General features: G+C 40.1%; 5 protein-coding genes and 2 non-coding genes across 11 annotated transcripts; 3 read left to right on the forward strand and 4 right to left on the reverse strand.

Moving 5' to 3' along the window:
• Positions 1 to 6,800: 6,800 nt before the first annotated feature.
• On the reverse strand, positions 6,801 to 16,638 carry LOC124882166 (cholesterol 24-hydroxylase-like). The gene is made up of 15 exons (XM_047388384.1): positions 14,802 to 16,638; positions 14,644 to 14,721; positions 14,381 to 14,462; positions 14,164 to 14,237; positions 13,950 to 14,036; positions 10,885 to 11,023; positions 10,648 to 10,758; positions 10,395 to 10,557; positions 10,161 to 10,226; positions 8,878 to 8,950; positions 8,711 to 8,795; positions 8,483 to 8,593; positions 7,991 to 8,079; positions 7,809 to 7,875; positions 6,801 to 7,721 (listed from the first exon to the last, which is right to left on the reverse strand). The coding sequence occupies exons 1-15, from the start codon at positions 14,948 to 14,950 to the stop codon at positions 7,572 to 7,574; spliced, it is 1,524 nt and encodes a 507-aa protein (XP_047244340.1). The 5' UTR covers positions 14,951 to 16,638; the 3' UTR covers positions 6,801 to 7,571.
• Positions 16,639 to 16,935: 297 nt separating this feature from the next.
• LOC124882165 (cholesterol 24-hydroxylase-like) lies at positions 16,936 to 22,493 on the reverse strand. Of its 3 annotated transcripts, none has more exons than XM_047388382.1 (15): positions 22,246 to 22,493; positions 22,079 to 22,156; positions 21,806 to 21,887; positions 21,598 to 21,671; positions 20,392 to 20,478; positions 20,085 to 20,223; positions 19,925 to 19,987; positions 19,646 to 19,808; positions 19,426 to 19,491; positions 19,087 to 19,159; positions 18,907 to 18,991; positions 18,631 to 18,741; positions 18,387 to 18,475; positions 18,207 to 18,273; positions 16,936 to 17,325 (listed from the first exon to the last, which is right to left on the reverse strand). In XM_047388382.1, the coding sequence occupies exons 1-15, from the start codon at positions 22,473 to 22,475 to the stop codon at positions 17,176 to 17,178; spliced, it is 1,557 nt and encodes a 518-aa protein (XP_047244338.1). In that variant the 5' UTR covers positions 22,476 to 22,493; the 3' UTR covers positions 16,936 to 17,175. The 3 variants fall into 3 exon arrangements, with proteins under 3 accessions (XP_047244338.1, XP_047244337.1, XP_047244339.1); XM_047388381.1 differs by having other exon boundaries at positions 19,877 to 19,987; positions 22,246 to 22,491; XM_047388383.1 differs by lacking the exons at positions 21,598 to 21,671; positions 21,806 to 21,887; positions 22,079 to 22,156 and having other exon boundaries at positions 19,877 to 19,987; positions 22,246 to 22,491.
• Positions 22,494 to 22,534: 41 nt separating this feature from the next.
• trnat-ugu lies at positions 22,535 to 22,607 on the forward strand. Its single transcript has one exon. It is a non-coding gene; the product is annotated as a tRNA-Thr (tRNA).
• A 365-nt stretch (positions 22,608 to 22,972) lies between these two features.
• trnal-cag lies at positions 22,973 to 23,055 on the forward strand. Its single transcript has one exon. It is a non-coding gene; the product is annotated as a tRNA-Leu (tRNA).
• Positions 23,056 to 35,853: 12,798 nt separating this feature from the next.
• ism2b (isthmin 2b) lies at positions 35,854 to 50,290 on the reverse strand. Of its 2 annotated transcripts, none has more exons than XM_047387071.1 (6): positions 49,596 to 50,290; positions 42,880 to 43,125; positions 41,038 to 41,329; positions 39,332 to 39,469; positions 39,165 to 39,233; positions 35,854 to 38,237 (listed from the first exon to the last, which is right to left on the reverse strand). In XM_047387071.1, exons 1-6 carry the CDS (start codon positions 49,704 to 49,706, stop codon positions 37,720 to 37,722), a joined length of 1,374 nt encoding a protein of 457 aa, XP_047243027.1. In that variant the 5' UTR covers positions 49,707 to 50,290; the 3' UTR covers positions 35,854 to 37,719. The 2 variants fall into 2 exon arrangements, with proteins under 2 accessions (XP_047243027.1, XP_047243026.1); XM_047387070.1 differs by having other exon boundaries at positions 41,011 to 41,329.
• Positions 50,291 to 53,425: 3,135 nt separating this feature from the next.
• Positions 53,426 to 71,114, reverse strand: LOC124882108 (serine palmitoyltransferase 2-like). Of its 2 annotated transcripts, XM_047388282.1 has the most exons (13): positions 70,819 to 70,889; positions 70,629 to 70,688; positions 67,433 to 67,627; positions 66,899 to 67,053; positions 65,100 to 65,248; positions 64,774 to 64,898; positions 63,698 to 63,791; positions 62,208 to 62,313; positions 61,380 to 61,599; positions 60,300 to 60,426; positions 57,049 to 57,184; positions 55,903 to 56,032; positions 53,426 to 54,904 (listed from the first exon to the last, which is right to left on the reverse strand). In XM_047388282.1, exons 3-13 carry the CDS (start codon positions 67,532 to 67,534, stop codon positions 54,791 to 54,793), a joined length of 1,458 nt encoding a protein of 485 aa, XP_047244238.1. In that variant the 5' UTR covers positions 67,535 to 67,627; positions 70,629 to 70,688; positions 70,819 to 70,889; the 3' UTR covers positions 53,426 to 54,790. The 2 variants fall into 2 exon arrangements, with proteins under 2 accessions (XP_047244238.1, XP_047244237.1); XM_047388281.1 differs by lacking the exon at positions 70,629 to 70,688 and having other exon boundaries at positions 70,819 to 71,114.
• A 15,833-nt stretch (positions 71,115 to 86,947) lies between these two features.
• snw1 (SNW domain containing 1) lies at positions 86,948 to 94,395 on the forward strand. The gene is made up of 14 exons (XM_047387196.1): positions 86,948 to 87,032; positions 87,484 to 87,637; positions 87,788 to 87,949; positions 88,081 to 88,176; positions 88,669 to 88,775; positions 89,373 to 89,477; positions 89,834 to 89,903; positions 90,017 to 90,082; positions 90,181 to 90,297; positions 91,256 to 91,397; positions 91,557 to 91,659; positions 92,837 to 92,954; positions 93,159 to 93,322; positions 93,683 to 94,395. Exons 1-14 carry the CDS (start codon positions 87,019 to 87,021, stop codon positions 93,873 to 93,875), a joined length of 1,611 nt encoding a protein of 536 aa, XP_047243152.1. The 5' UTR covers positions 86,948 to 87,018; the 3' UTR covers positions 93,876 to 94,395.
• Positions 94,396 to 144,179: the final 49,784 nt, after the last annotated feature.

A 144,179-nucleotide genomic window follows, 5' to 3' on the forward strand; every position in this document is an offset into this window, starting at 1 on the left:
GTAGTACTGGAGTGCTCCACCGGGTGGCAGTAGCGGGATCGAGTGTCTTGTTTGTCAGTCCGAAGCGGAGCGTGAAGAAGGACACAAACGGTGACTATCTCCGTCTCGTTATTATCTGTTACAGGTACGTAATGTTTATAAAACGCCACAATACAGTTAAGGGGTTTTATTGGATTCCATGTGTTTTGTAGAAACCATATTTCCCCGTAAGTTCTGTTGCAATATAAGAGACGACGAGTTATAAGGGTAACAGACAAAAGTTGGTTTGTTAGCACAGTCGCTAACTATCGTGTTCGGTCTTGTCTCTTATATTTCATGTTCGAGATTAATTACCTGTATGTTGAGAGTTGTTGTATTGAGACTCAAAGTTGAGTCAGAAGGTTCTAAACTGTGTTTTGAATGTCCTGGAGTAACATAATGCTGGAGAATTAAGACTGGAATGTACAACATTAGCTTTTTGCTAAAGGAATGTGCCATGTGAGTTTCTGTGAACGGGAGAGAAGCAATGTTTAAATATATGGAAATGATGAGATTAAAGTACATGTTACTGGAGAATGTGAAATGTGTAAATGCACCAAAATATCAGAAAACTGTAATATTGAGCTGAATTATCTGAATGATAAATAAAGTCAGTCCGAAGCGGAGCGTGAAGAAGGACACAAACGGTGACTATCTCCGTCTCGTTATTATCTGTGTTACAGAGACCCTGATCTTCCCTAAAAGAATAAAATATAAACTGTAACGGTGATTGCACCGGCCCAATACCCGCAACACCGACAATGCCAGGTTGTTATGGAAATCTATTATCAATAGAGTGAGATACTGCTTCAATTAATCGATTTCTCTCAAGACTAGTCTTTAGAGTGTTTATTTCAAAGGCTCACAGCGCAAACATGTGCTATCAAAACAATAGCCACTAAGTTATTTCAACACCTCAACAATCAAGTCTGCTGTCATTTTACCGTTATGTGCAGCTACCTCTTTGCTCTGTCTGTCGCTTCCATAGACAGGAGGAACTGACCCCTCAGGCTAATCCTCCTTCATACTAGCGGAGGTTGCTGAAACACTCCTCACTGATGTTGGCATGTTTCCATGAAAAATAAATTTTAACCAGGCACTCCAAAGAGGTTCTGATGCTGTGGGATGGTATAATGACTGGTGTGGGTTAATACACCCGACAACAAAACATTTAGATTATTCCGCTTGCTGCTTCGGCAGCAACTTAAACTACTAGAATACTGCGAGAGAAAAAAATGGCGTATTAGCTGGATTGGTTAGCCGGAAGTCCATGACCATTTTTAGAATTTCTACAGAAAATACTGTGACGTAACAGAGAACAAAACGTAATAGAAAATGGAAAAATCTGAACAGACTGACCTAATATGACCCAAAAAGCATCTAAATATATCATCGCAGGATCTGGAGTGACTAACTTCACATTTTCTAGACTTTCAGAGATTCCCAATACACAGAAAAGGTGTTTAAGAGCTAAAAAGGTGGATTTTGCATATGTCCCCTTTAAATGTGTTTGTATTTGGTTTATTGAGTTAGAAAGCTGACCATTGCTTCTTAAAACAATTTGAAGGAAAACAAGGAAATAAAAAACAAACAGATTTCTTTTTTTAAAGATTTGACAAAGTAGTCAAGTAACACTGAATGCAGTTATTTCATCTTTAGGAAGTATCTGTGCTCCCTCGAATGGACAGATTAGTTGTGGCAGAAGGTAACTGAGTTGGGACACTGCACAGATTATTCTTGATCAGTGTCTCCATAAATCAGGTGTTTTCTGTGTTTCATACCCTGTCTGTCCTTTCTCCAGTTTGCTGCGTTTAAACCCTGACACAGTTGGTTTTAGATAATACCCATGCAGTATGTACAAACCAACACCTTGACCTACCAGGTCATAGATGATACATAAAACGTTTCAAACTTTACACTCTGAGATCATCATCTCCAACAGTTTATCAGCAATGTTTCTCTCAGATGACCAGATATAGAACAAAAGCCAACATTTCTTTATCTCCATTCAGAGTGAAAACCTTTGAGAACATCTGGTCAGTCTGGCACAGTTACAGGTTTAAAGTTATTGGAAATAAATAAAAAAAATGAAATGTCTCAGTACAGAAAACCCGTTTGCTGGTGTCTGTAGCCTTCATACAATGCAATAAAAATTCTATATCTGTCTTTAATGTCTGACACTATTTGGTTCTTTAGTCAGAACCAAATTTGTCTCATGTTGTAGAGATCATCCAACAGGTCGACACTCCTGTGTCTCTTTTGTTTCAAACTTTTATGGTTCCATTTCCTTGTAAGCTTGTTGGTCCTCAGGAACTTTCAGAAAACTGACCCTAACAGACTGAGCTATTTGATCACAGCTAAAACACTTTCCAACTATGACCAGTCTTTGTTTTCACCAATGAAATATTTTGTTTCATTTAACAAGTGCAAAGTGTGAAGTAGCAGGGAATGCCACATGTAGTGCACATTATTTTACAGTTTATCAGGAAAAACATGAATGCATGATGCATGTTTATATAAGCAGACTGCAGCCTGGAAAATAAAATAAAGAGTTTATTTAAAGTTTGGGGAAAAACCAAATAGAAAGACAGTTAAAGTTTAATTAGTTCACCATGATTTAAAATGAAGTTTTCTTTTTGACAATCATACTCTAAGAATCACAACAAAATGAAACATAAAACTGGAAAATATTCAATTCAATTGAGTTTATTTATTTACCGCCAATTCACAACACATGTTGTCTCAAGGCACAAAAGTTAGGTATTTTTTTCAATTGCAAGCACAAACATTAGTTCTGTGTCAGGTTGCACCATCTGCTGCTCTTTTCTCTCCATCATCTGCTCACTCCTTTCACCTTCTGCTGCCAGAAAAACAAGGAAATTTGCACTTAATGACAACACAAAGTATTCAATAAAATAGTTTAAAAAATGATGTTTTTGGTTTTCATTCTTTCTTTCACTTAGGCAATTTTCACACACATCATCCAGTATGGTGCTGTACCTTTCACTTTTCCAGGCTGCTGCCGTTTCTCTCCACATCTTGCTTTCTGTCGTACATCTGCAAAAAGGCAAACATGGACTGTTTTCAGTCACCCGCAATTTTCAGAAAAAAGTATTGTGCTGTAGTATTTACCGTACTTCCCTATCATCTGATCTTCCCTCTTTCCCTACAGGCTTTATAACTTTAATCATGTTCCACAGTTCAAAAATAAATAATTCAGCTATAGACCTACTGATCTTAAGGTTGTTGATAATTACGCCAAGTTATTAAGCTTGTATAGAAGTTAAATGTATGAAACTGATAAATTATTTTAGTAATGTATTATCACAATAATATAAGTTAATATAGCAAAACAACATAATGAAATACATGCAGCATCTTATCGTCGTCAACCCCCTGCAACGGACAGGACCCCCCCGTCCCTCCCAAGGCTGTAAACCTGGGGAAACACTGGTGGGTAAACGGCGTATACCTGCGTATCACATAAACTACACCACTGGATTTATTACACAAGCATATAACAGAAAATGTCAAGGCTGGCGGTTTATCTAACAGTATGGCTAGATTAATATCATGAATGAGCTGCCTGATATTCACATAATTTTGAAGATATACAAGATTTAAATCACTTGTTTACCTGTTTCATGTGGCGGCTCAGAGTCTTGCTGTGCAATGCCGGCCACCACGACTGAAGAATTCTCACCCTTCTGTCTTCCAGAAAATCGCCCGATGTCCACTTTTATGGGGTGCCGGATGTAAAAATTCAGCCAAAAAAAAATTCACCCGCACATTTCTGTTATTTAGCACGCTTTCTTTGCATTTAGTGCATTTGATTAATATTGATCAAATTTACTGAGTGATTTACCGAAGCATCCGGAATTTAAAGAAATTGTTTAATAATCTATTATCAAAATATGTTTTTCCAGCAATAACTCTTAATACATTGATCTTATAGCGACTATCAACTTCCATCCATTTTTAGTCGCTTCTGGATGCAGGGAATCCAGGTCCTAAAGCACTCATAAGGTAATGTCCGGACTGGGAGATAAGTTTGGGAATGCTCCCATTTATTACATTCAAGCTGAGTATTGAATGAAATCTAAAATCCAGAGTGGCGGTTTATGGCAGCATGCAAAAAGGTGGCAATTATGGTCAATATGTGGACATGAAGCCAAACCAGTAGGCAGCAGAGAGCGGTAAAAAACCATATGACCTCCACACACCTCAACACTGATGCCCTACATAATTCCATAAGTGAATAAACACATATGGAATTATGTAGCAAATGAAAAATTGTAAAATAACTTTAATAGATTCTAGCTGAAAAATGGACCAAGGAACCAAGCCTTCCATTGCTTTTGATCTAACTGATCCAAACTGATCCAACCCAGCCACTCTTGTAAAAACAATTAATTTACACCATCCATTCATAAGCATAAGTTAAGGCTTGTGGACAAAACTGTACCCTACTGTAATTACTGTATATACAGAGACTGCACGGAGCAAGGGTTCCCAAACATTTCAGTCTGTGACCCCCCAACATAACAGTACCAGAGACTGGTGACCCCCTAAAAATATATAAAATTATTACACTATCTTTTTTCATTTACTAAATAAATATAGTTTCATAATTTAATGGTATATTTAAATATGTATTGATTTATTAAATAAATAAATGGTACAATTAAATATTATTTAATAGGACATGTAATGGTACATTTATTTATTTCTGTCAGGAATGTGGTGTGGTAGTGGAACCCAGATTGCAACAAGCAGCGGCGGTGAGTAACAGGGTTTATTACAAACAATGTGGTGGCAGAAGCAGGCCTGGATAGGCAGGCAAGACAGGCTTGGCTTGACAGAGAACTATGAACCGTGAACAAAGAACTAACAACTAAGAATGTTTCCGCAAGGAGTAAACAGAATAACGGTGTATATATAGAGCATGGTGCAGGTGGACCGAATGAAGCTGATTACGAGCTGACTGAGGCAGGGAGTGAAAACAAAACATGGCTGGAACAAAACAGAAGTTCAAGAACATAATCAAGCCTAAGAAACATAACTGTAACAGAACATAAACCTGAAAGCACTATGAACTGAAAACAAAGCTAAACAACTACAGCACCACCTCTAAAACAATAAACAGAAGCAGGTTTTAAAACTCAACTGTGAGTACAAAGTGAGAAAAAACAAAAACCAAGCACCCCCAAATCATAACAATTTCATGATATTTATTTATTTTTTGGCCCTCCATTCACCTCAGGGGTCAAATTACAATGATTCTGAAAATCATCTTGCGACCTCCCACTTGGTGTCTCGTGACCCCCTGGGAGTTCCCGACCTGAATATACTATGACGAGAGAGAAAACTTACTTCTCTAAGATAATTAATTGAAAAGTGTCAAATGAGCGTATGCTATCATTCTTTTGGAAGAGAATTTCTAACACAGTAATAATATTTAAACCCTTGTTGCATCTGTCAACATCTAGCAAGTGTTTCTTCATTGCAAAATGCAGAAAGGTCAGCCACAGTTAATAAGCCTTCTTCATTTGCAGAAAACAGAAAATATATATGCAAATGTGTGTGTCTAGGCGTTAACCCCCTCAGTTCCCTGACCACTCCAGAGTCAGACTGTTATGGCACACAGTACTCAGTAATCTGTCCAAAGACCCAGGCCCTCCCCAGGCCTATTTGTGGGACATTTGATCTTTCCTTGTCCACTTTAACTTCTTCAGGAGGGAGGGAAAACTTTTCTCCAGCCTATTTCTCTTCTGGCTTCATAAGATGAGTCTAGTGTAACACTCTTCTGGTTCTGGCAAACAGCATAGATTGTTGCCCATATAAGTGGGTTTGGGCTTATGGCCAGACTTCTTCTGATTTTTGTTCTGTTGGAAACTCTCAAACGGTTGTCTGCATCAGGCAGGCAGGGCCTCTCCCTTTTTAAGCCATGCTGAAGAAGCATCTCTGGTGGAATGAAGCCGTGGGGAGGGCGGTTGTCTAATGTACAGGGAGTGCTCAAATCCCCAAGTGTATAAATTTGTGTGTAAGAGGCAGGGAAAATGGTTTAGTAAATGGTTCAGATTTTGCACAAACAGAAATATTGTTAGTCAGATGTCCGCATAACTGTCATCTATTTGTTCCCTTTTTTTTTTTTCATTTTCTCACCTTCTCTTTTGTCGCTTCCTCAACCCTTTTTAATTTTGTAGGGCAGAAAACGTTTGATGCACACAGCTCCTGTCCATTGACAAAACTGTGCTTCGGTCTCCTGACAGAACTTTACTGACAGAGCTTTACTACTATCCCCTTAGGTGTCTGGATAATGGGGGGAATATTCATTTAAAATCTGCAGACATCTCCACAGGGGTTTGTAGCTCTCTGGCAAGCTTTTATAATTTTAAACCTTTAATCTTATTAGCAGGAGCTTTTGAACTGTATCATTTGAAATCTTTCATACTTTAGATTTTAGGCCATTGATTATATTTTGTGCTATTTTTAAAAAGCTACTAAGCGAATGATAATAATAAAATTATACTGATTTAGGATTTCACTGTCTCTGGAAAAAAAAAATTGGTTCTTTTTAGATTCCAGTGCTAAGTCTCCAAGAACACTGAGTAAGAAATCCTCCTTTCTTTTAACAATAATCAGGTTTAAGGCAGGGAAGCTATTTTACAGGTTGATCAGACCTTTCTTTTGTTGATGTCCTCGGAGGAAATCAGTCAATCCCATCCTCATCGCCAATTGTTGTGAAAAAGTTAGTTTATACCAAAGGAAGAGAATGACAGTTGTCACTGAAATCAGTTTTATTATAACTTTGCAAGGGAGAATACATTTTACAGCATTGGACATGTGCACAGTAGTGCTGCCAAATCATTCTGACTAGACAAAGCAAAAGTTCTCCTTATAACAGGTTAAACAGCTCTCAAGGTAATATCCTTGAGGCATTTAAACAAGATACTAAACATTTCATCAACAAAAATGAATATACACAAAATAGCATTAATTAATACCATGGAATTGAACCAAAGGTGGTATTGTCCCGGAAAACGGAGTGACAAATTGAGTCTTTGGTTTAATCCATTTGTGTAAATCAAACCACAAAGTCCATACTACATGCCATGAGAAAATAATAGGTTTTCTGATTTGCAGAACAAGTTATCATTGTTACTGAACGTTGGCCTGTGCAATTCCATTTAAACATTTTTCTAATGGAGTTTTGCCGTCCTGTGCAGTTAAAGCAATTCTACTCAGCTTTTATCACAGCACCCCCATGTGTAGATTGTCAGTAATGGTCAAATTTTTATGAACTAATAGCATGCTGAACCCAAAATAAACATTATCAGTCATGTAGATAAAATCTTTGGGTTGACAAAATAACCTAAAAATTATATGACAAACTGAACGATTATTATATGTATGATCAAATGAAAATACATAGAGAAATTAGCTGTTAAATATAAACATCTGTTGGCTTAGACAAGAGTATAAACCTAACCAAGCAATTCAGTTTCATCACAAGGACTACTGTGATTTCTGTTGTTAAGCATTAACGTCGCTTAGTTTTTGTATTTCCTGTGTTTGATGGTGCAGATCACTCCACTCTTTGGCCTCAGCGTCCCAGTGTCCTGGATGTCAAAGCTCTGTCCTGGGACAAGGCTGAAATCGAACCTCTGGAGCAGTTTTGCCATCACCACTTTAGCCTCCATCTAAAAACACATTGGCATTTTTTAAACTTTAAGTCTGTGCGTTTGTATTTGTGTTGGGACTGTATGTTGATTCTTTGTCCAACCCACCTGAGCAAAGTTCAGACCCAGGCACGACCGTGGACCGAGAGCAAAGGGAAAGTAGCAGTAATAGGGTCTTGTAAAACAAGATAAAAGAAACTTTTCAATTCTTTCTTGTGGCATGCTGAAGATGTGCAAATGTCACACTGTAATAAAAAGTGGACAATATGCGATGATTGTGCTTTACTTACTTTGGAGCATCTGGATGAAATCTGTCTGGATCAAATTTCAGAGGGTCCTTGAAGAACTTTTCCATTCTCCCAGCAATATAGCTGCTGAACTGAGAATCAGAGTAAAGTGTCCCACGTAATGAGGAACATACCTTGCTTCATGTATAGTTGAAACCAGATATTTACATATTTTTCTCCCTGTTAGAAATTAAACCAGACTAATAGTTTCCTCTTTTACGTCTGTTAGCATTAACAAAAAGATTTATATATTAGAGTGGTTGTTATGTGAGAAAATGTGAGGAACTTCAAGTAGTGTGAAGACTTTTGAAAGAGACTATAAATCAGACACTAGATGCTTTGTTGATGTGCAAAGTGATGAATTTAGTTGGAACCACAAAATAAAAAAACTTAAGTTCTTGTAAGATTGAGTCTGTTGTAATTGTATTGTGTTTAGTTTTTGCAGTGATCCAGATTTGCATTCTAGTTAATCATATTTAACAGCAAAAGACTCACCGCACAACTGACTCCCCCTGGTATGTGGACACCATCGATCATCATGTCCTCCTCTATGTCACGGGATGTTCCTGGAGCAGTAGGGTAAATCCTCAGTGTCTCTTTCAGCACCTGTCCAATAATTATAATAATAAACACGGTAATAAAGACTGCTAAAAAAGAAATTAGAAAGAAACTTGTATAAAGCTGTAGAAGACAGTTAATGAAGGGGCAGTTATTAAAAATTACCTGTGAGAGATAGATCAGCTTCCCGAGGTCATCATTGCTTATTTCTTGTTTCATCCCAATGACATCGTCCACTTCTTTCTTTGCTCTGTAAAGTATAAACAGTCCAAAACAAACATGGTTCACTAACTGTACTACCAGGAATGGTGCACTTCATTTTTAGTTCTTACTTCTCCAGGATTTCAGGATTTCTTCCAAGTTCCATGATGCAAAACGCTAGTTGATTGGCTGTCGTTTCTTGACCTAGAAAGGTGCAGTTTTAGCTAAGCTGAATCATAACACATTAAAATGACCCTAAACTCAATTTAAATTGGTTAATCAAAACATTGGGTATAAAAAAAAATTAAAACAGATCTTCAGTTAAAAACGTGACTAAATATGATGGGTAAGGATGACAATTTGTGGTCGACCAGTTATGAAAATTTGGGCTGAAATTGATGTTAGATAAATTGGAACTAAATTAGAAAATTATTAATAAGTCTAATAATTTCAGTAACTCCGTTCACTAAATGAAACAGTTATTACATTACACACATAATGGTGTTTACAAGCTGTTATTTCTGTCAGTTATGATGAATTTCCACTTACAGCTAATGAAAACATTTGTCGTCTATCATAAAAAATATTAGTTTACAATTCATGAATCATTCAATGATGTATAAGTACTTCTTTTTTTACATGGACCTGGTATGATGCATACTTTACTTGTATATTTCATAATATTATTTAAATGCCGCTTTGTCCAAACATACAAAATAACTGCTGGGTTGTTTCTTCAACCCAAATGTTGGGTTCATGCTGTTGGGAAAGAAGTTGGGTAGCTTTAACTAAACCTTGGGTCAAAACCTGGGAGTCTTTCTTCAGCGAGGTGATCAGACTTCACTGAACTTCTTCTGAGATGAAATAAGAATTTGTAAGCTGGTAAAGTAATACTGTAGAATAATGCTAAACTGAGTGGGTAGTTTTAATGACTTTAGTTCACACTACAGAACAAGTTTGTTCATGTAAGAAAGTATTGGCCTAAGTAGTAAGCATAGGCTAGTGCTGGCTATGTAAAACATTGACACCGTGTAATTAAAGGTCATCATACAAATGAGAGAAATGTGTGAGGCCAAGTCTTGGCTGTACATGTTAATGCAGAATCAAACTTAAAATAATAATAATAATTTACTTTAACATAAATATTACTTGTTTAGCAATCCAGGATAAGGGGTTTTCTTACAAACCAACTCTTCTGGAGCCTTTATGTGACATTATTCACTTTAACCAATTTTTTTTGGGTAAAAACTTTTCTCAGTATGCGTTGCCGCCCTCATACCCCAACCATGTAGTGTTAAATTAACCTAGGGCTGAATCGGCCTATATGTACCCCAAGTTTATATTTAACCCGTCAGTATTAAGAGTAAAGAAAGCACCATGGCAAAAGGACCAAAAAGGAAGCAAAAATACTCACCAGCAATGAAAAATGTTACAAAATTGTCCAACATAAACTCCTCGTCTTCTTTAGTCATAATTTCCTCTGCAATAAGTAGAACATGGACAAGTCATTGAATTGACACCCTTCTCTTGGATACAATCAGAAGTAGCCCACACGAGTAACTTAACGTGTAATTTATAGATCAGTGAGTGAATAATATTCATGACACTCAACAAAAATGTTTTACATCATTCATTTTTTCATTACAACCTGTGGCAGCAGTCTTGATGATCTGCGTGAGAATGTCTTTTGGAACATCCTCTCCATTTTCTATGGCGATCTTTCTCTTGTGGATCAACTGAGCTCCAGTTGTGCGCAGTAAGCGACAAGCTTCCCTCACTTCATTAACGAATGTTCTATTCCAGGGAATGTACTGGAATAGCAAACTAAGTTGTCACACCATCTATTAGTAAAGAGCTTGTTTTCTTTTGTGCACATTTAAAAAACTAAACTGAACTATTACCTCAAATGTGGCGTCTCTAACGTAATGCACCATCCCTTTTAGACAAGTCTCAATGGCCTTGGGGAAGGGTGAAGAATGATTCAGGAGGTCTAACTCCATACCAAAAGCAACCTAAGGTTTGTCAAGGAAACAAACAGGCACATATTTTTCATTAAGCCAGATGGTAATGTTTAAGACAGGATTTTATGCCATTTTTTCCACATATTTTTCAGAACAAGCCACAAACATACCGCATACCTTAGCAATAACATCAAGCGTGACACAGTTGACAAGTTGAAGCATGTTGGCCTCTGTGTTATTATCAGCTATCTCTGAGAGTTTTTCCATCAGTTTCTCTGCTCTCTCGTTGAAGGTTCCCATTAGGCCTCTCAAATACCTGAAAGAAAACTTAGTTTCAGAACAAGAAACGTCACACCGAAGATAAACCAGGCAAAATAATTTTGCTTTAATTTTTTTCACATCCCCTCCACCTAACCAAACAGGCCAGGCAAAGAGAGCTTTAATCAGAGAAGCAGCCAAGAGGCGCATGGTGACTCTGGATGAGCTGCAAAGATCCACAGCTTAGGTGGGTGAATTTGTTGACATGACAAATATTAGTTTTACCCTCTGCAAATCTGACCTTCATAGAAGAGAGATTTAAAGAAAGCCATTACTGACAGGGACCCGTAACATCTTTGTTAGAGCAAACATTGGAGGAATAGTTAGATGGACCATATTCATATTTGAACTTGTTATGCACATCACCCTGTACACTCCATGCACACCGTGAAACCTGGTGGTGGCAGCCTCGTGCTGTGAGGAAGGTTTTCTTCAGCAGAGACAGGGAAGATACATGGAGCTAAATACAGAGCAACCCTGGAAGAAAACGTGTTAGAGGCTGTGAAAGACTTTAGCCTGGGGCGGAGGTTTATCTTGTAGGAGGACCTAGTGGAAGGATTTAGATTTAACCGTTAGAATGGCCCAGTCAAAGTCATGACATATTACTACTTCAAGGGCTTATAGTGCTCTTGGGGGCTTCCTTGGTCATAACAAAGGCTTCGTTTTCTTATACCTTGGGCTGGCCCTGCCAACAATTATTCCAGGCAAATTAGGCAAATCAGATCACAATCTTGTTTTTCTCAGCTCGAAATATAAGCCCCTTGTTTAGAGGAAACCTGCAATAAAGAGGACTGTGAGAAAATGGTCACAGGAAGTTGAAGAAGCTCTGCAAGGTTGCTTTGAGGCTACAGACTGGGACGCACTGTGCCAGCCACATGGAGAGGACATCAATGCCATGACTGAGTGTGTAACCGACTATATAAACTTCTGTGTGGATAACATCATCCCCACCAGAACCGTGAGATGCTTCCCCAATAACAAACCTTGGATCACCAGTGACCTGAAGGACCTGCATAACAAGAAAAAAAGAGCATTCAGAGAGGGAGACAGATAATTATTGAGGAGTTTACAGAAGCAACTTAAAGTCAAGATAAGAGAGAGCAAGGAGGTGTACAAGAAGAAGCTGGAGAGCAAGCTCCAGCAAAACAATATCAGAGATGTGTGGTCAGGGATGAAGAAGATCACAGGCTTCAGGCAGAGGGATGATCGGACCGATAAAGTTCTGGACAGAGCTAATGAACTGAACACATTCTTCAATAGGTTCAGTTCAGAAACAAGCTCAGCATCCTCCTCTCCTGCTCACAGCCAAACAGACATTCCACCCTCCTTTGACCCACAGGACCCACAGCTGTCCAGTAACACATCAAATGTTTTATCTTCCACCTCAGCCCTATGCTGATGCTTCCTTTGCTTCCCCCTTCCACCTGTGTGTCTCAAGTCAGGTGAAGATGCAACTGGAAAGACTGAACCGGAATAAGGCTGCAAGTCCAGATCATGTCAGCCCTAGAGTTCTGAAGGCCTGTGCAGAGCCGCTCTGTGGGATTCTGCAGCACCTCTTCAACCTTAGCCTGGCCCAGAAGAAGGTTCCGGTGTTGTGGAAGACCTCCTGTCTTGTTCCGGTACCAAAGAAAACTCACCCATCAGTCCTCAATGACTATAGACCTGTTGCCCTGACATCTCACATCATGAAGGTCCTAGAGAGACTCCTGTTGGCCCACCTGAGTAAGCAAACAGTAAACTATCAAGACCCCCTTCAGTTTGCTCATCGCTGTGGAGTTGGAGTTGAAGATGCCATCATACACCTGCTTCAACAAACCCACTGTCATCTGGACAAAGCCAGTAGCACTGTGAGGATCATGTTCTTTGATTTCTCCAGTGCATTTAACACAATCCAACCTGATTTGCTTTGTCAGAAACTCCAGAAGACTCAGGTGGAGGCCTCAACAATCTCCTGGATCAAAGACTACCTGACAAACAGACCACAGTTTGTGAGACTGAAGGGTTGTGAGTCTAACCGGGCAGTCAGCAGCACAGGAGCACCACAGGGGACTTTACTCTCACCATTCCTCTTCACTCTGTACACCTCAGACTTCCAGTACAAGACAGACTCCTGTCATCTGCAGAAATACTCGGATGATTCTGCAGTCGTGGGGTGGATCAGAGATGTACAAGAAGCTGAGTACAGGAAGGTGGTGGACCGCTTTGTGGCATGGTGTGGAAACAATCATTTCATTTTGAACGTGACTAAAACAAAGGAGATGATTGTAGATTTTAAGAGAAACAGAAATAAGTCAAAAACTATTTCCATCATGGGAGAAGAAGTGGAGGTGGTGGAGGAGTATAAATACCTCGGTGTTCACCTGGACAACAGACTAGAGTGGAGATGCAACTGTGAAGCCGTCTACAAGAAGGGACAGAGCAGACTGTACTTCTTGAGGAAGCTTCGGTCCTTTGGTGTTTGCAGAAAGATGCTGCATATCTTCTATAAGTCTGTTGTGGAGAGTGAGATCTCTTCTGCCATCATCTGCTGGGGAAGCAGCATCAGAGCCAGGGACTTAAAAAAGCTCAACAAGCTGATAAAGAAGGCTGGTTCTGCTCTGGGGACTCCTCTGGAACCTCTGGAGATCATTGTGGAAAGAAGGATTCTTCATAAAATGAAGAACGTTATGGAGAACCCTGAGCATCCTCTTCATGAGACTGTCCTACAACAACAGAGTGTCTTCAGTCAGAGGCTTCTTCAGATCTGCTGTAAGACAGACCGCTACAGGAGATCCTTCCTACCCACAACCATCAGCATCTACAACGGCTCTTTGAGGAAACCCTCATAATGAGCTACAACAACATTTAATTTTCCTTTGGGATTAATAAAGTATTTTTGAATTGAATTTAATTTAATTTAATGAGAAGAGACATAAAAGACTCACAAGCTGCTGAAGGCAGGGTCCATGATCCGGCGCTGTTTGTACCACATCTCATGGTCCCGAGTTGTTATCAGGCCATTGCCTAAAAACCTGTAAATGCCAAAGGATTAGCATCACTATAATGCTATCAAATTTTGGTTCACCAACTCAATGAATAACAGCACCAAAAAGTGGTTTATAATGGTAAATATAGTTAAGAACAATTTGAAGACACTACCTTTGACCGAACAGATTAAAAAGTCTTTTGTAGACAAATCTATCTTTAGGGTACTTTGGGGACATCAGAATTTCCTGAAACAGGAATCAATAAAATACTAAATAAATAAAGATTTACAAACTTCAGGTTTTATTTTTGCAGGGCCTTCCCCTGCAGACACACATTCATTGTGGCTGCACTCTCACACCACTTCTCCAGCAGCACTCACACTTTTTACCTTTGTTGTCTCTGGACAGGTCACAAACACACTAACGTAATGCAGAACATTTATCCTGTAAACATGTCCGTATGTCTCAGACCTGCAAATGACATGTTAATATTTATTTTAAAATGTGAATTATAAATCTAGCACAAAGGCAAATAGGAAATTTAATACTAAACTATTAGTTAATTAAACAGATTAGACATTTTTAGTGAAGCACACATTCCCTGGCAAGCTGAGTGCACTAAGTAAGTACTGTGTAAACCTACTGTGGTTACCATTCCAGGAGTTTGTCATGCACTACTCCATTTCTTTTCATAATCCTCAAAAATGTTGGTGAATGGCCAAAGAAGAAGCTGTGGAAAAGAAAAAGGAAACAATGTCAGAACAAATGTTTGCAGAGAACAGTAACAAACACCAACCCAGCTTGGCTTACCTGTCCCTCGGTGGCCCTGGTATGTGGTCATATTTCATGTGAATGTACTTGAGGTACAAGCAGTAACCCAGGAAGGCAACGAAAAGTAGACAAGACAGCAGGAAGAGGGCTTTACCAAGCAAACCCAGCAGTAGGTGTAAAACAGCCATTTCAGTAAATTCCGCCTAGGAGGTGTGAGAACATGTTCACAGAGTGAGAAATAGATCCAATCCAGGTCCCTCCCCCTTAACTCTGACACAGAAATAGTGCAATCAAAGTTCATGTTGCATTTGAGGTGAGTTAGATGGTGCTGTGCAGTACTTACAGTAATCAGATATCTATTATGATATGATTCTCTCTTTACTCAGTTAGTTAATCATCTAGGGCAGTGGTTCTCAAACGTTTCATAACAAGTAAATGTTAAAAGTAAATGTTTCATAACAGCAAATGCTTTGTTATTCAAGTACAACCATACTGACAGAGATTTTAAAATAGTGCTGCAACAGGATCAGGACAATTTCAGATAGGACAAAACCTTTCCAATCCATTAACACTGAATCACTGGTCAAGAGATGCAATCTAATTATGTGCTCGAGTTTTATTCCGAGGTTAAAATTTCAAGTTGGGAAAGTAAACAGAAATGTCCACTTAAATAAAAAAAAACTAGTTCAAAGTTGGTTTCTCACCAACCCTGCCCTCAGAATCCAGTATGGCTGAACTGCATTGGTGATAGCTACTGTAAAATTAGTTCATTTTCACCAAGGGGTTTTTTCTCTCATTAAATCTTTTAAATACATTACTCAACCGTGTTCTTTATGGAATATGTTGCTAGGGTGTTTGAACGTGCAAAATGCAAAGACATTAAATGTTATTGGCCTGTGCTGTTAATGATAATTAGCCTGGGTCTAAATGATTTTCAAACTGAGCCGAAGCACAGTTACTGTCCAAGTCCACTTTGATTTCATCTCTAGATCTATGTTCTGACTTTAGAGGTAAATACAGCATAATTAGCACTTTTTTTCCTCGAAATGTTTTTGATGAAGCAAATATCAAGGTGCTCACACAACTTACCTATCTGGTTGTTTATGCTTAATAGCCCTCACATTTATATAACTTAATATGCAAATACGTGTGGCAAAATTTCTTCGGAGTATCATTAAGAGTAGCTCAGGTACCACAGAACCAAAGGTCTAAGTTTTAAATTCATCCTCTATGTTCGGCTTCTATTGTAGAAACACGGTTAAGGTCCCTCTCTGATGCAGATATCACATAAACAATTGTTAACGATCCCAATGCAAGATTAAGCAACAAATGTGAGTGAAATCCAGGCACTTTTGGAAGTAGCTATAGGCCTCAAAAAGGGGCAACAGTCTTTGTCTTCCTCTCATCGTTTCATCAGTTACACAAAGATGGGAAATATTCAAACGGTGCAAAAAGAAGACGTTTTCTTAAAGGCTACAACCATGTGTGCTGAAACAAATTCTGCAGCTTTTTCCTGAGGGTGAACTTAATTTAACAGTTTCAACTCTTCATTTCCAGACTAACTTAAAATAGTGGTTCTGCCCAGAAGCAAGACCTAAGAATTTTTTTATTATCTAGAAACTATGGCCGACTCTCTTTTAAACCGACCCATACTTATTCCACATTGTTTACTCCTTTTTGTTTCTACAAGGCGTAGCGGTTTTATACATATTTTTTTCAAAAAATGAAATTCCTTTTCAGTGTGAAATCACTTTTTTTTCCTCTTTACTCAGTTTTTTGCAGAATTAAAATGCAAAAAAAAAACAACAATCTATATTTACTCTGTTAATTGCATGCCCAAAACCTTTTAATTTCGTCAAGTTTATCATTTTGGGTACTATTTGATTATATATATTGTTTTATTTTGCTAAGAGTAATTATTCTGTTTTCATTTTACGCAACATTTAGCTGTTACACTCCTTTATGATTATGTATTGTGTGCTTCTTTGGGTTTCAGTGTCTTTACGACTTTGGACTGCTCCTAAAACAACATGCCTTTTCCAAGCAAATAAAAGCTTACATTCGGTTAACAAGATCACAGCGCCCAGATGTGTATAATTTCAGCAACAATTAAAATAGAAGACAACATGGAAAAAAAAGTTGAACATGCAAAGATTAGTCTGGATTCTTTCCGTCAGGTTTACAGAAACAGTTCAGTTTTATTGACAGACTGATAACATTTGGTATTAACATATTACTGTTAGAGGCACACAAAGGGTACACGGTTATTAAAAATTTATTTAAAAAAAAAAGGCTAAATGATTTGTTCATCAGTTCAACAAAACCACCAACTTCTTCTGTCTGAGGCAGTAAAACAAACCTAACTATCAGGACCATTTTCATTTCATTTTATGAGAGAAAGCATTAACGTCGCTTAGTTTTTGTATTTCCTGTGTTTGATGGTGCAGATCACTCCACTCTTTGGCCTCAGCGTGCCAGTGTCCTGGATGTCAAAAGTCTGTCCTGGGACGAGGCTGAAATCGAACCTCTGGAGCAGCTTTGCCATCACCACTTTAGCCTCCATCTGAAAACACAGCAACACCTAGTAGCTCAGTCTGTGTTTTTTTTATTTGCAACAGGATTGCACAGTACCTCACAATAGTATTTACAGTCTTAAACATTCTCACATTTCATAAAGTTACAGCCACAAATTGCAATGTCTTTAATTGGGATCTAATGTAAAAAAGATCAAGTAGTGCAACATCGTTTAAAAACCTTTTACTTGGACACCCCTAAATAAAATCCTGTGAAGGCCTCTGAGATTTGTTAGAGATCATTTGTGATCAAACAACATCATGAAGACCATGGAACATAGCAGACAGGTCAGAGAGAAAGTAGTGAAGACGTTTAAAGCAGAGTGAGGTTATAAAACAGTGTCCCAGCTGAACATCTAATACAGCACTTTGAAATCCATCATCTTAAAATGCAAAATGTATGGCACAGCTCCAAATCTACCAACCATAGCGAACTACCTAAACTGACAAGCAAAGCAGGGCAAGTGATATTCAAAAGAATAACTCTGGAGGAGCTGCTGAGAGCTATAGCTCAGGAGGGAAAATGTGTTAATGTTAGCCATGCACTCCACAAATCTGACCTTTATGGTAGAGTGGATAAAAAAAAGCATTGTCAAAGCGAAGAATGTTTGTGATTTACAACAGGCAAGGTAATACAGCAAGGGTGTGGACAGATGAGACCAAAAACAGGTTTTTAATTCTAAAGCATAAAAAAAAAAACATGCTATTTTCCATCCACTTCACAATTCAGCTCTTGAATGTGTTGATCTATACCCCAAATCCTAATACAAAAACACAAAAGTTTGTGGATGCAACATGACAAAAAAGAAAAGGTTCAAAGAGTCTGAATACGTTTGCAAGTCACTGTATGTGTTTTTTTTGTGCCACCCACCTGAGCAAAGTTCTGTCCCAGGCATGACCGTGGCCCGAGGGCAAAGGGGAAATAGCAGTAATAGGGCCTTGTAAAACAGAAAAGGGAAAACATTTCATTCTCTCTTGCGGTTCAGTGAACATGTGCACAGTCACGCAGAAATAAAATCCTGCCATTATGTCACGGTTGTGTTTTACTTACTTGGGAGAATCAGGGTGGAATCTGTCTGGATCAAATTTCAGAGGCTCCTTAAAGAACTTTTCCATTCTCCCAGTTGCATAAGAGTTAAACTGAATAAAAGTGTCAGATTTTGATAGAAGTAAAAAGTTGGCCAAAAACACAAATTGGGTCAAAGTATATGGTCTGAAATATTTTACATCCTAATAAATCAGACAGTTGCTTGCTAGTTTTAAAGCTACATGCATATTCTGAGGCAGAGACTCACCAGACAGATAAATCCTCCAGGCAGGTGGATACCATCGATTGTCATGTCTCCAGGAATGTCCCGGGATGTGCCTGGAGCAGTCGGGTAGATTCTCAGGGTCTCTTTCAGCACCTGTGGGATGGGATCAGTCAGGTCTTCATACTTAACTAACAGCTTAAACAAGACTCTATGTTAATTAATTAAAGCGCACTAAGCAGATGTTTAGACATAGACATGTTAAAAGAAGAGACTAAATAAACCAAAGTTGACCTGGACTGCTTAAAAAAGCTGAACTACCTGCGAGAGGTAAATTAGCTTCCCGAGGTCATCATAGCTTATTTCCTGTTTCATCCCAATGACATCATCCACTTCTTTCATCACTCTGGAAAATATGCAAAATATTACATAAAAAGCATCCCCCCCCCAAAAAAAAATATACTACAAACGGCTGTGGCCTGACTAATTCTTTGTCCTTACTTATCCAATATTTCAGGATGCCTTGCAAGCTCCATGATGCAAAACGCTAGCTGATTGGCTGTTGTTTCTTGACCTAAAGTGATGCAACACCAAGTTAAAAAGGCTCTAAATTTAAAAGCTGTGTTATCAGATATAGTCAAATATAGATGTGTAACCTACATGGAAGTGGTAAAAAATAATAAACAGGCAAAGGCCTGTAGGATGTTTGGGTGCAGATGATGCTACAGCACCCCCTAATGGATAGGAACGGAAGTGTTTACGAGAACTGCATTACAAGGGTTCATTTTCCATTGTAGCACCCTAGTTTTTTATAAAACACATTTTTTTAAAAAACCTTACCTGCAATGAAAAATGTTACAAAATTGTCCAACATAAACTCTTCATCCTCTTCAGTCATGTTTTTCTCTGTAATAACAAAAACAGACATATCAGGGAAAAATCTACTTTGGTATCTATTGTTAAGGAAAAATGACTTTTCATCCATTAGCTAAAACATGAAATAGGTGTTTCATGCCGAGACAGAAAAAACTCCAAGCAGTACTAAGTTAAGGATCAAAACCTGTGGCAGCAGTTTTAATGATCTGCGTGAGGATATCCTTCGGGACATCTTCTCCGTTTTGCATGCTGGTCTTTCTTTCATGGATCCACTGAGCTCCAGTTGTGCGCAGCAGGCGACAGGCTTCCCTCACCTCATTGATGAACGGCCAGTTCTTTGGATTAAACTGGAACAGCAGAGTTAGGCCAGCTTTTGTTCACATAAATGTTATTTAAAAGAAGTCTAAAGAGTTACCTGAAATAAAGAGTCTCTGATTTGATACACCATCCCTTTTAGACAAACCTCAATGGCTTTGGGGATAGGCGAGTTGTTGGACAGGAGATCTAAATCCGCTCCAAACGCAACCTGAAATGTATTAAAGTGTGAAACATTTGCAAAGAATGTAGCATAGTTATAATCAGAACTTTTTACGTTGAAGGGGGAGATAAAATACAGACGACACCTTAGCAATGACATCAAGCGTGACACAGTTGACAAGTTGAAGCATGTTGGCCTCTGTATTATTATCAGCTATCTCTGAGAGCTTTTCCATCAGTTTCTCTGCTCTCTCGTTGAAGGTTCCCATTAGGCCTCTCAAATATCTGACAGAAAAGATAGCTTCAGACCAAGAAAGGTCACTCCAAGAAGAAACCAACAAAGCCTCTCAGGCTTCTTGTAATTGGACAGTGCTACAAATCGGAAACTGGAGAGACATGACGTACAAGAACTGGATAAGTCGTTTCTGAAAAGAGAGGCAGAGACTAACTTACAAGCTGCTGAAAGCAGGGTCCATGATCCGCCGCTGTTTGTACCACAGCTCATGATCTCTTGCAGTGACCAGACCGTTGCCTAAAAACCTGAGGAGACAGGAGACGGAAAACGTTAAAATATTTTTTAACGCTGTAAATGATCCAGTTTAGTTTTTAAACAAAAACTTATATTACCTGATATATGTACCATGCAAAAGTATTCTTACCACTTGAACCTTTTCACATTTTGCTACAGAACAACCGCAAACCTCAATATATAGAGCAAGCTTTCATACGATATGGAAAAAAGAGGTCAGGTCAGGTGTGACCAAAATTGTACTTTTTGGCCTCCATGCAAAATATTGGGTGGTGGAAAACTGAGAATGCTCATCATCCAGAACACGCCTTCTCGACTGTGAAAAACAGTGGTGCCAATGTCATGCTACGCTTTTCCTCAGCTAAAGGAAACCTGAAAAATACTTGGGTTTGAGACATTCCAGCAGAACACCAACTCAAAAGATACAGCCAGAACTACAATGGAATGCTTAAGATCAAAACTTATTCATCAGTTAGAATGGCCTAGTCAAAGTTCACAGACGGTCTCTCCACCTAATCTGACTGGTCTAGAGCTGTTTTGCTAAGACTAATGAAAAACTATTTTAATCTGATGTGCAAAGTGGTAGAGACATACCCCAAAAAGACTTGCAGCTGCAGGTCATGTGTCTCTCTTGCTCTTCATGATGCTGTTTGTTCACTAATGGTCTCTAAACCAATCCTCTGAGGCCTTACGGAACAGCCGGATTTATACTAAGATTACATAACACAGGTGGACTCTGCTAATTAGGTGAGCTCTGAAGACAATTGGCTGCATTGGATTTCATTTCAGGGTATCACATGGAGGTGGGATAATTACACATACAAACCAAACTTAAAGAGATTGTTATTTGTGAAATTTTTGAAAAACTATACGTTTCACTTTACAATTTGACACTGCTTTGTGTTGGTATACACAGAAACATACATGGAAGTTTGGGGTTGGAACCTGATAAAATGTGGAAAATGTCAAGGGGTTTGCAAGACACCGTACATCAACATTTCCCAGAAAAATACACCAATTAACAAGAAAAGGGTTATTATTGACAAATTAAGTGAAACCAGTCTGACAACACGATCTTATCTTGTGGTGTACATGAGAAAGGAAACAAGTGATAAGGACACTGAAACTACCTTTGACCAAACAGGTTAAAGAGTCCCTTGTAGAGGAATCGATCCTTGGGATACTTAGGGGACATCAAGATTTCCTGAAGACAAAAAAAATGTATGCACCAAACACTAGAAAATGTAGTTTTTAATCCAAACACGATCAGAAACTACAGTGTCAAAGAATTAACTTTTCAAAAGATTTCAAAAGATCACTCCTCACAAACGTGTTTACCTTAGTTGCCTCTGGACAAGTCACCACCAGGATAATGTAATGCAGAATATTTATTCTGTAAACAGGCCCATAAATCTCGGCCCTGTAAATGGCAACAATAATGTAAGTTTGAACAGGAAGTGATGCAGCACTAGCCATGAAACTAATAACGAGCGGCCTAACTAGCAACACTGTTTGCCACGGAGACAAGTCAACAAGCTTGATACCTTTCAGTTGGCTTATTATTATCCACCCCAAATAATCATTTATCGCAGGTACGTTTTAGGAGCTTACCACTCCAGAAATTTGTTGTGCACAATTCCGTCTTTTTTCATAATCCTCACAAAGGTCGGGGAGTGTCCCAAGAAGAAACTTAAAGGAATGAAAACAATGAGGTATGGGTAGCGTTAATGCTGTTTATGCAAGCTGACCATGCTGAAGTTTCAGCGAATTTAGCTTACCTGTCCCTCGGCGGGCCTGGTATGTGGTCGTATTTCATATGAATGTACTTAATATAAAAACAGTAACCGAGAAATGCAATAACAAGAATAACACACAGCCACGTAAGAGCTTTAGCGCCTACACTGAAAAGCACAGCGAACACTTCCATGATGGTGCATGCAGCAGGTATTGTTAAGGAACGAAAGTCAACAAGTCGGCAGTAAGGCGATACAAAAACACAACCATACATGAAGTCCCCGACTATAGCGCCATTTGAAAAACGTGGATAGTCTGTGACATAGCAGTACAGGCTCCATAGCTCAGTGGTTAGAGCACTGGTCTTGTAAACCAGGGGTCGCGAGTTCGATCCTCGCTGGGGCCTCATGAGTGTAAATTTTTCTATTTCCACAATAGAGATTCTGGAAATCTATGTTGTGGAATAGAGAATATCTATTCCACAATATAGATTCTGGACGTTATGCGCACTGCATTTTTTATTTTGTGAAAATATTTTTAAAAGTGCTGCCGTATTGTCATACTACTAGGAGGTAATGGTACCTAGTACCACGCATTGAGGCCCTCAAGAGGCCTTTAGAGAAACATGAGGCCGCAAAGCAAAACTGTCAGATTCACAACGACAAATTCCCAACCATAGCAGTGACAGTACATACTAACAATGCATGAATTTCAGAATGTATAAATTTCTGAATGTATAAATTTCGGTGTGTACCGTATACAGAACACATTGTCAGGATGGCCGAGCGGTCTAAGGCGCTGCGTTCAGGTCGCAGTCTCCTCTGGAGGCGTGGGTTCGAATCCCACTTCTGACAATAATGTTTTTGTTTTTGTATTACCTACAGCAAAATGTTATACAAAACAGATTGTGTTGACTTAGTGAGTCTGGACTAGACCTGTGTAGTTTCCACACAAAATTTACACTTGAATTGATATTGCAAATGACACAGGACAATTTCAGCTTGTAGCAGGTTTCATCCCCCCTAATCAGTTCAGTGGGAATTCCACCAGAACTTAAAACAGGATTGGTATTGCCAACCAGAGCGTACAACTACATAGTGATGTGCTGTGTGCATAATCTCCCTCCTGCTTGTCACTTGGTCCAATTGAGGACGGGAAACACAGTTATAGCTCATACAATTGCACACATCTCCAAGAATGCTGAAAAAACAGAGTAATTGTCTGAGTCAGCCCTGAATATCACACAGATTTACATCAGAAATGTAAAAGGAGGCAGTGGACCAGGTGATGCAAATGAACATTGTACTTCCATGCAAATCATTTTGCTCATGTGAATGTATTGGTTGAACAACAGGTGCATTTTTAAAAGGTAAAATTAACTAAAAGGCCAAAACAGTGGAAGCAGGAAAGTTGTCACTTGACCTAACTGATTTCCTCCTTTGCGTCTCCCTGTTTCTCTCATCTGCACCATAATGTATAGCTAGCTTTTTGTGGAACTGGCACATAGCAGTCACTGTAGTGGACAAATATAAAAATGCATTTTCTTTTAAATGCTATAGTTTCTAACATCTACTAGAATGTTCTCTACTGTCCCTCTCCATTGGGCTTCATTCAGTGCTACAGTGGCTTGTAAAAGTATTTTATGCAAAATATCAACACACACTGGTAAACAATTGTGAGGTGGAAAGAAAATTATTACATGATTTCTTTCTTTTTTTTTGCAAATAAAAAACTGAAAAGGGCATTGTGCAAAAGTATTCAGCCCCCAGCGTCAATACTTTGTGGAACCACCTTGTGCTGAAAGTGCAGCTGCAAGTCTTTTAGGGTATGTCTCTACCAGTTTTGCATGTCTAGTGACTGAAATTTTTGCCCATTCTTCTTTGCAAAACAACTCAAGCTCAGTCAGATTAGATGGAGAGCGTTTGTGAACAGCAGTTTTCAGATCTTACCACAGATTCTCAATTGGGTTTAGGTCTGGACTTTGACTGGGCCATTCTAACACATGAATTTGTTTTGTTTTAAACCGTTCCATTGTAGCTTTATGTTTAGGGTCGTTGTCCTGCTGGAAGGTGAACCTCTGACCCAGTCTCAAGTCTTTTGCAGACTCCAACAGGTTTTCTTCCAAGATTGTCCTGTATTTGGCTCCATCCATCTTCCCATCAATTCTGACCACCTTCCCTGTCCCTGCTGAATACAAGCACCTCCAGAGCATGATGCTGCCACCACCATATTTAACAGTGGGGATGGTGTGTTCATAGTGATGTGCAAGTGTTAGTTCTCCACCGCCCAAAGCGTTTTGCATTTTGGCCAAAAAGTTAAATTTTTGGTCTCGTCTGACCAAAACACCTTCTTCCACGTTTGCTGTGTCCCCAACATAGCTTCTGGCAAGCTGCAAACGGGACTTCTTATTAACAATGACATTCTTCTTGCCACTCTTCCATAAAGACCACATTTGTGCAGTGATCGACTAATAGTTGTCCTATGGACAGATTCCCCCACCTGAGCTGTGGATCTCTGCAGTTCATCCAGAGTCACCATGGGCCTGTTGGCTACATCTCTGATCAGTGCTCTCCTTGTTTGACCTGTAAGTTTAGGAAGACAGCCTTGTCTTGGTAGATTTCCAGTTGTGGCCTACTCTTTCCATTTCCAGATGATGGATTAAACAGTGCTCCATGGGATGTTCAAAGCTTGGGAAATCTTTTTATAGCCTAAGCCTGTTTTAAACTTCTCCACAACTTTATCCCTGACCTGTCTGGTGTGTTCCTTGGACTTCATGATGCTGTTTGCTCCCCAATATTCTCTTAACCAACCTCTGAGGCCGTCACAGAGCAGCTGTATTTGTACTGAGATTAGGTTACACGCAGGTGGACTCTATTTAGCCATTAGCAATCATCAGGTAATGTCTGAAGGCAATTGGTTGCACTCAAAGTAAATGGGGCTGAATATTTTTGCACACCTCACTTTTCAGTTTTTTATTTGTAAAAAATGTTTTAAATCATGTATAATTTCTTTCCACTTAACAATCGTAAACCACTTTGTGTTGGTATTTCACATAAAATTACAACAGAATATATTAATGTTTGTGGTTGTTATGTGACAATATGTGGAAAAGTTCAAGGGGTATGAAAACTTTTACAAGCCAGTCTTAACGATCCCATTTTGTGCACATCATCTTAAAAACTGAAAAAAATCGACCAATAACTTCATAGGTATTGCTTACATTTCCACGAAGTGATGTTTTTTAATTGCTAAGTCACGGGAGAGGCCATAAAGTGAAATCAACGCCATGTCGCGCAATCACATAAATACTTATTTTTACACACTAACTTACAGCTCGGTTATGTTATTGGCTACAAAAACTTGTCTTAACCATTGAAATTATAAATTTTTAATATAGTCAATGGTAGCTTTAACAAAAACACCATGATCGCGAAGCCAGTGCTATGTCACGCAGCTTAGACAGTAACACTGGTGTAACCGTCCGTTAAAAAGTTATCTTGTTAGTCATGCTAATCTCACAAAGCATTGTCATGAAGGTGCAGATACTTACCATATCGCTAAAAAGACAAATTTGTTTTGTCAACGCCGACTCGACCTGGTATTAGCAACAAACTTTGCTCTCGCTCTACCGCGGATGGATTTCCCAAACGGGCTCCCGCGCTCTTACGTAAAATCCAAAACGACGTTGGGCTTTCAACATTTCTCAAACGCGATTGGCTGTTCATGTCAACCTTTTCAACAGCGTTCATCATTCCTGAAACGCTATTGGCTGTAATGTTCAACAGTGTTCGACACCTTCAACATTCCTGAAACGCTATTGGCTGTAATGTTCGTCATTTTTCAACCTTTCCGCAGACTATTCTTCTGCGTTCAGGTTGCAGTCTCTCCTGGAGGCCTGGGTTCGAATCTCACTTCTGAAAAATATCATTTTTTGTATTACCTACAGCAAAATGTTATACAAAACAGATTGTGTTGACTTAGTGAGTCTGGACTAGACCTGTGTAGTTTCCACACAAAATTTACACTTGAATTGATATTGCAAATGACACAGGACAATTTCAGCTTGTAGCAGGTTTCATCCCCCCTAATCAGTTCAGTGGGAATTCCACCAGAACTTAAAACAGGATTGGTATTGCCAACCAGAGCGTACAACTACATAGTGATGTGCTGTGTGCATAATCTCCCTCCTGCTTGTCACTTGGTCCAATTGAGGACGGGAAACACAGTTATAGCTCATACAATTGCACACATCTCCAAGAATGCTGAAAAAACAGAGTAATTGTCTGAGTCAGCCCTGAATATCACACAGATTTACATCAGAAATGTAAAAGGAGGCAGTGGACCAGGTGATGCAAATGAACATTGTACTTCCATGCAAATCATTTTGCTCATGTGAATGTATTGGTTGAACAACAGGTGCATTTTTAAAAGGTAAAATTAACTAAAAGGCCAAAACAGTGGAAGCAGGAAAGTTGTCACTTGACCTAACTGATTTCCTCCTTTGCGTCTCCCTGTTTCTCTCATCTGCACCATAATGTATAGCTAGCTTTTTGTGGAACTGGCACATAGCAGTCACTGTAGTGGACAAATATAAAAATGCATTTTCTTTTAAATGCTATAGTTTCTAACATCTACTAGAATGTTCTCTACTGTCCCTCTCCATTGGGCTTTATTCAGCGCTAAGTCATTGTAACTGCACACTTGTAGACCACTCCTGGAATATCCTGTCAAGTCTTTTCTATTCTAGAAGAACCCTAGAGGTAAAAAAAAAAAAAAATCTGAAGCTTTACAGAAACATCTAAGTAATATTTTAATTCTATTCATTAAAAAATATTCATTTAAATAAGTAGTTATTTGGAATTACCATGTGTCAAATCAAGTGGACACAATTAATCATGTTTATGTATGTTTATGATTCCAGTTATATAATTATTTGATCTCTTCTTGTGACTGTTTTGGTTGTAAAAACCAGTGTACGTTGGCTATATATTGAAGGAAATGTAGTCACTCAGGATGCAGATAGCCAAGATGGTGAAGGCCAGGATGCAGAGTCAGCTTGATGACGGAGCTATGGAAGAAAAAATAGACATTGACCTTTCTTGGAGACTGAAAACTAAATATTGAAGGAAGTGATCCAGTAGATTTCATTAGGCATCTCTTCACACATGTCCACTGCAGTGAACATAGAGTGTGTGTGAATCCCTGAAAACAATATATAAAAAAAGTATATCAGTTTTTTTCATACGCTTAAAATAATAAAAAACATAGAAGAAAAATAATTTTGACTCAGGTTTTCATAATTCATGCATCAGAAGGTTAACATGCTCTCTGACCAAACACATGCCCATTCAAGGGCTAAACATCCTTATATAATGAAAAAAAAAATACTGCTTTGTACATATCTACTCTGCAGCTATAGTGCACTTAGTTTTTGACATTATCCATAGCTGGATGTAGGAGGGCTAAGGCTTAATGACATCCATGTTTGTGTATATAATTTCTGAAGACATACATACATATTCCATGTTCCCAAATTCTACCGGTATATTTATTATATTATAAATTATATTATATTATAAATAAAACTACAAGACATCAGGGTGTTTTAAGTACATTAAAGACGCATTATAAGAACTCAGAATTTAATTTCAGGGCCGTGTCCTTACTAGTAGAAACCAGAAGGTGGCGGTGTTCCATTCTTCCTGTCCTTTTCTTGAACTGGCTGGAAGAACACTACACAGAGTAGACAGGATCATAATGTGTTCTCTTTTATAGGGCACCTGTGTGTTGCAGTGAGGCCTTTTCCCCTCCATTTCCTGCAAAACAAGAAGATTATTCATTTTGATCTAAGGCAAGATATCAAGATTCCTCTCTTGCCCTTAACCTCCAATTTCTTTCATCTCAATTCATCCTCTACTTTTATGGCCATCTCATACCTGCACATATTGTCCGCAATAACTTTTAAGCTCGTCTGCATTCTTATCTTAAAAAGGTGGACCAATCATATTTATGGTTCAGGGTCTTGGCTCCATTTAAGTACTGGAGGCTAGGGGAGCTTTTTGATGTTGTTATGACTGGCTGCCTGCCGCCTTGGAACTAACTGGATCTGCAGGCAACCCCCCTCATGTCCAAAGGTATTGTGCTGGCCTTTCTTTTGATTATATTATCAACAGAGAATGCAAGTTGAAGAAAATTAAGACTCCCTCTGGACATGAGTAAACAAACAAAGGTTTGTAGAGTCTGGTTCATCCAAAGAATGTAAGTTATTCAGACTTATCCAAGGATATTGATGTCCAGTGTCGATTGTTAGTATTATCTTCCTCAGTCTTGTTCTTGCTTGATAAAATGAAAAATGCCAGAGAATGAGATGGGGAGTTTGGAGAATATTTAAAAAGTCCATAAATGCAAGAAGAGTACAAAAAAGCCATGTTTTTTTTTTTTTGTGGTCGCTTCAGTTACATCTTTGACACTGAATTCACCGAGGATGAGTCAATAAGGATAAGGATGGGGTGGGTTGGGAGAGTAGATCCACAAACAAGGGTTTTGTGCCCAACATCTCTGTTGAAACAATGATTGTTCACCTCTTTCTTTTATTTCATGAGCTAATTCAAACACTTTGCTTTCGAACATGCTTACCTTCGGGTGAGAACCATTGGAAATGCAAATCTGTACCACATGAACTCATCTATACCACTCTGCCACATTGGGGCATTTATATCCCTGGTTAGGCTTGTACATGGTTAGGCTTGTGCATACCCCTTGTGAATCTTGTGATTCCCATAATAGCTCCCAAATTTACATTTATGCCTGGCAAAAATACTTCTGCCTCAACGTACAGTATATCATTAAGAGTTGTAGTGATATGAACACAAGCACAAATTAGTGCAGATTGGGGAAATAGTGGGAAAATTATATATGATTTGCAAGTTTTTGCAGATAAAATCAGTGTGGAAAGTGTGAAATGCCTTCAATACTTTGTAGAAATGCCTTTCACTGCAATGAAAGCTGCAAGTCATTTGTCGTATGTCGCAACCAGCTTTGCACATCTAGACACTAACCTTGTTGCCCATTCTTTAATAGAAACTAACTCATCTTCAGTCAGATTGGATGTACAGTGTCTATAATCAGCATTTCCTAGTCTTTCCACAAATGTTTGATGTAATTTAGCTCTGGACTTTTACTTGAGCATTCCAACACATGAATTTGTTGTGATTTGAACCATTCCATTGTAGCTCTGGCTGGGTGTTTAGGGCTGATTTCCTTCTGGAAGGTGAACCTCTGCCCAACCTCAAATATTGCCAGCCTCTAAACAGGTTTCCTTCCAGGATTACTCTGGAATTAGCTTCGTCCATCTACCCATTACCTACGAGCATCTTCCCTATCCCTGGTGAATAAAAGCATCCCCATACCCTGATCTTGTCACCAAAATGTTACAGAGTGGGGATGGTGTGTTGTTAGTTTTACACCACACACAGCGTTTTGCATATAGGCCAAAACGTTTTAATTTTGGTATAATCTGACCAGGACACCCCTTTTCACATGTTTGATTTTTTCCCCCTACATGGCTTGTGGCAAACTGAGGGAGGGAACATCTTAAATACTGGTTTCTTGTTGTAAATCTTCAATAAAGCCCAGAGAGTTGTCCAGTCAACAGATTCTTTTGAGTTACCATGGGCCTCTTGGCTGCTTCTCTAAATAATTCTTTCATTTCCAAGCTCTTGTGTATAGAAGAAGCTTTGTCTTTGTAGCTTTTCAGTTGTACCACACTGTTCCTTTTTGAAGGAATGGCAAAGATGTTCAAAGTGCTGCATATTGTTTTATAACCTAGCCCTGCTTCAAACATCTCCACAACTTTCTCCCTGACATGTCGGCTGTGTTCCTTGGTCATCGTGATGCTGTTTGTTCACTAATGTTCTCTTGAAAACTTTTGAAACCTTCAAAGAACAGCTGGATTCATACGGAGATGAAATTGAACCAAAGCAGACTGTTTACTAATTTAATGACTTCTCCAATTGGTTTCAGTGGATTGTATTTAGGTGTATCAGAATGCAGGGGTCTGAATACAAGCCTTTTTGATTTGTATTAAAAATAAAAAAAATCAAGACCACAGATAATGTGTTGATTTGGTCTATTAAACAAAATCCCATTGAAATATTGAAGTTTGTCGCTGTGATGTGACAAAACGTATAAAAGCTCAAGGGTACAAAGCCATTTGCAAGGCCCTTCACAGGTATTTACTTTCATGGTTTGGTTTGTAAAGGACCCAGTAGCAGAGACTGATACTGAATAAGACAGTTATTCAATACAATACAAGAACTTACAGCGGGGAAAACTGGTCTAAAAAAAACTGGCTGAGTAACAGGTAGTCATGGAGTTTAGACGAAAATTCAACTTGGAAGACTCACCTCTACTTCTGGCTCCGTGTAACTACTCCAATACGTTCTCAACTCCAACCAATCAGCTTCTGGTCTGCATTCCTCTTCAGCCAATCATCCCTCAAGGCTTCGCTTTAAAAGACCGTCATATGCAGAATCTCCTGCTCTTCAGCTGAGCTTCGACCCTCCTCCACCCCATCTCCACCATCAGGCTTCAAGCTCGTTCCAACTCCCTTTATCTCCTCAGGCCTCCACTTCACCACCAGTATCAGGATCCCGGGGGAAAGACTTCTCTAATTCTAACCCTAAGATGTTTATTCAAGCTCATGTCATTATCAGCATCCATGTCTTCCACTGGGGTCCGAGCGCCGAAAGAAAACAAACATCAGCTAATAAACTCCTCTAATTGCCATCTCTGTGTTTCTCTCATTTGTGAGTCTTTTCAGGTAGTCTTGGCAGAATCAAGCAATGAACAATGAGAACTGATCAGTATATATACTGAGGGAAGTGGGGAGAATGATATAGAATGAAGGTGTGAGTAATCAGGCGGTAATGAGTAGCAGCTAAGGCAGAAGGCAGGCAGAGAATCTGATGGACAGAGACTATTTAACACAGAGGTGCTGAACAGATAAACAAGAAAACCCAGGGAAAATATCTAACAGAAATGAACTCAAAGTACAAAGAACACAAAATTTAGAAACTAAGCATAAAGGAATGAACTTATAAGGCAACACCTTACTAACAATAAAAAGCACAGGGAAATTAACTAAATAAGTCAAGACCTAAAAAAAACAACAAGGAAAAGATCCAAATATGAGCACAAAAGAAAACCAAAATTCAACCACATGTGGATCTTGACATCTACATTTGTTTTTAGAATTTAGTTATCTAAAGAAAATCCTGGTTTAAAATCACATCAAGGTTTCCACAAAATGTTTGACAATAATTTAGTTACTTCAAGTGTTTCCTCCTAAAACCAGGTTAATAACAAGTTAATAAAAGACTACCCTTCCCCCCCTAAACATCCAGTCCAATAACTGTTTAACTCCATGTTTTACTCCAAAATTAATATACTGTACCTACCAGAAAAAGTTAGGAAATTTGTGTTTAATTTATCATTTGTTATTGTAACAAGGCTTTTGCAATTAATTATCCTTTACTCTTGGAAATCCTGTTTATTTCGTATTCTATGGTGCTGCATTTGTGGGTTGAGAAGCATAGTTGAGTATGTGGGTGGAGGCAGTGTGATGGTATGGGATGGCGTCACCTTAACTGGAAAAAGCAAGGCTTGTCATCATTGGAAACAAGTGTTCAATGGAGTTGAGTTCAGCAATTCCATGCTGTTATTTTTGAGGCCAGAGTTTGGTCTTATGTCATCTCAATATCTATCAATATCTATTAACTAGATTCATAATTCATTCTTGTGTTTAGACTACTTTCTTGGATACCTGAGTTATTTGAGTATGTATTTCCTGATAGAGTTGGTTAGTCCCTATTAATGTTCTCTAGTTCATTCTGTTTTAATCAACCTCACTTCATCAATTACCTTGCATTCACCAGCTGCCTCACATTCCTCCTGATTAGTTCTCCGTGTTCATTGGTCCATTTTCTACCTTCCTCAGTAATAATACCCTTTGGTTCTCATTGTTCCCTGTCGGATTCACCGCTGACATTCCTAGTTCCATGTCTCTGTGTTCTTGCAAGTTACCCTGCCTGTGTGCCCCACTATAAATTTAAGTTCAGTTATTATTAAATCTTTCAACTAACCACGTGGCTGCCGTCCTCCTGCTTGCGCTTTGGTCCTCCACCACCTCCTCACAATATGACACTGCTACAAGTGCAGTTTACCTACAAATGTGCTGCCATTTAAGGGGAAATAAACTTTTAGACTTTTAGAATCATTTCCATGAAGCACCTTACAACATAAATATGAATTTCCTTACATTTGTTTCCATGTGTCTGAATGTAAGGTGAATCAACAGCATTTTCATTCCTTCCACTATGATTTTACTGTGATTGCTGTAGATTTCATTTGTCAAGTATGTCAGAAAAGAAAACAAATCCTAAACAGCTATTGGGAATATTGGCAATCTTTTTTTTCTGATGATCTCTTGAACAGAAGCTGCATTTTTAAGATTAGTGTTGCTGATCATCCAGAACAAGGACTTCCTCTGTCTCAAGCAGGCTAAGGAATTGGATAATTCCATCTGCAAATAATCCATAAGAACTTAAGGCCCTTAGGCATTCCCAAATAGGTAGAGCTGCAAAAACACATGCAAGAATTTGCTCTTGTGTGGCGACATTTAAATGGGTGAATGTGTTCAATTCGCTGTGTGAGTGTGTCCATAATGGCTGCTTTCCACAACTTCAATAAACCTTTGCAGGTCGGTGTGAAATTGTATTTGTTTGTGCGCTGTTACCAGTCATGCGAGCGCTCACCGTTGGGGGTTGGGGTTGCAGCAGTTTGCAAGAGGAGCAGGGAGGCACTGTGAGGGCCATGATGTTTGCAGGTCAGCAAGCCACAGCGCACCCAGAGGAAATCTCGTGTTCCTGCCAGCCTACAAACGTAAACATATCTGTAACCACCAAAGGCTGGCTCCAGGCCCAAGTCACCAGCGCTAAACTAAAGAGGTGAATCAACTATCTAAAATGAGGGCGCACAGCAGAACCTGCATCAGAAATTTTGACTCATAGCTCAGTTTTATTTGATTTGTTATTTAGCCAAACTCATTCCAGCCAAACAGCTTTAAATTTCTGTGAAACCACAGCATTCTCGCTAAGTGGCAAGATGTCCATGCCCTCCACCAGCTGTGAAGAAAACTTGGTTGCTTTTTAAATGCGTCTGTCCGTAAATCTCCTGCTTCATTCAGTGTGTCAGATACCATCTCTTAGCCATGGTGTTTCCAAAGCACTCTTTCATGTCCCTCGTTTGCCTCCCATTTTCTCTCTCCTCTGTTTTCCCTGTTCTGGCTTTCTCCACTGTCTACACATCTGTGGTTATTTATCTGTTATTCTGTGGCAGCAATGTGGTCAGCATCTGTCTGGCTCTCTTTCACTCAGCACTCATTTGTAGTCAACTTCAGAACCACATGGGGATTGAATTTGCTTGTTGTTGTTCATTTACCAGGGAAAACTGCACAGGTACATGGGGTCAAATTCAGTCTTACTTGGTTGTGTCCCACTTTGGTTTTTTATTGTGAATGTACCTCTCTACTCATGGGTCGAAGTAAACAATTAAAGGAGGATGGATTTCATGACCAGTTAGAAGCAGAGCATCTGAGAGTACTGTTTGTATTTCCTGAGCCTATGGATTTGCATTACTCTGACCTTTTAATTTATAATCTCAAGGTTATTTAATCCTCTAGAAAGACTATAGCCTCAGACAACAATGTGGCAGACATAGATCAACCTAGAAACCACATGAATGGTGGCTTTAAGGAAAGGCATAAAAGGGCTTAAGAGCTATTGTGTAGAAGAGCAGAATTTTGGCCTACATGTTCAATTGACCGTTTAGCAACGGCCACATTTACCCTCATCACATTTGTGAATAACCCGTCACTTGTATGACTCACCAAAAAAAACAACCTGTTCTGGATAAATGCAAGGCTGTGATTTGTTTGTGTAGACAATGTGTATAATCGATGACTTGCACTCATCACGCCAACATGTAGAGGAAATATCCACACTTCTGATTAAATTAATCACTGCATTCTAAGCCCACAGGTTTGCAAGAGATGCAACATCTAACCAGCTCCTGTTATTTCCAGGAACCTTTGCATGTGGAAAATGTAGCTTCGGTGGGAAAGATTACAGGCTCATTCTGATTACTCCTCATCAGTGTGGGCACTAACTCACAAAACCACAAACAGTTTTTCTTTTCTTCACAGATTGCACAGCTTTGCAGTTTCCATCAGTTTTGCATAGTGGATAGACCTAGCAACATTACCCATTAACCTTTCTTTGGCTTCCTACTTTGTAGATTGTCATTAAAACAAATTCAAGGGAACAAACAATGTTAAAAGAAGTGGTTTGGAAGGTACACTTATTTTCTTTTCTTATCAGAATTTAACTGTGACTACGTTTTTTTTTTTCTAAAGATGCAGCAAGAAATCGGTTGGTCAGATCATTTTTAGCCTGATATTTGTGGTGATGGGATGGTCAAACACTCAAAAATCTAGTTTTATATGGCAGATAATGCTAGCTGCAACGCTCTTCAGTCTGGAAGTTGCTACTGTGGGAAGTATACTAATGTGAGCTCTTTTCAGTATTACTGAGGTGGCTGTGTCGACATAATCTGATTTTCACCGTGACTTGTGACTGATAAGTGGGAAACTTAAAAATCCAATCTTTTTCTGATCACCCATCGCACCATACCTAATAAGCCAAACTAACACTTTTCAGTGTGGAATTTGTTAATGTGAGAAGAAGAGCCAACGTTTGTGATTTTCAGAATTATTGACGGGGCTAACAGGGAATCAGCAGATATTCAGCTTGGTAAGGCCTGACCGGTAACCCCTACCTGTTTCTGATCAGTAAATTAACCATATGTACCAGGTTGCATTAACCACAATACTCTTTAGAGTGGATGTTTTTTACAGTGGGAAGAAGGCTCAAAGCTGGCAGTGTTCAGTGATATTTATGGCGTTGAAGTCAGAAAAGGCACAAACATTTTAAGAAGCTTGTTAATATTATGTTTTTTTATGAGGCATGTTGGGTGTTCTTTCAGGCTATTGTAATGGAAAATAGACTTTGTCAAGTTCTGGTCATTTTGCTCTTTCATCCTTTTTTTTACTTTTGTGGTTTTGGTCTTTTCGTACACAACTTTTTCAAGTTACAACTGTTTACAGCTGACATGGGATATCAATCCTGACTTTTCTTGGGGGCGTTTTGTTGAACTGGCAAAATAGGGGAATTGATCCAGAGCAGACTTCAACTGGAGCCTTTTGAGCCATAAATCATTGTTTGTAATAAAACATGCTGGATCTGGGATAAAGTCTAGCTCTGCATTCTCCAAGGAATACACCTGACAACTAATGTTTGCACTTTGTAATGCTAACCATGCTACTCGCTAACATAAGATGCTAAAGACAGTTTAAGCATAATCACTAGAATAATTTTGTCTTTGTTTAAAAATAGTAACACCCAGTTTTATGGTGTTTTCTGTTTCCTAAATGGGAAGTTGGCTTGGAAAACTGGAACCAGTAAACCAAAAAAGATTTCAAATCAGCCACGGTGCCTAAGACTTGTTAAATAAGACACACATTAATAAGTCACATGATGAATGCAAACGTTTTATATTTATACATATATATATATAGATATTTCTTCAATATAATTGCAACAACAAATTGATAGAGCAGTCCAACACAAAATGAAAGACAGACATGTTTTGCTTCCCTTTGTTACCAGGTGCCCTCATTTGTTCAGTTCAACTAGTGCACCATATTGAATGTAGAGACATTTCAATGCTTCAGAAAACTTAAAAAACAAAACAGAAAAGACAAATAAATACTGTACAACACCTTAATATGTAATACTAGACTCAGAAATTACAACAAAGATAATGCTTTCTATCAACACTTCTTACATGTTTTGCAACTTCATGAAATAACGCAGCATCTCTGGTGAGCTTAATTTCACAATAACAAACTTCGTAATAAATGGCAAAAAATAAAGTGCCTTACTTTAAAACTGGCTATTTCAAAGTACAAATGTCTGTATGCATGTGGAGGCAGAATTCCTGAAAAGAGGTTTGGAGCAAATATCCATGGAATGAGATTGGATAGAAAGGACAAGTCCTGGGGTCATGTTTAGGTGTGTCCATCACAAAGGTAGTTCTTCAAAGCTGAAACGTATTTGCCAGAGGTTAAAACTGTGCCTTTTTTAATATCATGCACCATACCTAATGGCTAAAGCCTGAAATATTTGGTAATACCAACTTGTTCCTGTTGCCAGTACCAATATCCTGTCAGCCGAAGACATTACTTTATTTAGGAAGGAATGTCTTTTCTATCCAATCAAGTTCAATCGAGCAGCTTGAAAGGAATATGTCCCAACCGAACTCTTCAAACGTAAAGAATCCAGCTGCTTTCTGAAAAGGCATAATCTGTTCATCACTTCCTATGTGGATTACACAGCTAATACTTCACCCCAACCCGCTTTGTACAAGATCCAGAAGTGTCCTGCTGATGAGGTATATGAGCAAATTTGTTTGATATGATCAGTTAGTCCCCCTGAGAACATTGTAGAGACACACCTACGTGCAAAATCTAACCACTGTCCAACTTGTTCTTAACCCACATCTGCACTGTAGAGATATGGAGGCTGGGTCTGAAAGCTGGGTTTGAAAGAAAACATGAGGAAACGGATGAAATCAGTCAGTGTGACAAAACATTTGAAATTAAATGTGATTTTTCTGGATCATTTTCACCTAAAGGCTACTTTCGTAACGCTCTCTGGAAAGTCTTACAAGGACAATCAACTGTCATCAAAAGTCATTTTGCCTTTCAGATAATTTCATATTCAGATCCATATACCTTAAGAATTTGCAGTTGTGTTGGAAAAAGCACTAACTGAATGCATGTATTGTGTTTTGGATCTGCACAGCCTGAGGGTTTTTGTGTTGTAGCAGCATTGTTAAGATGTTGATCAGCTAAACTCTGCCCATACCTATGTTTGTGTCTTAGAAAGAACCACTTTGTCAACATAACAGTTTTTTGTATAAAGCTTCAGGCCACATGTTGTTATTATCCATTAGTAGACAATAACTACTGGATAACATAAAACAAGCCACGGAGTGAATAAAATTTAGAAAGAAATAAATGGATGTAACACCAGATGTTTGAGAAGATGGCAACTGAACATACATTGTTCCATTTTGTTCCTCCTCCTCTCATGAAAATCAGTTCGTTGAGCCTGTATTCTGGACAATGATGCTATTCCTAATTTGAAATAGGCACAGACCTCATCAAAACTCCCAATCACAAATGAAAACATTCTTTGAGTTTTTTTATGCATGATTAATAGTTCATGTGTGGCCATGAAGTAATATTTCACATCTTTTAGCAGAGGCTGTTTCATCTCAAATCAGGACTGGGTCCTCTGACTCTCCAACTGAACTGTAGTTGTTTTAGCAGTATGAACTCAGTACTCTCTGGCCTCTTCAAGTTCATTCATAAACACATCTTCATGGGGGTTTTCTGGGCAACTCAGTTTGTTATTCGGTGGCCGTACCACATGGAAGCGACTCCAGTCCCCTTTGCACAGGATCCAAGGCAGAACATCCACCTTGAAGTGCAGCTCTTGCGAGAACTCGGTGCTGATGAGGTTTGGCGTGCCCGCGCCCTTCCCCCGTGTGATCAGGCGTCCACGATCATTGTAGCAACAATGCTGTGCCGCTAGAGTAGATGAGTCGCTGGAAAGTGCAGAGCGAATGCAGCTTCGGGCGGAGGGCTTGTAGATGTCCAGCCGCTCCTTTGGGCCACTGGCATCGCGCCAGCGGAAAGGCCGCCCGTGAGTCTCATCGTAGAGGCTCACCACAGTGTACGCCACTTCGGACGGGTAAGAGCAGGGACAGCTGGGCAGCTCAGACAAAACCTGCTGCAGATACCTCTGGAGAAAGTCACTCTTGCAGTTAAGCCATTTCTCGCAGCTGTCCACATCTGTTGGGAAAGGGGACAGAAGAAGTAAAACTGTGTCTCAAACAGTTCACGGTAGCTCCGCAGATAGAACAAACAGGTATCAGAATGGATTCCAGTCTAAATCTTATGGGTGGTTATTCTAAACATTTAAATTACAGTTCAGCCCAAGAATCTGCAGTCTGTGGGGAGAGTATATCAGTTACTAGTGTTGTGACTTATGAAATAACAATTCCAGTATATCCAGGGCTTTGTAAAAGATTTTATACTCTTTGGACTTTTTCACAAACCTCTGAGTATGTAATTGGCATTTTTAGCAATAGATCAAGACAAGGTAGACAAGGTAGTGTATAATTGGTAAGTTGGGCGACACATGATTTTAAAACCTTATTAAATCTGATAAATATGGTGTAGATTTGTATTTAGGCCCGAGTCAGTTCTTTGTAGAACTCCTTCTGACTGCAAATACAACTGCAAGTCTTTTAGGCAATGTCTCAGCAAACATTGCACAGCTAGAATCTAAGTTTTTTGCCCGTTTCTATTTGCAAAATAACTTAAAAGTCAGTCGAGTTATATGGAGAGCATCAGTGAACATCAATTCAAGTTGTTTCACATATTCCCATTTGGATTTAGACATTGGCTTAAGTATTCTAACACATCGATATGATTTGATCTAAACCCTCGTAGCTCTGGCTGCAGTATCTCCTGGTCTTCCTGATGCAGTTTTTGCTTTTATACAGATTTGTCTAAATGGGTTTCCTTTCATTTCCAACGAAGCACATGGCTTTGCCTTGTCAATGAATAGTGCTATACAAATAATCTTGCTTTGCTTTGCCTTGTGTTCTTTAAGAGATCTCAGAGGCCATACCGGAACTACCTCTCTATCTCACTTATTTGACTTAGAAGTCTGGTGCCAAATTGTTGATCAGCTACATGATATAAAACACCCACCTGTTCCAAATGGTTCAGTGCCGTTCTCCATCTCAAAAGGCAATGGTTCTATTACAGCGTTGACATCACCTACAAGGAGAAGAGGCAGAAATGAGTTTAGATTGGAAACCATTTGACAAATAAGACTAAAAATCTTCTTTATTATTAACAGAGAGGCAAGATGTTACCAGGACAAGGCTCCAGGTCACACTTTGAAGCTTCGGTCAGCGTGCAGGAGTAGCCACAGGATTTAGTCCTCTTCTTTTCACCGTGTCCACATGTCACCGAGCATGGAGACCAAGGAGTCCATTCATCTGTGTCTTTCTCTGTGGGAGAGAAAACAAATCCAGAATGACCACAGACTCAAATTCACCATAAGCTCTTGTGATTTACTTCATGTAGATCAAAGCCAGCTATACACTCTGTGATTAGATCAGTGCAAAAACAGAGCAGAAAAACAAAACAGAAGTTTTGTTTTGACAGGAATTTGTGTACTTCAACGCTCTAATCCAGAACAAGCTTTCAAAGTTTCCTAAACGTCCTAGTCTATAGACATGACAATTTTCTCCTGATTTAACCTTTCCCATGCACTCTTTTTAAGCAGGCTTCAGTGAAATTAGAGGGGGAGAGGTTGTGCTGTGGCTGTCCGCCTCCGCGCCATATTTCCTTGTGGTGTTAATAACACTGAAAAACAAGTCATTCTTGATTAAAGGCGAGGTGGGTGCAGAAATACCAGCCTGGGTGTAACAGCACTCAATTTGACTTTGTGGGCAACGCCAGCTCGCCATGTGGCCATAGGAGCATGAGGTCTCAAGAAGGTTGTAATTACAGATAGAACTAAGGTTGGCACCCTTAATTTATGTCGACAATGTCTTTAGATGTGACCATTTAAGCTGCATTGTGGCCCTTTACTGATTCTTCTCTATGCACAACAATGAAAGAGATTAAAATACAATGTATAATGGTTTAATGGATATGGGAACATATTAGATATATCCAGTTTTTAGACTCAACAACATAACAAGAGATGGCAGATCTTCCGACTGAATTCTGTCTCTGATTTATAAAATATTTTGATCAATGGGACGAGAGCTTCACAGTGTTTTGAAAAAAAAAAAAACGTCCTAACTACTGATCTGATCTGATTTGCTCTGCATATGGAGTTCTCTTCTTTTTTCAAACCCTGACAATGTCCACCTTGCTATCCTTTTTCACTCATTTTTTTTTTTTTTTTTTTACTATTTTTATCCCTGAGTAAGTTGTCTGTGAAAGCTGAGACACATTACAAGTTATGTGGCGCCCTTACAGCCTCACAAATTCTTGAACTCACTCAAAAGGCTGTGCCGCACAGGACAGTGAGGGTGTAAAGGGGAGGGGGCCCAAGGGGTCCCAGGGAGGGATGAAAGAGCCGGCCAAATGGTCTCTGCCATTCTGTGTTCCCAATCTGCCCTCCAATTGTCCACAGGCAGAAGGATGTTTTGTCCCAGAGAACAGTGACGGCCTCACGCTGCTATTAGTGAGCCCATCAGAGCCGTCTTCAAAAGGCGGGCCTCTGAGACCGGCATGACAGTGTCGACTTCAAAGTAGCCGTAACCCACAATGTCCTCATGGTCGAGTGCTCATGCTTCCTCGTATGTTTGCATCATTTGGCTCTCTCTGTCGGCGAAAAGACCTAAATAAGCCGCGGAGTGATTTTTCTGCATTAATTCTGATCCCTCTGTTATCTTTTTCTTTACTTCTTGATCATTTCAAATTCCAGGTACCTTTTTTATTACACTGTTAGGTATAAAAAAAAAAAAAGAAAAGTTGTACTCAGTAATGTTTTGGCATCGCTAACAGATAAATTGTGCCACTGGGTAAAGCTTACTATAATAGCTTTCCATGGGATCCCAACCTTCATTCCAACGAGTATCCCAGTCTCCCCCCACTCCACTGGGTAAGGGCTCTTCACTTCCATAATCCAGAGGGTAATCATCCTCTCCCTCTTCCTCCCCAGTTTCGTCTGTGCCTGACCGACTGTTGCTTTCCTCGCTGGAATCGGTGTAGCTCCAAAAGAGGGGCCAAAAGAGCTTCTTGCCTCCGATCCAATCCACTGTGGAGGAGGGGGAGGAAGGTAGCCAATCTTTTTCATTGGCCAGGTCCATCTCTACCTCCATCTGAGGGTCGTCAACAACTTCTATGGTTACCTGCGCAGAACAGGGGAGAAGCTCTGTTAACCACATGCTTCTAAACATGGAAACTAAAACATTCTGTGAAGCTGAACTTTCTGAAAAGCATAACTTGGAATGATGTATTGATCAGAATTTTTGGCTTTGTTTCTAAAGCTTTGACAGATAGCTCAGCAGCTGCTGTTCTAGAAGATGCAGATCCTTAAGTTAACTCTGGGATCTCCAGATGGCTGCCAATAATTCAAACTCTGGTGTGTTCCATGACAAACAGGTGTTAAAAGTTCAAAATGATAAAATATAGCAACTTTGCTGTACTCCATTCAGCTGTCCTTTTATCTCATATAAGTCTCTCTCTCACTTTCTCGCAGCCTAAATAAAAGAACAGACATATGTCAACATGTCATAAAATATATTTCTTTAGCACTTCCTCTAACCTAATTTTAAACACCACACTGATACTGAAAATCAGTAATAGCTTCAACACTAAAGATGGCTGTTTTCTGAGTCATATGTAGGGTGGGTTCACTGATCAAAAAAAGATCAGATTTTTTAGTTTCTGACTAGGTGTTCATTGGTATCAGCTAATGAGCATGAACAGTTTATTTCTTAGTGCATCTCTAAAAAGCAAAAGGGAATCTCATTTTTACTGCATTAGGTCTATTTTTGGTGTTCTGTATATTTACAAAAGTTAAGTTCAACAAAGTATTTATGCAAATTTAAAGCTTCACCTAAGAGACAAGCTGTAGTCAGAAACCCAGCCCTCTGAAATCATTAGATGACTAAGCTAATGACTGAATCTTTCCATAGAAATTAGTCAGTCAGTGAGCATTAACGTTCAGTAGATTGAACAACTCTCTCAGAGTCTTATTGAACCTTCTACATAAATACCTCTCATTGCTGCAAGATGACTCATCCTAGATGCAACAGCATTTCCCAAAGCCCAACTCATCTGATGTAAGGTTCAGACATTTATAAAGACAAAAATAAACAAAAACAAAAAAAAACAAACCAAAACAAAATCTATGTTTGTTGGAAAATAAATTGTACAAACTGCTGTTTCAAATGTTTTTATGGTAAATGACAACTCATAAAAGATTTAGTCATCACTGAAAAGGAGAAGTGAGGAATATTGTTAAACCTTTAACAAATTCATATGCTGCAGGGAAACAAATCCAACTTACCAGCACTATGTCCTGACAGTCTAAGCTGTTCTAGTGGCATGAAGAAGACAAGCGGTCATAATGCTGTGGGTGATCAGCGTAGGCTCATATCATAATGGCCCTTTAAACCATATCCTGATTACACTCACCAGAGTTGGACAGAACAGGTTTACTGAAAAATGTTTTTAGTTTTAGGCTAAATTACATTTTAATTTAAGAAAGTAGTAAAACGAAACATAGACGTGTCTCTAAGATTAGACTAGCAGATTATTAATTTTGGCAGAGTTTAAAGAAAATTACTTAAAGAAAATTTTTATGTTTTCAATATTTTATCCCACAAACAGAAACGTTGCTTCAACAAAGTAATTTTAAAATACAAAGAAGTGTGACTGCCCTCTCTGCACTTGCCTGTATGTTGGGGTTCTGAGAGTTAATGTCAGCATTGGCTAAGTCTGGAAAGTTGTTTATGTCGAAGATAAAAGGTTTGGTCTCCTCCTCAGGCTCCGGCTGTGGAAGAACCCCAACAGAGCGGTGTTGGGGGTGAGACCACCTCCTCTGGTGGCTGTGAGGCTCAGGCAGAATGCTCTGGACCTGGTTCTGCTGCTCCTCGGAGACATGCTGGCTCCCACCACTCTGAACTGGATGGCCATGAATCTGATGGAAAATACGGAAAATTGTATTTGAACTGTCTAGCACAGGTACAAAATATTTCACACATTAAACATTTACAGTGGCTTGCCAATACCATTACAACCATTTGAAATGTTGTCATGGCACATGTTCCTATACTTGTTATGTATTTTTCTAGTGCAACCAGTACCATTTTTCAACAGGTAGGAGTCACAAGAAGAAAGCCGTGTGAGTGACGTAAAACTTCCACTTGCATGTCACGCCGAAAAAAACCATCCCATGGTGAAACATGGTGGTGGTACCATCATTCTGTGGGGATGTTTTTCTTTAGCAGGGATGTGGAAGCTAGTCAGAATTAATGGGAAGCAGAGCAATCCTGAAAGAAAAATTGCCGAAAGCTACTAAAATACTTGAGATTGGATCAGAAGTCCATGTTCCAGCAGGGCAGTGACCGTATTTTGCAAAGAAGAAAAGCAAAAACATCAGGGTGTAAATGTCCAATGCAGGTAGACATACCTTAAAGATTTGCTAATGCTTCGACAAAGTATTGACTCAGGAGGCATAATGAAAATCAATTACAGATAATGTAGTACTTCTTTGCAAAAACAACTACTGTTCTTGATTTTGTGGCAAGGTCAGCAATTTGTGAAACACCTGAGGCATTCAGACTATGAGCCAAGTGATCAACAAGCATTCGTTCCTTTTTTTTCCCCCACAACAGTCATGGCATCCAGGCTGTGGACAAAGGGGGTCCTGTGCCAGCGACATCCTCTTTTAGCTTTAATTAGAGGGCCTGGGAGGCGTGGGACTCCTGGGCTGATGCGAGCGTGTCTAAACCTGGTGCGCTGCTGTTTTCATTCCCCCACAGAATGTCAGGTTTTACAGTTACCAACAAAGAAGTGTGAAGACAAAAAGAATAATGGCAAATGGTAAATACATGCGCTGTATCTTGTTTTTGTCGGTCTGCTTCTCCACTTAGCTGTGGCCTTTAACCATGTTTAGATGTCATGTGCTGCACTTGCCCTCGTGCACGATGGACAAGAGTTAAAGATTGGAGATAAGCCAGCTTGAGGTCTGTCCAGTAAAACAGGGGCAGTTGGAAGGCTGAAGAGGAGGAAAATCATCTGAGCAGTGAGTTGATGATTTCTGGTTATGGTCTCCAGAAAAAGATGCGCTTTAAAGAGCCTGTGACTGTCCCATAAAGATCTTGTTTTAGCGGTCAAGAGTACAGACACATGAAAGCAGATAACTCAGCCAAGGCAGGACAAATAATAAAGTCAGCCTCATTCCTCAAATAAATTTAAAGTAATGGTGACAAATAGGTTACATTTTATGACCATTTGGCCTCTCTACCCCAAACTGAATTCACTGCTGGGAAATATTTCAAGCAAACATAATGTAGTCCAATAGATGTAAAGTCAGCACCTCAACATCTCATAAAAATACACTCATAAATGAAAGATGCTTCAAAAAACATCATCCTCTAGCCACGTGTTCCCTCATTGTGTCATGTTTCAAAATGAAGTTTTAGATATTTTAATGAAATGTAGTTATTGCAATCAGTTGAATGGGTTTGTAGCTAAAACACATGAAAAAAGAAGCATTTGAAAGTGCTGTGAAACAAGTAATTTCTTAGCAGAAAGTTCAAGCTTCTGGCTATTTTATCTGCTTGATATTATTTCTTTTTACTTTATTTATGTTATTTAGACAGTTTTACCTGAACTAAATTTTTAAACATTGGGACAGAACTGCTACCAGTCTAAAATCAGATCATTTTTCCACCCAGTATCTAAGCTCTACCAGATCACACAACCACAACACTCTTCAGTTTGGAAGTTGTTGCTGAGGGAAGGAGACTCAAAGTTATCTGTTTGCAGTTCAATGTAAGAGGTAGGCTTTCAAAAATTAAGTCAAAGATGGCACAAAGGGTAAAAGAGGTTATTTTACAGGATTTTTGAATTTTCTACAGAGGCATATTGGGATGTTATTTTAGGTTGTTATATATCTGACTTTTTCAGGTGCAAAGAGGAGTTGTTCATACCCTCGTTATGGACGAAACAGCAAATTGATCCAAGAGCTAATTTCTAAATGTTTTAGAGCAAAGCTGCTCTGATTTATCCTTTTAAGCTCCCAACTTCTGTCTTTTATGGGAAATGCTAAATTCATAAATGTTGGCACTCTTTTGGAAAATCTCAGATTTAAGGGTCTATATTCTCTGGCGGAACACAACACTGAGTATTTTTACAATTAAAAATGCAAACCTAATGATGCTAATTGCTAAGATGCTAAAGACAGAATGTCAACTTTCTTATCATCTCAACTCTCAATCAATCAACATTATGCTGCTTATTCGAAGGTATGTCTTAAGCCTGATTCCTGATTTCATATTATGAAGAACACTTGACCCAGTACCTGACTGAAGGCCATTGGATCCAACCATGCTCACCTAAGACTCACATATATCTAACCAACCAACACAAAAAGTTGAAGTCCAGAGCCATGCAAGAGGCCACATACTTTCACACCCTCCTCATCTTGTGATGTTTCACATCTGGATCTTGTATTGCTTCGCCCTGCATATCACTCTCCTCCTCCTTTCTTCCTCCCCCTTGTTCTGTGTGATCCTGCTCTCCTCCTCTCCTCCTTACTTGGTAGTGGGGCTCCCCTGATCAAAGGCCCTGTGGCTGATGGCATGCAGTGTGTTTAACAGGGAGACTGCAGAGATGCATATGGATACATCAGTCCTGACCTGGAGACTGCAGTCTCTCCTCAGAGAGCCACATTGAAGATAAGCAGAGAGTGCTGCTTTAAAGCAATTTAAAACATTAGACCCAATTAGGGATACTGACATCGTACTGATGATGATGACACACACTGAGGTTAGGAAGAAGAGGTCGGAAAGCTGGGTGATGCCACCATGGGACTGAAGTAAGGGGTAGGGATGAGATCCGGTAGGACTGGTGGGGAGGCTGGGAAGGCACGCAGAGTGGCAGGCCTGATTTATGTGCGCACAGAAATCAAAGGCCCCTGCACATGGTTGTTTCCAAACCATTGCAGAAGAACAATAAACTATGGATGCTCTTTGATCGGCATCTTTTTCAAATAGAAACAGGACAGCAAATGCATGCTTAGAGGAACTGGGATGAGCTTGTGAAGCCTGAGAGTACAAGCAGACAGTAAACACAGCTAACAGGTCCTGATATTTAGGAAACAGCCCATTTCAACACAACCCTCCTCTTTCTCTACTTTGAAGAGGGATGGGGGTAAAACCCAAAAACAGGAAATTCCACATTAACACAAAAAAGAGCCAACATAAACAACCAGATGAATGACACTTGACCCGAGCCCCAGGATGGGAGATGTTAAAGGCCTGCCTTAGTCTGGTTACATAAGCATCTAGTTACTCTACTGAGCTTAGCCTCCTTCTTCTCCTTCCTATCTGTCTTAGCCCACACCCTGCAGGTCACAAGCACAGGTAGAGAGTCATCGTCTACAAACAGCTCGGGTTAGAAATGAACCATCACACACACTGCAGTTTTCTAACTAATGACTCCCTTCTTTTCCTTCCTTGTGTTTTTCTCTCTGCCTCTTTATGCTTTTACATCAATCAGACATATGATGAGAGAGAAAGTCCCAACAGGGCATCATTGGGTGGCCACACAAGATGGGAGAGTTCAAAGACAAAAACAGAGCCCTGACACACACACACACACACACACACACACACACACACACACACACACACACACACACACACACATGCACAGACATGCACTAGCAGACTTTGATTTCCAAATATGTCTGTGCGTAGCACAAACATTCCCCTGAGATAGAAACATCACACACACTGTGCAGTGTGCCGAGCTACGCACCGAGCTTCGATTTATGATACCAGGGTTTATGCTCAGGCATGACAAACGTTACTATACATGGAAAGAGAAGTGGAGTAAAACAGAGCAATGTGCGCTGAGTTATGATCTGCAAGCAGCTTACTTAATTATTTTGTGAAATTAAACTATGACAGATGTAATCAATTACCAGAATCTAAATTACAATGCTTAATCTGTGAATGCTGTGCTCATATAAAAAAGGAATTTATTTTAGTACCTGTTATTTTCATACTGCACACAAATCCCACTGAAGGTATTCAGGTAACATTAGCATTTTTGAAGGGGAGCAAATTAATTATAGTGCACGTTCAGCATTTTTATTGGAAACACAATTTAAGATTTGCTTTTTCATTACAATAATACAGAGCTGGCCCAAGTCATAACAAACCTAAGCATATCACTTTGGCCCCCACACCAGTAGAAGGCCCCCAAGGGCACTGGAATAATCACTGCAGTGATTATTTAATAAAAAGCATGTTCATTACATCAGTTTTACTTACTAAAGTATGCCTTTATGTAATATGAAATATATATAAACTACATTTCCCACCTACTGATATTTATTCAACAGTGGATTCCCACAGACAGACTCGTATGTTTTGATCATGGGGCACTGTTCAGAGTGCCCCAGTGGTGCAGTCGAATAGAAATATGTGTACAGTGGCTAGGGCAACTGAATAGACATATACAGCCAATCAGTGTCGCAGACTTTCATGGAATTGGGGCACTGAAAATATCGCCCCTCGCAGGTTAAGAAAACGCTTGTGTGGCACAGTCAATCAGAGGGATGATGGCGAAGTTAACGGGTGAGGTGCAGCTTCCACTGAATTTGGTGAGATCCTTATTTATCTATCAAGAAGGTCAGTGAAGGAGAAAATCTGGGTTAAGGAGCTGGGACCTGATAAGCCCAACATTATCACTAACCAGTAGACCAAGGAGAAAAATAAAGTCTACAACCGGAGTTTTTGCAAGAGTTGGTTGGTGCGGAAGTCGTGGCTGACCGACTGTGGAATAACACTTTTCTGTTTTCCCTGCATTCTTTTAAAAGTGCCAAATGTAATTTAACGTGGACGCAGTCAGGACACACCGACTTGAAGCATCTTTCCGAACGCATTAAGAAGCATGAACAATCGAGTGTTCATATGAGAAACTCTGTCAAGCTAGCTGTGCTCGGAAAGATTAGCATAGTGGCGCAGCTGGACACCGCGTTGCAGTAAAAAGGCACAATGAAGAGGTTAATAAGAATCGTCATATTTTATCTAAACTCATTGACTGTATTAGGTTTTGTGGTGCTTTTGATCTGGCATTTTGCTGGCATGATGAAAGGGATGCTGTTCAATTGTATTCATCGTATCGCTTCCATTTCATATTGGAGTAGATAGATGTATTACATGTTACACCAGCCACCACTGTGTGTGTATAGATAGATAAATAGATAGATAGATAAATAGATAGATAGATAGATAGATAGATAGATAGATAGATAGATAGATAGATAGATAGATAGATAGATAGATAGATAGATAGATAGATAGATAGATAGATATTGCATTCATTTCATTTAAAAAAAGGTAACACAATTTAAAGCAGTATAGATACATAAATCATCTTGTAATGTCCCGTATTACTTACATATATATTTCAACATCCACATACATATTTAGAAGTATTTTGTTATATCTTTTTTTTATATATATTCATGTTTGTACTGTGCATAATCTGTCTATCCAAGCTGTTCCACAGCTAACAGCTTGATATGCACATACTTTTCATTACTATTCTTGTTTTTATCCTCCCTTAGATTGTATCCTCCATCTCTTTCTGCAAACCTAATTTATGATCTTGGTATCATTTGAAAAGAACTTGATGCTCTTTCAAATGAAACCATTTGTTTTGATAAAAATCTTTTGTGAAAAATTTTCTGACATATGTAGCGGAAATACTGGTAGAGCAATGGTAGTTGTAAGCAGACAGGGGTGATTGTTGCATCCTTTACCAGGGAGAACAACAATTATGATAATAGGCGTTATTAATCATAATAATGATAAACTAATTGATGTTGTTTATAACAATGAAACCTGACACTATGGCTGGAATTGTTGACATTGCTGTTTGAATTACTCTCCCCACCTCCGCTGCCCCCAAAAGACATGGATTTTAAATGCTTCTTAGCATCCCATTTATCATTATCACGATAAATACCATGAGAAAAATTAAGTCCATATTCAATTCCATTCAATCCAGATTTATTTATATAGCGCCAATTCACAAGACATGTTGTCTCAAGGCACTTCACAAAGTCAATTCAATCGAATCATACAGATTTCAGGTCACCCATCTCTGTTTGGAAGGCCCCAAATCAACTTCTGTCTAAGGCCCTGTATAATCCTGGGCCGGCTCTGGAATAATAGAATTACTTTAATTCTCTACAACTAATGTTATCTCATTTTAAAATGTTATTATGTGCTAATGAAAATAGAGCGAACCACGGAGCTATACTGTACTGTATAAAAACCAAAAGCATTAATTAAGTGAACATTTGAAGAAATAATATTTATAGCTTTGTTAGCAACAAAATGGTAAGTTTAATAAAACATGTCTTACTTTATGGGTAAAACTCTCGCGTCTTGTTGGAAAGCCTGCTCCCAAACTGAAGAGAAGAATCGAGCAAAGCGCGAGCAGCATCTGAAATCTCCTCGCGACCTCTCCACGCATCTTCTCGGCGGCGCTGTTCCCTTTGAAGTTCCTGTAAACGTACTTTTCTCAGCTTTGTTCTCGGTGAGGCAGCTACAAAGTTCAGGACAAACTTTCAAACTCTCGTCAGCCGCTTGTTCTCGGGCTTTAGCTCGGAACGGATATAGTTTTGGAGTCTCGTCAGTCGAAACGTCGCTCTTTATGAAGATGCGCACCAGCAGCGTGCAGGGGCATCCCGCGCGCTGTGATTGTTTGAAACACTAGAGGCTCGCGCAGCAGCTGTGGGTTCGTTTTGTCGGCGCGAGCTCCACGCTTCTCTTCCCCATAAACCTGCTGCTGCAGTGGGCTTTAAGTACCCGTAAAAACGAGTGTAATACCCCACGCTGAATCTCCCCGTCCGCACCGGCGCACGCTTATTCAGCTGCTTTAAAATGTGACTCACTCCTCGTCAATGGGTGGATGGGTGTTCTCTTCCAATACATTGACATCTGGGCTTTATGGTTTGATCTCGCTGGTTATCTGTCTAATGCGTTAATCCATTATCAAGCCATGGTTCATCCAACGGTTTTATAGGACGTGTGTTTGTGTGCGCGTCCCGCCCAGCCAAATGGTTTCGGCAAACTTGCCTCTTTTACGCACGCATCTAGAGGTTTCACGCTGTGGGAGTTGGGGGTGGGATTGCTCACAGATGTGTGGAGAGGGTGCAGTGGGGCCACTGAGGAGCTTGACAAGGTGAAAGTAATTTTTGTTCAGTAACTGACTGAAAGCAACAGGCAAAGTCAGTTGTATTGTATTAATACACTTTAATTTTTTTTAACAGTTTTTATGTGAAAATCAAAAGGTATCCCATTGTGAGGTGGGAGAAGAAGGATACATGGTTTTCAAATTTTTCCCCCAAATAGTGTGGTGTACGTTTGTTTTCTGTCGCCTTTATGTTGGAAGCCTAAATCAAATCCAGTACATTTCAGTATACAAAACGTTGTTCTGTGAAGGACTCCAAAGTTGGTTAGAGGCTATTGGTGGATAAACAGCATCGTTATAACCAAACAACACAGAGGAAAGGCCAGGGATAACGTTGTTTAGACGTTTAAAGCAGGACTATGTTACAAACCCACATTCCAAGCTTTGAGCATCTGATATAGCTGCAGAGATGGTAACATCATGCTGTGGGGACGTTTTTTTTTCAGTAACGGGGGAACTGAGTGTAATTAATGGGACGGTGGATGGAGCTCAGTACAGGGCAAACCCGGAAGAAAACCTGTTAGAGGCTGAAAAGATGACAGTGGGACAGAGGTTCGCCTTCCAGCAGAAGAATGATCCTAAACATACATCAACAATGGAATAGTTTAGATCAAAGCATAATCATATGTTAGAGTGGCACTGTCAAAGTCCAGATCTCTCACATTCCCTGCGGCAATTCATTTCTTCCCACTTGTTTTCAGGAATTATATTGTCATGACCCATTTCCAGCCATGCTTCAGCTGTCAGACAGATTGCATCAAGTTAGACTTTAGAAAACGTTGGTATACCAAGCAGCTCATAGTTGACTCAATAGCTGCAGTGTACTCGGGTCATGTGGTTGCAAAAAGAATCATCACCCCTCCAGCACGATGCTTGGCAGATGATACGAGTTGTATGTGCTGATGTGGTGTGTTTGGTTTTCACCAAACATGGTGGGGCCTTTGGGGCCAAACATTTCTACTTTGGTCTCATCTGTCCCAGAAGCCTTGTGTTTCATTCAGATACATCTAAGACTTTCTCTTTTCCAAACAATTCTTGTCCAATCTTTCTAATGGTACTGTCATGAACACTAAGGTAAAGTGCTAAGTGAGGGCTTTGGAGTCCAAGATACTGGGTTCCAAGGCTTCATTCCCAGTTGGCAATATGTAAATACACCTGCTTTTCCACTTTGGCTCATTTTGTTTTCAACAATGACAGTGAAATCTGTTTTTTCACTCAAAGTTGGGGTTAAACATGTTTTTAACCAGTTAAGACCTGATTATTTTTATAACTTCCTGATACCTAAAACCCTTGACCTAAAAGGTGGTGCTTTTGCAGATTTAAGTGAAGAATGTAAATGACATATCCTTTGTAATTTGCCATTTTATCTCTTAAAGTTTTGGTGCTAAAGGTAAATAAAAACCACATTCAGAACTGGATTCAAATTCAAAATTGATTTAATTTTCGTGGCACAGTTTTCTAGCAGCATGGTTCATAAACATCATGGCTTTACAGATCCTCTAACCAGTTAATCTTCAGCCGAAATACAGTTCCGAGGACAGAAGTGGCTGATCAGTTTTCAATGGTCACAACAGGACAGCGCACATGTTGCATTTTAGGAGGTACACGTAACATTACATAACAGCTCCCAAAGCCCAGTCTTTGAACATACTCATTGAAGAGTAAATGCACAGGTTTGTAGAGAAAAACTTGATAGCAAAAATAAAACATGTTGCTATTGGTAGTTTCTGTTTTTTGCCTGTGTATGCAGAAATGCTGGGACTTCTATTTAACACTAAGATTATTCACCAAGTGGAAAATTAGTTTTATTGGTCAAATATACAAACTAGCAGCTGTTTGCAATAACCAAATGACACAATTAAAAGAGCTCACAACTAATATTAGAAGTGGTTTCTCCAAATAAACACTAAATGTTACTTTTAAGTACTACTGAAGTCTCAAAATTATTCAACCCCTTCAGGACAAGCATCTTTAGTACTAGAGCGCCTCTGGAATCACCTGCTGCAGATGTGATTACTAGTCAAGACACCACCTTCTGGCAGAGTTCCTCAGGAATAAAAGCCAAATCCTGCCAGGCCTCCAGTTCATTTCTAATCTCTGGTAGGCCTGCTGCAACCACCAATTTTAAACCCCACCAGAGGCTCTCAATAAAGTTCATGTCGGGCAACTATGATGGCTACTAACATTTTCCAGAACTTCATCTGAAACCAAAACTTGGTGCATCTTGAAATGTGCTTGTAATAATTTTCCTGTTTGAAGCTTCGCTGACCCCCTTTCTCCTCAGGAATCTGTCATTGATAGCTTCCTCTTTCTGCCTCATCCAGGTGGCGTAACCTGTTTCTTTAAACCTGCAAACAATGTGTCCACCTACATCTCTAGGGAAATTCAGGGCCTTTGGTAAAAGTATTCTAGCTTTTGCATCACCTCTTCTCTGAAGTTTATGTACAATTCTCTTGAATTGGTCATTTTTCAAACGTGCAATAAATGTTCCTACGAACTGTCCAGGTATTTGAGGTGTTGTATCTCAATCTGATGCAGGTAATGAAGCCCTTGTGCTGAACACCACAGCTGGTTTGCTAATATCTGCTCTTAAGAAGCGTTCTATCCAGGAGGTTGAGGGAGTAGAGTCAAATGTCGACAGAATCCTGGCAAAATTTGTTTTTCCCTAACAATTTAAGCTGCTCTTGTGTAATCTGTTTATTGCAAACACCTCATTTGAAGTGAGAGCTGAATAATTTTAAGAGTGCAAACTTAAACTACTGCAAGCTCCTGCAGGAAGCTTGACGGAAAAGCTTCTTGCGAGATGAAAATTACTTTTCAGAGCACTTTTCTGAGGACACTGGTGAGGTTACGATCATGTTTTCCATATTTTATAAACGTTTTCCAAGTTATTATTCATACCATTAAAAAATGAGGTTGGAATGAATCAGACAAATCTGTCACTACAGTGTATAACGGTGGAAAAGAGGACAAAACAAAATGCCAAAAGAAAACAGTCATTGCTGTTTGTTGAGTTTTATCACCATTAATGGATACATTGGCAGACAACAGACAACTTTGTGACCAACAACCACCACATCATTAGTGACAGGACATAAAACACTCACACAGAAGCGCCAGACAGCGTACTGTGTACCAAAACTACAGCTACACACTGAAAGCAACATGACAATGGAATGCCGTTTCAGAGGATGATCACAAAATGTAGATTATGATGACAAAAATAAATAAAAAACATACAGAGTACACATTTATATGGATTTATGTATACAGAAACTTTCCTACCAACGTCATGCGGGCATTTAAAACGCCTATCAGTGGTGCAGTGCAGAAGTAAGACATGTAATTGATTTAAATATATACTCTCAACTGTAGCACATTTTAGAGCTGCCTTTCAAAAACCAAATAGCAAAAGGATAATATGCATTTTTTTTAAATAAATAAATTGTTCTGTACATCGGATGAGTTCGGAAGCAGCATCGTCATGCATACAGATCAAAGTTATGCTCAGATCAGCCATTCACATAAAAGCACTTTAATGAGCAGAAATGGAAGAAACAAAAAAATACTAAATCACACATGTAGCTCATTACCTTATAGAAATGTTCAAGACACTAGGCTGTTTGAGTGCAGGTGTAAACATTAAATTAAACAACAGACTATGAATAGAAAATAAGCAGTAAAAAAATATTTGTCAGTCTCGCTTTCTGGAATTTTTTCCCCAGTTAGTTTTTTTTTTTTCTCTTTTGGAAACATCCGCTTCACATTTCCAGACAGAAATAGTGGCAAATATATCTATACAAATGCAACCTTTGGTCAGGGGGAAACAACAAAAGGACTATCCAATACTCTATGGTTAAATTCAGCTAGAAGCAATCAGGGAAAATAAGCAACACACATGAGGAACATGTGTGAAATAACACCTGACTTTCAGGTCTGGGATGATTCTACCCCAAAGGACAGAATTACAAACATTGTGATAAGTGACACTTACAAAAGGCTAGGAACCCCCCCCCCAAAAAAATAGAGCTCTCCCTACTTTGCTGCAGGTTTCTTAAAATATCTACTTTTTCGTTTATTATTGCACAAATAAAAAATAGATTCACTGTGCACGCAGGATTAAGACATGACGTGAGAGTATGCGAGAAAGGCTTGCAACGAGATGGGTGGATGATTTTGGTGAGGCTGACAAAGCTGGACGGGTCACAGACTACAGTGCTTCAGCGTCCATAGTAGAAGATACAGAGCAGCTGAGTGGCGAGACTGGCTCAAAGGAACATGAGGTACGAGGAAGTGTTATATTACACACGGATATAAGGGGATGTGGTGTACAGTGAGGTTAAAGGAGGAAAGATGGATCTGGTTTAGTCCTGAAGAAGGCTCTCTTCAGACATCCATCCCAAGGAGGGAAGAGGTTGTTCCCGTCTAGAGTACTTCAGCTGCAGCAGGTCGCCCACTTCACTAATGGCCTCCAGTGCCTTAAAGAGAAAGAAAAAAAACAGGAAATGGGAGACTGATATTAATCAGAACTCAAATAGACTATTTGCCCAGTCGAACGCAGGTGAGGATGTTTTGACATGTCAGGGTGGGAAAGTAGAGGTGAAAGGTGAACAGAAGGCCCACTGTAACAAACAAAAACAGCATTGAACAAAAACTCCCCCACAATTTTCCACCAGAGACCCTATCAGTATTGCAACACACTGCAGGGCACCTGGAAGCAATTTACCTTCCTCCTGACCTTTTTTTTCCTGCTTCCACGCTTTGAGAAACAGAGAGGGCTGACTTTTCCAAAGACGGAAAAAGCGGCTCCTCTGTCTGCTTCTCAAAAGCAGGCTGATACCCGTTAAATGGACAAATAGAAACGGTGCTGATGTGCTCCTCTGACAGATAGATAAATAAAGTCCCTGTGGGGAAGGGGAGCAGCTTCAATAAAAATCAAAGTCTACAATATGCAGTAATCTTGAAAGGCAGTTTGGTCTTGCAGGTGCTTTAAATAAAAATGCTTGAGATGGAAGAATTTTTGGATACTCCAGTGAGAAGGCAACTCAAGGACCACAAATCATTACAAGGAATTCAGAATGTACTCAGGTAAGAGAGATTGAAGAAACTAGATTAGGAAGTCCACAGTGAGGTGCTTTTTACTTTAGTTGTTACAAAATGAAAAGAGCCTAATCAGCAAAGTGCATGGGAAGCAGAATGTATATAAATAATGTCACCATGGTCAAGAACTTCAGATAACATCTGATAAAAGAGGCCCACAAAGACGCATTTTAGCTGTAGAAATATTCATCCTAACATTATTAGAAAAAAAAAACAAAGCCCAAAACTGAGCCTTGAATGGCTTCCTTTAATTTCTTTAGAAAACTGGTCTTACATGTTATTCCAATCTGAACGGAAACCTCTAAACCAGCCTACAGCTCCATCACTTAAAGTAACATCACTGAGTCTGCTTAACTGTAGCTTATGATCAACTTACGGTATCGAGCATTTCTCTGGTATGAGCAGCTGAGACACAGAAGCGAGCTCTCGACTCAATGATAGGCGTTGCTGGGAATCCGACAACCACAGTGCCAATGTTCCTCTTCAACATCTCTCGACCAAAAGCCCTGAAGGACAAAAATGATCCAAACTATTTATTTACAACACCTTATGTTAGAAGCCCTGTTATTACATAGTATGTGTGTATGTGTCTACAGGGGTTGGACAATGAAACTGAAACACCTGTCATTTTAGTGTGGGAGGTTTCATGACTAAATTGGACCAGCCTGGTAGCCAGTCTTCATTGATTGCACATTGCACCAGTAAGAGCAGAGTGTGAAGGTTCAATTAGCAGGGTAAGAGCACAGTTTTGCTCAAAATATTGAAATGCACACAAAATTATGGGAGACATACCAGAGTTCAAAAGAGGACAAATTGTTGGTGCACGACTTGCTGGCGCATCTGTGACCAAGACAGCAAGTCTTTGTGATGTATCAAGAGCCACGGTATCCAGGGTAATGTCAGCATACCACATGGGGGTGGATCAGTGATGGTTTGGGCTGCCATATCATGGCATTCCCTTGGCCCAATACTTGTGCTAGATGGGCGTGTCACTGCCAAGGACTACCGAACCATTCTTGAGGACCATGTGCATCTAATGGTTCAAACATTGTATCCTAAAGGCGGTGCCGTGTATCAGGATGACAATGCACCAATACACACAGCAAGACTGGTGAAAGATTGGTTTGATGAACATGAAAGTGAAGTTGAACATCTCCCATGGCCTGCACAGTCACCAGATCTAAATATTATTGAGCCACTTTGGGGTGTTTTGGAGGAGCGAGTCAGGAAACGTTTTCCTCCACCAGTATCATGTAGTGACCTGGCCACTATCCTGCAAGAAGAATGGCTTAAAATCCCTCTGACCACTGTGCAGGACTTGTATATGTCGTTCCTAAGACGAATGGATGCTGTATTGGCCGCAAAAGGAGGCCTTACACCATACTAATAAATTATTGTGGTCTAAAACCAGGTGTTTCCGTTTCATTGTCCAACCCCTGTATGTATGTATGTATGTGTGTGTGTTTGTGTGTGTATGTATGTATGTATATCTCATTTGACTACTCAAAACCAAATCGCTTACCCAATTTTGGCAGGCATGTACAGCATCAGGGGCACAACAGGCGAGTCATCGTTGCCATAGATGATGAAACCCATTTCCCGGAGTCTTCTGCGGAAGTAGTTGGTGTTCTCTGAAAGTTGTCTGAGGCGATCAGCACCTACAAAAGATAGACAGAGCCGTTACTTTCAAAGCAGCATGCACTGCCAGCTAGGATTTGATGACTTAAACCTTGGCCCGGCTGATTAAATCACAGGTCAACTAACTACACGAGATTTGCTTGTAAATAATTCCTTTAAATTGGATTTTTCCCAATTTATTTAGCAGTGGCCAGATGTTGTTTATGAAGGTCCAAATGGGAAACAACTGAATAATATCAAATACTTTAAATGTATGCCATAAATATTATTTTATTACCAACCTTGGATGTATAATATTACTTGTTCATGCATTTAATTACTAAATTGTGCAATTTTGAGGCCAAACATATTCCAATGAAACCTGTGAAGAGGTTAAGTGATGAAAGTACACATAGCGTACCTTGTATTAGTATTTAAAAACCCTCAAACCCTTTCACTTTTGGTGTGAATTGTAAAAAAAAAAAGAAAGGATAGATGGTTTTAGAAAGTTCTACAAGTCAAAATAAAATTTAAAAGAAAAGCAAGAAGCAAATTCTACTAATAAAAATCTTACTTAGTAGAACTTGTCTCTACCAGTTTGTTAACCTAGAGTAAGCGCGGGCCAGTTACCATTATCAAAGTATCCCAAAGGCTATGGTTTCAAAACCAATTAGTGTTTGCAACATGCTGTTTAGACAACTGAAGCAATACCCCTCCCCAACGTGTTGCTGTGTGCCAGCTAGCTGAAGAAAGAATATTGCACTTTTTATGCCCAACAGATGCATTCATTTATTTGGAAACATTTCAAGTCATGATAAAAGTGGACAGTCCTGGTGTGGAAACTAAAGTATTATCACAAAATCAAGTCAAAGTACAGGTTTTTGCTCAGTTTGTTTAAAATGGCATGATACGGTGAAATCGTGTTATTTTTATTTAAAAATATCATACCAGCCCATGAAATGAAAAATCAAATCCAAGTCTAACTCTTTCAAGTAAGGGGTCCATTCAACAAACAAAAACCTCTGAAATCTTCCGATTGACCCTCATTTATTAGAAAAAAAGTGTTTAACACAAACAAAATCCTTTTTGTTTAATGTCAACAAACTGAAAATAAACAGACATTAAAGATCAAATGTCAGCCTGGTGCACAGTGTGGATTCACAAGCTGAATTCTCAGACCAGGCCTGCAGAAATAGCATCCTAACCAAACAAATAACCATACGCCACAAAGTGCCAACAGCAACACACATCTGCCTGGCTGCACTCAGAAGCAGCAAAGCTTCAAAGCAACCTGAGACACAACAAACTGTGGCTTTATATTTACCCACACATACTTTCCATTGTGAAGAAATCCACAGGTATTCTTGGCACAGCGTGATCAGCTGGCCAAAAAGAGACTCACATTCACAGGTTTAGCCTTCTTTCCAGAGCACGGACAGCCTCATGTCTGCCCTCTTGTCCCATTCAGGTTTAATTAAAGCTTCCATTTTAATTCAGGCATGTTTGCAACATATGGAAACCAACGGGTCTTTAACAGGCAGCTCAACTGTCACTTTGACTCTGTGTCAGCATCTGAAACTTCAAAGGCTGGAATTGCAAACAGTGACTGAGCTGCAACTAATCATACTGTTACTCTTCCACAGGGAAAACTTGTCAAGCTAACATCCTTGCCGCAAGGTCAGGCCTTCTCTTCTTGGAAATAACACAAAAGAAGAGCTGGCGACACTAGAAAGAGACCACTACAAAGGTTACAGCAGGAGTTGTTATTCTTGTACCTATCAACTGCATGGCTTGAAAGCAGTGTAACCTGATCTTAGATCAACTTTTGGATGGGGGCAGAATCAATTAAGCTTCGTTAAAAAAAGTATAGAGGGTGCCGCTCAGAAAGAATAACAAGACTTTGTCATTTATTTGTGTGCGCAGAAGAGTCCAGCAGAATTTGGCCTCTGGTCCTAAGGTACCATGCTGCTTTGCACCCACGGTGTGAAAGTAAAACAGGAGCACACATGTGAAAGTGATAAAAGGAAATAGGCAGAGGTTTTTCCATCAGTCTGGCCCAAAGCTGAACAAAGAAACAAAGAAGGGTACTACAGGGCGTAAGATTAACAAAAAGTGCTTAAATTATGAAGAAAACGCTGTCATACTACAGAAAACATGCTAATAATGCAACTTAAAATCTATTTTTCTAAAGCCAACAAGTTTTAATAGGCAGGTGCTACTTTACTGATCTCTGCATTTAATTTGACTATACTGATATAGCGTTAAGAAGTATGAACATCCCAATTTTTCATAAAGCTGTCCACCTACTTTTTATTTGCTAGTGAGTCTGGCAAAGCTCATGGGAACTGAAAGAAACAAAACTCCTCAGCAGTGTTGAGTCTACACGCCTTAATGTAAAATAGGGGTGTACTGCCATCTTGTGGTCAAATCAACTACCTGCAACCAGTTTTGCACCTACAAACTGAAACCCATGCTGGAAGATTTTTATCAAACAGAAAGTAACGGGATGAACTTTTATTTTGTTGGATTGTGAACAAATCTTTTTATTACGTGGTCTGGATGAGTGCTCACAAAACTCACTCCACAACTTGGCAATATGTAATGAGAGGTATCTCTTCATCTTAATGATAGTCCGACAGCAACACGGATGACAAGAAGGCCCTGAAGGCAGCGGAAGAAGCTGAGAGGGCCATCAAGTGTCCAGGATCTGTTTCAAGATTGCTGAAGGAAAAGGAGACTGAACTCCATGAACTGTTTGAACTTCTACCATCAAGGAAACGGTTCTGCAACATTCAGTCATTTTCTACCGCTTATTCCGTAGTGGGTCACGGGGAAGCCGGTGCCTATCTCCAGCAGTCTGCAACATCAAAAGCAGAATCAGACTGCAGCACAGCGTTCTGCAACAAGCTGGTTAACTCCCGAACTGCTGCTCATTAAGTTTACACACTCCACTTTACTGCACTTATTTTATATATTGCCTGTTTTGGTTTGCATCATCTATTCAATAATTTTTTTACACCGTTATACATCCCTGAGAAATCCTCTTATTTTACTGGCATTTCTTACTATATTGTTTTCTATATAGTACATGATAAAATTACAATAAACTGGTCTAAATGGATCGATTTTTCCTACTAGTGCTTTTCTGGCACATACCCAGTGTGCTTCCATCCTCGCCCATAATGATCTTCATTGAGGTGATTATCTGCTGGACCACAGGAGGGGACATGGAGGTGGCGTACAGAGCACTGTGAGAGTGGCTGCGCAGGTAGTCGATCAGCTCCTGACAGAGAAAAGACCGAAATTAGTTTTGATTCATTTAGATCACAACAGTATATTGTGGCCAATATCACGGTTCCTTAGCATTTCCCATTTCAAAAGTTATAAAACTGTACCTTTGAAAGGCTTGTACACTATGTGGGTTTCATTTCTACGTTTCCTAAATCATAAAATAAAACAGAAGATGGCTTCTGATTGGGCAGCGTGGTTTAGCTGACATCTAACCAACTTAAGTTAAACAAATTAGATCCATTTCAAAATCATTGATGCTTAGATTTCTTAAATCAGAACCACTTCTTTAAAATAGTATATGAACTTTGGCACCTTTACTTTGTTTGTAAAAACAGTTCTTTCAGTGCTGAGTTTGGCATCTGAACCACCTTTGATCATGCTCAGCTTAAGACACCCAGATCCAGTTTAAATAGGGCTGGGGTTCATAGAAGAGGGCTGAAATGGTGAGCTGTGATGTGGTGAATCAAAGAAAAAAAGATGCAATTTATATAAAAACAAATACAACTTGATATTAAATTTTTTATCACGTTGAAAATGGAATAAAGTTTGGAAACTCAAACCTTTTTTCATTGCCATTTTCTTTTTTTCATACTACAAACATGAAAAGCTAATGCCATTATTTTACAGCTCTGTCATAATAATAAACGTTTTGGTTTAAAAGAAACATGCGTTAAAAATCCTGTCTAGCATGCTTTTCTTCTTAATGGGGTGAAAATGACAGGATGAAGAGAGTTAAGTCAGTTTTTTGAAAAACAAAAAGCTGGATTTCCAGTTTTTCCAGTATTGACCAACACCAAGTGACACATCAGGAGCTGGAAAATTGCTCAATCCGCCGAGGATGATAAAGTGCTTAAACTGTCCTAATCAGGTTTTTACAACTTCTACTTTTACAGGTAAAAGTTTTGGGTTTATGGTTTGAACTCCACCAGAAGTTTAAGCACCAACCTTCTTGCCTCCAATGTATCCACCAGCAGCTCCGAAACTCTTCGTGAATGTTCCCATCATGATGTCAACATCCTTGGGATCCAGGCCGAAGTAGTCTACTACTCCTCTGCCATTGGGTCCGAGAGCACCGATACTGTGAGCCTCATCCAGGTACAGGTATGCCTTGTAGCGCTTCTTTAAGGCGATTACCTCAGGCAGACGTATGATGGACCCCTCCATGCTTTGGGATTTAAAAGAAATGTATTCAACAGTTCATTTTACTTTGATTGCATCTTTCACCCCATTGAAATGGAATATTATTAGATACCAACAATTAGACGAACTCCCTCAGAAAGCTAAAGTCTGTCTGTGTCAGAGGAAGCAATCATACAGTAAAGCCGCTTTAAAAGGATGCCATGTTTGTCTCAGAAATCCCTCTGAAACTGACACTTGTTTATACTACATGACATCAGCTGGTTCTTTCTGAACAATATTTATCAATAAATGTATCATATTTATCGGCTAGTGATACCATAGCAACTGGCATCATACTTAAAAGCATTCCTTAAGCCACTAGAGTCAGTAAGTAGGCTGACACGAGCTCCGACTAGCTCCTTGACTTCTGTCAGCTTCAATCTAGGACTTAAAATAAGACAAATAACAAGTTTAGGATATTTACTGTTTTAGGAAGGCCAATGGCCATGTCACGGTTACTTCATCTACATCACAACCTGTCTGAAACTGGTGGCACTTCTAATAAAGGAAAAAAAAAAAAAAAAAACCTCTCCATCTTCTCTAGATCAAAAGCCAGGCTAGGTGTGTGTTAGTAACACACTGATTGTTACATACCTGTAAATGCCCTCCACCACGATAAGAATTTTCTTCCAGGGTCTGTGGGTTCTGGGCTGCCCATGTACAATAGCATCTCTCAGCAGCTTCTCAAGGCTTTGCATGTCTACAGAGAGAATGGGCAGGGAAAAGGTTACTATAACTCAGGTTGTTTTGCAAGAAAAAATGGCCTTTGCAAACTCAGATTTATCAAAAAACTAAAATGTCCACTTCAATTAGTTCTTTAGAAATGAGTCAGTTTTTAATGACCAGGATGGTTTAAACTACTGAGACAATATTCAAAGCGGTCGAGAGGCCTGACTGTTGACCACTGATGAAAGCAACTGCTACCAGAAAACCTTAAGAATACCCGTTAACAGCTTGCTACAAGCCACGTAGAGGACACGGCAAACATGTGGAAGAAGGTGATCTGATCAGATGAGACCAGAACTTTACTGGATTTTCACAAAATATTACGCTATATGTGGAACAGGGCTGCCACAGTTTGTCAGCCTCATTGGTTCTAAAATACATGACATTATTAAATAGTCATTTTAAAAAGATATAGTCACAGTTTTTTCACTGAACTCTGACCTTTTTTTTTTTCCTAGTTCAGGCTCATCACAGGGCCTTCTATCTTTGTAAAAACATAAAATAATAAGAGTAATAATTTGATTTAAAAAAATCTTTTTTGGGGGAAAAATAAGTATAGAAATAAATAGCTTTTTGGTGGTGGTGGTGGAGGTGGTGGGGGGTTGATTAGAATAATCAGTTATTCGAAAAAATTTGCCTACAGGTAAAAAGAAAATAATAATAGTTGGCGGCACCTTGAACGCAATATGCTTACTGTGAAACGTGGTGGTGGCAGCAGCAAGAAATTCTGTTAGAGGCTGCAAAAGACCTGAGACGGGTGGAGCAGCAGGACAATGGCAATAAACTTAAAACTAGAGCTACAGTCGAATGGTTTATATTAGAGATTTGCACAGTCAAAGTCTGTGACAAGACTTGAAAATTGCTGGACAGAAACATTATTCATCCAGTCTGACTTGAAGTATTTAGCAAAGAACAATGGCCAAAACCTTCAGTCTATCAATGTGCAAAAAGTTGCTGCTGTTACTGAAGGAACAGGCGGTTCTTCACAGTAATGATTTTGGGGAGATGAATGCAAATGTATATTGTATAAAATATTTTTGTTATATAAAATTAGGTAGGTTTTTTGTCTCCATTCCTCAATTATGCCATTCTTTTTGCTGATCGGTCACAGAACTTCAAAATAAAATAGACTGGTCTGTGGTTACAGAGTCAGAAGAACGTACAACAAGCAGCGACCTACACATAACCATGTCATTATGTGTTCACTAGCTACCTGGATAAAGCCTTTTACAGGTAACTGTTGAACGGCGTGGAAAGAGTGGATTTCATCCAAACAGATGAATATTTCTACACACTTTGGGTGCACTCTAATTCATTGTGATATTTTGTTTATGAAAGAAGAGAGAGAAGTCACTCACTGTTGTGTTTGAAGACTCGGATTGTAGAGCCCGACAGCCGAGCGCCCAGCACCAGCGAAGCGTGGTTCAGCTCGTCACTTAGGATGAGACAACCCTACAACAGGAAATAGGACTGATTCTTGATTTTACTAGATGATTTGTTTTGCATCTACATATGGAAACCATCTAAACCTCAACTAATCCAGGGATTCACATGATGGAGTTTTTGGTGTTGAGCAATTTCTTTTTACCCTATTATTCTTTGGCAGTCACTGCATTTTGAGTTAAATTCTAGGTGACTAATTTTACATGGGAGATATGAACCAAATAATGCTTTTACATACAGGGCACATTTTTGTGTGATTAATGGTTCTGTATGCTCTTGTAGTGTCCAAAAACAAAGTCTAATAGATACACAATTTCTTTTTTGTATGGTAAAAAGAAAGTTTTTAAATCCATTGGTAACCAATTCAGCTATGTTATAGGAATGCAATAAGTAGTTTACATAGCCTGTGAAGGACTATAAATCTGAAAAGCCCAATAAAATAAATACGAATGCAAACATTCCACAAAAGCAATGGCTTCGTTTATGTAACTTCCTGTGGCCAAAGAACAAACAAGCTAGTTGCATAATTAGGCTGTGAAGATAGGACCATAAAGACCATAAGAATGTAAGCTAGCAAGGAATCCATAGCTGGGAATTCATGAACACCTTGTGACTTAAACTTTTGCCTGTTTTGTTCCTCTCACTGACTCCTAATTGTTCTCTTGTTTTCTATCAGGAAATGATTATATTGGCTCACGCTGTTCACTGATACACTGCTGAGTGACAATGAGTCCTATCAAAGCAACAGTGGCTGAAGGAGAAAATAATGGTGACCACTGATTAGTGAGATATGGCTAAATGGCCAAACATCAGTCATCAACCCTCTCTTCTCAGATTACTCCGAAAGCTCGAACTGGAAGCTGAACTCTTCCTGTACTGGAAGTAGGTTACAAAAGCTAAATGGGAAACCCCGCATGAAGCCATCTAAAGGAAGAGTTGTGCAATATTCAGCAGAGAACAAAAAACAAAGGAAATGACCAAACGTTTTTACCTTCCCAGTGAGAGCCGGAATGTTCATGGAGTTGGTTGCAAAGCCCATCCCAAACACCATGGACGCCTCGACACCCAGAAACCTGGCAACCAACTCTTCCAACTCCTCGTGGATATCCAGGTTGCCTTAAAAGAGAGTACTCAACTTTATTCAGAGTTAGACAGAGATACTGATGAAGTGATGCATTCCGAGGACTCCGTTTGCTTTACTTTTGCTTTATTTGAGCAGCTGACAAAAATGATCAACATTTCAAATCCAATTCATTCTTTTTTTTTTTTTTTTTTTAAATGAACCTCACTGTTCCACTCACAGGACGTTGCCCTTACCCATCTCACAGCGAGTGCTGCCCACGCCAACTCCATAAATCTGCGTGGCTTCAATAGCAGCATCAGCACAAGTACCCGTGCTCTCCGCAAAGCCGAGGTAGTTGTATGACCCCATATTGATGACGTCCTTCACCACCTTGCCAGTGTGGCTTAAAAAAAAAAAAAAAGTTGAGTCAGAAAACAGGGACTTGGATCATTGGTTGGAGTGCTAGCCTGTCTGCTTTAATTTCCAGAGACGTACCAAGAAATCCTTTGGTGATTGTAATTGGATTTACAACAGTAAACAGCTGGCTGGAAACTACAAAACATCATCTTTTTTCTGATTTGTGAAAATTCCTAAATGTTTACAGTTCACACTAACATTAACATCCTTCAGTCAGGAAGCCATTAGTGCAGAAAGACGACTCAGAAGCCAGAGGAAGCACAAAGAATGTAGGAAGCTTCTAGAAAGAAACAACATTTTTCACAGACGCAAGTAGTTTTTTTATTGAAGCAGCTAATACAGAAAGTTATTTTTTTATTTTATTGTAATACCCGAAAGCCAAGTTTTGCTTTGACCTTAGATTGCAGCATAGTAATGTGGTGATGAAAGGACAATGGACAGAGTCCTTTTAAACAGCAGAGCTGTGTAACACTGACTGCTCTCACACGTAGTATGATGTACTCTCTGGTCCTAATATAAATAAAGATCATGACAGACATGCTTTTATAAGTAATGCATATCTTACATCTGACCTAAAACCTGGTGGATTTGACTATATTTGTACTTCTTTTAATGGTTGCAGAGAAGAGAGAGAGCTCTGTAACTTTGGGTTGTTTCTGAGAAATAAGTTGTACCTTTTACTATAAATATTCTATGGTTAGGCATATTCAACATTTACTTATTCTGAAATTTTATATATATATATATATATATATATATATATATATATATATATATATATATATAAAAAAAGTTAGTTTTTATTTAGAGTTACTAAGCAAATCAGTGAAAACTGGCAGGCGAGGCTTTTACTAAATGTGACTGGTGCGTCATGTTGTACTTACTGATTTATGCTTTATGTTTTACCTGCCTTCATCTACACTGACAGTGTAGTTTATTCTACGAAAGAACCTCCAATGCTCTTGCTCTTCTCATACCAAATTTGATAAACAGGAAAGCATGTGACTCAACTAGAATTTTATCAGAGCAGCTTGCTAACATGGATAGTGATAAATGCTCTATAATTTTAGTTATTGCGAAAGCACTGCTCCATTATTAATAAGTGAGGTATTCACCAATGTTTGTGTTTTAAATATCACAGAGTTTCTGTAGCTGTTGTAAATACGTTAAAGTGATAAGCCACATTAAATTTCCTTCAGATAGCACATGTTTACAGATGGTGGGATGAAATTAAATCAGCGTCACGCCTTTTCACTTATTTACTGCTGCTTTGACTGCCTGATCAAAGGCCACTGCAACCATTTAGGGATGAGATGTGCTAAAGGTTGTTTGAAAAATGCCTGTCTCCACCAAGGCAATGTGACTGATGCTTTCCAAATAACCATCTGAATCACAACTTACGTCACTTTTATGACAAACGAACTCAAAGAGTTCAGGGTGCACCTTAGGCAACCCTGAGTGTGGTGGGAAAAGTGCTGGGAAAACCACAGCTATGCCTACCTTGTAATGATAGGTGTGTAATGTAGCTTAGTTGGTAGAAGGGAACATGAACTTTTCTTCACTCTGACAGTATTCTACCCTAAAAGAACAACGTTTTTAGTGCATATCAAGAGAAATACAGGATTCAGGAACCTACTCAAACGTCCAGTTGTAGTTGTGGGTAACTCTCTCTACAAGGTCCATCCTGGCTCCAGGGACACTGCAGATGGGGCGGTTCCAGTTGTCTCGGATCCGCATGTACAGGTTCCTGGTGTAGAAGTTTTCAAAGTCCTGATAGAGAGGGACAAAATCCTGGGGGGGGGGGGAATATAAATATTTTCAAGGTTATCCTGACATATCAGTAAGCACGTTATCTTTGTTCCATGTAAAAGGAAATATTTACAGTTTGAAAAATGATAAATTGGGTGTGAAAGATAAGAGAGACATAAAATACTAACAGAACATTGGCTTGGAAACCTGCAGCTTTGGTTAGGATTTGAATAGAAAGATTCTTTTAGCACCACTATCTAGAAAAACACAGCTCCATCTTCCAAATCATTGGTAAAACACAAATCTGACAGAGGGAAAACCTGGGATTTTTGTAAGTGTTATTTAATTCACATCAAATGTAAAAGCGCCCACTATGAAGTCTGAGATGTTCTATTAAACAAACATGCAAAAGATGCTTTACCTTCTGCTCGTCTCTCTCGCGAGCCACGTGGCACTTCTCAATGTTCCAGTGGCGGAGGAAGTCTCTGAGGTAGCCGAAGACGGTGAGGATGCCGTAGCCCATATAGGTGAGCACAGCCACCAGCAGAGGCGTCTCCTCGAACGACTCCACAAAAGGCTTCTTGTACAAACTGGGATTGTGAGTCGCATTTTGCTTCTGAGGAACAAGGAAGAAAAGCAGCTGGTGAACCCAAAGTGGCGATTACAACTATTGAAAACATCTTGTTAGAGGTTCAATGGAAAGCCAATGACACACTGTATATAAGCCCACATATTTAGAAACAAGGTTCCTAAATATTTTTCATGACTAAATGTCATACTTTCCCATTGCGCTCAGTTAATTTTTTTTTTGTAATTGAGTGGATGGATGGATGATGTGAAAAAGGTCTGAAAATACAAAAACAAATCATGCTAGGTTAACTTCTTTCATATTTATCCAGACCTGGAAAATGTACGACCGCATAAAGACCCTGTATAAATATTATGATTCAAGATAAACTAATCAGGCTGATAATTATAATGATCACACAAACACTTATTTGTTTATCATTTGTATCAATTCAGCTGATAAATGTAACAAATAAGGGCCACAAATAACAATCAGCAAACAAGACATTTCATAAAGGTATGCGTTTGAAATCCAAGAGAAAATGAAGGAATTTAGAACCCTTACAGACAAAAACATGGGAGTTTTAAGTTTAGCTTCACTGATTTAGAAGGGGGAAATAATATTTTCCAATTCTTGACTTGCTGATCACCCTTCAGAGTCAATAAAAAAAAAAAAAAACTGGCCAACTGTACCTTCTGGCTTAAACACTAATGCGACGGTAAACATGAGTGGTGTTTAAAAAAAAAGGTTGTAAAACTATATACTAAGAATTTAGTATATGCTCCGCATGTGCCATAGAACAGCAGGGCTGACTTAGTAAAACTGCTTATCTTAGAAAGACCTAAACACTGAATCAAGAGTACATTGCCTTTTCTACAAAGACCCAGTCTGTTGAAGGCAACGGTCAGGAAGGAGAAAAGGTTATTAATCCAAAGCTGTAAATGACTGCGTTTTATCAACACGAGTATTGACCTTGGATTGCAGGACATCATACATCTTGTCACACTCTGGAGGAGCCACATAAGAAAATGTAAGCAGAATTTCAAGCTGAACAGGGAACTTTTTACAAGCTCTGCCCAGCAGCTAATCAGCCACTTCTCATGTGACCAGTCATGCTTCTCAACGAAATACCTCTGAGCAGCTGGTAGAGTAATGTGTGTGTTGTGTGTGTGCTACAAAGTCTGTCATAGTTGCAGCCTATGGAAATTAAATGTCACCACTGGTTTGCTAACAGACACTAAAAAGGAGGTGGTCACGTATTGGATGGCCACTAGAAGAAATGTCCCCAGCAGAAACAATGAGAATGTGTGCTTGCTTGCTCTGCATTTCAGCGACAGACGATCAGATTACAATGTGTACACAATAGGGAAAGCTCATGGTGAAAGCACACAGTTTTTGCTTCAAGTTAGACAAGAAAGAGGCAAGCAAGAATTCTGTTCACAAAATGCTGATCCACTGTTAAGATAATCTGAACTTAAGAGCTGATCGTTTCCATGCCATTCAGATTGATATCGAAACATTTTTCCACAGACGAGTTTCGTCAGATTTGTTAAGAAAATATCCAGTGTTAGAAATACATAACCGCTCCAACTAGATATGGATTAGAGATATGCGTGAGACCTAACTTTATGTTAAAGCGATTCAAAAACTACTGCTTGTACTTGTGGAATTACACAGCACCACTGTTTGGGCCTGCAGCCACAATCTCCTGAAGAAACCATAAAAGTATATTTAAAGCTGCATCGAGAAGTCAGCTGGTGACCAGAATCTGTCAGTTTCCTGCTTGACCGACCCTGACCAGCTAGTCCTAAACTCAATCTCTTTCTGATCATTGAACACACTGAACCTAGCCAACAGCAACCATAGCGCTCCTTCTCGCTGTGGGAAGAAGTATCAAACTTAGCTGATTTTTAGTATCTCTGGCAGGTTTAAAAACAAAGACAGAGGAAGTAAATAACGCTGCAAGAAGTGTTGTTTTGTCTTTTTAGGAAACAGTAGTTTCTTCAAAGGCATGTTGCCTATTTACCAAGGCTGCTACACCAAAGCTTAAACTTTGGTGGCTTTGTTTTGAATTACTCTTGTTTTTCACAGCAACTGCTCTCCTAAACCCACAGCGTGGCAGCAAAGCTCGAAATATATATTTCCAGTGCTACTGATTTTAGCTCTTGAAGAGGAATCAAAATGAGCGGTTTCAAGGATTACAAAGAATGTCTAGAAATCAGTTTTTACATTAGATTGCTATTTACAACTCCAGACTAGAAGTTCTTCCTTTTTACGTCACAAATTCCGTCACTTTCCGACAGTAATCTGAGCTGAGATAAGAACTGCTGCTCTGCCTTAACTTCCAGTAGGTTCATCTGATATTTTGTTCAGCAGCGACACAATATGAACCCAACTGAGGATTACAACCGGTACAAATCAGTTCCCCTACAGCTGTGGAGCATGACAATTACTCAAATGTATTTAACCTTCTTTTGGGGCAGAAGGGGGACCCGTTTCCACCAACATTTACCCCCACACACCCAAATAAAGAATGTCTACTGTTTAAATCAAACAATTGAGGGACCACACCCTTTAAAGCCTGGAGACATCCAGCTGGAGGGACAAGTCACAGCACCCCCGATCCTCCCTCTCCCTGGGAACAGACACCACCGATCCTCTTCAAACCCAAGTCTGTAAACACAGAGCTGCCTAACCTCACCAAGCACACGCAGTGTGAAACAACAGGGTGTAAAGTTACAGGAGATGGAGTGAAGTCACCACTACAATCATCCCCGATCAGGTTTCTCAATCCACAACAATGTTAAAATGACATGAGTTAAAAGTGACCGTTAAATGGATACTCTATGAAGTTGGAAACTACAAATATGACACCGACATTTAGTCATTCACATTTCAAACGACAGGAAATGTGAAATGTAGGTTCCGAAAATTCGACACAGCTAATATCTGACATAAATATTTCTGCTAAGCCCCAATAAAAAACGTTAGAAGCTAGGCTGTACAAGGTAACAACCGTGATATAGTCGCAAAATATTGTTATACTGACATGTAGCCGCGCCTTGCAGGTTCCTGCTCAGGAAGACCACTCCCACACAACATTTAGCCGCTATAGAAACACGAGAAATATAAATGAATACATCGAAAGAAAACTTGGATTGAAAATAATGAACAACTGAAAGAAACGCTGATTGTTTCTAGCTCCCTCCTGTCTTCTCTCCTTGACGCTTGGGCCTTACCTTCTCTCCGGAGCGACGGTACTTCTGTGGCTGTTGGAACGGACAGTGGTTCTTCACGTAGCCATTTTTACTGGCGTTTTTCCCGTTTAACGTCCGGCGGCAGGCGTCTCCGTTCAACAGCTTCGTCGCGGAGCTTTCCGTCATTTTTTCCCCGGGGAAATTTCACTAACTGTGTGGACTCAACTTGTGTAACGATTAAAAACGTGAAGTCGGATTTAAGATGAGGGGGAAGACTGATTCAACGCCCACTCTGATACTGCCCTGTGACCACAACGCGGTTGCCGGAAGTCCCCACCCCTGTGTGGTTTTATCAACCAATGACGTGAATCCAATACGAAGATCGTCTATGTAAACAGTGCTCGTTAGTATCCGAATTTAACAAGAATTTATTTCTCCGAAGCTCACCCGTCGTGTATTGGAGCAAAGTCAGAGGTCTTGCGTTTCTCCACTCTTTCTATTGCATGGGACGCTGTACAACTCAGCGCACATAGCTATAACCTATAGTAACCTTTTAAGACATCTAAATAACCTTTTCCAGTGACGCTGCTGAGTTGGAAAAATACATAAGGGTAAAGGTAAAGGTGGCTTATACAGAGAAAATAAAGCGCTTGAGTATCCACCCACCAGCCACTATTCACTGAGTGAAAACATTTATGAGATTGTATTTATTTACCAGTTTCTATGTCAAAGGCTTCTCAAAAATTATAAAACAAATAAACATGCATGCAAACGACAATTCAAAATTACACTTGAAGATGCAAAATCACATAGACTAAACAACTGAATTTGAATTTATAAATACTAGAATACAGTCAAACATAAAATGTTGCACAAAAAAAGACAGTTGTATTTGTAATGAGGAAACACCAGCAAAGGATTCAATGTAAAAACATTACAATTCTAAAACACTAAAGCAATGCACTTTAGTACTTTAACTATAGGACAAATAAAAAGATATAAAACATTAAATTGCATCTAATCTATGATTACCTAAAATAGTAGTAATGCAATAGAACCAAATAAACATAAAACGTACTTAAAATTAGATAGGCAGAAAAAGTAAGAAGAAACAATATGTATATAACAAAAAATGGCTTTACTGAGGTTCAAGTAAAAGCACCCACCACTAACATTTAAAATCCTTAACAATCTTAGCTACCCTTAGGTCTTCAGAAAGGCTGTTCCAAATATGAGGACCTTCAAATATGAGACCTTCAAAATTCATGTGGCCTTCAGATTAGCTCAAGAGTGCACAACCCTAACCCTAGAGCTTCAGGTAACGGGTTCCATGGGTGAGCAGCAGCATCCACCCCTACATAAGCAAGTGCAATGCAAAGTGCCAGATGCAGTGGTGTAAAGCACGCTGCCACTGGACTGCAGAGTGCTGGAGATGGGTTCTCTGGATTGACAAATCATGCGTCTTTATCTGGGGAGTCTGGGTGACAAATTAACCTCTAGAAGACTGGTCAAGAATTGCCATAGACACACTCCTAAACATTGTGAAAAGCCTTCCCAAAAGAGTTAAAGCTGTTATAACTGACTAGGGTGGGCCGACATCAGATTAAACCCAGTGCATCAAGAATGGAATATCACTCAAATTCATGTGTAATAGTGGATGAGTGCATACTTGTGGCAATATCGAATTGTAACAGAAGAGCTGCGTAGTCTGGAGGGAGGGTTTGCAGAGTAAAAAAAAATCTAATAAATACAGTAGGTTGTACAAAAAGTATTAATTAAAAACAATTAAATAAAAAGATACACAGGAAGCAAATGTAGACTTCAAAGATAGTGTGGTAATAACTTTCTATGTGGTTCCTTCTGCTGAATATTGTTGCAACTGTACTGGAGCTGTAGTTTTATTAGGAAAACCAAAAAGCAGAATATTGCACAAGTCAATTCTACAATGTATATAGGCATCACTAGACATTCTGCACCTACAAGTAAAAATAAACATCACAAGAAACCACAAAAAATAATCCTTTTGTTTAGATTTATTTGCAATTACAATGCCCACAAAAAATCACACTAGCACAGATGCAAGCTGTGTCATGGATTAAACTGGCAGTATTAAATCATAATCAGCTATGGAGTCAGAATAAGAATGAGCTTCATTTGCCAAGTTTTTACACACAAACAAGGAACTTGGCTTCGGTTCCCCTTTGTTCTCGATTAAGACATTTTAAATACGCTCAAAACCACTAAAGGAAACACTTTGAAAACACACCAGATCTCAATAGGAAAAAACCATCATGCGGCAAATACTTAATGATATTCAATGGGTAACAAAAGGATGTCACATTGTTTGATAAAATGAAAATGATCAACCCGCAGACAGCTTACTATGAAGTCAATGAATCATTTAAACTGAAAAACTGACGGAGCAGGCTAGTCCAACTTCTGAAATCTCATTGCAGCAAAACAAAAGGGTTATCAGTAGTTTGTATGGCCCCTACATGCTTGTATGCATGCTTGCCAATGTCAGATGAGATGATGGATGGTGTCCTGGGGTATCTCCTCCCAAATCCTGCCCAGGACATCACTGAGCTCTGGGACAGTCTGAGGTGTAACCAGGTGGCGTCAGATGGATCTAAACATAATGTGTGGAGGCCAGTCAGTGGTATCAATTCCTTCATCCTCCAGGAACTGCCTGCATACACTTGCCATATGAGGCCAGGCATTATCACGCACCAGGAGGAACACAGGACACTCCAGAGAAGGATCTAATTATCAGTCTAATGATTTTATCTTAATACCTAATGGCAGTCAGAGTGCCATCGTTTATCCTGTGCAGGTCTGTGCCTCCCCAGACCAACACTGACCCACCACCAAACCGATCATCCTGAACAATGCTACAGGCAGTATTGTTTACCTGCATCCCGTGTTTATTTCCACTAGTTTGTTAAATGACCTTTTCCTCCCACAACTACCTTGCGAGTTCCCTTTCATTATTAAAACTTCCCTTTTTGCCTCAACCACGCTCCGCATTTCAGTCCTTCAAAAAACCTGACAACTGATGTTTTAAGTCAAAATGAATGACACATTTGCTTAATTTGGTGTTTTTCATTTGAATTGGCATTGTTTATCTCTGTCATAATTGTATTGCATAAATCTTTTCATTTAATGTGTTTGAGTCTTTATTCTGATCATTTTTGTTTAGATTTTCTCATTTCTATCTTTACTCTGATAGTTTTTTTATTTTTAGTGATCTCATCTTTTGATTTGACTGTTTTCGTCTTTCATCTTTTTGTACTGCCTATGTCATTGGTCTTAATTTCTACTGTACGGAGCTTTGATTAAAATGACTTTAATTTGTATTCTAGTGCGAACTGTAACATTATCACCCCTGCTGGTAACTTGTGACATTTTATCTGATCTCCTGCTGAATTATTAAATTAAGCAAAATTCATCTTACAACAAATTGTTTATGTGACACCAAAAAGGTGTAATAAAAGCTGTTTATTTCAAAGCAGACTCAGTGATTACATTAATGGGGTAATGCTCAGCATTTACTAATAGGTACATTCCATAGCAGAATCCCCAGAATTCCTTGCTTCCTTTCCCTTTCCTGTTTGTCAGGTGCTGTCTTGTGACACGTGCCTGCCAGCACGTGCTTTGGATATCAGTGTTTGTTCATACGCTGTGGCAGCTGTGCATATCCTGTCTTTCTCATTTGGAATTATTTGTATTTCTGTGTGCAAAAGGAGCCTGTGCAGACTCTTTACATGCAAAATCTGTTCCACATTTGCCAAAGCCCCTTCCCTGTCTCAACCTCCTAGATGGCACTGTTGGGCAACTAGAGGGTTGAGTCCTGTCTCTCAACAGAGTTAGGATAAGAGAAATGATGCTACTGGGTAATAGTCCAGTATTAGGTAAGATTAGTTAGTAAATCAGTGTGTTTATTGGATGTCACACCCAAAGAAAGTGATGATATCTCATGATCGGAGTTCTAACTCTTTCTAACTCTCCTCTCAAGGTTGTAACCTCTAGTTTGGGATAATGGACGTTCAGTCTGGTCAGCATATACCCTTGTGCATGAAGGGCACTGAGTGTCTGTTCATTCCCAGCCTGATGAAGCGGATAAGGATTCAGCTTTGATAGGGTCAAAGCAGGGGTTATAAGGAAAATAAAGTCTCATCAAGCTTTACAATGGCTGCAAAAATCCTTCTGATAAGATGTAAAAGTATACAGAATTAAACTGATAAGCAATTTATTTAAGAGTTCTGATCTCTTCATCATGCTTATAACTATATGCTAAGTCTTAATCAGAGATGCTGTTTATTAAATTCATTAAACAGGACTCTGCCTCATTGTTCATGTCAACACTCTAATTTTCCTGACTCAAATTTTCAGAGTTCTTGGTCTTTTTTTTATCCAGTTTTAAAGTGCAACTGCAAAATGTTTACTAAGGATATAATGCAGGTACAGTTAAGTCCCTCATTATTCATACTCCTGGCAGATCTAGGTTTACTTGTTTTTATACAATCAAGTGGTTTGTTGCTGATAAGAAATGAGAAAAATGTTTTTTAAAGATTTTTGTATCTTTCTATGATTAATCTTTACTTATGAGATGCACAGCTTTGAGGTTTCAGTCAAAAGAAAACCAAAATTTGTCAGGGGTATGAATAATTTGGGGTTTAAGAGTAATTCTAGAGTAGCATGGATGGATAGTTGAATGGATGGATGGATTTAGACAAAAGCAGCTCGAGAAGTGTATGACCATGAATAGTTGTCTAGTAATCAGATTCTTCTGAGCTGTGGATCTCTGCAGCTCCTGCAGAATAACCATGAGCCTCTTGGCTGCTTCGGTGATTAATACCCATCTTGCCCGGCCTGTCAGTTGAGGTGGACAGTCATGTAGGTTTGTAGTTGTGCCATACTCTTTCCATTTTCGGATGATAGATTGAACACTGCTCCATGGAAGTTCAAATCTTGGAATATTATTTAGTAATCTAACTCTGCTTTAACCTTATCAACCAAATGATTCCTGACCTGTCTGTGCTGTTTCTAGGTCTTGATAATGCTGTCTATTCTCTAAGGTTCTCTAACAAACCTCTAAGCCTTCATAAAAAGGCTAGATTTTTACTAAGATCAAACAGTAAAGGGAACTAAATGCAAATACATTCCACAGTTCTTAGATTTTTATTTGCTAAATGTTTTGAAAACTAGGTGCCATTTTTTTCTTAACTCCACAGTTATGTTTTACTTTGTTTTGGTCTATGCCATTACATCTCAATAAAGTCTGACAACATAATTTAAAAAAGTTGCAGAGGAGATCAATATTTTTGCAAGGCGCCGTGTATCTCCAGTTGGAGAGAAGATGGCATCAGTTCAATTCTCAATACCCATTAGGTATTAACTTGATTCTGACTCGCATTCGGGAGGCTCACATCAGGTGGTGACAGCCATGAGGCCCTTTGATTTGGCAATGATTCTTAAATGCCGGTATTCACACAAACATGTTTTTAAAAGATAAGATGATCTATTTGCTCTCTGTTGCATCATGATCTGAAAACCAGTGAACATTGCCATCTTGCCCCTACCCCCAATATATATTCCCTGTAGAGAAACGCATCATCATTAAATTATCACAACTACAGTGTCTCCATGTCGTATCTGATTTGTCTTGCAGTAAAATTCAAATGGCATAATATTTCCTCATCACAGAAGATGCATCCCTGCTCTCTTTTGCAGTTTTCCTGCTTTGATGTCATCTAATGAAATTACCAGGAGAACTGGTTTCTCCTCCCATTCCCCCTGACAGCATATTCAGACTCATCATGATGGGGAGTCTTGGCAAGCAACCATTTTCCACACTTCAGTGGAGGAAATAAGAAATGATGAAATAACAATAGTACACCAGTAACCATAGTGATTAGTACGAATACATTCATTGCCATGAATTATGCTCTTCTGCATTCAATTCAGAAGCAACATCCTTATCAGTTATTTATTTGAAGGTTTGAAGTTCAGTGCCACCAGAAAGTATTCATACCCCTTTTTCTAAAACCAATTTAAGTATAGTTTTCTTTTCAAAAACCTACTCATGACAATGTAAAAACAGGGTTTCTGTCATTTTTGGGCAGTACACAGAGGGTAAACACAGTCAGTATTGGCAGCATTTGTTCTGGAAAAATTGAGCTCAGGTTGATTTGATTTTCACTGATCATCCTTGAGATTCTTCAGTCACATGATTGGAGTCCACCTTTGGAAAGTTCTGCTTTTTGAACTTGATTTGGAATGGGACACACCCGTCTATATAGGCTATCAGAGCAGAACTCAAACAATGAAGTCAAATGAATTGTCTGCTGACCTACAAGATCTGACTTTGTTGTCATTATGGTTGTTGACATTACAACTTTATTGTGATCAGCATCAGACCTCAGCGTAAACAGCCCGAAAGTGCCCTACATGCACAGAAGAAGACAGCACACTGTGTTTACAGAAGTAAATATGGATGCTATACATGTCAGCATTTGTTTATCAATTCTCAAGTTATGCAAGCGCGAGCTGACACAATAATGACTAGTTCCAATAAACGGTGTGAGCTGTGATGTTCATAAATACTGTTGGGCCAAAAGTTTTAGAATGAAGGAGGCTGGCTCTAGTAACTGGAAGTAGCATCTTGATCTGACTAAGGTGACTCTGTTCTGTGAAAATAAAGAGATGCAACTGATAACTACAATTCAGCACAGCATGCTGGAACAAGTGATTATTAAACAGAGCAGCAGTCACAACATCTGCTATACTTGCTTCATCCAATTGTTACATTTGATCTTGCAGTTTCCTGCCTACTCTGGCGTTAAATTGTGAATGTATTATACAAAACAATGTAAAAGTTGGATGAAATGCGACATGACCCTTCAGAATGAAGTCACAATCAGATATGTATCAGATTTATGACCATGTATGAAAGAGGCCTGCGTCTGATTCGGAAAAAAATCTGATTTGTGCTGTTCAGACTGTCATAAAAAATCAGGCGGGAGTCACATATGGGCAAAGAAAGTCAGATTTGGGCCACTTTGCCTGCATTCTGAATGTAGTAATCTAGGATAAAGGGCCACAGACGGCTGACCAAGAATCCACTGATCATAAAGGCAAGCTCCAGTGGTTCCTTGTAGACATGGAAGAGGCATCCAAACAGTCAACCACTGCAAACACCCTCCACCAATGAGAACTTTATGGCAAAGCATCAAGACAGAGGCAAACCCTAAAAGACTGATTGGATTTTGCAAAAACACATCTTAGAGACTTTCAGAAACAGAGAAACAAAATTCTTTTGTCTGATGAATTCAAGGTAGAACTTCAACTCTCCTATCTGGAGAAAAACAGGCACTGCTCATCACTTCATGTGTCTCCTGTACCACATGGGGGTGGCAGCATTATGGTGTTGGGATGCTTTTCTGCAACATGAACTAGGAAACTATATTGTCCAGCAAGGGTAGAATGGCAGCAGCCAAATAAGATTCTGGACCTCAGATAATAGCAACTATTAATCTTCCAACAGAACAATGAGCTGACCTAAAGAGTCAAGACATCAGAAGCAGTCTGTTAAATGTCTTTGAGTGGCTTAGCCAGAGCCTGGATTTAAATCGAATTTACTATCTTACTGAGCATGAGAGAATATGCAGAGAAGATAGGAAGAAAATGTCAAAAAAAAGATGTTTGTAGTGACACACTCAAGAAAACTTGAGCCTGTAATTTCTGACAAGTAAACTTTAAGAAAATGTTAACAGAAGAATGTAAAGATTTCGGCAAGAAAAGAAATTGAATTTTTTTTTTTTTACGCAGTTTTTAACTTGTCAGTATGGGGCAGGGTGTTGTGTGTAGACCACTGACAAAAAAAATCCCTCAACTTTGTTTTAGAAGAAGTCTGTAATGTAACGAAAAGTGGAAAATAGTGAAAGGGTGTGACTAGGTAATCTATTCATCTGAAGGGAAGAAAGGAGAAATAATGGACAAAAGTGGATGGATTATGTAACAAAGCAAATACTTTTATTCGTCCACATATACTGATACAAAAAATTTAGAAAATCGCCAAATATTCCTTCTCTGTGGTCAGTGAAACTGTATTGCCAATAAGAAGCAGGTGTAGTTACCTGACAGAGCCATTGGAGATTGTTGCACCTGTCTAATTCTTCCCTCTATGGATGATTATCCAGACCGGAAGGTTCCTCTTTCTGGGACTCGGGTCAAGCAGGCATGATAGACAGACTTGACAGGCAGACTATTTCACAGAGAGCAGTAGCCTCTGTCCACCCCTGGACTGCTGGTATATTGATGAGGAAGTCCCAGCTTGCATTTACACAAGAGAGGAACTACTGATGAGAACATATTTGAGTGACAAGCTGCCCAGGTGTGTGCTGCTGGCAAAGGATGCAAGTTTGACAGATTCAATTTAAATTCTGGATGCACACAGCAAAGTCCCACAATGAATTAGAATGAAAAAGTAAAATAGATCCTAAAAAGAATTTGCAGACTGTCAAATAGAGAAAATGATTTGGGTAAATCTTGAACAGCCAGTGAACACTATGACCCTATTATAAATCCCTAATGTAACTAAATACAACCTGATAGCACAAAAACAACTAGACTTTCACAAACACACCGAATAAACAACCACACACCCATTTTGAATGGGCAGTTAACGTCCATGCATGTTGTTGGACTGTGAGAGGAAGACAGAATGCCTGGTGAGAATCCAATCATGCATGACAACTAAGACCTTTTTGCTGTGAGGCAGCAACTAGTGTTGTAGTCAAGACCAGCTAGCCTGATGCCGACCAGACCAAGACCAGACTCTGAGATCAAGGGATGCGAGACCAAGTCTAAAACCAAGACCAAATGGGAGGAAGGGAGTGGAGGCGACAGGTAGAGGGGAGGACTTAGCTCACTTAGCGTTCTTTCTTTCTGCAGATTGCACAAACAAAAACATGTCCATGTATTTCCCACAGAAAAGGCTATTCCATTTTGTTTTCTCATCCCTCTCATCTTCTCATACTCGTCACACAGGCACAAGTTTCCATATAAACATTTTATTGGTTGTATTTCATTGCAACCAGGAGTAAAAACAAGACATTCCAGCTCTGATTTTCCAAAAAATCTCAGGACTCGCATTTCTGAGCCTGAGTCCTATAGAAAATCTATTCTATTTGCTAAATGTCAGAACAATGACAGAGAGAGAGAGATGAAGCAGACTAGTGGAGGCTCACATTTCTCTTTCTGATATCTGGGGTAATTTATTTTGATCTTCACGAAGAAGCAGTGTGTTTGAGCTGTGCTGTAACAATCAGAAACTTATAAGGCCACGAAATCATAGTCAAGGCATTGACATTTTTTCAGTGGCATAGTAATTTCAGTTTGAAGGAAAGTGATAAAAATTATTATGATAATATGTCAGAAAGTGAGAAAACAAATGTTATGTGTCTTTGTATACAGTGTATGTAAACGTCTTGTTTTAGTTGTTTATGAATGATAAAACCACCATCAAGCCTATAATGTATCTGAAGTGTTGATTGTGAAAAAGGCTAATTACTTCCAGAAAAGCTGACATGTTCGTTTCAACCAGAAAGAACTCATCTGCTTTTAAGATCCCGTTACTAAATGATAAATTGGCTTTCCACAAATACCTACTTTCCCCATCCTTTAAAATCCTTCATTCTATAACAGCTAAAGAATGTTTTAAAATTAATGGGAAACCACCAACTGCTGCGTCGCCTGCTGTTTGTAGGAATTAAACTTTTTTTTCCTTTTTATTACCGTTGTCATTTAATGTAACTTGATGAGTTGATTTTTTAAAAGAAACTTAAAAGACTGACTAGTAGAGGAAAGAGGAAAAAGGTTATCTTTCTCTCGGGTGACCGTCCAACAGCAGTGTTGGGAAAACGAACCTTCAGACTTATTGCCTTGCTGCCTCTGAACAGAGATATGAGGGTGAAGTATCACAAAAGGCATCACAAAATAAACTAAGCTATCCTCCTTCAATTCCAATGAGCAGAAAGATGTGCTGGAACAGCTCAATATGGCTTAATACTTCTGGGTTTGTTCCCTTGTGGAGCAGAGATAAGGAGCCATCCATCATGGGCCTTCGTCCTCGACCTGAGGATTCCATTAGGGGCCAAACAATATGTTCACTGTTTACATCGAGCCGCACACAAAGGCAGTACCAAAGAACCAATTTCCTTTTACCTCATTGAATAAGGAATCTCATTCATCTTCCACCTTGCACATTTATAAAAGCAGACGAGCTGAGTGGAAGCCCATTATCAAGCTGTCTTCGGCTGCTCAGCCACGGGATGAGCCCAAATGTAGGCTGATGGAAGCATGTCGGTTGTGCTGTTTGAAGATAAGAAAACAGCTAAATGGGAAAGCTTGAACGGATTCCGCTTAGTTAGGCTCTTTTTTTTTTTTTTTTTACCACTTTTACGATTTTCTTCACATGTGCATCTACCACTGTTTGCAACAACTATTATACCCTCTATTACTCAGTCATCCAATAGTTACCTGAATTTTCTTATGTTGGCTCTCTTGTCAGATCTCCACAGTAAACCCCGCTGTCTTTAAATCACCTCCCACTTGTAGCCAAGCCAAGTTCCATCCATCTATTCAAGTAAAGAGGCATGCTGAAAACATTTAATACAAGTGCATCTCAGATGCTGACACCAACACCCTCCACAAAGAGGATGAGCCACAAAAGAGCAACACTGGTTACTCACAGTGTGCTCTAAGCTTATTAATTGAAGGTTGTGTGGAAGGAAACAACAGGGATAATCGGAGCTTTGAGGTGGTTGTGAAGCGAGGCACATTTAAGAGCTCACGGGACATTTACAATGCATGGAGTGTGGCTGAAAAAGTACTTCAGGAGCCTCCTTAATAAATTCCAATATTTATTTAATCAATTTGGAATAATTGTCTTGTTGGAACACCCAGTTATGCACCGAATTCAACCAATTAACTATAGCTGTTGATCTGAGGTGAAGTTGAAGGATTTGAAGGTATTCTTCCTTAATCATTATCCCACTTTGTGAACTGCACCATACAAGCAGCAAAACAGACTCTCAGCATGATGAAATCTCCACTGTGCTTGATTGAAAGTCTCACCTTGACTCCAAAAATACTTCTCGTCAATGTAGTCAAATATCTTAGTCTTTGTCTTATCTGACCAAAAATCTTTGGTCCAGAAGACATTTGGCCTGTGGGCAGCCACAGTCAGACATAAAGGTGTTGATTTTTGAGCAGACCTTCTACCTTGAAAAGCACTGGTGTTCCTAGATCTTCTAGTTTGTGCCCAGCTTGAACCTTCTGGGTTATTAGGCTGTTCTTAAATACTGTAGGCTTGCTTTTATAATTTGAACATGACAGTTGTGTTTAGATGACTGAAACTTTGACCCAGCTGGGGGTTCCAATATAAAAATGATACCACACATAAAACACATATAAAAGCTAGTTTTAGGAGGCCACACCAGCCACCCCAAAGGCAAAGCCTTAACCTTAATCCTACTGAAAATGTTTGGGCTGCTATTTGTGATAAGATAAATAGTGATGTATCCAACCAGAGTTATCCCAGGAACGTACTCAGGGCTACATGTATGATGTATGGCATCGTCATGCTCCAGTGTGTATTTTTTTAAATTTTATTATTATCATTTTTTGCAGCACAAATGGCCTTTATTTTTTTTTTTACAATTTTTACAACAGCAGCAAAGGAGCGGATAGAGGGGGAAGACATAAAGCAAAGGTCGCCTGGGCCAGGAGACAAACATGCAACGGCTGCATCGAGGACTGAAGCCTCTGAATATGGATCCCACATCTTACCCCTGAACCAACGCAGCGCCCTCCAATGTGTATTTTAAGGTCACTAAACCAGAACCTTCCAAGCAACAGCACCTAAACTGTGTAACACTCTATGTTTGTCACTTTGATGTCTAAATTCTGTAAATTCTGTTAATCAACAGAATTTAGTCACTTTAATGACAAAATTCTTTTGATTAATTGATTGATTTGAATCTGTTTATTCACAGCTCAGCTGATGACTTTGCTTTTTAAAAAGAATTTTAACAGAATACTATTCTTAGGTTACCTAGTTTAATGCAGAAATATTTAATTTTATTTATTTCCTGTTTTTTTTATTTTGCTTTAATAAGTGTCATCCTATGTTTGACTCATATGTTGACAATACATTTTCATTTGTGATAAACAAATCACTTACAACATAGTGTGAGGTTTTGCTGAGGGACATTTAACCAAATATTTGAAGAGGTGTATGTGCATCTGTATGGATATTTTTAAACATTTGTACATCCAAGTCTTGTTGCAACAATGCTTTCAAATTTGTTGTTTTAACCCTCTACCCTGGAAAATCAATGGTTGAAAGGCATAATCAAAAGTTCAAAATTAATATGACATTCATGTACACATAGCTCTAGCCATCTTGGTACCCTAGGTGAGATTATGTATAATAATAGAAGGTTGTAGTTCTTAATGATAGGTACTGTTGGTTTTCTATAATGGAGTCCTTTAGATGGGGTCTTATATGCAACAAAACTGTATTAAATAACAAATTACAATCCATTTGGAAGTTGCAGTTCACATACTTTTCTGCTTCTATAGAGGTTGAGAAAAGTTGGATGGTTTAGCCGTTGTATTGGAAAGTAGATGAACCTGTTGCTGAACAGTACAAGCAATACATCCAGCTGCAGCAGAGAGACTACTTGATATGTTCAGCATAAAACATTATTTAGTAGAGTGTATGGACTTAAAAAATAAAGGAAGTTGCACAGGACTTATTTAGTTAAACAGAAGGTACAGTTTCTACAGTAGCATTGTTACTGTACCTTGCTTCATTTTAATTAAATAAGGCTGCACATTGTTGCTACTATATATTTGATTCTATGTATCTTATTTCTTTATTTATTTTTTTAAAGAGTTTTCACAGCAGTGCCCCCTTCAACTGTTGCAGCCATAGTCAACCATTTATGGCCTATGCCAAGAATTGGTCCTGCATGCACTTCATGCGTGGATGTGAATTTCTGAGTGGCACTGTATATTGGTGTTGTTCAGGTTTTTTCTCAGAGGGCAAGAGGGTAACTGGAGAAAAATGCTGCCCCTGAATAATAGTAGTAAAGAAACTAATGACTTCGGAGCATAGGCTTACACTGCAGCCCAACTAAGGCGTGACTGAGAGACGGCTTGGCACACAGCCTCCCGTCTGCTGGGCTGTGTAATGCCGCCTGTGTAATGATCGCCTTCCAAAGCATGGGAAAAAGAAAAGTGTCAATTAATCATAATTAATTGAAATTAATTGTTTCAAGTACTGAAAGAAAATGTAATAGTATTGTGTAGATGCTACATTATATGCAGAGTTTAGATATTAACAAGTTCTATTCATCTTGGGATAAAGTGAATAAGTCAAATCAATTTATGTTTTCTTGCTAATGTATCAATGATGGACAGATGTGACTTCATGTTGAGAAGATGTTCAAGAACCAATCAAAATTAAACAGGATCTCACCCCAACTCTCTACCTTTGTCCTACCCCCAAATAAGCACACAGAACAACAGAAAATGTGGCCACAAAATCCATACAAACAAATACAAAACAGTCCCAGACTTATCAGGAGTATGGGATTAGCTCAAAGACTTAAAACCAGACATTGTGGGATCAAATCCTATTAAATATCCCCTCACTGAAAAAAGTTTTTTTTTGTGTGGCTTTTTTCAGTCAATATTGCAAAAGTACAGAGAAGCACATACATACATACATACTCATCCAGTTGTTGCAAAAGGTGGTCAGAAGTGCCACAATCCAACAAATATAATAAAATATAATTTGCCAGATAAAATATATTTATGTACAGGTCCTTCTCAAAATATTAGCATATTGTGATAAAGTTCATTATTTTCCATAATGTCATGATGAAAATTTAACATTCATATATTTTAGATTCATTGCACACTAACTGAAATATTTCAGGTCTGTTATTGTCTTAATATGGATGATTTTGGCATACAGCTCATGAAAACCCAAAATTCCTATCTCACAAAATTAGCATATTTCATCCGACCAATAAAAGAAAAGTGTTTTTAATACAAAAAACGTCAACCTTCAAATAATCATGTACAGTTATGCACTCAATACTTGGTCGGGAATCATTTTGCAGAAATGACTGCTTCAATGCGGCGTGGCATGGAGGCAATCAGCCTGTGGCACTGCTGAGGTCTTATGGAGGCCCAGGATGCTTCGATAGCGGCCTTTAGCTCATCCAGAGTGTTGGGTCTTGAGTCTCTCAACGTTCTCTTCACAATATCCCACAGATTCTCTATGGGGTTCAGGTCAGGAGAGTTGGCAGGCCAATTGAGCACAGTGATACCATGGTCAGTAAACCATTTACCAGTGGTTTTGGCACTGTGAGCAGGTGCCAGGTCGTGCTGAAAAATGAAATCTTCATCTCCATAAAGCTTTTCAGCAGATGGAAACATGAAGTGCTCCAAAATCTCCTGATAGCTAGCTGCATTGACCCTGCCCTTGATAAAACACAGTGGACCAACACCAGCAGCTGACACGGCACCCCAGACCATCACTGACTGTGGGTACTTGACACTGGACTTCTGGCATTTTGGCATTTCCTTCTCCTCAGTCTTCCTCCAGACTCTGGCACCTTGATTTCCGAATGACATGCAGAATTTGCTTTAATCCGAAAAAAGTACTTTGTACCACAACAGTACAGTGCTGCTTCTCTATAGCCCAGGTCAGGCGCTTCTGCCGCTGTTTCTGGTTCAAAAGTGGCTTGACCTGGGGAATGCGGCACCTGTAGCCCATTTCCTGCACACGCCTGTGCACGGTGGCTCTGGATGTTTCTACTCCAGACTCAGTCCACTGCTTCCGCAGGTCCCCCAAGGTCTGGAATCGGCCCTTCTCCACAATCTTCCTCAGGGTCCGGTCACCTCTTCTCGTTGTGCAGCGTTTTCTGCCACACTTTTTCCTTCCCACAGAATTCCCACTGAGGTGCCTTGATACAGCACTCTGGGAACAGCCTATTCGTTCAGAAATTTCTTTCCGTGTCTTACCCTCTTGCTTGAGGGTGTCAATAGTGGCCTTCTGGACAGCAGTCAGGTCGGCAGTCTTACCCATGATTGGGGTTTTGAGTGATGAACCAGGCTGGGAGTTTTAAAGGCCTCAGGAATCTTTTGCAGGTGTTTAGAGTTAACTCGTTGATTCAGATGATTAGGTTCATAGCTCGTTTAGAGAAACTTTTAATGATATGCTAATTTTGTGAGATAGGAATTTTAGGTTTTCATGAGCTGTATGCCAAAATCATCCGTATTAAGACAATAAAAGACCTAAAATATTTCAGTTAGTGTGCAATGAATCTAAAATATATGAATGTTAAATTTTCATCATGACATTATGGAAAATAATGAACTTTATCACAATATGCTAATATTTTGAGAAGGACCTGTATTAGTTTAAATAAACTGTACCGATACCTCTATGAATACATGACATCAATTAAAACATATGACTGTGTAAATAATTGGTTAAATACACAAATAAATAGTTAAAACAGTAAATCAAAACATGAATTGATTATATTTTAAATCCTTACTTAATTGTTTTAGTGGTTGTTTAATTATATCCTTTATTCCCATTAGGGTCAGTGTAGCTCATCAAATACACACATAACATGTAGAGCAGTTTAACTGCAGACCAATCACTATTATGATTATATTTCTCCCCACCCATTATATTTATAAACAGATAGAATAGATTTTAATTTTTGTACATTGTACAGGACTTTAAAATAATTCAATAAATACTGAAATAATTATACAACAAACATATCATGAATACTGCGATGGACTGGGGACCTGTTCAGGGTGTACCCCGCCTCCCGTCCATAGACTGCTGGAGATAGTCACCACCTGCCCAGCGACCCACTATGGAAGAAACAGTATAGAAAATGACTGACTGACATATCATGAGTATAAATTTCACTTAATGTTTTCCACATGTAATTATTTATTTATGAGAATTTGTGGATTTTACATTTCATTTATGTAATCATATAAGTAACGATTTAACGAGTTATTTGAGTGTTAAATTATGGCCCTTTTGGCACTCCATTCCGGTATTCTGTTCTTTTATTCCATTTCCTGCTGTCTGTCACTGCGCATGCCCAGTTCATTGGTAAGGAAGAAAGGAAAATGTCTCTTACTAGGTGAGTCCTTAAACTGAGGTTATCGTCCTTACTGGTTAAAAATGGCCATTATTTAATTTGTGTAACTTGTTATGTGTATAGTCTTAGATCTTTGTTCAGCTATCATTGTTTAGTTGAATGAATGCTATAGATGTTCGCTGAGGCAAGCGAGAAAAATGTCGTCGGCTAAATATTAGCATTAGATAGCATAGCAACACGCATCCGTGGTAGCTAAACTAGCTAATCTCTTGAGTGTTTTTATTACACGCTGTACTTTAGTATGATGTAGCTAGGTAGGTATGCTACGTTGTTATGGTGATTTATTTGATTGTGTAACATGTTGAAATGTGACACTTTTTAATTTTTGCCTTGAACTATAAAAATCAGCAGCAGCTAACGAGAGTGTTCGCTTGCAGCATTTGGCCTTCTTAAAAAAACAGTAAAACTGTAGCGGTGTGTGTGGTTTGTGAAGCTTTTTACCAGCCCCGACGCAGCTGTCGCAGGACCAGCTGGAGACAGAGGAGAGGCTCCGGGCTCAAAAGTCTCACTCCACCGCACTGGTGTCATCCCGCAGAGAGCCCCCTCCTTACGGACACAGAAAATCCTGGGTGCCCCGCGCATTTGAGGTAAACACTTTTGTGGAAGAGTCCGATTTAAAACTAGATTTCTCTCAGTGCTTAACTGTAGTTGGGGGGCCTTAATCTGATCCAGTGGTCTGACCTACACATTATACATATGGATCTCGTTGTAAACTGGGAGTAATCTGTGTTGTGTAGGATTTTGGAGATGGAGGAGCTTTCCCAGAAATCCATGTGGCCCAGTTTCCTCTGGAGATGGGCAGGAAGAAGAAAACATCCAATGCCCTGGCAGTACAAGTGGATGCTGAAGGAAAAATCAAATATGATGCTATCGCAAGACAAGGACAGGGGAAGGATAAGGTCTGTTAGCTGGCCATTGTTTTCCAGGTTTACCAGATTTACAGTGAAATGGCTTATGTCATTTCAGTGGATGTGAAAGTAGATTATTCCTTAACTTGCCTGACAAAGTCAAATGTCATTCATCATTCCAGGTGATCTTTAGCAAATACACTGACCTGCTCCCAAAGGAAGTTCTTAATGATGGTGCTCAAGAGCTACAGAGGCCTGATGAAGAGGCTGTGAAAGAGGTACGGAGTTATATGCATACTTTACCTATCTTTAAGAGTTATAAGCAGGTTTATATCAAATAATTTTGTCATAGTCTTGACATTTCTGCCACTCAAACATCATATAAAAATGTATTTTTGCTTAAGCAAGAGCCTTTAGTCTTCAATTTTTAAAATTATTTATGCATTAATACTGTCAGTTATATAATTTCAAATATAAAGACTCTTTTCTGCTTTTACTGTCACACTTACTATTGTTATAAAACACAATAGATTGGTTGTGTTCTGAGTTAAAGTCATCCAGGCCAGGATATACCCTCCTTCATCTGCCACTGGCTACTGGAGGCTTTGCAAATGCTCAAAAATGCTAATCTGTCTGTCGGAGTCCTCAATAATAAACATAAGAAGTTTGATTTTCCATTAGTGATGCACTAAGAGGGTCATAATTAAAGGACAAGTGGTAATTCAACAGGACAGTCTTTTTATAGATGTGGTTTTATGCTTTTTTTCTAGTTGACAGAGAAAACCCGTTTTGCCCTGGAGAAGCAGGTGTCTCAAAAGATCGCTGCTGCCATGCCTGTAAGAGCTGCAGACAAGCAAGCTCCTGCACAGTACATCAGGTATGTGTTTTAGTTGGCCCAGTAACAACACTTTAGATTTGTGACAGAAAGTAACGGACATTTAATGTTGTCAACTAGGATTGCCGCAGATTCCAGGAACATTTTAACAACTTTTAACAACTTAGAATAGCGGACACTCGGACGTCCTGTTTATACGACTTTAATGCAGAACCTACTCTGTCGCTGGTTATTACAGTCAAAAATAATCTTGTACGGAGTTTCAAAGCTTACTAACTACCTGTTTTCAAAGCAAACTGTGACTAGAGATGTGCCAGAATTGTTTCAGTAATACTGCTTGGGTTCATAAAAGGTGTTGCTATTATTGTAGAAGCTTTTACATTGTTTTTGTGTTGTTGAACATGTTTGTATTTGCAGAGACAGCACCATAAATGCATAAAATAACAGTTTTGGCATTTACGTTTAAGATGTAAAGCTAAATTGGATTGAACTCGGATGCTCTCATACTGTCAGTGCAGCAGCTGGAGTTTCAGCTTCAGCATTGTGCAAAAAAAGTTCCCCCTTTGTCCTTTATGTGTCTCATTTGAGATACGGTTGTGTGTCTGATAAAACATACATTTTTTTCTTTCTGTCCTTTAGATATACTCCATCCCAACAGGGAGTAGCTTTTAATTCGGGAGCCAAACAGAGAGTGATCCGTATGGTGGAAATGCAGAAAGATCCAATGGAGCCTCCTCGTTTTAAGTAAGCACATCATGGTTGGAAAATGCTTGAATGTTCTTGTATGTAATCGTGTTTCTGATATTTATATTTGTTATAGGAATTAAGTTGGTCTAAGTGAGAAATCTTATTGGATTTAAAAGAAGCAATTCTAAAGAAAATGATTTTGTGATATTTCTTTTTAATTGAGTTTCTTTATATTTCACCTTAAGGCTCAGTAAATAATCAATATTAAGTTTAAGCAGGAAAGCCAGAGGCTCTGATCAGTTTAGTCTTTGAATAACAAACATTAATGGTGTGGAACAAAGCTCTGTTTTTACAAAGCACAACTTTTCTGAAGGACATGTCAAAGGTCTGTAATGTGGATAAATCTGTTTCAGAATCAACAAGAAGATTCCCAGAGGACCTCCTTCGCCCCCAGCCCCTGTCATGCACTCTCCTAGCAGAAAGGTAGAGCTGGCTGAACGTTTCGATGCCTTCTGCTTCTCCACCATTCACTTCTACGTATGAATGGAAATAGAGTTGTTTGTGCTGTCTGTGATAGTTTTTCCTCTTTGCTCTAGATGACAGTCAAAGAGCAGCAGGAGTGGAAGATTCCTCCATGCATCTCCAACTGGAAGAACGCAAAGGTAATGATTTCTGTTTTGTCAGGTATACTGACACCGAGGGTTGTTTTTTTGACCTTTTCCTGATTTGATTTTCTCTTGTTGTGTCTGATTTCCTTCAGGGCTACACCATCCCTCTGGACAAACGACTTGCTGCTGATGGAAGGGGTCTGCAAACAGTTCACATTAATGAGAACTTTGCCAAGCTGGCAGAGGCTCTCTATATTGCAGATAGAAAGGTGACGTGTTGCCAAACTATTCATACCTCTTAAACGTTTCCACATTTTGCCATATTACAACCACAAACCTAAGTGTGTTTTATTGGGAGTTTTTATGGCAGACCAACACAAAGTACTGCAGAATTGTGAAGTCAAAAATACGAGTACATGTTTAAAAACGTTTTTCTGAAAGTTGTGGCGTGAATCCTACATTTCCCCACTGATGGATAATAAAGATTATTTCTATTCTATTTGTATCCAGACCCTCTGATCCAATACTTTGTATAACTGATATTGGCTCTGACCAGCTTCCCTGTCCCTTCTGGAAAAAGCCATCCTCACAGGATGATGCTGCCATCACCATGTTTCTTCTCCTGAGGATGGTGTGTTCAGTGTGATGTGCAGTGTTAGTTTTTCTCTGCACCTTGTGTTTTTGCATGTAGACAAAATTCAGATGAGACAGTGTTGGATCTTTGGGTAGAGCACCTTCTTCCACATGTTTGCTGTTTGGACCAACTACCAACAATGCTTTTTAAGGCTCTCTTTCAACAAAGACCTTCTTGCCACTAACAATTAAACTTGTGGAGTGAACAACTAACAATTGAGCTTTGAATCTCCGTAGCTCCTCCTGAGAAACCGTTGGGTGCTTCTCTGATTGATGCTCCCCTTGCCTGGCATTAAGATAGACAGCCATGTCTTAGTGTTAATATTTAGAAGATGGATTGAACAGGGCCCCATGAGATGCCTCCTCTGATGCATTCACAGAACAGCTGGCTTTATATTGAGATTAAATTAGATCAACAACTATGTATCCCTTTCCTTCCACTTCAGTTATGCTGGGCTTTATGTTGGTCTATCACATAAAATACATTAAAGTTTGTAGTTGTAACTTCACCAAATGTAAAAACATTCAATGGGTAAGAAAAGGCACTCTGTATATACTGTAGTGAGTAAATGTTAAAACTGATGTCATGTTCAGGCCAGAGAAGCGGTGGAGATGCGAGCGCAGGTAGAGAAGAAGATGGCTCAAAAAGAGAAGGAAAAGAAAGAGGAGAAACTGAGGGAGCTGGCTCAGATGGCTCGAGACCAGAGGGCAGGGATCAAAAGCCACGGTGACAAAGGTGAGTCCTGAAAATAACACGTTATAGACGGAAGGGTTGTTTTTATGTTTTGTTGATGATTCATCTGCTACAATTACTGTCTTTTTGGGACTAATGCTTAGGGATGTTTTCCTTCTACCCCATTCCTCATCTTCACATCCATTCTTCATCTTTTCTCAGGCGGCGAGGACAGCGAGGCCAGGGAGCGTGACGTGATCCGCCACGACAGAAGGAAAGACCGACAGCACGACAGGAACATTTCCAGGGCGGCTCCTGATAAGAGGTGCTGGAAACACTCTCTAAACACACAGCATGTGAACTCATTTTTCTCCTGCGTTCCTTATAGACACTCTTTCATATAAACACTGTGTAGCTGCTGAATCATTTAGGAGACGGCAGTGATGGTGAAGGATCAAACGGAGCACTTTAGCACTTCCATATCCGCAGGCTTTGAATGTGAGGCGCACAATCAATGTCAGTCTGTGTGTTAGGAATCCATTAGCTCTGTCAGCTTGGTTGGTGATGGGGTTGTGAGTCCTTGGACAGGTAGAGAAAGCGACATTCACAGGAGAGCTCAGTACCGTCAGAGAGCACAGGCCCTGTGGTCTAAAAATTACTCATCAGTTCAATCTGAAAAGTCTGAAGTCTTTTCTGAAGTACAGTCAAGATTTTATAGCACATAAAACTTTTACACTTTAAAAATTAACCTTTTGGAAGATGTTTAGTTTGCAACAAAATAGTACAAATTCAGATACAAGAGAAAATCCTGGGAGACTAAGTAAGCCTCCTGGCTTTGTGATGCATACATCTCAACACAAACTGTGCACTGCAGCAATCAGAAAGGCAGAATCTCTTTATTATCCGCCATCCTTAAAAACCTGCACACCTCCAAATATTAAACATATGTGTGTAGAGAAGTGTTAGGAGACCTTAAACGATTCCGGTGGACTGTTTGACAAGAAACGTGAGCCCAGCTGGAGAGTAGCCTTTTTATAACCTGCTTATAAAACACGACAATGCGTGCTGCTGGGTTCATGACAACAAAACTAGATGGGATTTTAGGAATACCTCTGGAAGAAACAGAGTAAAAGCTAGCAGATGGCTTGTTAACTACCATAACTATAAAGTTAATAAATCTCAAAGGAGCATAATGAGCAGCACATGTATTGTGATTTTCCTGCTAATCTCATACTATGGTCCCAATGCCAAAAACGCAAAGAAAATTCCCCACTTTGTGTTTTCATCAATAGATTAAAGGACTCATAAATCCCAAACTGTGTTTAAAAGAATCTCTGGTCAGTGTAAAGTCATCCAACATAGGTTTGATCAATGTTTAAGATTTTGAACTGGAGATGTTAAATTCCCTTAGTTTATTGCTGGCTAAATAGTTTTGTCTCTTTTCTGTGGTTTATGCCAACACTCAATTGATGTCCTGTTCTGTTTTTTGTTTTTTTTCCTAGATCGAAGCTACAGAGGGATCAGGACAGAGACATCAGTGAGCTCATTGCTCTTGGCAAACCTAACCCTCGTACCTCCAGTGAAGCTCAGTACGATCAGCGGCTCTTCAATCAGAGCAAGGTTGGAACTTATAAAAACTAAATTGCATGTATTTAGCCATACATTGAAGATTTCTGCCCTTTTTGTGTCCTGTTGATGTGGGAAAGCAAGTAGATGGCATAAATGAATTCATTTAAATGTCTACCTTGTGCAGCATAAAAGTGTGCATCTAAATATGTATGAGTTTGCAGAAAAGCAACTCGAGAGTTATCGCTTTGTTTTCAGGGTATGGACAGTGGTTTTGCTGGTGGTGAAGATGAGACCTACAACGTGTACGACCAGCCGTTCCGCAGCGGCAGAGACATGGCCTCCAACATCTACAGACCCAGCAAGAACATAGACAAAGACGCCTACTCAGATGACTTTGACTCTCTTATGCAGAACAACAGGTACGTTACCTTTTCACCAGAGCTCCTACGTGGGATAAATGAATGACTTTGTGTTTTTGTTATTAAGAATTAGAATACCAGATTAAATTGTATCAAGCTGAGAGAAAAATATATGTAAAATTTCTGATTGATGATCAGGCTGGAAAAATGAATGCTGAAATTTGACAACTGTTCTTGATATTATTGGACTTTTTCATTATTTCTTTAATGACAGACATTAAAATACATGCAGTAATACTAAGTGTGTTTTGCATGTCCCGTCATAAGCTTGTCAGTGAATGCAGCAAAATGACATGCAAACTACTAAGACTTTGACCTGTGGATGCTGGTTTTTATTGTTTTTTTCTTATGCGTCGTCAGATTTGCCCCAGATAAAGAGTTCTCAGGCGCTGACCACGGGCAGAGGAGAGACGGTCCGGTACAGTTTGAAGAAGACCCCTTCGGTCTGGACAAGTTCTTGGAGCAAGCCAAACAGCACGGGGGCTCTAAGAGGCCGTCCACCAGCAACCGCTCGAAAGATGACTACCATGACAAAAAACGCAGGAAGGAGTGAGAAGGCCTCCAAGCAAATTCTGGATCCAACAGCTGATGGCATCTTAGATGAGAAGGCATTAACTTCTGTGCCTCAGCAAAGTTGTACTATATAAGCCTGAGATAGGAAAAGATTTATTTTTTTTCTTCTCTCACTGTTGTCATTTACACAGCTTTTTTAATCTACGTTGAACCTTGACGAATGGACGAGGTAAATATAAAACTAATGGAGGGAAATGAGAACTTTAGGAACTTAATAAGTCTGTACATTAAAGCCAGTGTTACTTCAGATAATTTCTGTAAATTTTGTGCTCTGGAATTATTGTCCAGATTTCTTTTTAACCTTACATTAAACTAAACAAGAACTGTTACTGTTAAGTATTTAGTTTCCTTCTTTTGTTTAATTGTTTCCTTCCTAGCTGTGTTTTATTTAAAATTGTTTGGTTGAGCACAGCCCAGCATATTTGTGTCACTGTCTAGAGGAGCGAGCTTTATAAATTCTGTACATTAGTACCAATGGAATAAATTTCATATTGTGTGAACATTTGGTGCCTGGGCTTTGTAAGTAAAGTTGTCTTCCCAAAATTTGAGGTTTCACACTGGTTTCTCCCAATTTTATAACGAATTAGCAATAATGGCAGCTATTGCAGTATTTGAGTAATAATCTCACGTTCATATTGGCTTCCCATTATACCAATCATTTCCTGTGTAATGCAGCTCATTAACAGATAATTAAGTGCCTGAAATGCTTCACAGAAGCCATCGATTACATCTTGTAAGGAGCTGAAACATTTTGCTTTAGCCAAAAATGGCCTCTGTGTTTTAAGTGATTAGAGGGAGACTGGCTCAATTAATTACAATTATGATTTGCACAGCCTGACACTTTTATTTTCCCCATGCTTTGGAAAGCAATCACCGTGGCATTACACAGCCCAGCGGGCTGTAGACTGCGCGCCAAGCCGTCTCTCAGTCATGCCTTAGTTGAGCTGCAGATGGTTGTTAGACGTGTAAGATTTATGTTTTCTTCAGTGCCAGGGTTAGACATTGACTGCAGTGTTTTATTGCCTGTCTTTAACCAGCATCTGAGAAATAACAGCCTCGAACTGTGTGCTGAGTGGCATGTTCCCACAGTCATGCCTGTACATGAGTTAGGTGTCAAATACTCAGTCCAATATACAGGTCCTTCTCAAAATATTAGCATATTGTGATAAAGTTCATTATTTTCCATAATGTAATAATGAAAATTTAACATTCATATATTTTAGATTCATTGCACACTAACTGAAATATTTCAGGTCTTTTATTGTCTTAATACGGATGATTTTGGCATACAGCTCATAAAAACCCAAAATTCCTATCTCACAAAATTAGCATATCATTAAAAGGGTCTCTAAACGAGCTATGAACCTAATCATCTGAATCAACGAGTTAACTCTAAACACCTGCAAAAGATTCCTGAGGCCTTTAAAACTCCCAGCCTGGTTCATCACTCAAAACCCCAATCATGGGTAAGACTGCCGACCTGACTGCTGTCCAGAAGGCCACTATTGACACCCTCAAGCAAGAGGGTAAGACACAGAAAGAAATTTCTGAACGAATAGGCTGTTCCCAGAGTGCTGTATCAAGGCACCTCAGTGGGAAGTCTTTGGGAAGGAAAAAGTGTGGCAGAAAACGCTGCACAACGAGAAGAGGTGACCGGACCCTGAGGAAGATTGTGGAGAAGAGCCGATTCTAGACCTTGGGAGACCTGCGGAAGCAGTGGACTGAGTCTGGAGTAGAAACATCCAGAGCCACCGTGCACAGGCGTGTGCAGGAAATGGGCTACAGGTGCCGCATTCCCCAGGTCAAGCCACTTTTGAACCAGAAACAGCGGCAGAAGCGCCTGACCTGGGCTACAGAGAAGCAGCACTGGACTGTTGCTCAGTGGTCCAAAGTACTTTTTTCCGATGAAAGCAAATTCTGCATGTCATTCGGAAATCAAGGTGCCAGAGTCTGGAGGAAGACTGGAGAGAAGGAAATGCCAAAATGCCAGAAGTCCAGTGTCAAGTACCCACAGTCAGTGATGGTCTGGGGTGCCGTGTCAGCTGCTGGTGTTGGTCCACTGTGTTTTATCAAGGGCAGGGTCAATGCAGCTAGCTATCAGGAGATTTTGGAGCACTTCATGCTTCCATCTGCTGAAAAGCTTTATGGCGATGAAGATTTCATTTTTCAGCACGGCCTGGCACCGGCACACAGTGCCAAAACCACTGGTAAATGGTTTACTGACCATGGTATCACTGTGCTCAATTGGCCTGCCAACTCTCCTGACCTGAACCCCATAGAGAATCTGTGGGATATTGTGAAGAGAACGTTGAGAGACTCAAGACCCAACACTCTGGATGAGCTAAAGGCCGCAATCGAAGCATCCTGGGCCTCCATAAGACCTCAGCAGTGCCACAGGCTGATTGCCTCCATGCCACGCCACATTGAAGCAGTCATTTCTGCAAAAGGATTCCCGACCAAGTATTGAGTGCATAACTGTACATGATTATTTGAAGGTTGATGTTTTTTGTATTAAAAACACTTTTCTTTTATTGGTCGAATGAAATATGCTAATTTTGTGAGATAGGAATTTTGGGTTTTCATGAGCTGTATGCCACAATCATCCGTATTAAGACAATAAAAGACCTGAAATATTTCAGTTAGTGTGCAATGAATCTAAAATATATGAATGTTAAATTTTCAACATTACATTATGGAAAATAATGAACTTTATCACAATATGCTAATATTTTGAGAAGGACCTGTACTGTAGTGGAACAAGGTTCAACCACTATTACAATAATTAATGTTGATCATATGCGTGTATTTTAATTCTGTGGTAGAAACCTATAAACATATACTGCCTTGCTAAAGTATTCCCACCGTTTGAACTAAATAATAGAACCAAAAGCTTGGTATTTTATAGGGCACTCTGTGAAGTGAAAGAAAATGATGCATGATATTTATTTAATTTTTTTCTGTTTTATAAAAACTTTATAGTGTGATCGCAAGAATGTTTACAGGACAACTTTTAGTTATGCACTCCTGGCTTTTTTAGAGCACTGACAAGAATAAAAGGTCCCATGTAGGGGACCCTATGGTGCTCAATAGGGGCCATAAAGTTTGTCTGTAAAAAATATTTTACATATGCTTTTAAATGATTCCTTTTCACTCTTAAATCATTCAACTGTGGCTTATATAAAGTGGAAATGCAATGCTTTGGTCTGAATTGCTTTTTATTGTAGCTCCACAGACTCCCGTTCGGCCATTTTTGTAGTAGCTAAAACAATGCAAAATTGTTTATTAAATAATAATATTCAAAATGTGCAGTACAGTTATGTCCTCAAGGAACTATTTGCAGTTTCTGTCATTTCCATAGACAGAAGGAACTCACCCGTTACTCAGATTAATCTTTCAGCAAATCTTTCTTGATATTAGCAGAGGTTGCTGAAGAAGGGGGAATAGGAATTTCCCCACTATGTAAGAACATTTACCTGAAAAATAAAACTTAACCAGGCACTTTGAAGAGGTTCTGATGCTGGAGGACTGAGTAATGAAATGTGTGGGTTAATACACCCAACAACTCAACCGAACCTATCCGCTTTCAGCGTAGGGAAACTGGAGCATGGACTACTGATCCTTCTCAAAATATTAGCATATTGTGATAAAGTTCATTATTTTCCATAATGTCATGATGAAAATTTAACATTCATATATTTTAGATTCATTGCACACTAACTGAAATATTTCAGGTCTTTTATTGTCTTAATACGGATGATTTTGGCATACAGCTCATGAAAACCCAAAATTCCTATCTCACAAAATTAGCATATTTAATCCGACCAATAAAAGAAAAGTGTTTTTAATACAAAAAACGTCAACCTTCAAATAATCATGTACAGTTATACACTCAATACTTGGTCGGGAATCCTTTGGCAGAAATGACTGGTTCAATGCGGCGTGGCATGGAGGCAATCAGCCTGTGGCACTGCTGAGGTCTTATGGAGGCCCAGGATGCTTCGATAGCGGCCTTTAGCTCATCCAGAGTGTTGGGTCTTGAGTCTCTCAACGTTCTCTTCACAATATCCCACAGATTCTCTATAGGGTTCAGGTCAGGAGAGTTGGCAGGCCAATTGAGCACAGTGATACCATGGTCAGTAAACCATTTACCAGTGGTTTTGGCACTGTGAGCAGGTGCCAGGTCGTGCTGAAAAATGAAATCTTCATCTCCATAAAGCTTTTCAGCAGATGGAAGCATGAAGTGCTCCAAAATCTCCTGATAGCTAGCTGCATTGACCCTGTCCTTGATAAAACACAGTGGACCAACACCAGCAGCTGACACGGCACCCCAGACCATCACTGACTGTGGGTACTTGACACTGGACTTCTGGCATTTTGGCATTTCCTTCTCCCCAGTCTTCCTCCAGACTCTGGCACCTTGATTTCCGAATGACATGCAGAATTTGCTTTCATCGGAAAAAAGTACTTTGGACCACTGAGCAACAGTCCAGTGCTGCTTCTCTGTAGCCCAGGTCAGGCGCTTCTGCCGCTGTTTCTGGTTCAAAAGTGGCTTGACCTGGGGAATGCGGCACCTGTAGCACATTTCCTGCACACGCCTGTGCACGGTGGCTCTGGATGTTTCTACTCCAGACTCAGTCCACTGCTTCCGCAGGTCTCCCAAGGTCTGGAATCGGCCCTTCTCCACAATCTTCCTCAGGGTCCGGTCACCTCTTCTCGTTGTGCAGCGTTTTCTGCCACACTTTTTCCTTCCCACAGACTTCCCACTGAGGTGCCTTGATACAGCACTCTGGGAACAGCCTATTCGTTCAGAAATTTATTTCTGTCTTACCCTCTTGCTTGAGGGTGTCAATAGTGGCCTTCTGGACAGCAGTCAGGTCGGCAGTCTTACCCATGATTGGGGTTTTGAGTGATGAACCAGGCTGGGAGTTTTAAAGGCCTCAGGAATCTTTTGCAGGTGTTTAGAGTTAACTCGTTGATTCAGATGATTAGGTTCATAGCTTGTTTAGAGACCCTTTTAATGATATGCTAATTTTGTGAGATAGGAATTTTGGGTTTTCATGAGCTGTATGCCAAAATCATCCATATTAAGACAATAAAAGACCTGAAATATTTCAGTTAGTGTGCAATGAATCTAAAATATATGAATGTTAAATTTTCATCATGACATTATGGAAAATAATGAACTTTATCACAATATGCTAATATTTTGAGAAGGACCTGTATGAAATCGCAGCGAGAAATAAATATGGTTGATATGCAAAATTGATCTGGCAGAAATCCATGAACTTGTAAAGCTGTTCTGCAGCAAATAGTTCAATTCAATTCAATTCAGTTTTATTTATATAGCGCCAATTCACAACACATGTTGTCTCAAGGCACTTCACAACAGTCAGGTACATACATTCCAATTAATCCTAACAATTGAACAGTGCAGTCGCAGTTAGCTTTTTATTCAAATTGGATAAAAAGTTTTTCTATCTAAGGAAACCCAGCAGATTGCATCCAGTCAGTGACTTGCAGCATTCCCTCCTCCAGGATGAGCATGTAGAGACAGTGGACAGTCACTGGCGTTGACTTTGCAGCAATCCCTCATACTGAGCATGCATGTAGCAACAGTGGAGAGGAAAAACTCCCTTTTAACAGGAAGAAACCTCCAGCAGAACCAGGCTCAGTGTGAGTGTGTCAGACTGATTATAACCATTGGAAAAGAGAAGGGGTCATACTGGTAGCAGAAATGGAAGGTGTTTTTGCACCTCAACCATAACTGAGCCGGTTTAGGCTAAACCTGACTCCCCCTTACTCCATCCAACAGGGAGGGAAGAAGACAGAGGTAAAAAATAAGGAAGATAGCTCAGGATAACCTAAGCCACTCTAACTATAAGCTTTATCAAAAAGGAAAGTTTTAAGCCTAGCCTTAAAAGTAGACAGGGTGTCTGCCTCACGGACTAAAGCTAGGAGCTGGTTCCACAGGAGAGGAGCCTGATAACTAAAGGATCTGCCTCCCATTCTACTTCTAGAGACTCTAGGAACCACCAGTAAACCTGCAGTCTGAGAACGAAATCCCCTGTTAGGAACATATGGAACAATCAGATCTCTGATGTATGATGGAGCTAAATCATTAAGGGCTTTATATGTGAGGAGGAGAATTTTAAATTCTATTCTGGATTTAACAGGGAGCCAATGAAGGGAAGCTAAAATAGGAGAAATATGATCTCACTTTTTAATTGTCATCAGAACTCTTGCTGCAGCATTTTGAATCAGCTGAAGGCTTTTAACTGCATTTTGTGGACATCCTGATAGTAACGAATTACAATAGTCCAGCCTTGAAGTAACAAATGCATGGACTAGTTTTTCAGTGTCACTCCTGGATAGGATATTTCTAATATTGGCAATGTACCGGTGATGAAAGAAGGAAATCCTAGAAACCTGTTTAATATGGGATTTAAATGACATGTCCTGGTCAAAAGTAACACCAAGGTTTTTTACTGTATTATCATAAATAGTGTGACTTAACAGTTGGAAAAACTTAACAGATGATAGAGAAAACTGAACGGACTGAAAAATATGACCCAGACAGTATGGAAAGATATCTCCACAGCACCTGGAATGACTGAATTCAACTTTTCTGCACTCCTACAGACTCAAGTAAATAAAAAATGTAAAAAAAAAATGTTTTACAGATATTTTTTTCTCAGATTCAAACTTCATTAGCTCAACACATTAAAACATTCCCACCTGTTGCATTCAGGAACCTTGGGAACTGGAAGTGTCTTTAAAACATCATTAATATTCTATGGTAAGTGGCGTGCACAGACATTTTGGGGGGCAGGTGCTCAAGTGGAAAAAAAGGCCACCTTGTGCGGCACATGGAGCTGTCGGTTGCCTTTGTAGTGCGAGATTTATTACAGACACAACATGAACATAATTTATATGTATTACTAAGCACCCCCAAAACAAACTGTCCTGTGGGTTGAAGGGAAATGACCATCCAGGAAAAAAAACAACTTCAAAACAAGAATGCATTTGACAAAATTCTTAAGATTAATAAGGCAACACAATTATCATAGACTGATTTAAAGTTAGATCACTGATTCACAACCTGAACTTCCTGAGTCAAATTTGAAACTTACGTTATCCTTCTTTTTTTTTCTTTTTACACACTGAGCACAACGTGTTTGTCTTGACTATATCATTCAGTACTTTTATCACAAAATGTCTTCTGCACCAAATAACCTTATGTTGTAGCAAAGCAGGTTACACTGCCAAATTTACCAGGTAGGTCACGCTAAATGAGTTATCTTCAGAAATATGAGTAACCAGTGACCATTCTACAACGTAAATCAACTATACCCAGAAAAAGAGTTATAAAATCTTTATAGTCAAAATGAAACCAACATCAGAGAATATGATCATAAGAAGAATCATCTATACTTCTGCATGTAGCCAGTGTGTTATATGACATAAATTATTCTTAGAGAATAAAAATTAATGAGATTACAAGTCCTGAGAACTGATAAGATGTCTGCTATTTAGAAAATAAAATACTGTGCACGTCCCTGTCTATGGTTATATGATTGGTTTTAAAAATTAACATGCTTCACCTATCTACGCTGTTTAGGTCAATACACGACACAAATCAAAAAATTATGATATTGACACATTTTCGCAGCATTTTCAGTCCGTGTTGGTAATTTCCCTCTCTCTCAAAGCGAGCGTATCCTACAACACGGCTCTATTTAACATGGCCTCTTCTTCTGGTTCTCCTGCCGGCACCAGTGACCAGGTAATAAAATAAAATAAAAAGCTTGTCATTTTATCGCACAGAGAAACACAGAGAGAGAAAACAAACATATTTATACTTCAGTTTACATTTTTCTTAAAACATTTTATTGGCCCAATTTAGCTCCATAGGACACAGCAAACATATATAAGAAGGTGCTCTGACCAGATAAAACCAAAATTTAACTTTTTTGGCCTACAAGCAAAACTCTGTGTATGGCAAATAACTAAAATATCAAAGTCCCTCTTTTAATCTCTGAGGTTTTTTACCTGGTTAAATAAATCATGAAACATGGTGGTGGCAGCATCATGCTGTGTTGATAATTGTCATCAGTAGGGACTGAGAAACTGGATAGATCTAAATAAATGGCAATCCTGGAAGATAACCTGTTGGAGACTGAACAAGACATGAGATTAAGCCAGAGGTTCACCTTCTTGTAGAACCAGAGCTACAAATAGGTGACTTGGACTCAAAGTTCATACCTAAATTCAAAAGGGAATCAGTTCCAGGACTTGGAAATGTACATTCATTCAATATGACTAAGCTTCAGCTATTTAGCAAAGATGAATGGGCAAAAATGTCAGTCTCCAGATGTGCAAAGCTGATTAATACCTAAAACTCGCAGCTGTAAATGCAGTTAAAGGTGATTCTACTAAGTATTGACTTATGGGGGCAGAATACAAATGCATGCTGCAGTTTTCAGATTTCTATTTGACAAGTAGTTTTGAAAAGAATATGCACATTTTTCCTTTAATGTTTCCACTTTACTTTGTGTTAGTCTATCACAAATAAAATTCCATTAGTATCTATATCTTTAAGTTAAACTCATATACCATAAAAACATTTTCAAAACACTGTATGCTTGTAAGGTATGACTAAATGTCTGTATGTAATGACTCAAATACTAAAGTAATATCATAGTGGGGAATTTTATTTTATTTAAGAATGTTAACAAAAAATATTAAAATCTTTGAAATAAAGAATTCTAACAATAAATATGTTTACAATCAAATTTTTTTATATTCAGACATAATAATTAAGATGTCCTGTTCAGTCAGTCATTTTATACCACTTCTTCCATAGTGGGTCGCGGGGAAGCTGGTGCCTATCTCCAGCAGTCTATGGGCAAGAGATGTCCTGTTCATTTTAATAAATTATATTTGTAGTTTTCATACAGTACAGGCAAGATGTACATTAATTGTTTAATGTTTACAGTGTGTTCTTAATGTTGTAGTTCTACATGAAAATGTAGTGAGATGTTATGGACTCAACATGGTGGACTTGAAGCACTGATGGTCATTAAATCAAACGTTATGCACCAAAATGCATATTGGGCAAGACCCGCAATTAGCAAAAAATCCCCCAAAACAAATGTATGCATTGTTTTTAGATGAGAAGTAGTGTTTTCATAATGACCACAGACACAACTGAACGGAGGAGAAATTTGGTCATTTATTTGGGACATAATGTGAAATACACCATGTATATTAGAAACATTCATACAGGTAATGTGTTAAGATGTGCAGCCAGGGGATGCCATTCAAAAAAGAAATTGATCTTACAAGAGTACTAATGGCTTCTCATTATGATAACGAGCCAATCATCTACAGTAGTTCACAATATTCATGTCCTTAAATGGCCAGTCGGGAATACATAAATAAGTAGTTTTAGACAGAAATATATCTGTGCCTGTCAATGCCTTAATAAAATGTCCATACCCCTTGAACTGTGTTGAATTTGTGTCCCTTCACAATCAGAGTTTTTTGTAAAAAAAAGTAGAGCATAATTGCAAAGTGCAAAGAAAATATATACATAGGTTTTAAAAATGCTTTGTCCTGTTCAGCCTTTAGCAGATGGTATTTCTGGATTGCCTTGTAATTAATTCCTGTCTTCTTACCATCAACTCTAACTAGTTTTTGTCGAAGCCGTCTCTGCTTCCCCAGGTCCGTTAATTTGGGCACAGGTTTCAAAAGAGTGAAATAAACACAAAGTAGAATCAACTTAAGTTAGCCTCTGCGCAGAGGGAGAGAAAGATGCCCCAGCCAACGCCTGCGAGCAAAAACTCTGCTCTCTCTCCGCTTCCAGCTCGTTTTATTAAGTCTCCAGGGCGTGTTCAACATTTCCTTTTTTACATATATCATATCACTTAGTTGTACAGCATAACAGTTCCTTATGTCCAAATAAGGAGTGCTTCCTGTTATTACTTCCAGCAGGCTCATCTTATCCTGTCTCCTTCACTCCCTATCCGCTGCTCCCCTGTCCTTCACCAATTCATGATCTCTATCTGCAAATTCCAGTTACACACATAGATAGTTTATATTCTACAACCCCCCCTTTTGAACTCTCATAAGAGTTCACAACCTAAAATGTTCTTCAACCAAGTACTTCTAAGAATAAGTAGAAATAAGTAAAAATATTACTGTACCACCTGTAAAACGAGAAAATCAGTAAGAAAACATGCCTCCATCTTGTTATGCGTCCATGAATTCACACTCTGAGTCCTCATCCTGGTTATGGTCAATGTGCAACAGTGGCATCGTTGTCTTTGGGTCCCTCCCCTCAATTGTGGAGGTGATGAGGCGCACCATCAGAGAATGAATGCATGGTACACAACAACATCCACAGGTCACCATTATAGCTACAAATACTGCAATAGAAATCATCAAAGACATTATCAAACCATTGCTTTGGGCACTAATTTTTTTTTAAACTTATGAAACTTAAAACATAAACATATAAAGTTAAATCATAACCTGAAAAAGATACAGAAAAATCAAAATGTAGTATAAAATATAAAATGTTCGTCGAACAGTGTCTTTTGGGGTGGGAGGGAAGCTCTACCACTTCTAGTGAGAGGGAAACTCAATCACTTCTGCCTCTTCTTCTGTCTTCAGCTCTCAGGGCAGACTAACCCTGGGCTAATTTCTCTCACCCGGGGATTATTCTGCCCTTCTTGGGTGGGAGAAGTGAGATTGTCTTTTCCTGTATTTTCGCTCAGATCTTCCTGGACCTGAGAAAGGGATCGTTGAGGTGGTTCTGCTCCTGCACACTGGCTCCAGTGATACCAAGTGTCACCTTTGCCCTTCAGCCTGACTGCATGGGTTGTCCTCTCTGTGACCTGAAATGGACCGGTCCACCTTGGCTCTGACCACTTTCTTTTGATGACTTTCAGGAGGACCCACTCGGCTTCCGAGGTGCTGGTTCCGACCCTGGTCTCTGGTTCTGCTGGGATCTGTTTGGAGAAAGCTGTAACAAGACTGTGGAGAGATCTGTAATAATCACGATGAGACATAGATTGTTCACACAGTGAGAAACGGTAACCTTGTTTGGGGTCCTGGAAATGGCCTCCCTGTTTGCAGCTCATGTGGGGTCAAACCATGTTTCTGATTTATACAGGTCCTTCTCAAAATATTAGCATATTGTGATAAAGTTCATTATTTTCCATAATGTCATGATGAAAATTTAACATTCATATATTTTAGATTCATTGTACACTAACTGAAATATTTCAGGTCTTTTATTGTCTTAATACAGATGATTTTGGCAAACAGCTCATGAAAACCCAAAATTCCTATCTCACAAAATTAGCATATCATTAAAAAGGTCTCTAAACGAAAAGTGTTTTTTATACAAAAAACGTCAACCTTCAAATAATCATGTACAGTTATGCACTCAATACTTGGTCGGGAATCCTTTTGCAGAAATGACTGCTTCAATGCGGCATGGAGGCAATCAGCCTGTGGCACTGCTGAGGTCTTATGGAGGCCCAGGATGCTTCGATAGTGGCCTTTAGCTCATCCAGAGTGTTGGGTCTTGAGTCTCTCAACGTTCTCTTCACAATATCCCACAGATTCTCTATGGGGTTCAGGTCAGGAGAGTTGGCAGGCCAATTGAGCACAGTGATACCATGGTCAGTAAACCATTTACCAGTGGTTTTGGCACTGTGAGCAGGTGCCAGGTCGTGCTGAAAAATGAAATCTTCATCTCCAAAAAGCTTTTCAGCAGATGGAAGCATGAAGTGCTCCAAAATCTCCTGATAGCTAGCTGCCCTTGATAAAACACAGTGGACCAACACCAGCAGCTGACATGGCACCCCAGACCATCACTGACTGTGGGTTCTTGACACTGGACTTCTGGCATTTTGGCATTTCCTTCTCCCCAGTCTTCCTCCAGACTCTGGCACCTTGATTTCCGAATGACATGCAGAATTTGCTTTCATCCGAAAAAAGTACTTTGGACCACTGAGCAACAGTCCAGTGCTGCTTCTCTGTAGCCTCTGTTTCTGGTTCAAAAGTGGCTTGACCTGGGGAATGCGGCACCTGTAGCCCATTTCCTGCACACGCCTGTGCACGGTGGCTATGGATGTTTCTACTCCAGACTCAATCCACTGCTTCCGCAGGTCCCCCAAGGTCTGGAATCGGCCCTTCTCCACAATCTCCCTCAGGGTCCGGTCACCTCTTCTCGTTGTGCAGCGTTTTCCGCCACACTTTTTCCTTCCCACAGACTTCCCACTGAGGTGCCTTGATACAGCACTCTGGGAACAGCCTATTCGTTCAGAAATTTCTTTCTGTGTCTTACCCTCTTGCTTGAGGGTGTCAATAGTGGCCTTCTGGACAGCAGTCAGGTCGGCAGTCTTACCCATGATTGGGGTTTTGAGTGATGAACCAGGCTGGGAGTTTTAAAGGCCTCAGGAATCTTTTGCAGGTGTTTAGAGTTAACTCGTTGATTCAGATGATTAGGTTCATAGCTCGTTTAGAGACCCTTTTAATGATATGCTAATTTTGTGAGATAGGAATTTTGGGTTTTCATGAGCTATATGCCAAAATCATCCATATTAAGACAATAAAAGACCTGAAATATTTCAGTTAGTGTGCAATGAATCTAAAATATATGAATGTTAAATTTTCATCATGACATTATGGAAAATAATGAACTTTATCACAATATGCTAATATTTTGAGAAGGACCTGTAGAACTCCGTACAGACATCAGAGCTAATGGTAAGGCAGTAACCCAATTCATTTTGGTCTGTGCACAGATTTTAGCCAATTTGGTTTTAAGGGTTCGATTCATTCTTTCAACCTTCCCCTGTGACTGTGGATGGTACACAGTGCCAATTGAGTGTTTCAGTCCCAGGAATTTTTCCACTTCCTTGAGTTCCTCATTTTTGAAATGTGTTCCGTTGTCAGACCTTATTTTAGCTGGAAAACCGTGTCTAGGGATATAATGATTTAACACTTCACCACAGATTTGCTGTCTTCCTTTTTTGTAGGCCACGCCTCCGGCCATCCAGTAAATGCATCCACACACACCAACAGATATCTGAACCCATTTACTCTCTCAGTCATGTCTGTATAATCTATGATAACCTCTTTTCCTGCTATTGGGTCTACTGGGAACTTTCCAGGTGCTGGCTTCAAGGTTGGTCTAACATTGAACTGCCTGCACATCTCACATGAATTAATCCAATGCACTGCCATTGGTTTCAAAAAAGGGTGCCACCAGTGTTCGAGATTTTTAAACATTTGCGTTGTTCCCACATGTCCTACTCTGTGTGCTTCTTCTAGGGCTACTTTAGTAACACCTGGTGGCAAGATGGGACATCCGTCTGGGCTTCTCCAGAGACCACTCTGATCCTCTGAGCCCCCTCGGCTCGGCCCCCTTTTGTAATTTCATTACTTCTTCCAGGGTGGGTTCTGGTGTCCACCCTGCTTCTGAACACAGCATTATGTGCCTGGGCTGATATCCTGCACATTGTTTAGCTGCCTGATCAGCTGTCTGGTACCCTTGTGCTACTCTGGTGTTACTGCTGTCATGTCCTTTGCATTTAATGACGGCTACTTTTTGAGGGAGCAACAAAGCTTCAGCCAACTTTCTCATTTCCTGTTCATGTTTAATGGGTTTCTGTCCTGCAGTTCTGAATCCTGTCGTCAGCCACTGTTTGAGTTCTACATGTACCGCTCCTGTAGCATATGCGGAATCTGTGTAGATGTTAACCTTCTGTCCTGCTCCTAGTTCCAGAGCAGCTATTACTGCCAAAACTTCTGTGCACTGCGCTGATTGTGCGTCTGTCAGTTCTTCTGCCTGTACTGTGACAAAATCTGTCCCTGTGTCTTCCACCACCTTCCTTAAGTCCTTCTGTGTCATGTCTGAAGCAGCACCCGTCTGTGTACAGGTTTCGGGCGTCTGTTAGGGATGTACTTTGTAGATCTGGTCTGATTTTTTCATTAAACTCCACTTTTTCTGCGCAGACATGTGGTGTACCGGTAGTTATTCTATCTGCCATGTTTATTCCTTCATGTGTGTATGTGATGTTTGGGGCCTCCAGCACCTTACTCAGCCTCTGTTGTCTCAATGGTCAGAGTGTGAAAGCCTGAGAGTTCACAAAGGCCACCACACCATGTGATGTCAATATATTAAGAGGATGTCCAATCACTACATGAGCTGTTTTTTGGATTATTTTAGCCATCCCTGCTGTGTGTCGGGTGCACTCATGATGTCTTTGTTCCATATTGTCCAACATTACACTTATGTACATTAGCACTGTTCTTATTCCCCCTTTTTTCTGGAACAGCACACCATTTGCCGTGTGTGCTGTGACAGAAACATCCAACTGGAAGGGCAACGTGTATTCTGGGTGTGCCAAATGTGCAGCTGGCGAGAGGCTGGTTTTTAAGTTAATGAACGCTTCTTCGGCTTCTCTGGTCCATTACTGGATACATTTGTCTAAGAGCTATGCCTATGAGAGTGGAATAGAAGATAAATGGGTCCCCATCTGGTGCTTTTGTTATACCCGCAACAAGCTCTATGTCCCTACAGCTGTGTGGCTTCATGCATCGTCCAGCAATGGCCCTGTAATCACCTAGAGCTAAAGTGGTGCCTGCTGTCAGGGAGTCCAGTGTCTGTAGCCCTATAGAGGCACCTTCTGTGATAGGGGGAAGTTTCTCACACAAAGTGGTGAGATCTCCCAGTGTGAATGGCTTGTATCTGTTTCCTCCAAATTGTTGTTGGAACAGTGGACCCATATAAGAAGGTTTGGGCTGGGTTCGGGGTCTCATGTTATAGCCATGTCCAGCAGGGGGAGGAGTAGCCTCAGGTACTGGTGGCGATGGGGTTGAGGGAAATTACATAGCTTCCTCATTTTCAATTGGTAACTGATTCTGTACTGTAATAGGTGGTGCCTGCTTAGCACTGTCATAATAAGTTACCGCAGTCAGTGGTTCTTCTTTTACCCATTTCCCTGACACTGACATAATAACTGAGCCCTCAGTTACATCTGGTTTCAGAGGTGTGACCAACTCCATATCACTAGGTGAATGGGAAGTATACGGGGTGGAACATCTTATTGAGCCAGAGGCTGCCTGCAATTTGTCCCGTAATACCCGGTCAGCAAATGGGTCAATTAGTGGAACCTGTGAAATGAATGAACCTCCAGAGGATACTACAGACCCAGCACTGGAATGTGAGCTGAGAGAGGCGGGGGCTGAGGGGGAGGGAGCAGGCGGTGATGGGCCAGGAGGAGACTGGCCATTTACTGGCGGTAGATCACACACGCTCACGTGTCCCCCCGTAACTTGCAATGTGGGGTATAAGCCTGCGAGGGGAGGAGTGGGGGGAGTGGTGTGTGCGGGAAGTGTATAGGGTGGCGGCATTTCAACTGTACTGCTATCTTTAATCTGTCTGCTTTTCCTGTCTCTTTTCTCAGTCATAGCATGGTTACTACTTTGCCACAGTAAACCCATCTGTGACCAACATTTTTCATCTTTTTCTGCTTTGTCTGTAAGTTCCTTCCACTTTCCTCTTCCCAACCACCTGCTGTCTCTACACTGTTTGTCAGCCAACTCTTTCTCCTGTTTTGACTTTTTCATCTTCAACCAAAACCACTTGCCAACATTCTCTCTATCTGTCTTGCTTTTTCCATCTTTTGACAATTCATTTATTTTAGAATCCATCCGTTTAACCAACTTCTGCTCCTCTTTATGTTCATGTGATTTTTTTAATAGCAGCTTTCATTATTAGCAGCTGGTTCTCTATGCTCTTCCGTGGATCATTCTATCCCCATCCACTATTATCTATTTCTCTATCAAATTCACCCTCCATCTTATGACAACTACTATCCTTTTTTCTAAAAGATATATTTAATGTGTTATCTCAGTCACTCGCTCATTCAGTATGGCACACTATGTCCCGAGTTCCCAGTCCAATTGAAGGTTCTCTAATCGACCCTCAAGACACCAGAACACATCCACCCCCGCAGGAGCCTGTTTTCAGTGGCCGGTCCTTGTTATCACCGTCAGGTCACCAGACCGAACACTTATCCAGTCCCCGGGCCTTTCACACCGTTTTTTTAAACCCGCAATGGGAGCCGCTCGCTGCTTGGCGTTCTTCCCCACTCACACAACCGCTTTCATTCGCTCGTGTTTTCCTAATTAGTCTGTTCTTGCCGGGGTGTGTGTCCAGCTCACAGCTCATTCATTTAAACTGTAAATCTTGTCTGGTCTTGCTGGGGATGTGTCCAGCTCACAGCTCATTTATTTAACTTCTCAAACTCACAGGACTTCCTATTCTTACGGTGTTATTTTCACCGCTTATATTGTTCCTTCTGTGCTTATGCAGGCGTCTGTAATCTGAGTTTTCGCAGAGAAATATCTCTGTTACTCATCAGCATTCATACACAGTGTATTTGCCTGGTCTTGTTCTCAGTTATATGTAGAATTCGAGGTTTCTCATGTCCTCGGGCCTCTAACCCAGCTAACAGTACCCCACCATCGAGGACGTACTCTGAAGTGCCACGTTCGAGAAACTACTATATTTTTCCACACAACACCACCACTAAGTCTTGTAATTTTTCTAAAACAACATCCTATTCACCAGTTTAAATCCTAGTAAACATTTATGACACTCTTTTTCTTAAGTTTTAGCAGACTCAGACTTACTAAGACATCGGACACAATATTAATTTAGCCTATCGAAAATCCAAAAGCAGAGTTTGATAAAACAGGTTCTGCTTACCTTTTCTGTAGTTTTGGCTAGCCTGTGTCCAGTGTCTGTTGGTCCTTGTCAGTGATCCCAATTTTCACCTGTTTTCCCAAATCCCGGACAACGCCCCCAAGTTGTCGAAGCTGTCTCTGCTTCCCCAGGTCCATTAATTTGGGCACAGGTTTCAAAAGAGTGAAATAAACACAAAGTACAATCAGCTTAAGTTAGCCTCTGCACAGAGGGAGAGAGATGCCCCAGCCAACGCCTGCGAGCAAAAACTCTGCTCTCTCTCCGCTTCCAGCTCGTTTTATTAAGTCTCCAGGGTGTGTTCAACATTTCCTTTTTTACATATATCATATCACTTAGTTGTACAGCATAGCAGTTCCTTATGTCCAAATAAGGAGTGCTTCCTGTTATTACTTCCAGCAGGCTCATCTTATCCTGTTTCCTTCACTTCCTATCCGCTGCTCCCCTGTCCTTCACCAATTTATGACCTCTATCAGCACATTCCAGTTACACACATATATAGTTTATATTCTACATTTTCCAGTCCTTGCTGAAGAAAAGCATTTACACAGCATGATGCTTCCACCACCATGCTTGATGATGGGGATGGTGTTTTCAAGGTGATGTGCAGTGTGTTTTCCACATTGAGTTTTGCATGTAGGCAAAAAATTCTAATTTTGGTATCATCTGTTTAGAGCACCTTCTTCCACATGTTTGCTGTGTTTCCTACATGGTTTCAGATAAGGAGCTGCAAATGAAGCTTATGTCCTTTTTTTCAACACTTGCTTGCTTCTTGCCACTTCTCTGTCTAATTTGAAGAGTGCACAACAAATAGCTGTCATGCCAACAGACTCTCCCACCTGAGCTGTGTCTCTCTGCAGCTCCTCCAGTTACCATGGTCATTTTGGCTGCTCCTCTGATTTATTGGAAGGTTTGAACTGGTGCCATATTTTGCTCCTTGTTCAAAGCGTGTGATACTGTTTCATAACCTAAGACCTAAACTTCTCTACAACTTTCTGCCTGACCTGTCAATTGTTTTTCTTTGGTGTTCATGATGCTCTGTGTTCACTGATGTTCTCTAACAAACCTCTGAGGCCTTCACAGCACATCCGATTCATACTCAGATTAAATTACAGCCAGCTATTTACTAATTAGGTAACATCTAAACCCAATTGAATGCACCGGGGTTCATTTAGGGGTACAGGGGTAAAGGGGGCTGCTTAGCACAACACACTTTAGCTATATTGAATTGGTTCTGATGATCTGGACTCCATAAAGAAAGCCTTACTATGGCATAATTCACAGTGAAGTCGATTTTCTGGCTTTGTGGACATAACACAGAAGCAGCACAAGCACAAAGGAGAGCCTGCAATGTTCTGGGTAATATAGCCTAAAGAACACTCCAAGCTGTTTAAGATCACTGGAGTATTGGAGAAGATAAAAGCTTGCAAAGTGTGTTTTGTCATGGAAGAGAAGAGCTGTATAATTTCACCCTAATAGACTTTGCTGATATGATGAATGTGATGAATATCTTGACTTGAAGTCTCCATCAATGATAATAAGCGATAAAAAATGGCATTCAGGCAGTGGAAGGCTTGTGTTTGGAGGTCCTTTATTTTCTTTTCTTTTCTTTCTTTCTTTCTTTCTTTCTTTCTTTCTTTCTTTCTTTCTTTCTTTCTTTCTTTCTTTCTTTCTTTCTTTCTTTCTTTCTTTCTTTCTTTCTTTCTTTCTTTCTTTCTTTCTTTCCTTCCTTCCTTGCCTGCTCCTGCTCTCCTCTTCCTCTGTGGCTGTCTGAAGAGCAAGCAGTCTGTCAGTCAGACAGATAGTTTATTAATGTGACACAGGGTAAAAGGACACGTCAAGGGAGATCAATCACAGGACTGTGGCACAAGACAAGGAAGCTTTTATTAAACCCAATCATCGTGATGTTTTTTTTTTTTATCCGTGCATGGCATTTGGTATTGAGGAGGCCCACACCATCATGTTTCCCTCCCCAGGCATGCTGCATCACCATTAATGATAGGAGGCATGTTTTTCCAGTCATCTTTGCTGTTTCATTCAAAATGACAGGTAATGTTGGAATTTAAATTGAGAGAAGGATACAGCAGTTTTTGTTTCATCTTTCTCAAGCAAAAGCATTGCAGATTAATTATTTTATCCCTCAAAGGTATATATAACATTCAGTATATCCTGTGAAGTAGGATTTATACATTAAGGATAGAGGCTACTGTGAAGGCTAATTGTCTTTTATTTGAAAATTAGCATTTAATATGATACATTCATCAGCTAAAGGTCAGACCATCACAAGGCGGAAAACTATTTTCATGGTCATCAGTATGAGGCTCTAGATAAGGAAAGATTTGCTGCCAGCTGCTTAACAGCAAGTCGTAGCAACGTAAGGAGATGCAAGCGGACATGGAGGTTACATGGCTGCAGATAACAGTGGATTCAAACTACTTGAAGGTTTTATTACATCACAACTGCAGACTTTGATGTATTGTATATGGATTTTATGTGACAGATCAACAAAAAGTGGTACATTTTTATGGATTGGAACCAATATAAGTTGTTGTTTTTTCATTTAGGAAAAAAATTAAAACAATGGCAGGCATTTGCAATTAGCCCCCTTTTATCTAACAGCCCTGTATTTAATCCACAAAATAATTTTAAGCATCTCAGAAAGCACTTTTCTATCCATCATCTGTAAATGAAAAAAATACCAATTACCGAGACATTGTCGTCCACCTAAAGTGGCAGATCCGGCAAGGGAGGGTAGATCAGGGAATCAGGCAAGTGGCCCAAGGTAACTCTGGAGGAGCTGCAGTGATCCATGGTTCGGGTGGGAGAATCTGTTGACAGGTTCACACCACAGATCTGCCTTTATGAATGTGTTGCAAAAAGAAAGTCATTTTCGAAAGAAAACCATAAGACGTCCTGTTTGCCACAAACCATGGCTTGTAAAAGTATTCATACCCCTTGAACTATCCCTCATATTGTCACATTACAACCACAAACATAAACATATTTTATTGGAATTTTATGTAAAAAACTGAAAAGGACATTGTGCAAAAGTATTCAGCCCCCCTGAGCCATACTTTGTGGAACCACCTTTTGCTGCAATTACAGCTGTGAGTCTTTTAGGGTATGTCTCTACCAGTTTTGCATGTCTAGTGACTGAAATCTTTGCCCATTCTTCTTTGCAAAACAGCTCCAGCTCGGTCCGATTAGATGGAGAGTGTTAGTGAACAGCAGTTTTCAAATCTTACCACAGATTCTCAATTGAGTATAGGTCTGGACTTTGACTGGGCCATTCTAACACATAATGTTTTTTTGTTTTAAACCATTCCATTGTAGCACTGGCTTTATGTTTAGGGTCGTTGTCCTGCTGGAAGGTGAACCTCTGACCCAGTCTCTAGTCTTTTGCAGACTCCAACAGGTTTTCTTCCAAGATTGCCCTGTATTTGGCTTCATCCATCTTCCCATCAACTCTGACCCCCTTCCCTGTCCCTGCTGAATACAAGCACCTCCAGAGCATGATGGTGGTGATGTTTGCTGTGTCCCCAACATGGCTTCTGGCAAACTGCAAATGGGACTTCTTATTGCTTTCTTTGAACAACGCCTTTCTTCTTGCCACTCTTCCATAAAGACCACATTAGTGCAGTGTACAACTAATAGTTGTCCTATGGACAGATTCCCCCACCTGAGCTGTGGATCTCTGCAGTTCATCCAGAGTCACCAAGGCTGTTGGCTGCATCTCTGATCAGTGCTCTCCTTGTTCGACCTGTAAGTTTAGGTGGACAGCCTTGTCTAGGTAGGTTTACAGTTGTACCATACTGCTTCCGTTTCCAGATGATGGATTAAACAGTGCTCCGTGGGATGTTCAAAGCTTAGGAAATCTTTTTATAGCCTAAGCCTGCTTCAAACCTCTCCACAACTTTATCCCTATCCTGTCTGGTGCATTCCTTGGACTTCATGATGCTGTTTGCTCCCCAATATTCTCTTAACCAACCTCTGAGGCTGTCACAGAGCAGCTGTATTTGTACTGAGATTAGATTACACACAGGTGGACTCTATTTAGTCATTAACAATCATCAGGCAACGTCTGAAGGCAATTGGTTGACCTCAGAGTAAAGGGGCTGAATACGTTGCACACCGCACTTTTCCAGATTTTATTTGTAAAAAGCTTTTTAAATCATGTTTAATTTCCTTTCCCCTTCACAATTGTAAACCACTTTGTGTGGGTCTTTCACATACAATTACAACAGAATATATTTATGTTTGTGGTTGTTATGTGACAATATGTGGAAAGGTTTGAGGGGAATTAATACTTTTACAAGCCACTGTAGAAGTAGATGCTCTGTTCAGATGAGAACATGGTGATAGCAACATGCTGTGTGGATTCCTTTCTTCAGCGAGGACAGGGAAGCTCGTCAGAGTAAGATGGATGGAGCTAAATCCAGGAGAATCCTGGATGAAAAGCTCTTTGAGTCGGCAAGAGGCTAGGGTTAAAGTTGACACCAAAGAAAAAATAGAAAACCAGGTATTTTATTCCTTGTACTTCACTGTTATGTATCACTGCTCCAAGACACATTCAAGTCTGTGATTGTAATGTAAAAAAATTTGAAAGGTTTAAGAGTTGTGAATTCTTTTGCAGAGATTGCACAATACAGTGATTGGGAATCTTAATAACGCAATCAATAGAAATAACGCTGATACCTGACCCCCGCTTGTGGATCTAACTAAGGGCAAGTTTGCATCGTTATGCGAAAGCTTATGTTTGATCACATCAAAGCTTTTTAGCTTTCTACTGTTCAGCCTATTCCCAAGCAAAATACCCCAAATGAGTGATGAACCTTTTAAAAATAGTTTTCTCTGTAGACTGTGGTCTCAGCCCTGAGTTTCTTATTGTTGGCAGAGTGCTGAAGAGCTACTGGGGCTCCCTACATCTTGGTGCAGATGAAGCAAACAGTGTCTCATTTCCCTCCAGTGACAAAGGTTTTAACTGAATTCAGTGAAAGTTGCTTACTGTGCAGTTTCTTACTTTCAAACACAGACTGAAGAGATGAAACCCTTGCATAGTGAAACTTTTAAAACTAAATGTAAACCATCATGGAAAGTTCTCTTTATGATTTAAAGTCGCAAAATTAAATTGCATTTACTTTCCTTGATGTTCCTAACAAAGTGCTTTAACATTTCACAGACTTTTTTCATTGTTCATTTTTCAGTTTCAATTGTGTTAGCTATAAAAAATGCCAACCAATTTTTATGTGCATGTCTGCTGTCCTTTGTATCCTTCGGGGTTATAAATGCATTTAATCCTGTAAAGGTTGAACGAGACTGTTTTAAATCATCCGTAAATCTTTTAGGACAAAATGTTTATCATTTAAGATTTTATAATGAGGTTAACGCATATGCCAAAATGGCATGAGTTGCAACCTGAGAGTGTTTCTTAGTTAAAAAAGATCCGAGGAACAAGACTGCTGTGATTTTTTCCAAAAAGCTTTGCTAAGACTTTTACTTTAACTGCTGATATTTGATAGACTGAAAGATAAATGGTCAATGGTCAATCTTTTTACAAGGTCATGTACTTAAAAGATGTTTTTCTTAGTTAACATTGACTTCCTAGATGGTTCTGTGAAATTAATTACATTTTAACGGAGAGAGTCAGTAACAGAACATTTTAGAATTTACTCAAACTTAAGTATTTCCTACTGTCTCAGATACCAGAACAATCATTTAGGATTGTTGACACAGAGTCTCTAAGCATTAATTTCTTACAGCATAGATAGGCCTGCACAAAAAAGGTTTGGGTACAAAAAGTTATTAGAAATCTGTGCCATGCACAGTGCCATGAAACAGCATTTGCCCTCTTACAGAATTCTTCGGTTTTTGCTTTTTTGTCACACTTAAATGTTTCAGATTGTCAGACATATTTTAATATCAGACAAAGATAAGCTGAGCAAATACAAAGTGGATTTTTCGAATGATGATTTAATTTATTAGGGGAAAAGAATACTACCAAACCAACCTTTGAAAACAAGGTTGAAACTCAAACAGGCTGTACCTCAGCTAAACAAATGTTTAGGACATGCCCCAAAGAAATATAAAAAATGAGTAAAGAGGTAAAAAAGGACTCCGTAATGAATAGCCCCACCATTCTTGTTGATCACAAAATGTATGTGTAGGTATGCATGATGCAAGTGTCTAGTATTCAATTGGGAACGTAGTTTCATGTGGTGAAGGTGGTTTCATGGAGGGAATGTACGGTCTGAAACTGACATCCGTTTATGTAAACTTCGTTTTTCAGACTTACATCCAAGATGCGGTGCAAAACAATGTTATACTGTGTTGGGTCAAGCTAAAAACAGGTAGATAAAATTCCTGTAAGAAAAATATTCCAGATTAAAACGAATCATCAGCAAGATATAAAAATGCCGCTAAAAAAAAGAATGCCATACAATATTTTTATATTTTTCACTTATTTAAGAAAGTGAAACTCATATACTGTATTATATATATTAATTACACATAGAGTGAAATACTTCAAGCCTTTATTTCTTGCAATTTTGATGATTACAGTTAACGAAAACCCCAAATTCCGTGTCCCAGAAAATTTGAATATTACATAAGATCAATAAAATAAGTATTATGAACAGAAATGTCAGGCTTCTGAAAAGTATGTTAATTTCTATGCATTCAGTACTTTGTTGGGGCTTCTTTTGCATGAATTACTGCACCAATGCAGCATGGCATGGAGGTGATTAGCTTGTGATACTGCTGGTGTAATGGAAACCCAGGCTGCTAGGATATCAGCCTTCAGGTCATCTGCATTATTGGGTCTGGTGTCTTTCACCTCGACAATACTCCATAGAATCTCTTTCATTTCATTTCAGGCCAGTTTGCTGCCCAGTCAAGCACAGTAACACCTTAGTCATTGATCCAGCTTTTCTACACACAAAATTGAGCAACAGTTCAGTTATTTTCCCATTAGCTCAATTAAGATGCGTCTGACGTCTCTGGTTCAAGGCGTGGCTTTAAAAGGGCTAACGTTTGTGGCCCATTTTTAGGATTCGTTTCTGCATAGTGGCTCTAAATACACTGACTCCAGCCTCAGTCCACTCCTTGTGAAATTCACAATCCTTGTTGCTGGTGCACCTTTTCCTATCACACTTTTTCCTTCTACTCAACTTTCTATGACTATGCTATAACATTTTTACAATAGTCTACTTTTCTGAGACACTCAATTCAGGGTTTTCATTATCTGTAAACTTTAATCATCAGAAAATCATAACAAACAACAAATAAAGGCTTGAACTTTTTCACAGCATTTAAATTTTTTGAGCTGTACTCGTGTAAATATTCATGCCGCAGAGAGTATGGGTGTCGCCATCTCTAGACTTTCTACTAAAGTGTGCTGCTTCACCTTTCTCCCTTTCTGAGTAAGCAAAGTTCACATTCAGATGTGTATCTCTTTCACTGCCGACCCAAAAGAACCCGGAACCGAACTCCCTTCCTTTTCTGCTTTAAAATAGACCAGCATATTGTGGTGCATTGTTGTAAAGTAAAAAGGAAAGGATTTACGACCATTAAAATAATTTTTAAAGAACATTTGAAAAGTGTGGCATGCATTTATATTGGACCTCAATAGAACCACCTTTTGGTCCAATTACAGCTGCGAGTCTCTTTAGGGTGTGCCTAAACTTACTTTGCATTTCCAGAGAGAATTTCTTACTGATTACTTTTTGCAAAATAGCAAAATAAGGCAGTGCATTGCCAAAAGGGGTACAGTCACCATATTTACACCTAAATGTTTTCTTTTTAAACTACGTGTTAAAAGTAAAACCAAAGCAGATGTAGACCTTTAGAATAACTGAAAACTTTTGATACATGAAACAGCTACTTCTAAACTCATCTACTGATCTATGGGAAATAAGAACATTTTTCTTGGCTTTTATAGGGTAGCTGTTTCTGAAAGGCTGACTTCTTATCTGCTGAAAATGATTCATGTCACAATTACTCCCGGTAAATGCTGGGAGGAGAAAATAATAACTTAAAAATTAATCTCCGTAGAGTAAGCAGGAGCTTTATTTCTTCTCACGGAGAGAGAATGAAAAAGAAAATAAGCTCCAAGTGGGCTAGCAGACTATGAACTTCCTGTTTAATGAAGGTACTTGCACATATTACTACAATATGCATAATTTTAACAGACACACACACACACACACACACACACACACACACACACACACACACACACACACACACACACACACACACACACACACACACACACACACACACACACACACACACACAGAGGTGGATGTTTACTGCATGAGGCAAAGCATGTTTGACAGAGTGAGGCAATGCCTTTGTGGTACTTTATTTATTTAGTCCTGCACTGCAGTCCTCCACCTCATCTAACAGTCATACATAGCTTCGTTACCATTGGTGTCACATTGGTTTTTAGTGGACAGACAGAGGACCCTTAATGACTGAAAATCTTTTTCCATTTAGCTGTCAAATAAGGTTACACAGAGAATGACAGTGATGCCTGCTTCTGCAACTGTTTGATCAGGGGATTCAATCTGAATTACAAAGACAGGATATTCTGTTTATTAGGAAAAATAAACATAAATCCATTGGGCAGGTGTGGAGAGCCACTGTAAGCTAGCCTGTCTGCTTATTTCTAACTGGCTACTGTGTGTGTGCTGATTTCTTGCATAGATATTAGGCTTTTCAAAGATCCATCTATTTTACCTGCTTGTTCCGACTCAGGGTTAAAGGGGGAAAAAGCTGGCTACTTAGCCTGTAAGGTGTTCTTTGTGTTAATCGGAGAGACAGCTTGGGGTAAGAAACTGTCTATGTGGTGGCTGTTTTTTGCAAATATAGGCGCTGGTCATAAAATTAGAATATCATGAAAAATTTATTTATTTCAATAATTCCATTCAAAAAGTGAAACTTGTATATTATATTCATTCATTACCTACTGATATATTTGAAATGTTTATTTCTTTTGATTTTGATGATTATAACTGACAACTAATAAAAAACCCAAATTCAGTATCTCAGAAAATTAGAATATTACTTAAGACCAATACAAAAAAAGGATTTTTAGAAATGTTGGCCAACTGGAAAGTATGAACATAAAAGTATGAGCATGTACAGCACTCAATACTTAGTTAGGGCTCATTTTGCCTGGATTACTGCAACAACGTGGCGTGGCCTGGAGTCGATCAGTCTGTGGCACTGCTCTGATAGTGGCCTTCAGCTCTTCTGAATTGTTGGATCTGGCATATTGCATCTTCTTCCTCACAATACCCCTTAGATTTTCCTTGGGGTTAAGGTCAGGCGAGTTTGCTGGCCAATTAAGAACAGGGATACCATGGTCCTTAAACTAGGTACTGGTAGTTTTGACATTGTGTGCAAGTGCCAAGTACTGTTGGAAAATGAAATCTGCATCTCCATAAAGTTGGTCAGCAGCAGGAAGCACAAAGTGCTCTAAAACTTCCTGGTAGATGGCTGCGTTGACCTTGGACCTCGGAAAACACAGTTGACCAACACCAGCAGATGACATGGCACCCCACACCATCACTGACTGTGGAAACTTTACTCTGGACCTCAAACAACATGGATTCTGTGCCTCTCCTCTCTTCCTCCAGACTCTGGGACCTTGATTTCCAAAGGTAATTCAAAAATTTACTTTCATCAGAGAACATAACTTTGGACCACTCAGCAGCAGCCCAGTCCTTTTTGTCTTTAGCGCAGGCAAGATGCTTCTGACGCTGTCTCTTGTTCAAGAGTGGTTCTATACAAGGAATGTGACAGCTGAAACCATGTGTTGCCTACGTCTGTGTGTGGTGGTTCTTGAAGCACTGACTAGCTGCAGTCCCCTCTTTGTGAATCTCCCCCACATTTTTGAATGAGTTTTGTTTCATAATCCTCACCAGGGTGCGGTTATCCCTATTGCCTGTACATTTTTTTCTACCACATCTTTTCCTTCCCTTCGCCTCACTATTAATGTGCTTGGACACAGAGCTCTGTGAACAGCTAGCCTCTTTAGCAATGACCTTTTGTGTCTTGCCCTCCTTGTGCAAGGTGTCAATGGTCGTTTTGTGGACAACTGTCCAGTCAGCAGTCTTCCCCATGATTGTGTAGCCTACAAAACTAGACTGAGAGACCATTTAAATGCCTTTGCAGATGTTTTGAGTTAATTAGCCGATTATAGTGTGGCACCAGGTGTCTTCAATATTGAACCTTTTCACAATATTCAAAATTTCTGAGATACTGAATTTGGGGTTTTCATTAGTTGTCCGTTATAATCATCAAAATTAAAACATTTAAAATATATCAGTCTGTGTGTAATGAGTTATAATTATTATAATAATTATAATATACAAATTTCACTTTTTAAATGGAATTACTAAATACATTATTTCATGATATTCTAATTTTATGACCAGCACCTGCAGTGTTCTGTAACACCAAACTGAAGGTAGACAGTTTTGTGTCCAGGATGTGTGGAGTCAGCAGAAATGTTAGCAGCCCTGTACAGGTTCTGAATGTGAAGACAGGAGAGAGAGGGAAGCCTTGCTGTATCATATGGAAAGATATAAACTAGAGGACGTGTGAGGGCAAGCCAACGCTGCCTAATGCTAGCTTGCTATAATAGTGCTCATATACACAATAAATCTAGTGTAAAATTATTTAACAGTTGAAAATATTAGTCATTGAAATATGCTGTGACCAGTGAAGCCGCCCCCTTCCCATCAGTGCCCGACAGTCTACTGATGTCACATTTTCAGTGCAACTTTGAACTGTTGGAACCTCAAGCAAGCAGTTAATGGTTCCACCTCAACGTTGCTAATGGAAAAGCATAAAAAGCGAGTCAAATCATACCAAACCATTCTAAGTAAGGACTAGTGGAAAAGGGGCATCAGTTTGAGGACCATCTCAGATCCCAAGAAAGGGTGGTTCCTTGAATGGTGGAAGTGATCCACAGTAGGCACAGTGTTGTTGAGGATGGTGAAGGGAGGGAGTGTGGGGGTGTTCTCCAGAAGTCCACATTATCCCCACTGTCTTGTGTGGGAGGCTGAACTGGTCAGAGCTCATGGGAAGATGGATTGATCTAAATACAGTTGTGGAAGAAACCTTGTTAGAGGCTACGAAAGACTTAGGGCTGGGGCACACGTGCTCAGGGCTGGGGCTGATATGTACCTTCTTATTGTCAGGATCTTGGTGTGTGAGTTTAAGAGTTGTATGTTTAAATTAAATTAAATTAAATTAAATTCAGTTTATTTATATAGCGCCAATTCACAACACATGTTGTCTCAAGGCACTTCACAAAAGTCAGGTACATACATTCCAATTAATCCTAATCATTAAACAGTGCAGTCAGATTCAATTATTTATTCAAATTGGATAAAAAGTTTTTCTGTCCAAGAAACCCAGCAGATTGCATCCAGTCAGTGACTTGCAGCATTCCCTCGTCCTGGATGAGCATGTAGAGACAGTGGACAGTCACTGGCGTTGACTTTGCAGCAATCCCTCATACTGAGCATGCATGTAGCGACAGTGGAGAGGAAAAACTCCCTTTTAACAGGAAGAAACCTCCAGCAGAACCAGAACCAGGCTCAGTGTGAGCGGCCATCTGCCACGACCAACTGGGGGTTTGAGAGAACAGAGCAGAGACATAAAAAGAACACAGAAGCACTGATCCAGGAGTCCTTTCTATGGGAAGGAAAAGTAAATGTTAATGGATGTAACTATTTTAGTCGTTTCACCTAGAAAGAAAGAACAGATAAACTCTGAGCCAGTTTTCAAGGTTAGAGTCTGAAAGAGAGCACATATAATTAGTTACAGTAAAAGCTCAGTCAATTGCCATGTCTAGGAGAGAGAAAGGGTTAAACACTGAAAGACAGGACCATGTGGGTCATCGGTAGAGGGTGAGCATTAAGTTGTTGCCAGCAGAAGCTTGGACGATGCCCCTCTCTAGAAAGGTGTCACAGGTAGACACAGAGTCCGGCCAGGTGTAGCTTCTAGGAAGAGAAAAGAGGGAGAACATAAAGTTAAAAACTGAAATAACAGCAAATAATGCAGAATTAGAGAGTAGTGTGAGAATGTAGCGAAGAAGGTGAAAGTGGTCATTATGTCCTCGAGCAGCTTAAGCCTATAGCAGCATAACTACAGAGATAGCTCAGGATAACCTAAGCCACTCTATCTATAGAGAGAGGACCTTGATAACTGAAGGATATGCCTCCCATTCTACTTCTAGAGACTCTAGGAACCACCAGTAAACCTGCAGTCTGAGAACGAAGTGCCCTGTTAGGAACAAATGGAACAATCAGATCTCTGATGTATGATGGAGCTAGATCATTAAGGGCTTTATATCTGAGGAGGAGAATTTTAAATTCTATTCTGGATTTAACAGGGAGCCAATGAAGGGAAGCTAAAGTAGGGGAAATATGATCTCTCTTTCTAATTTTCATCAGAACTCTTGCTGCAGCCTTTTGGATCAGCTGAAGGCTTTTAACAGCATTTTGTGGACATCCTGATAGTAAAGAATTACAATAGTCCAGCTTTGAAGTAACAAATGCATGGACAAGTTTTTCAACGTCACTCCTGGATAGGATATTTCTAATTTTGGCAATGTTCCGGAGATGAAAGAAGGAAATCCTAGAAACCTGTTTAATATGGGATTTAAATGACATGTCTTGGTCAAAAATAACACCAAGGTTTTTTACTTTATTACCAGAGGTCAATTTAATGCCATCCAGGTTAAGTGATTGACTAAGCAGTTTCTTTTTTAAAGACTCCGGTCCAAAGACGATAACTTCTGTCTTGTCTAAATTTAGAAGCAGAAAATTTAAACTCATCCAAGTTTTTATGTCTTCAAGACATGCTTGTAGTCTATTTAACTGGTTGGGCTCATCAGGATTCATGGATAAGTAAAGTGAAAATTTATTCTATGCTGTCTGATAATTTGACCTATTGGAAGCATTTATATATAGCAAAGAGAATTGGCCCAAGTACTGAACCCTGTGGTACTCCACAATTAACCCTGGAGTTTAAAAATAATTTATCATTTACATGAACAACCTGGAATCTGTCAGACAAATAAGATTTAAACCAGCCTAGTGCTGTTCCCCTGATCCCTACAGCATATTCCAGCCTTTCTAAGAGAATATTGTGATCGACTGTATCAAAAGCAGCATCTTACTGCTGCAGATTTAAGGGTCTGTTGAACAACTCCTTTTGACCTGATGATCCTCACACGGGCTTGCTGGGCTATGCTAGACAGACAGCAAACAAAGAGACGTCATGCATTAATATTGCTTTCATCTTTTAGGTTAAACTGAAAAAGAAACACAAGGGATTATGTATTAATATTTTGTACACCTTAGATGTTTTGCTTTTGAAAATAATGTTATAACACCATAACATTAGGTAACTAACAGACAAAGACACTCCAGCCTTAAAAAAAACAGCAGATGACATTGTCTCTTTACTATGCTGAAAGGCAACCATGCTTGAGGACTGACATTGGTATATTAATAAATATTACCAAGTATCAGATAACTACCACATCATTAATAGGCCTGAGGTAGGTTTCAGCAATACCTTGTTTCACTGTCTTTTGCTCATACTTTCTCACTCTGGTATTTTCACTGGTAATGGCTTTGACTACAACACCAGTTTGCCACTCATTATGGTTTACTTTGTTGGACCACTTGTTTGCTGAGTATTGGACTATTTGCATGTTGTTGGACGTCACTGTGCCTCTCCAATGGCATCGGCCATTTTGTATCCAGGACAGCCCGCTACTACATATCCCGTCGAGCACTGCGACTGATATGACGAGCGTCCCAAGTCTGACGTCACAAGACGCTATATAGGAAGGCCTCTGTTTTGAACATCCCGCCTTCTGCTGGAGACCGGACTAGCAACTGAAGCACACCATTCAAGAGAAGAGTTCCTTGTGGAATTCATTGATTCTCTCTCGTTGGACAACGAACAATTCCTAACTGAGGTTTCTGGACTAGGAAGGCCAGAAATTTCACTTTTCCGATCGAAGACGTGAGCTAAACACGTAACTAAGAACACGGAGTGTCGAGGAGTCGAACCGCTACCGTGCTTCATCCCAAGTCGACTTTGATGGTCAGATCATATTTTCCCTTTTCGCCAAGAAGGCTAGAAGACGAAGACTGACCGTTTTTTCTGAAGTTAATTGTGGACGCACAATTAACCCCTTTCCACCTTTCCTCGCTCAAATCTAATGTGTTCTGAATGGTATGTGCATGTAACCTTGTTGTTGAAATTTTGATGTGCTGTGCTGATGTCTGGAAGCTGCTGCGCTCCCAGCTCTGTGCGTGTTTTGTGAAGTAGTGAACACCTGAGAGGTGTACGGTAAGGCTGGACTGTTAAAATAACCTCATGGTGAAATCCCCATGTTCCTTTGTCTCCAATATCACTGTCGCTAGCTTGCCGCCAAAGGTTTTATAACGCTTTGTCTGCTCAGGAGTTGGGGGAGGTTTTATGAGTCAGAATAACTGAGTTACAGTTGGAGCTGCGCCCCCCACTCTCCACTCACCACCACACCCTTTTCCATATTCTCATTCCTTCTTTTGCCATAACTGCTGGTTGATTCAATACACACCCACTGCTGTTTGCTTTATTTTTGCTTAGTTAGATGTGTTACCCTTGTTATGTAGAATTTTGCATGTTGAGTAGGTGAAGATTAATAAATATTCACATAGATAAAAAGAGAGCGTTTTGTGTTCATTGTGTGCAAAAGTGATTCGTCAGTCAAGATAAGGTTAAAAGTTCCACATGTTTCGACAGAAACGGTCGATTAAACACTGACATCTCCGGCAATAGTTATTAATTATTACTGAGTATCTAACAGTTGTAATTGTCAAAGGCGTTGAGCCACAATTACAACACCAGAAACATCTCTGATCTCGATTCATAAATGAGGATTTTGGTCAAGAAGTTGATTTTGTCAGGCTATGATTTTTAATTATAATCATTGATCAAGATTAATCAATCAATAATCATAACTCACAACAACTTGATTGTCTTTTAACAGAATAATATCACCCCATTTAACATTTGGTTGCTCTCTGCTTCACTTTTGCCTTTTCTGCAATGTCGCAAGGTACCCTTGCCTCAATCTCTTTCAAAATCAGTCTTCGAGATCCTGAACTTGCTGCCACTAGGCTTTGTAAAGGTCCTGGAGTTCCAAATCTTCAGATAGTGAAGTGACAGCGCCTGCCATCTGTATTAGAAGCATCACAGGTGGGAAAACCTCAGCTCTTACAGGATCAGTAAAAATGGAACCTAAGGGCCTGGTGTGCACTATGGCCATGACCTCAGCCAGAAGGGTGACCAATACTTTGTGTGTGAGGTGGGTGGTTCATCAAGGATGCTGAAGGAGTCCAGTCAGTCTCTGCCATACTTTTCCCATGTGTAATGAATCCAGGAAATTGAATGTCCAGGTGCAGCTTTGGCAGGTCCTTGGATTGACAGGACATGATGTAAGGCATTTATGAAACTTGAAGTTGCCCTGGTACTCGAACTAGTAAATGCTACAGCCCACATTTTACTGACAATGCTATTTGCTTGTGTGGCAGGATCTGTCATTCCAAGGCCCAAAAACGTCCAAGCCTACACGAGTTAATAGCAGGTCAACTGCAAGTCTGTAAGCAGCCAAGCTGGCCATTTTATGAACTTCTAGGCGGGCTCTAAGTTTCCTACGTGACACGTTTGCTGGGAACTAGTCTCTTGCCTCCAACAACCCATAGTTCTCCTGTGCGCAGAGCACCTTCCGTGAACTGACGGCCTTGGTGAGGTACTTGGTTTTGGTAATGTCTAGCCAAAAGAAGGGCTACATGATGAGTACCTGGAATTACCAAGGAGTGTTTCTCCATATCTAAAAGATCTGGTGACTCCAGGTGTCCTCCACCTCTTAACAAACCACTGTTGTGATTATGAATCTGAGAATATTATTTAATATTTAATATTAATATTTTAATATTTTATCAAATAATATTTCGGACTGTTAAAGGTTATTGTGTGAATACCAGCCCAGTAAGGCTATGGTATTAGACAAAATAGAAAAGTGTGAGATGAGCTCTGACAATATTGAACAGCAAAACTCTGTACACACATGGAATGAATTCACACAATTTCTTAAAATACAAGAATTTATTAACAAAAATAAGTCAACTCAAAGTCAAACATATTTCAATCAAGAAACTCTTTACTATGCTAAAACAATCCAACTAACTACCAAGCAGAATTAAAGAATAGGGAAGACTAATGGGCTATGTACAATATAAACAAGTTGATTAAAGATGATTGAAAATCATGACCGAAAAGAGTGATGCAACATTACCATGCAATGTTATTTATGTTTGAGAACCAAGGAATATCTTGAATAATCTGGAAATGAAGTTAAGTTAGTCTTGGAACTAATTTAGGCAATAATCAGCAAACCTTTAGACCACCATTAACAATGCAAGATCAGATAAAATATTATTTTAATAAAATAATGTTTTAAAAATGATTTGCTGAATAAAACCAACCTTCTGGATAACCATTTCTCAACGGTGTCTCATTAGCTGCCTTTATTTATTGAAATAATATTTGAAGAAATGTTATTAAGGGAATATTTTGGAAAGTGCCAAATCTTTCTGGAGAAATGGGGCTAAATGGTGTTTACTTAGTTATCAAATTTAGTAAAATGATGTTAGGGACACATTATTTACTGGATTGAAAACTAAACCTTTCTGGGTAAATATTATTAAGCAGCAAGCACATGTCCTTAGCCGTTAGCAGTTAAGCTAACAAAGGAGGCTGATAGCTTAGCACCAGAATCAAACACACACCTTTAAAAATAACGTTAATAAAAGGGTTAAAATGCATAAGCGCGGACGGCGCATTATGATCAATCTTCTGTTTAAAATCACCCTTTAATAAAGTGTGTCTTAACTTAAAAACATATGTTGGAGTTTGTTACCTAGAACTCCTGCATGTTGGTTTGTTTTGGAAAAGCTATCCTATACTTTATAGTACAAATAAAAACACAAAGACTGCGCAGTCAAGTTTTTCTGGCCAGCCAGGAGAAACGCTGCAGCCCCGTTGCTGCTCACCACGAACGCTTCTGCTTTTCTCCCCAGCTTCAGCAGTTTTTATTCAAAAGCAAGGCATGTACATGCAAAGAAAAAACATACACTTTTATCAGATATCAGTTGAACTGTCTGATATGTCTTCACTGTTGCCGGGCAAATTATATCTAAGTCAAACACACACAGAAGGCCTGTTAGCCAGGCCACTAAGTTACACAATACATTTTATTTCACACATTATTAAACATAAGTTGAGCATAGCAATTCAGACCCTATTAAGTATTTTAAATGTTTCCAACATTACCCCCTTTTGAAGTCTCAATAAGACTTCACCCTAAAATGCCCGCAGATTATATTTTAAGCAACTTTAAATCTTCAGCATGCCTTCCTGCTCCTCATCATCACAGTCTACCTCTAGCAGTGGCATCATGGTGGGATGCTGAGAAGCCTTCCCTTCAATAGTGGAGGTAATAAATCTTACCACCAGAGAACGGATACATGGCACACAGCAACACCCGCACGTCACCATAATAGCTACAAACACAGCAATAGAAATCAACAAAGACATTATCAGTCCTTTCCAGTGTCCAAACATGCCCGTCATCCACTCCTCCAGGGGATTATCAATTCTATAATGTTCATGCATGGTGGCGGAGAGGGTCTTAATCCCTCTAAAGCCTTTGACACTGAACCATCCGGTGCAGTGTTGTTGGGAATAAAAGTGCAATACATATCCCGAAACATCGAACTTTTTCTGCTAACAACATATCTAATGCCATTCAGTTTTGCACAGCCATGAGGGAGGTTGGTGCCAATTGTTCAGACAGGCCTTCTACTGCATCCCTTGTTAGGTTAGCTAGACGTAAAATATTGTAATGGATGTAGTTGATGCGGTCAACATTCTTATTTGGAGTCACCGGAAAAAAGTCTGCAATTATTGGGATATTTTCAAAACCTGCTGAGACTTGATCTGCGATTTTATATTCATTTGGCATTCCCGAGGTACTCCTATGGCATCAATGTAAGTGGGGGAGCCCTGACTCAGGTCAAAAGTTCCTGCGCTCCTTTTCATGACGTGCCTTCTTCTTCTACATGTTAACGCCCTGGTCTTATTATGAGTGGTCGTGGCAGATGTTATATTAGGTCCTATCAGGACCAGTGGTGCCTGTAGCCTAACCATGGCACACAATCCTATGGTCTTTTGTGGGATATTAGTGAGCAGTCTATGGTCTCCGCAATAATAGTAGAGTCCTGACCTTGCCCAACGTCCAATGCCCCCGCCTGAAGTGGTCCTATTACACCAATCTAAGGGGATCTGTCCCACATTGATTTTAGGGTTTTGAGCATTAAAATTAAAACAAGTATAAGTGCCATTCCCTTTTTGAGGGGTAAATGGTCCTGTTTTGGTGTTATTTGGGAGGGGAGGAAAAATGCTGGCTAGTGTGGTGCAGTTAGCTGGTGTGGCCTCCTTAGTTAGTTGTATCATACAATTGTAACCCCACGTGTCCTCTGGATACAGAGGGGCCGGATCGGTGGTAAGATGTGGTCGGGCCAAGGCACAGGCCACACACTCAGCTTTGCTTTGTTCTTTTGCTGTTTGTGCTATCCACTGAAGCCAAAGATTATTTTCAGTATATCCTGTGGCCATTTGGATTACCTCTATAGGTTTCAATGTGGAATAATCAAGTTCCATCACCTGGGGTTTATTTTTTGGCCTAATTGTCGGTGGAACGGTAATTGTGTTGTCCTGGTGCACAGACGGTGTTTGAAAATTTATTTTTATTGGTCCCCATTTGTCTGTTCCGGACTGCCATACTGCAAGAGTAAAATACTCTACAGAGGGTTGAGTGCAGCTAACGTACATGGCTAATGGCTCCACCTAGCATGCCGCGCTGGATGCTGATATTTGTCAAATTACCGGGTACTGCATTTTTATCAGGAGTCCATCCAGAACCCGTCCAAGTAGTCACCCCGCTCCAAGAGCCACATGGTGGGGGCCTGGGCAAGGAGTACCTCCGTTGTTTACAGTACTTAGACCATCTTTCGTCCATGCATAAATAAATGGCATAACCTTCCCACCCGGTTCCGCCATTCCCGCAATTCACCACCAGACAGAGGTCAAAAGAAAAGGTGGTGGTGGCCCCACAAACATAATTGAGCTCTACCCCCTCTATTTTATCCATACACCAGTCCGCTTTTCCCTTATTGGTTGCGCGTTTGAACATTTGCTCAGTTTGGCGGCTGTCAGAGCATGTCTGGAGTGGAAGTTCACAAAACAAACCCAAAATTACTGTAATAATGCAAAAAGATATGACACATAAACATCCCATGACCCAACCCTTAGAGGGTTTTGGTACTACCCTTTGGCTCCCCATGATTATTCCTGGTAATACTTGTGAGTAATATAATCTTTGATAGCTGTAAAAAAAGAAGTTAATAGAGATACAAAAGTTTTAGTTCAGTTTTTTTTTTTTTTTTTAATTCAGTATTTTACAAGTGGGAGGGAAAACTCTACCACTTTCAGTGAGAGGGAAACTCAATCACTGCCGCCTCTTCTCCTGATTGTGCTTTCTCCTCTTCAGCTCCCAGGTGTAGACTGACCTAGAGCTTTGCGTTCTCACACCTGGGGATTATTCTGCCCCTTCAGTGGTGTGAGAAATTTGATCTTCCTTCCCAGTGTTTTCTCTTAGGTTTTCTTGGACCTCAGCGAGGGATCTCTGCGGAGCGTCTGTTGCTGTACACTGACTCCAGTGGTACCAGGTGTCGCCTTTACCCTTGAGTCTCACCGCATGTGAGGTTCTTTCTGTGACCTGGAATGGACCGGTCCACCTGGGTTCTGACCACTTCCTTTTGATCACCTTCAGCAGGACCCACTCAGTTTCCGAGGTTGTGGTGCCGGCTCTGGTCTCTGGTTCCGCTGGAATCTGTTTGGAGAATGCTGTGACAAGACTGTGGAGAGATCTGTAATAATCACGGTGAGACATAGACTGTTCACATTCATTTAGAAAAGGTAGCCTGGTTTGAGGACCTGGAAATGGTCTCCCCGTCTGCAGTTCATGTGGAGTCAGACCATGCCTCTGATTCACAGAGCTTCTTACAGACATCAAGGCTAACGGCAAGGCTGTGACCCAATTCATTTTGGTCTGTGCACAGATCTTAGCCAATTTGGTTTTGAGGGTCTGATTCATTCTTTCCACCTTTCCCTGGGACTGTGGATGGTACACTGTCCCAAAGGAATGTTTAAGTTCCAAAAATTTCTCCACTTCTCTGAGCTCCTCGTTTTTGAAGTGGGTTCCATTGTCTGATCTTATTTTGGCTGGAAAACCATGTCTGGGAATGTAATGATTTATTAAACACTTTACCACAGACTTGCTGTCTTCTTTCTTTGTGGCCCATGCTTCGGACCTGCCTGTAAATGCATCCACACACACCAACAGATATCTGAACCCATTCACTCTTTCAGTCATATCTGTATAGTCAATGATGATTTCTTTCCCTGCAATAGGATCCACTGGGAATTTCCCTGGCGCTGGCTTCAAGGTAGGTTTGGCATTGAACTGTCTGCAAATTTCACATGAGTTTATCCAATGCACTGCCATTGGTTTTAAATAAGGATGCCACCAGTGTTCGAGATTCTTTATCATTTGTGTGGTCCCTACATGCCCCATGCCATGGGCTTCTTGTAGGGCTGCTGTAGTGTGCCCTGGTGACAGGATTGGACGTCCGTCTGGACTTCTCCAAAGTCCATTTTGGTCCTCACTGCCTCCTCTCGCCTTCCACATCGACTTTACTTCTGGTGAGGCCCCCTTTTGTAGTTTCACTACTTCCTCCAGAGTGGGCTCTGGTGTCCACCCTACCTCTGAACACAGCAATATATTTTTTGGTTGATACCCTGCACACTGCTTCGCTGCTTGATCTGCCGCCTGGTTACCCTGTGCTACTCTGGTATTGCTGCTGTCATGTCCTTTGCACTTGATAACTGCCACTTCCTGTGGTAATAGCAATGCTTCAGCCAGCCTTTTCATTTCCTGTTCATGCTTAATGGGTTTCTGTCCTGCTGTCCTGAACCCTGTTCTCAACCATTGCTTTAGTTCAACATGCACTGCACTTGTGGCATATGCTGAGTCTGTGTAAATGTTTACTTTCTGTCCTTCTCCTAATTCTAGGGCCGCTATCACTGCCAAAACTTCTGCTCTCTGTGCTGATTATGTGTATGTCACCCTTTCCGCTTTCACTGTTACAAAGTCCGACTCTGAGTCTTCCACCACTGCATACGCTGCTTTATGTCCTTGTGTGTCATGTCTGAAACAGCAACCATCTGTATACAGATTTCTAGCATCTGTCAGAGATGTGCTTTGTAGGTCTGGTCTGATTTTTTCATTAAACTCCACTTTTTCTGCACAGACATGTGGTTCTCCTGATGTCATTCTGTCTGCCATGTTTATGCCTTCATGTGTGTATGTGATGTTAGGAGCTTCCAGCACCCTGCTCAGTCTCTGTTGTCTCAGTGGTGATAGTGTGAATGTTTTTGAGTTCACAAAAGCCACCACTCCATGTGATATGAGAATATGAAGAGAGTGTCCCATAACTACATGGGCTGTTTTCTGGATTATTTTAGCCATCCCTGCTGCATGTCTGGTGCATTCATGATGTCTTTGTTCCATGTTGTCCAGCATAACACTTATGTACATAAGGACAGTTCTAGTACCCCTTTTTGTCTGGAACAGCAATCCATTCGCTGTGTGTGCTGTTACAGAAACACCCAAATAAAATGGCAACGTGTAGTCAGGGTGTGCCAAGTGTGCAGCTTGGGATAAGTTTGTTTTGAGAGTGATAAAAGCTTCTTCAGCGTCTGTGGTCCATTCCAAGGGGTCAGTGAGATTTCTCATGCCCTGTTTTTTCTCTAGGTCTCTAAGGGGAGCTGTGAGATCAGTGTAGCCAGGGACAAATGATCTACTGTATCCTGTAAGGCCCAGAAATGACAACATGTCTTTCACAAAGAGTGGTTTTGGACGAGAAAGTACTGCAGATTGATGCGCAGGGGACATACCGGTCCCTGGCTGGGAGATCACCCTGCCCAAGAAGTCCACCTGTCTTCTGCAGATTTGAAGTTTAGCTTTACTGACTTTATAGCCTGTCTTGGCCAAATGTGAAAGAACCACAGCAGTAGCCTCCAAACATTCAGTTACAGTAGGTGTGGCCAAAAGAATGTCATCAACATACTGGATGAGTGTAGTATGTGGTGGGAGTGGGCAGTCCTGTAAGGAGTCTTTAAGAACTTGGTTAAATATTCCTGGGGAGAGAGCAAAACCCTGTGGCAAACGAGTGTATCGGTACCTATGTGATCTATAGGTGAAAGCAAAAATGTCCCTGCATTCTTCAGCTGAAGGCAGTCAAAAGAAAGCATTGGCCAGGTCAATGCATGTAAACCATGCATGTTCAGGATTAAGATTAGTGAGAGCAACATAAGGATTTGGAACAGGGACAGTAGGAGTGGACAGCGCTGCATTAACGGCCCTCAAATCGTGTGCCATTCTCCATTTCCCTGTTCCTTTTTTCTCAACTGGTAAAATAGGTGTATTCCACGGGGAAGAGTCAGCCGACCCTAATACACAGGCATTCCACAGACCCTCAATTGTGTCCTTAATGCTCAGTTCAGCAGCGGGTTTATGAGGGTATTGGGACCTCCATACAGTGTATGAGGCCCACGTCTGTGGGACCTTCTGCCCAGAGTGTGGAGGGCATGCTTTGTACAACTGCAGCCGCCAGTGGGTGATCTGATTTTTCTTTACCATGATGTCTGTCTAACTGTACATGTTCCAGGGTGCCTACATCTGTGGAATGATTAAGAATGTGATAAGTGTTCCCTGAAGGTGAATAGGAGAGGTTAGGAGTAGAGAAGTGCCAATCCTGTAGGGAGAGGGAGCGTTTAACACACCCCCTAACTCACGTGCTTCATGTCCTGGATGAAGGGCTAAAGAAACGTGTGGAACGCCATTAGACCACATTTTAAACCATCCTTCCTGTTCTTTGGATAACTGTACAGAGGCGACAACGCCTTCTGGAGCTAGATAAATGTCAGTGGTGACAATGTTCCACGTCTTACCCTCCAGCTCATCAGCAAAGCTTTCCTGGTAGCATTCACAGTTATTTCTGTCATAAAACAGGGTGACATGGGGAGGGATATAGGGTGCCAGGGTGGAGATCCAGGATTTCCACCGAAGGAAAGAAGAGAGAAGACCTCTGCATGCTGTGGTTTCTGGGTGTAGCAGGACCCAGTAAATATCAGCCATAGGGTCAGGCAAGGGCTGGATTAAATACTGGCCATGTGAAAAGTGTGTGTTGCTGCCATAGGAAAGTTGGGAGCCATTAGGAAGGTGCACCTGCAGTCCATCTGAACCACACAGAAGGGTTGCGCCCATTTTGATCAACATGTCTCTGCCCAGTAAATTTACTGATGTGTCTGTGGACACTAGGTAGCTGTGGTTCAGGGTTTGTCCCCCTATTTCGGTTCTTAGGGGTTTGGTGTATGGCAGTACCTGTTTAGCCCCAGAAAACCCCATGACAGTGGTAGTCCTTGTGGAGAGAGTGTTGGGAGGGGCTTGTTTGATGGTTGAGCATGTAGCCCCTGTGTCCACTAGAAAAGGAAGACTTTGTCCATACACCGTCACGGACAGTAAGGGGTCCTCAGTCCCTCTGTCCGGGGGGTTCTGTGGGGACCCTCAGTGGTGGTCCGGCCAGAGACTGGGCTCATCCCAGGCTGGTAGTTGGAGTGAAGGCTGCTGCTGTTGGCCTCCACGGGGTGGACCACCTCTCGCTCTGCAGGGGCGGGCTGGACCATGCCATCCATATCCACCTTGGTCATTTTTGTAGGGACATTCGCGGCTCCAGTGGCCTGGCTCTTCACAATAATAGCACATATCAGCATTTCCCCACCGCCTTGGCGGTCCTTGCTGGAATCCCCTTCCCCTGGGCACACCCCGTCCCCTGAAACAACCAGCATGTCCCTGATGAGGACCAGAGGTAATAGGCCCCTGTACAAACGTGTCCTGGTGGCCATGAAATGGAGGAGCTCGTGGTGTTTGGGACACAGCACCCTCATGCATTATTTTAGGGGTTTTATTTTCTTTTTTTTTGTCCCCTGCTTTTTGTTTTGCTTCAGCTAACTGCATTTTTAGCAATTGTGTTTGTAATGTTTTAAGTTCTTCCTCATCTTTCTTGTTTTCCTCTCTTATTTTAGATAAATGGTGAATTAAATGGCGATCCCACATTCCCGTATCAGCCCCTGGCAAGTCAGGATTGTCTTCCATGTTGGTTTTAACCTGTGTGGGTAAGCCTCTTAGCACAGCGTCTCTGAACCAATCCCTCTGTGAGCCCTCATTGGCTGGATTAGTTCCCGTTTGCGTTTGCCACATGGATTTGCATTGATCCAAATATTCTCTTGGATTGGTGTTTGGATTCCATTCAAATTTAGGGATAGTGCGCCCCCTGGTTACAGGGTATAGGTCCCTTAGCGCGTCCCCTATCCACTGGGAATACCGAGTGAAAGTGTCTAAATCTGGGGCTAGGGTGGTGTAAGCTGTAGTTTCAACCTCTCTACAGGTGTGTGGTTTCATGCAACGTGAGGCAATTGCACGGTAATCACCTAGCGCTAATGTGGTGCCTGCAGTAAGAGAATCTAATGTTTGTAACCAAATAGAAGCCCCCTCGGTTATGGGAGGAAGCTTGTCACAGAGTGTAGTCAGATCCCCCAGGGAAAAAGGCTTATATTTGTGCTGACCCCCGGTTCCAGGCTGATGGAGCAGGGGCATCTGTTTTCTATAGAACCCAGGCTCCCCTCTTGATGCCACCTGACGGAGGACGCGTGGTTGCATGGTTTGAGTTTCTGGTTGGGGGGCACTGCGCTCAGGTGTGTCTTCTGGTGGTTCATGTAGGTTTGAGACGGCTTCTTCATTTTCCTGGGCCTCACATTCTACACTAGGAGTGGGTGAAGCCCAAGGAGTAGATTTCTGTGGTGGAAGTGTGGCATCAGGCCGCCAGTCACCATACACAACAACATTCACTGAGCCTACTTGCTTAGATGGGGCAGGTGTTGCCATGGTCATGCTTTGGGGTGAATAATCTGTGCAGGGTGAACGAGGTGAGGGATGGTGCTGAGATGAAGTTAAAGGTGGGATGGGAATTGTTACACCATCCAAAATTTCTCACAATCTTCTTAGCTTAAACTCATCTGGGCTTGCTTGAGTATAAGAGCCAACAGAGAGTGCTTCAGAGCAAGCTGGATCAGTTACAGACAGAGAGTCTTGTGATTCAGATAAGAAAGAAAGAAAGTCCTTTTGTTTTTCTTGTGGAGCTGTAGGGTCGGGGCAGTAGGTGAGAGCAGCCTGTGGGCTGGACATGCCACGAACAGTTAACACGCCCTTCTTTGACATCAAGTACAGGATACAGCCCTGTGGGAGGAGATGTAGGAGGGGGAGGAGACGGGGCAGGACCGGCAGGACCGGTGGGAGGAGCGTAAGGTGGGGGCTTGTCAACTACTTCCTTATTCCTGTCAGTGTGTGGTTCTGTATGTGTGGTGTTAGGTTTATCAAACATTGCATATTTTCCTGCCTGCCATATTAAAACCATCTGAGACCAGAATGTCTAATTTTTTGCTGCCTTGTCTCTTGTCTCTTTGAACTTGCCTTTAAACCATCCACTGTCTTTGCATTTCTCCTCTGCCAATTCCTTTTCTTTTTTAGCTTTCTTCATATTCAGCCAAAACCATCTGCCAACACTCTTCCTGCTCTTTTCATCTGTTCCATCTCTCTCCAGTTCCTCTTGTATTTTCTGGTTCATTTTCTTAATCAACTTATCAGCCTGTTTTTCCTCCTGAGTCTGCTGCATCAGCTGTCTTACAACATGCACCTGTTCCTAAAACATTTTCCAAACCGGTGCCTCTGCACCCAAAACTGAGTCAACCGTCTCCCTATCAAATTGTCCGTCCATGTTTTACACTTTTATGTATTGTGGCCAGCCGGAGTTTCCAGCCCCCTCTAATCAATTCTCAAGACACCACAATGTAATTTACTATATGAAACATTCAGTCAACAGCAATCAATTATCTGTCCGTTGTTAACACCGCTAGGTTTCCTAGACAGAATAATTGCATCCACTCAACCGCTTATGAGAGATCTGCCGACTGCAGCGTTTTCTCTCCGTTTGCGCTCTCACTCACTCCGCCTGACAACGTCTGTCTCACAGATTATGTTTTCTGTGCACAGCTCATATGATTTATGTGTTTGTGTATTATGTACTTTTCTCTGGAGTTCACTAGATGTCCTCCAAGTCTGACTATTCTTGCTGAATTATCCTATTTCAGCTCATAACTTTTCGGTGAAGTGGTCTTGCTACAAATGTTATTTATAACTCACACTCACCCCTTTCTGTTGTTGTTATTACAGGTTCACCTTCCTTGTTCACAACAACTTATAGCTTCACGGGACTTTAGACTATGTGTTTTATGAATTATCACATCTGTAATCTGGTTTTTTCGAGACAGAACTCGAGTAAAACACAGCATTCAAACCTTTATGTCTTGCCCGGTCTTAGCTTCTGACCCCTTTAAACATAAAACTCTCAGGGACTCAAACCCTGCTTAAAGGGACTCAAACCCTATTTAAAGGGACTCAACCCTATTTAAACCCGCTTTCAGGATTCAGAGCTGCCCAAACACCGGGACTTTAACCCAGCAAAAATCACGCTTTTTGGTCAAAAAACATGTGGAGTTGCCAAACTCAGACAAAATTCATTTCTTTATCCCTTAACAGTATATCAGTTACTCTTCATCCTTTCTTTAAACATCATTAAGTATTAAATTTAGCAGAGTTTTCCACTTACTTGGACATCAGACACCATTTAATTTAGTCCTATCGAAAATGTCAAACGCAGAAGTTCGATTAAAACAAGTCTCCGCTTACCTTATTATGTAGTGATGGGTACCCGGTGTCAGATGTCTGTTGGTGGATCTCTGTTTTGTCCGAATTTCTCTGCTTTTTCCAAAATCACGTCGGGGTCACCCAAATTGTTGGAGTTTGTTACCTAGAACTCCTGCGTGTTGGTTTGTTTTGGAAAAGCTATCCTATACTTTATAGTACAAATAAAAACACAAAAACTGCGCAGTCAAGTTTTTCTGGCCAGCCAGGAGAAATGCTGCAGCCCCGTTGCTGCTCACCACAAACGCTTCTGCTTTTCTCCCCAGCTTCAGCAGTTTTTATTCAAAAGCAAGGCATGTACATGCAAAGAAAAAACATACACTTTTATCAGATGTCAGTTGAACTGTCTGATATGTCTTCACTGTTGCCGGGCAAATTATATCTAAGTCAAACACACACAGAAGGCCTGTTAGCCAGGCCACTAAGTTACACAATACATTTTATTTCACACATTATTAAACATAAGTTGAGCATAGCAATTCAGACCCTATTACGTATTTTAAATGTTTCCAACACATACAAAAAACACAACCTGAGCACGTGTGCTGCAAATAATCTGCTAGCACCAAGATAGCTGAGTTCAACACAAACAAAACCTAACTTCATAAAATGAAATACGTTTAGATCATTTCAATCTAAATCACTTCTATGTTATTCTGCCCAAACACTTAACCTCATGAACTGTAGTGAGGAACGTTGTCCAAGGCGAAGAAGTTTGAAGAAACGTCCACAGTCTTTAAACTGTTAGCTACAGCTAATCTCCTTAGCTGTGGGGAGTGGCGGTTGTTCTGTCGGCCGGTCTGTGAACAAATGGTTAGCTTCTAGCTAACCTCCGTAGCTGTGGATGAAAGACAGCCCGTTCTGTCCGCCAACCACACTGCACGTTACTGTAAACACTGTGATGGGGTCTCTGCTGTCTTTCTTCCAGACTGGGAGACCGCTCCACTCGGCTTCGTAGAGACCGCTTCTCTGTAGGGAACTTCTCTGGGACAGTTTGCTTCTGCAGGCCTCAGAGAGAAAGTAAACAATTCTTACACCTTAATTTCCCCGTTCATGAATGAAAATACCGGATACACAGACTGTATTTCATTCGTATTTAACTTTGCATATGATCGATGATCGTATGACATCCTTGGATCAAGTTGAAGAGTTATGTCTTTTTTCCAGCAAAGAGACATCAGCGCGTGTTGTTTGGATCATTTTACTGTTCACGTACCTTGTGCACACTTTGGATATCTCGTCCCAATGAGAGGAGGATGGGAGTGTCTGGCTAAATGGGTGGTATTTTATCTCCAACAGGAGCTAGGGGTGGAAAATGCTGCACAATGTCAAGTGTGAGGATTTCTGAGTTGTATTGCATTCTAAAAGTGGTGCTACAGGACTTTTTCCATACAGAGATGAGACAAGAAAATTGCAAGCTTTCCTTCCTGTTACCTCTTTTATGTTTTCCTTACTGACACCGTTTTGTAATTGTTGTATCTTAATGTTTTCTCTAGCTTTTACATGGGTGATAGTACTGGATGTAGAGAACGCAAAACTTGGATCAATAAAGGTTTTTGCTTGACTACATAAGAAACTTACAAAGTTGCTAAAGCGTGGAAAGGAAACATTATGTACTTAGAACCCTGTGTAACCCAATGTTCTTGTAAGTCATAGGGAAGCTTGTCAATGATAGGGTAAACCCCCTGGCTGTGTTGAGAAAGGCTGAACCTGCTAATTGCCCCCCTAACTTAGCTGACTGTTCCTCCATTAAAATATCCCCTAGTTCTTTAAGACACACACAAATATGGAAAGCGTATTTTTATATAACTACCGCATTTAAAATAATTACATTTACTATGGTTGATTTGATTTCTTACCTTTAATGCAGAATAGACTGTTATCTGGAATGCTGAACATCTAAACGCTAAACTTGTACTCCTCTGATGAACAATAATACTGTTGGGGAGGACAGAATGTTGTTGATGTTCATCTATTCCACGTTATTTCTGAACGCACATCCATCAAACTTGACAGGAGCGACTGGCTTATACGATTTCTGGACTCATCTTTAAGCAGGGCGACTTGAGAAAGGAGGTCTTTCAATGGGCGCATTTGATATAGGGAGGGTAAGGAGTTTGTTTGCACCAAGTGCAAAATCCTGAAAGCAGTGGTTTTCTTTAAAAGATTCCACCTCCAACCATAATGCATTAATCTTCAGGACAGGAGAAGACCCTGCAGAGACAACATTTCTCCACTGTGTCTCAAGTGAATCTAGTGAGACTGAAAATACTCTTTTGGCAGCCGTTGGATTTGTATCCTACTGGACACAACTGATGTGGGACACAGAAACTCCAGCTTCTGGAGCAACTCCATGGATGTAGGTAAGCGCATTTGATACTGGACCAGGACTTCTTTTAATAAGTCTATATGCACCATGTACGAATTGCATCTTTTTCTTAGCTGAGAGAGAACTAGCCTCTAACTTTTGACTGAATGTGGTTCCTAAGTCGCCATTAGTGGGTAACAGGTAGAAACCAGATGATTTTAGGTCAAGTTCTCTGACCTGTTGTTCGTTTTCAAGCAGAAATGCTTGGGTTCTTTGGGAAGAAACTTGTGCCATCAGAAACTGAATTTGAATAGCTCAGACTGAATCTGTATTTGTGTAATTTGAAATTAAATGCATTGGTTTGAAAATGAATTTCACTGAACTGAAACTGAATATAATGGTTTAAAACTGAATTTGTTTGCTTTGAAAATTGATTTGCTTTGTTTTGAAAATTCAGTTTGATTACTTTCACTTGCAGGTCTGAAATTCAATTTCAGTTCCAAAATTCAGTTTTTCTGTGTCACACATCTGGGTCCTTGAAGCCACAGATTAATCAAATACAGATTTACTCATCCACGGATGTCATTCAGGACTGCATCTGCACTCTTTGAAGGACACATTTGTAGGCCGATAACGTCCTGGATAAGGCAACGAATGCTGTCCAATCTCCAAGGTTCCAACAAATGGTTTGTTGGAACCTCAACAATCTCCTGGATCAAAGACTACCTGACAAACAGACCACAGTTTGTGAGACTGAAGGATTGTGAGTCTAACCAGGTAGTCAGCAGCACAGGAGCACCACAGGGGACTGTACTCTCCCCATTCCTTTTCACTCTGTACACCTCAGACTTCCAGTACAAGACAGACTCCTGTCATCTGCAGAAATACTTGGATGATTCTGCAGTCGTGGGGTGGATCAGAGATGGACAAGATGCTGAGTACAGGAAGGTGGTGGACCGCTTTGTGGCATGGTGTGGAAACAATCATTTCATTTTGAACATGACTAAAACAAAGGAGATTATTGTAGATTTTAAGCGAAACAGGAATAAGTCAAAAACTATTTATATCATGGGAGAAGAAGTGGAGGTGGTGGAGGAGTATAAATACCTCGGTGTTCACCTGGACAACAGACTAGAGTGAAGATGCAACTGTGAAGCCATCTACGAAAAAGGACAGAGTAGACTGTACTTCTTGAGGAAGCTTAGGTCCTTTGGTGTTTGCAGCAAGATGCTGCATATCTTCTATAAGTATGTTGTGGAAAGTGTGATCTCTTCTGCCATCATCTGCTGGGGAAGCAGCAACAGAGCGAGGGACTTAAAAAAGCTCAACAAGCTGATAAAGAAGGCTGGCTCTGTTCTGGGGACTCCTCTGGAACCTCTGGAGATCATTGTGGAAAGACGGATTCTTCATAAAATGAAGAACATTATGGAGAACCCTGAGCATCCGCTTCATGAGACTGTCCTACAACAACAGAGTGTCTTCAGTCAGAGGCTTCTTCAGATCTGCTGTAAGATGGAGCGCTACAGGAAATCCTTCCTGCCCATAGCCATCAGCATCTACAACGACTCTTTGAAGAAACCCTCATAATGAGCTACAACAACATTTAATTTCCCTTTGGGATTAATAAAGTATTTTTGAATTGAATTGAATTGAAATGCGTTCTTCTTATCCCCAGATTTGAAGGATGGGTCCGGTGTATCCTCCGTGGCCCACCCTATCCCATGATTCATTGCGGGACGAGGTAGATTGTTCAAAAGGAAGTGGCAAAGGCTGAAGGACAGAAAAGCTGTGAATAAAATTAGATATATTGCGCATTCTGTGAAACAACTGAACTTTTACAATGTTTTTAGATGAGAATGCAGTTGTGTAACGTAAAATATCTGATCAGTTTATCAAGATATGCTTAATTACACAAATGTGTCGATGTGTTCGTCTGCTGCCCCAGCAGCCGGCTCGCCTCGCCAGCTGTCAGCTGACCGGGTGGTTGAGGTGCGCTAAACCCCGAGAGAACAGCACATTGTTTTCAAAATCCCGCTGGGTTTCCCCAATGAGTGGAAGTTAAACAGATATAATTCAGTCAGATGAAATCCGATATTAATGTTTGGTTTATGTATAATAATAATAGGAGAGGCCCCCTTTTGTAATTTCATTACTTCTTTCAGGGTGGGTTCTGGTGTCCACCCTGCTTCTGAAGACAGCATTATGTGCCTGGGCTGATATCCTGCACACTGTTTAGATGCCCGGTCAGCGGCCTGATTACCTTGTGCTACTCTGGTGTTACTGCTGTCATGTCCTCTGCATTTAATGACGGCTACTTCTTGAGGGAGCAACAAAGCTTCAGCCAACTTTCTCATTTCCTGTTCATGTTTAATGGGTTTCTGTCCTGCAGTTCTAAATCCTGTCCTCAGCCACTGTTTAAGTTCTACATGTACTGCTCCTGCAGCGTATGCGGAATCTGTGTAGATGTTAGCCTTCTGTCCTGCTCCTAGTTCCAGAGCAGCTATTACTGCCAAAACGTCTGCTCTCTGCGCTGATTGTGCATCTGTCAGTTCTTCTGCCTGTACAACTGCGTATGCTGCCTTAAGTCCTTCTGTGTCATGTCTGAAGCAGCACCCATCTGTGTACAGGTTTCGGGCGTCTGTTAGGGATGTACTTTGTAGATCTGGTCAAATTTTTTCATTAAACTCCACTTTTTCTGCGCAGACATGTGGTGTACCGGTAGTTATTCTATTTGCCATGTTTATCCTTTCATGTGTGTATGTGATGTTTGGGGCCTCCAGCACCTTACTCAGCCTCTGTTGTCTCAGTGGTGAGAGTGTGAAAGCCTGAGAGTTCACAAAGGCCACCACGCTATGTGATGTTAATATGTTAAGAGGGTGTCCCATCACTACATGAGCTGTTTTTTGGATTATTTTAGCCATCCCTGCTGCATGTCGGGTGCACTCATGATGTCTTTGTTCCATGTTGTCCAACATTACACTTTGGCTGTGTGTGCTGTGACAGAAACATCCAAGTGGAAGGGCAACATGTAATCTGGATGTGCCAAATGTGCAGCTTGCGAGAGGCTGGTTTTTAAGTTAATGAATGCTTCTTCAGCCTCTCTAGTCCATTCAAGCGGGGCAGTGAGATTTCTCATGCCCTGTTTTTTGACAAGCTCTCAAAGGGGTGGAGTGAGGTCAGTGTAGCCAGGCACAAAAGATCTGCTATACCCTGTGAGTCCTAGGAAAGACAACATGTCCTTAACCAGGAGTGGTTTTGGGTGGGACAAAACTGCAGATTGGTGAGCTGGGGACATCCCCATGCCAGGCTGGGAAACAACTCTGCCCAAAAAGTCAACCTGGCGTCTGCAGATCTGGAGTTTGGCTTTGCCAACCTTGTAGCCTTTTTTAGCCAAATGTGACAGGACAATTGCTGTTGCCTCTAAGCATTCAGCCACAGTGGGCGTTGCAATGAGGATGTCATCCACGTACTGAATCAGAGTGGTGTTTGGTGGTAATAGGCAATCTTGGAGAGAGTCTTTTAGAACCTGATTGAAAATCCCTGGAGAAAGCGCGAATCCCTGTGGCAAACGAGTGTATCTATACCTATGAGATTTATAGGTAAATACAAAAATGTCCCTGCATTCCTCAGACAATGGAAGGCAGAAAAATGCGTTGGCCAGATCAATGCAGGTAAACCAGCAATGGTCAGGGTTTAGATTTGTCAGAGCCACATCTGTGGGCCCCTCTGCCCAGAGGGTGGAAGGCATTTTTTCCACAACAGCAGTTGCCAGCGGATGGTCTGTTTTTTCCCTACCATGGTGTCTGTGTAACTGAACATGCTCCAGTGTGCCCACATCCATGGAGTGGTTGAATATGCGATAAGTGTTACCTGAGGGTGAATAAAAAAGGTTAGGGGTTGCCAAAGGCTGCCAATCCTGTAGATTCAGGGAGCGTTTTAACACACCTCCAAGTTCACGTGCTTCATGACCTGGGTGCACAGCCAAAGAGACATGAGGCACACCATCAGACCACATCCTAAACCACACTTTCTGCTCTCTAGTCAAATGGACCTCGGCCACCACTCCTTCTGGTGCTACAAAAATGTCTGTGGTGACAATGTCCCAGTG

This window comes from Girardinichthys multiradiatus, chromosome 15 (assembly GCF_021462225.1).
Source record: "Girardinichthys multiradiatus isolate DD_20200921_A chromosome 15, DD_fGirMul_XY1, whole genome shotgun sequence".
NCBI classification, from domain to species: Eukaryota; Metazoa; Chordata; class Actinopteri; order Cyprinodontiformes; family Goodeidae; genus Girardinichthys; species Girardinichthys multiradiatus.

What these genes read in the sequence shown, in the direction of transcription:
- LOC124882166 (XM_047388384.1), bottom strand. Translation starts at nt 14,950, where the DNA reads ATGGCTGTTTTACACCTACTGCTGGGTTTGCTTGGTAAAGCCCTCTTC. An exon ending in TTTAATCTGTTCGGTCAAAG is followed by an intron (nt 14,037 to 14,163) that starts GTAGTGTCTTCA and finishes TGGCATTTACAG; the next exon opens with GTTTTTAGGCAATGGCCTGA. An exon ending in TGGGTCTGAACTTTGCTCAG is followed by an intron (nt 7,722 to 7,808) that starts GTGGGTTGGACA and finishes ATGTGTTTTTAG; the next exon opens with ATGGAGGCTAAAGTGGTGAT.
- LOC124882165 (XM_047388381.1), bottom strand. Translation starts at nt 22,475, where the DNA reads ATGTATGGTTGTGTTTTTGTATCGCCTTACTGCCGACTTGTTGACTTT. An exon ending in CTTGTCCAGAGGCAACTAAG is followed by an intron (nt 21,672 to 21,805) that starts GTAAACACGTTT and finishes TTTTGTCTTCAG; the next exon opens with GAAATCTTGATGTCCCCTAA. An exon ending in CATTAAAACTGCTGCCACAG is followed by an intron (nt 19,492 to 19,645) that starts GTTTTGATCCTT and finishes TTGTTATTACAG; the next exon opens with AGAAAAACATGACTGAAGAG.
- ism2b (XM_047387070.1), bottom strand. Translation starts at nt 49,706, where the DNA reads ATGCGTGGAGAGGTCGCGAGGAGATTTCAGATGCTGCTCGCGCTTTGC. An exon ending in TCCCATGGAAAGCTATTATA is followed by an intron (nt 39,470 to 41,010) that starts GTAAGCTTTACC and finishes TCTCTCCCACAG; the next exon opens with AGAAAGACACAGATGAATGG. An exon ending in TGACCTGGAGCCTTGTCCTG is followed by an intron (nt 39,234 to 39,331) that starts GTAACATCTTGC and finishes TTCTCCTTGTAG; the next exon opens with GTGATGTCAACGCTGTAATA.
- LOC124882108 (XM_047388281.1), bottom strand. Translation starts at nt 70,962, where the DNA reads ATGACGGAAAGCTCCGCGACGAAGCTGTTGAACGGAGACGCCTGCCGC. An exon ending in CAGCACTCGCTGTGAGATGG is followed by an intron (nt 64,899 to 65,099) that starts GTAAGGGCAACG and finishes CTCTCTTTTAAG; the next exon opens with GCAACCTGGATATCCACGAG. An exon ending in GTGGTGGAGGGCATTTACAG is followed by an intron (nt 61,600 to 62,207) that starts GTATGTAACAAT and finishes TAAATCCCAAAG; the next exon opens with CATGGAGGGGTCCATCATAC.
- snw1 (XM_047387196.1), top strand. An exon ending in AAGGACAGGGGAAGGATAAG is followed by an intron (nt 87,950 to 88,080) that starts GTCTGTTAGCTG and finishes TCATCATTCCAG; the next exon opens with GTGATCTTTAGCAAATACAC. An exon ending in GGCTCTTCAATCAGAGCAAG is followed by an intron (nt 92,955 to 93,158) that starts GTTGGAACTTAT and finishes CTTTGTTTTCAG; the next exon opens with GGTATGGACAGTGGTTTTGC.